Source organism: Brugia malayi (assembly GCF_000002995.4).
Source record: "Brugia malayi strain FR3 genome assembly, contig: Bm_v4_ChrX_scaffold_001, whole genome shotgun sequence".
In the NCBI taxonomy this organism is placed as follows: Eukaryota; Metazoa; Nematoda; class Chromadorea; order Rhabditida; family Onchocercidae; genus Brugia; species Brugia malayi.
The window spans coordinates 22,701,753-22,845,931 of record NW_025062479.1 but is presented as its reverse complement, the minus strand read 5'-3'; the positions used below and the strand labels follow the sequence as shown (position 1 = coordinate 22,845,931).

Below are 144,179 nucleotides of genomic sequence, written 5' to 3'. Positions count from 1 at the left end.
TCTAATTATTAATTATTCAATGAAAAAAAGCTTTAAATTGTAACATAGAAAAATTTTAAACGATAGTAACTAGATAAGTTAATCTGTATGATTCATTTTCTTCCTTGACTTATTTAATTGCCTTAAATCCGTCTCTTCTACCGTCCTACTTTTTTTTTTTTTTTTTTTTTTTTTTTTTTTTTTGCTATTTCTGGGATCTAGGTCATTTTATTATTTATGAAGAAACATATTTTTGATTTTTTTTTGCAACTCAAATTGATAGATCTCACACTGTGAATCTCCTCTTTTCATTCTTTATCTTTACAAATATCAATCAGTTAGGATATATTTTAATTCTGATCAATCCGATAAGCTTTTAATCATCTCTTAATCAATGCTGTGCCTAATCAATTTCGATTGAGTTTAAATTTGATCATACTTTTAAATTTGAATAAAATTTAAATTTCACCTTTCCAAGGATTTGTTTTCCTTCCCATGTGATGACGCAAGGTGAAATGATCCCTTTATAATCGACATAAACTGGAAGCCATTCTTTTTCACCGAATGTACCGCATACCGAGAATGGTTGCCAAGAATAGTCGTAGCCACGCACGTGATGTCCAAGCTCAACTAATACTTGCAAGGATCCAACTTTATCACGATATTCATGTCCATTCCAGCCAAATGCTGCTGCAACCTGTAATTTAGTTTTAATTTTTGATTAATTTACAAATTATTAGGTAGGTGAAGGAAGACGTTTAGATTTTAAATCTCACTTCACATTTGAAATCAAAAAATCAAAAATTGATCAAAATAGTTTGAAATTAATAATTCATCATCTCATACTTTTATGGTAATTTAATCTAAGACAAGCTTAGTTTCAATTTCAGTGTTTTCAAATAAATTTTGATGATTTCTTTATGATTTCCAAGCTTGTCTTTTTTTTTTTAAAAAAGAAAACAAACTTTTCCATTGCTATCTTTCCATATTCTACCCATAATTGGTTCACCTTGTTGGTACCATAGTGCTACATACTGATTTGGATCTTCTTTTGGTACCGTATCTAATGTTTTTCCAAGTGCTTGCACCAATTTTCGTTTTGGCCATGGATCACCCATACGTATATCCATCCATTCATCACGCATAATTCTTGGTGGCGGTGGTCCAGGTGGTGGTGGTGGTGGTTCTTCTGGTTTTGGTGGTGGCGGTGGTGGTATATAACATTTCTTGCATTCACAACCAGGTGGTCCACCTTTGATGTTACGTACAATAATATACATATCATCAAGTACAGTTCCTTGTAATATTTCCGTCTTACCATCATGCGAAAAATGTGCCTATCAATTAAAATTTTATTTTTGAAATCAAAAAAAAAAAATAATTCTTATAAATGAAATTTGAATGTTAAAATTTAAACATCTGCAATTAATTATCTTATCTTACACTCATTTAGAAACAATTAACTACTTTTATTATCCATTCTATGTTACTTTGATACATAATAAGAAATTATTACTGCTTACTTTACCTGATATATATTGTTATTTGATAAGCAAAATTAGGATAACAGCTTAAACAGATAGTATAACTTATCAATTATCATTAAATGATAGTGATGAGAAAAAAAAAAAAAAACTTTATATTTTATGAATTTTGAAATGATGTAATTTGTTGTTAAATGATGAAAGATTTGCAAGGAAATATTTGTAATTTGTTAACAAAAAAGATAAGTATTTAATTTGACTCAATTCATTCGGTTCCGGATTAACCAACCATTTCGGTTGCATCTAAATAACCCATAAGTGGACCATCTTTACGATTTTTCCAGAAGATTGGCAATGAATCGCCACATTTCAACTTTTGTCGCTCTTCGGTTTTCTCGAAACGATCTTTGTATTTAATCCATTCGTACCAAAATCCAAGTGAATTGTGATCACCTTTGTATTGTAATATCTAAAATTTTTATTTGTTAATCCTATAATGGCTAGTTTTTTTTTATTTCATTAAATTTTAATTTTGATAAAATTTTCATAAAATATATGATATAATACTAATTAAATTATTTTAAAGAATATTAAAAAGATCATTGAAAGGTTATTTATTTTAGTAGTAAGATACAAAATGAGTTGCATTTGCATTTGTAGTTTTAGTTGTAAAATGAAATAAAAATTTCTAAAAATTTGATCAATTTAAAGGATGATTTAAATGAGAAACATTTCTTGTTGATTAAAAAGTCAGAAAAAAAATTGAGGAAAAGAATTACAATTAGAAATTTTAATAATTTTCCAAATCCAGACAAATTAATAATATAGAAAATATTGGAATAACAAGGAAGATGGAAGTTTAACAAAAAATTCAAATTTTTCTCTTAGCTAATTTATTTAACTAAAATAGGTGAAAAAAAAAAAAAAAAAAAACGGTTGAATTTTATTACTTATCGCTATTGCATATATCAAACAATAAAAAAATTTTATAAATTAATTTCTAGCATATATTTACTATGAAAATGCATTTTTTTTATTCCATTAATTTATGGTAATTCAAATTTTGAATTTGAATTTAAATTTGAAATCAAACTTGAATTTGTCCTCCTAAATCTTTAGCACCAGTTAGTTCAGCTTTTTTATACGGAAATGAGCATTCGAGTACTCCGCCGTTATTCCATGCTCGACCATGAATCGGTTTTCCGTGTTTGTACCATAATGCAACATATTGATTTGGTTGATCTAATGCATGAACCGGATTATCCGGAAACGGTGATCCAATTGGGCCAAATGCCCAGGTATCTTCTTGTGCTGGTGGATTACCCATCGTTTACTATCAATTTCCTATGATCAATCAGTTGAAGCTAACAATGCAGACGATAAGCTGGGAAATGAAATGTTACAATGAATAATCATTTTGAAAATTTTAACATACTTATAAATTTAATAAAATTAAAATTAATCAATAATTATTTTTAGTTAATTTATTCAAATATTATTCTGCAAATGGTTAAACTATTTATAGTCAAATGTTTAAGAGGATTGAATGCTATTTATGCATTCATTATCATTTGCTAATCAAACGATCAGTAATTTATCAGTGAACTGATAAAAACGTTGTTATCATTTAAAAATAGCTGATACATATGATCAGCAACCTGATAAAAATGTTAACATTATTTAAAAGAAAAAACTGATAAATATAATGATAATTTCTTTTATCAGTAACAAAAGTATTATTTATCATAGCTGTAAATACTAACACCTAATGGTATTTTTTGCAGGTATTTTTTGTCTAATCAAAAAAAAAAAAAAAATTAATACCAAAACAATAACATTTTTAAATTTTGGTTCGAAATATTCATTAATTACAACTTTTAATTCTAAATTAAAAATTTAATTGAATAATAGTTGTTTAGGACATTATCAGTGATAATTAGATATATGATAAGTATAACTGATAATTCGTTCTTCTTCTTTACTTATATTCCAATCATTTTAACTTCTTCCACACTTCCTTACTTTATTGTTTAGGTAATTTCTTAATTGCTATACTTTATCAAAAACAAATAAAGTAATAAATTATACTTTACTTTACTTTATCAACTTTATACTTTATCAAGAAATTACCTTTGAATATCATCGAACCACAAATATACCATTTCATTTTGAAATATGAATACGATAATTTGTTTATTCTTTTATTTAAAATCATATTTCATTGATTCTTTTATCTGAAGTGATATGTAACTTTTTAACTCAAAATAATATTTAACTTTTTGTTTGAAATAATATTTACTTTTTTACCAAAAATGTATTATTTCTATATTATCATAATATTACTCCTTTATCTAAAGTACTACTTACTTTCCTACCTCAAATAATATTTTATTTGCTATGTAAATTATCATGTTGTTATTGTTGTAGTTAAAAAATGGAGAGAAAAAGAAAAAATCAGAGATTTGATGAATGATTTGTAATAAATAGCAGAATTAAGTAATGTCTATATTTTATCAAAATAGTATAAATTTATCAAATTATTAATTATTGATATCAATTTTATCATTCTCATCCAATTTTACAAATAAGAAACGAATGCAAAAAGAGAAAGGATAAAACGGATCAATTGATCTAAAGAATGATTGAACTGTATCCGATTCAGGACATTAATTAGAAAATGATTTATTTGACCCAAAAAAAAAAAAAAAAAAAAATTAAGAAATATAATTGTAAAATTTTTTTTTTTTTCGTAACAAACACAAATTCGCCATATATTGAAAAGAGATTGAAATTTCTTTTTTTGTTTTGTTTTTGTTTTGTATCAAAATAATTTTGAGAGCAAATTGTAATTTTATTTTGTAAGCGTATTGTGATTTAATTGTCTTTGAAATATATAAAATTTGAGTATAGGAATTCTGATTTTAGTTTATTTATAATTTTTACAATCAATAAAAATTTTTACTTCTACATTAAGTTTTATTTTAAACAATATTAATTCTTATATTTCTTATTTGTTAATTTATTTCTTCTTTTTTCTTTCCATGTTTCAACTTTTTTTAAAAAAGAAAAGTTTTTAATTTTTTTTTCAAAAAAAAAAGAAATATAAGAGCAATCAATAAAAATCCTTTTTTTCTTTTTTTTTTTAAAAAAAATAATAAAAGTAAGAAATAATAGTTTAAATGTGTTTTCAATTTTTTTTTTTCATTTTTAATTTGTAATTATATAAATTCCTACTTTTCACAATGAATAATTGATGAAAAATTTTTTCATATTTTAAATGTTAGTTTTCATTTTATCAGATTGGTTTTAAAATCATTTGTAATTCGAATCGTTGATAAAATTTGGGACACTTTCTCATATTTTTCATTTATATGTCATCGAATTGGAAATGCATAACTTATAAACTTTTTTTTTGATTATCTACTTAAAACTAACTTATATTACTGCATTACTGTTAATTACCTTAGAGAAAATCTCTAAGGTAATTTAATAAATATATTAAAATAAAAATTATTACTTTTTATTTTATTACTTCATTTCACTAATGAATATTTGTTTTTCAGTTTTTTAAGTTATTTTTTTCTATTTTTTTTTTTTTTAAAAAAAATGAATTAATATATTTTTTCTTCATTTCTATAGTCATTAGCTGTTGCTTTGATGTTTTCAATTATTTATTATAATCCAAATATATTCCTGAAGTTTATTTTTCTAATTCTTTTTTTTTTATTATGAATTTTAATTCAAGAAATAACCAAAAATATTTTTGTTTACAAGAAAATTCAAGTCTTTAATTAACATAATTTTTTTTAAAATTTGATTAAATTGCAAATTATAATTTAAATATTTTCAAAAATATAGTTTAATTATAATTTATGAATATAATTTTTTAATGAATGTAGTTTAAACATTTAAATTATAATTTTTTAATTACCAACAATTTAAAAAGGAAATAATTTTTATTCATTCATCAATATTATAAGCAATATTTAAATTCATATTTTCATTAATTCAATTAAAATACACTTTAAACTATCAATGTTTACTGCCTAATTAATCGTTATCACATCGTTATTTTCCTTATTTTGTTATCTGTTTGATAAAAAAACGAATGAAATTGAAATAATTCTATGATTTTCAATTAGTTTTCATTTTATTGAAAATTTCTTTTTTTGTTAAATTTCTTTTCAATTTAATATAAATATATAAATATATTTTTCGACCATCAGTTAATCAAATTTATTTCTTATCAATCATTATCAGAATTGGCCTTTTTAAATTAAATTTTGATTTAAAAAAGAATTTCGATTTAAAAGATTTGAAAAAATTTGATAAAAAGAATTTTAAAAATTTGATTAAAAGGAATTAAAGAGAATTTTTATTAAAAATTAACAATCATTGAATAATTAATATTATTTATAAAAAAGGAAAAAATTATTTGACATAAAAAAGGCAAAGAAGAAATGCAAACATTTTGTTAAATTATATTTGGAAATCATATTATTTACACAAATTTTCGTTAAATGTTGAAATTTAATGTATGTTTTTTTTTTTTTTTTTTATAAAAAATTTCCAAATTTAGTTTTAATTCTAATTTTTCTATATTAATTCAAAAATTTCAATGTCAATTTGAGCTTTTATTTCATGCTTATTTCATTCGTTTAAATATGAAACTCATTGATATTCGTACAAATTTAAAAATTTATTTTTTTACCACTTTAAAATTTGATTGAAAAATTTAATTTCATTGTTTCAAATGATCCTAGTTTTTTGTTTTTTTTAAATTTTTTTTTTTAATTGAGATTAACACTTTCATTCAATTTTTTATTTATTGATGCTAATTAATTTCATTAAAATTATATATTACATTAATCTTTTTCATAATAAAAATAATTGATAATTTGTTTTTCTTTTTTTTGCTTTTTATTTTCATTTTGTCTAAAAATTTTTTATTTCATTTCAAAATTACCACAAAAACATAAATAATAGAATATTTGTTTAAAGAAAAAAAGAAAAAACAATTTTTTTCTTTGATTTTCTCAGAGATATTCTTAGTAATATAAAAGATTGAATTTTTTTTTTTTTTTTTTAAATTTTTTGATTGCATTGAGAAATCAATTTTTAGTTCACAATTCATTCAACTGGTTCCGCCTAATAAAATGTCATCGAGAATTATGTCATTGATAGATGGATTAAATTGAATATTGCATTATTTCAATTGTTCTCAAATTATTTCATTCAACAATTTTAATACTTTATATACTATTTATGATTGATTTGAGCAAAATATTTAAGTAATAAATTTATTAATTAAAAATTATTTTATTTTTTTAAAAATTAAAAAAAGATTGAAAGTTAAATTTCTTAAATTTTAGTTGAATAATATACATTGAAATTTAGGTCAAATTTTAATTTCAGGAAAAATTTTTTTCATTTTCATTTTTTTTTTTTTTTGCATTTTTATTCAACTATATTTGATTTTTAAATTTTCAAGATTGAATTAAAATTTTTTTATTTAATCCTTTAATTCTGATAGAATGAAATTGCTAGTTAAGCTAAAATTAATTTTGCTAATTTCAATGATAACATTTGAACTTTTTTTTTTCTTTTTTTTCACAAATTTTTTTATTCTTAATGATAATTTGAAATTTGTTATAAATTCTTACTAATTCATTCCGCAATATTCAATCAATCAATCGATCAATCGGTCAATCAATCAATCAATCAGCTCATCTATCTACCTTCTATTGATCTATTTACCCATCTATCTACCTGTTTAATCTAATCTATTTACATTATACTTTTATCTTTCTGTTCACTTATCCGAATTTTTCTGTGCATTTTAAAATAAGTGAAATGTTTAAATTTAAAAAATAAAAAAAATAAATTATGAGAAGAAAGGTGAAATAAGGTCATTCAATAGTGAACTTACATGTGTCAAATTATTGCACTCACTTTTTTGCATAATAATTGGATGAAATGCTTTTTTTTTTTATCGGTCACTTGTCACCATCGTCACTTTTCTCTAACTGTACATTTTGTTGACATATGTGACAATGTGACATTAAAACTTTGTCATCATATTGCTATATTACTTATTTAAGCAATCAATTTATTACTATTTCTTTTCGATCATTAATTATTTCTTCAATTACTCATTTTATTTCATTTTAAAATCCGTAGTTTGACCTAAAATTTATAAAAATTTAATTTTAAAAAAACTATTCAATACGACAAAATCGAATAATGTGCAATAAGTTTTGAGAAATTTCAATTCATTTTTGATCAAAAGAATAAAATTTCTTTTAAAATTAGGAGGAAATGAAATTTTTTAGCAAAATATAATTTAATTTTGAAAAGTAACTACTATCATTGATAATTGAAATAGTTGAAAATATCAATGAAATATTGAAATTATCAATTAAATGTAGCAGACATTGCTATAAACTTTTTTTTTTCGATGTTACAATAAATTCATTAAAATTTTTTTTTTTTTTTTTGGAAAATTATTTTCTTTTTCTAACACAATCAAATTTTATCAGTTATTTGCTGATATTATTGTCATATCACTTTTTGTTTCTAATCATATAAATTAAAAGAAAATTTTTCATTCAAAAATTGAGCTTTAAAATTGAAACAATCCTTTAGTAAAAGTTTTTATCAAAGATGATAAAAATTTTTCTGATCATCAAATAATAGGACAATGAGCATAAATGACATAGGTGACAATCATTTGTGAATTGACAAATGAAACAAAAATAATAGATTTGATGATTTGTACTCATTTATGAAAACTAGGATATCAGGTTTTTAATGAATTTATCAAACACAATACATTAAATCAATTGTAAATTCATTTAATTTAAACAATAAAAACAATTTTGAGAATTAGTTTTCAAATTTCTAAATATTTTCACTTTTACTTTCATTTGAAATCTTTTTTTGAAACAATCAAACAATATCGCTTTGAAGAAAAAAAAAAAAAAAAAGAAAAATTACTTTTAATCTTTTCAGTTTCTGACACAAATACTCTTTTTGTTCTTTCTTTCTTTTTTTTTTTTTGTAAAATTTTAATTTTATTTTTTGTTTTTTCAATTTTTGAGACAAAGAAATAATAATTACCATTCATTGATATTAATTACTGCCACTAATTTATTTGAAATTTTTTGTAAAACTTCATGTTTAAATTTAAGTTTTAATACTTTTATCAATTGTAAAAAAAATTAATTTTAATTATTTTATTTCTAAACATTTTGCAAAATTTGATTTGTTTCCAAACGAAAAATATTGGAATAAATAATAAATATACGACAAATTATCATTTAATAATATAATCGTTGTTTACAAATTTACAATGCTTAGCAAAAGTTATACAACGAATTAGCTAATAATTTCTAAATTAAAATTATAATGATAAAAATACAATTATAGTAATTCATTTCTTAATTTCTAAATTATAACGATTAAAATACAATTACAATGATTCATTTCTTATTTTCTAAATTAGAATTACAATGATTCATTTCTTAATTTCTAAATTATATTGATAAAATTACAATTATAATAATTCATTTCTTAATTTCTAAATTATGATAATAAATTATAGTGATTCATTTCTTAATTTCTAAATTATAATGATAAAATTATAATGATTCATTTCTTAATTTCTAAATTATATTGATAAAATTACAATTATAATAATTCATTTCTTAATTTCTAAATTATGATAATAAAATTATAATGATTCATTTCTTAATTTCTAAATTATACTGATAAAATTATAATGATTCATTTCTTAATTTCTAAGTTATAATGTTAAATTATAATGATTCATTTCTTAATTTCTAAATTATATTGATAAAATTACAATTATAATGATTCATTTCTTAATTTCTAAATTATAACGATAATGATTCATATCTTATAATAATTAAGAAATGACTAGTATTAAATTAGCCTAATATCAAGTACTATTTGACAATAAATTAAAATAATGATAATCAATTTAGAATGATCAAATTAATATGATAATTAGAAAGAGAGAGAGAGAGAGAGGTGGCGAGAGGGAGAGAGAGAGAATGGAAAAAAAAAAGAAACGATTAAGAAATAATGAATTATAATCAATAATTATTATTATTAGTTACAAAATATTTATGATTGGGTTAATCGGTAAATGATAATAAAGAATCATTGAAATTAATTGTGCACTTTCAAAAAGGATGGTTGACCTCATTAATGAATCCCTAAAATATCTATTAACGATCTAACCATTCTCAATCATTTATTACAATTACTATACCATTTTATCACTTCTTGAAATGTTACAAAAATTTCCTTTTCTTTTCTTATCATTCTTTTATCAATATTTTAAATTGTATTGATTGTACAATTCAGTGCATTTTATCATTGTATTTCTTATCAAATGATAATATTATTATGTTAATTATGTGTGCAATTAAAAGTATTAATTATTGCTAATTATCAGTTAATTTCATCTATGAAATGATTATCTTATCAAGTGATAATATTATGTTAATTATGTGTGCAATTAAAAGTATTAATTATTGCTAATTATCAGTTAATTTCATCTATGAAATGATTATTTCTTATCAAGTGATAATATTATTATGTTAATTATGCGTGCAATTAAAAGTATTAATTATTGCTAATTATCAGTTAATTTCATCTATGAAATGATTATTTCTTATCAAGTGATAATATTATTATGTTAATTATGCGTGCAATTAAAAGTATTAATTATTGCTAATTATCAGTTAATTTCATTTATGAAATGATTATTTCGCTTTGAAATAGTTCAAAATGGTAGTATAAAATATAAAAAATATTTCATTTTTTTTTGGAAGTTTAATTATTTATCAATAAAATATAAAATATATCGAAAATTAAATTAATAATTTTAATTTTATCTTAATTCCTTTATCTTTCTACTACTCTTTTTTTTTCATTTTCATTTTCTTCACGATTTTAATCATTTCTCATTGTACTTTTTTTTTAGTTTTAAAAACATTTTTTTTTCTTTCAATTTGAACACAATTAAAAATTTTTTTTTTTTAAATTATTAGCAACAATTCGAATAAATAAGACAAAAAAACGGAAAAAAAATGATGAAAAATTGCTTAAAATAAATGTTTAATTTTTTTTTCTTTTTTTAAATGTTCGTTCAATTTTAAGAAATAAAATATCAAATTTCAAATTTCTTTTTTTTTTAGCATATATCAGATGAAATGTTTATCATTTTATCATTTATTTACAATCAAAAATGATGGAATATAGCAAAGCTGAAAAACAAAATAACAACAACAACAATTCCTGCTTTTTTCTATTTTATTAAAATTTAATACTACTGAATATGTATTGGTACTATTTTCATCATTTCATACTATTATCGATTATTTTACATTTAAAAACTATTTCAAGTAAGTTTTAAATTTTAAACATTTTTTTTTGCAAAAAAACAAAATAATTACTTTTATGTTTACCATATTTTTTATTTTTAAAATAAATTCCTAACATAAATATTTCTGTCAGTGAAAGAATTTTCATTCTAATTTATCGCTAAAGAGATTAGCTATTAGCAATATAATTTAATTTAAACTTACATACTTTTATGATAATGTAATACAACGATTTAATTTGCATAATGATTAATATAATTTGGGCAACAATATGATAAAATAATATTATTTATAGTAATAATAATATAATAATATAATAGCAATAATAATAAAATAATTATTTATAGTAATAATAATAGCAATAATAATAAAATAATTATTTATAGTAATAATAATAGCAATAATAATAAAATAGTAATAATGACAATAATAACAGTAATGATAATAAAGTAATAATAGTAGCAATAATAGTAATAATAATAATAATTAGATTAGAGAGTATAATGATTTCATTGTTTCAATTACTTTGATAAATTTTACAGGTGAATCAGTTACCTGTGTACTATCATATTATGCGGACGAAATAAGTTACAATGATGCATCACTGTTGGATTTCTATTACACCAGGTAATATACAATTGATTTTAATTATATCATTTATATCACAGTTAATTGAATACTTAATTATTGAATGACATAATAATTGCATACTTAATAAAATAAAATAAATTAGGATTGGTTATTATTTTATTATTATTTTTCACAGACAAATATTGTTTAATTTTGTATGAAAAGAAAAGTCGAACAGTTTCGAATAGCGATACATCATATCTTATCAATATCAAAATTATCACAGTTATCACTGGATGAAATATATCTTGATATCAGATTGTTTAAATTAAACTTTAAAAAGCAATCATTAATAATTATTTATGCAAATAATAAGCAATAATTATATTTTACTATAAAACTTTACAATTTTTCATATATGTGAGCAATAATTAGTGCCAATGTTAATTACTCCCAGAAAAATAATTTAAATTTGTTGAAATTGTCCTGAAATTAACAAAGCAAATATTTGTTGAATTAAAATAGTTAGCAAAAAAATAAATAAATTAATAATAAAAAGTACTTTAACTAATAATATTATTTATAAAAAACTTATTGCAAATAATAAAAAAAAAACTTTTTTTTCTCTCTTTGATTAACTGATAAGAATTTTTTCAAAAAAACAAAAATGCTAAAATTTGATCATTGTACTTTCTTTTATTATAATCAATTGTGTGAAAAAAAAAAAAAGATTTATAAAATTTATTTCGAATTTGATTTTTTTTTTTTTGCTTAATTGACTAAAAATAATTTATTGCTATAAAAAGCGATAAAAGAAATAATTTACTGAAATTAAACAAAATTATTATACCATTTTAATTTCCATTAATAACATATAATTAATTTTGTGTAATTTTTTGATTATACTTCCGAAATGTAAAATTTAGATTTTAGCGTAAGAATTAAACAGACATAATTTTGATAATAAATAAAGAAAAGATGGATGAATAATTTAAATTTATTTTTGTGAAAGGATAAAAAAAAAAGGGCAGAAAAATAATTTGAACTAAATATTATAATTGTGCACCGATATTCTAAAATCCTTTAAATTTTCACTATAAATAGGTTTTTAAATTTTAATGAAAAAATTTTTAATTAGTGAATATCCTATTAATTCTAAATTAGCAAAAAAAAAAAAAAACTTTGAAAAATGAATTCAAATTCATTAATCATCATAAATAATACAATAAATAGCAAAATATTTAACTCAACTTATTAAAAAATTTATCAATTTTTCTACATAATTAAATTTTAGTCCATTTATTTAACTAAAACAAAATAACTTGAAAATATAATTACTTGAAATGAATAATGAATTTAATGCAATAAACATTTTATGAAAAAAAGAAAAAAACTAAATTAAAAATGTCAAACGTATTTATTACTAACTTTTTTGAACTAAAAATTAATTATTGATTTTTTTGATTTTTGATTTTTTTCAATTTTTTTTTTCAATTTTTTTTGAAAAATTATTGAAAATTGAAATATTCAATTATATATTTATAAATTTTAATATTTTTTACTAAAAATTAATAAATATACTTTTAAGTGTTGGCGTTAAATCAGTGGACGAATGCGCCAATTTTTGCTTTCATCGACAATTTTGTCGTACTGCTGTATACAATTATTTTGCAAATACTTGTTCAATAAGTTATAATTGGGTAATAAATTGTTGGTAAGCAATTAATTTTATATTAATTAAATTTTAAAAATTTTTTGTATCATAATTTTTCTCCTAGTTTTAGTCAATTTAAATTTGAAATTTCTTCATAAATCAATTTGTAAAATGAAATAGTTATTGACAAAAAGGAAAAATTGATCTAATAAGATTTGTGAAAGTGTAATTTGTGATATTCAAAAAAATTTTTCGTGCTATCCTCTCTTATCAGACAATCGTTATCAACCTGAAATTGACCTGATATTATCCTGATAAGTTAATTACAGGAATTATTCAAAACGGTATTCGCAATATCAGTCACCTACTCGACAGTTAGTTCGAATTGCTTGCATGGATCGTTGCAAACTTGGTACCACTGAAACCAGTATGTTTTTTTTTTTTTTTTTTAAATTATATATATTTAAACTTTAGTGAAATCTCATTTAACTCTTTAAAAGTTGAAAATATATTTGGCAAGTTTAAATGACACTTTGTCCATGATTTTGAGGAAATTTTCAAAAAATTTCCATGCAAATATTGCAATTTAAATTTGTTTAAGCTTAAATTTTTTCTTTTTTGAAATTTAAGTTTTGAATTTAAATTTGAATTCAAAAATTTTATTATTTTGGTTGATCAAAAATGTTTAAAAATAACGTAAAACATTATTCTAATTCATTTTTTCTTTTAAATTCTATTATCATTGATTAAAAATAAAATTTAGAATTTAAATAAAAAATTTGCTAAATATAAACCATAAAATCTTCGCAATTGCTTTTTATTTATTTCCTAATTATTCATTATTTGTTTTGATTAATCTAGACAAATTTGATAAAATTTTGTTTGTAAATCGTGTAAGTATGAAATTTTATAGTTTAATTTTATTTTAAAAAATTTTTAAAAAAATTTATTAATGCTTTATGTGTAAATTTAAGCACTTCCAAAAAGGGAAATGATAAAAACTTTTTGGATTTCACAAAAATTGAACAGTTCGTAGTCCTAATAATTTAATTCAAAGATTAATTGAATTTTGAAAAAATAATTTTTTATAATTTTTAATTGTATATAATTTCATAAGTACCAATTTATCATTATTTAACATTTTGATTAATCATTCTTAATGGTTACATAATTATTAATTAATTCTACTGAAAGTGCAGCTAATTAATTAATTGTGTTTAAAAACTTTTGGAAAAGAATTTGGTAATTAGCAATTTCTTTTCTTTAGATTAATTCATTAAAACTAATAATTAAAAATGTGAGTAAATAAAACAATTTTTAGGGAATAATTTTTGTCAAATAATTAATTAATTATGGTTTTTTAAGTTAAAATAATTTGTTTTTATTCTTAGATCATTTTTTTAATTTTTCTTTAAATTTTGAATTCATTAAAACACTTTCAATTTGAAGTAAATTTATGTCTTTTAGAAAATGTAAATGATTTAAATCATGTAAACGATATAATATTGAAATCAGGTATTGAACTTACCCGAAGTGCAGGTAAACATTTGAAATTTTCATATTATAATATATGATTGCATGATTATTCCCCTCTTTTCTTCTTTTTATTATATTTTATTTTTGCTATTTGTAGATTTTTCAATTTTTTTTTTTTTAATTAGCAATTTCTTTATTAAATTCATTATTTTAATTCTTGTTAATTTTTTTTTTTTTTTTTGATGGAATCTGATTTTAAATTGAAATTTCTCTCAAATAATTAATTTTTTTTTTGAAACAAAACAATTGTTTTTGTTTATTATAGGAAAGATTATTGATATTATTGAAGAAAAATAAAAAAAAAAAATTTTATTCTAATTTTATGCAATAAAAAATGATTAAATCAGAAATGACTAACAATTTATTCAATTTCAATCTATCAAATCGATCCATCAATGTATCTTTTTCGTTTGAATTTTATTTCTTATAAAATATTTTGTAATAATATCAATAATAGCAATAATAGTAACAATAATAATAATAATAATAATAATAAGCAATTAGATTTTGAGGAAAATTTTTGACAAAAAAAAAAAAAAACATTAATTTTAATTTTCAGTGATATCTGATGAATTTAAAAAAGGAAACACAACAATTCCACCAACAATTAATAATGAAAATAATTTTACCATATTTGAAACAACCACAACTGTTTATGGTGTATTACTGGCAGCAATAACAATAGAAACAACAACAACAACAATAGTACCGACAACAACAACAACTACTACTATATTAACAAGTACTGCAAATGCTAAAACAATTACTGAAACAGTTATTGAAGAAAATGATTCTATTAATTCTGCTGATGATGCTATGTCTATTACAACAACAACAACAACAATAACAACAACAACAACAACAGCAACAACAACAATAGCTACTACTTCTGCTACTAATATTATTTCAATTAAAGATATTCATTTACCGAGTAGAACAATTTTACAATCATTTGAAGATGAAACATTGTTATGGTGGATTAATTTGAAAAAGATACTTGAGAAAAAAATACCAACTTTTCATGATATAACGGAAGCATTTGATAATAAAAGTAATATAAGCATAAGTAATCCACAAAAATCAATCAATGATGATAATAATGAAAGTAAATTACGTTACCTGGAAGAGATAGTACGTGAATTACGAGAAAATCCCAATAAATATAAAGTATCAGTGGAACGTGTCGATGATCGACAAAGTTGGATCGTTATTCGTATTGGTAATTATCATAAGCGTGAAAATTTGCATGAAACAATATTTACGGATATTCCCGGAATGCTACATCAATTTCCAACAAGACGTGATTCACCGGAAGAGTTAAAAGCAAATTATCATATACTACGGATTAAATTACCATATGAATTTCTCAACAATAATAGTAATACATTAAAAGGAAGCGAAATTCAACAAAATGAAGCACGTACAAATCCAGAAAGTATTTCCGGTTTTGACAGGCAACGATTGAATAAACAAAAGGAGGATGGAATATTTGAAAAGGTTCCAGCACAATTTATTGATAAACAACATGGCTATCTGTATCATGTTCAAATTCATGGTATTAATCAAAATTTGTCATCTGTCAACGATCATGAAATGCGACAAAAGAAAATTAAAAGCAGTAAGATAGCAACAACAGATGACAATATTAATGGAAGTGAATATTTCAATTATTTCATTAATTTTTCAAAGAGAGAGAGAGAGAGATTTTATTTTATATTATTCAATCTTTTTTTTTTTTTTTTTTCAAAATAATTTTTTAATAATATTTTTTACATTTTTTTAAATAATTTTTTTTATTTTTTAATAAATAATTTTTTTTTAGTTGAAAGGAGAATTTCATTAAAATTTTTTGACACTGTTCAAAATAAATGTTAATAATATGCAATTAATTTGATTTCATACAGGAAAAACTTCACTGATTATTAATTCAACCTGTTTTGGTATGATTGATCGTCAACTGTTATATAATGCTTCCTATAAAGAAATTGATAATATTTCATTGGAACAGTGCAGGTAATTTGCTAAACTTTTCAATCCTTCAACATAGCAATGATATCACTATCATCTGATAATGATAACTCAAATCCTTATAACATCTTATCATTACTTAATAATGATAATGTCAATGCGATGATATCGATCCTTTAACATAGCAATGATTTCACTGTCATCTATAACATTTCATCATTACTTAATAATGATAACGTTAATACGTTGATAATGATAAGCATTAATGAACTATAATAACGAATAAATTTTTAACTGTTTCTTCTATAGTACAAAAAAAAAAAACAATTATAGGAAATAGTTTCCCAATCGTATAACAATAATAATCAAAAATAATATACAATAATAATCGACATAATGATAATTAGTATCAACAATAATTAATAAAGAAGGGAAGAAGGAAAATAAAAATAGGAACAGGAATAATATTTAATAATAACGGCAATAGTAATACCAATAAGATTAATAATAGTGATGGCATTAATAATAATTATAGTAACAATAATAATAGTAATAACAGTAATAATAGTAATGAAATAATGGGAATTAGTGGTGATCTGCTCTTTGATACTATACTATGTGACAGAAAAACGACATTAAAATTGTTAGTTTTCAACAGCGCATCATAATATTTAAAAAAAAAAAAACAATGAATTATTGAAAATTAATTAAATTCAAATATATTATTCAAATATTAAATTCAAATATATTATTATTTCCCATTTGATTAGCCTTATTATATATGAAATATTAAACCATTATTCAGTATTATTCTTGATCTGATCATTCTGATCATGGATTAAGCATTTGATCATCGTAAATTAGACATTTGATCATCATTATCTTAAGCAGAATCACCAATGAAATCAATTCATACATTTGATTTTAAATATTTTCTTTTTTTTTTTTTTTTTTCATAAGTTTTAACATTTTTTATTTATTATCGTTTTTCTGGCAAAAAAAAAAAATCTTTTTTTTAATTTGAAATTTTCCTTTTTTCTTGAAATATTTTTATAAAATTTTGCTGCTAAATAAATGTATTACAGATGTGCTTGTGCTAAGACATGGAATAATGATGATAAAAATGATTGTATGATAAAGTGTAAAAGTTTTCAATACAGTAATGTTACACGGAAATGTTTGTTAAACGAGGATGATCATCATGGAAATTATGATTTGATATATAATTGGGATAATAATTATTTTTATCGAATATGTACTACTGAAGGTTTACTTTTATTTTTGTTTTCTCAGCTAAGTTTATTATTTATAGTAATAATTATTAAAGTATATATTAATTTTAAAAATTGTTAATAAATTATTAGCAAATAGATTTTCTCAATGTGCCTCAAAATATTCGCAATAGTTAAAAGCAATCCGTTGATAATCATACACTTATAACAAAAAAGCAAAAATTATAGCTATTTTCAATACAAATATGTAATTAATAATATCTTTAAACTAATTCTGCAAAAATTTATCAAAAAAAAAATTTCTTTTTTTAAAATTTTAAAAATTTTATTTTTTATTTTTCTTATCAGTGATGTTCGTTCATTCTAGATATTATCAGTAATGCAAATCGGAACTGTCATACAGAAAGAAACACAAATTTTGTGCAATTTGCATTAGAAGGAACAAGTGCTAATGAGGATGTGATGATAAGTAGTAGTAGTGGTAGTAGTGCTGATGAAAATAAAACAAATCATTCAAACAGGAAACGATCAACGATTGATCATCGATCAGTGTTCTCTTCATCAGCTTTTCGTACAAAATCTGTTTATTGGTGGAAAGAGCATGGAAAGGAAGAAGTAAGCAACAAAACAATTAGTGAAGAAGTGATATTATCACCTGATTTATGGAGTAAAATAATGAAAACAAAAAGTGTTGCGAAAAATTTTAAAAGTTTGGTACTTGAAATATTGGAGAAACAATCGGAAGAAATTAGTGCTGAAAAGAGTGAATATGATTATAAAATTAAAATTCAACATGGTACTACTACTGCTAGTACCACTACTACTACTACTGATACTGTTACTACCAATATTATATCACATGGTAGTCGAGGGATCCGATCTACAAGTGATACAGATTTGGAAATAATTGAGAAACCGTTTGCTACAACAAAAATTTTCACGGATTATACTAAAATGATAATAACTAATCTGTCATCATCATCATCATCATCAACAACTTCTGAAGAAATTGTTAAGTCATTAACAAATGAATCTGAATTGAAAGTTATTGGAACGATTGAACATGAAATTAGGACGGATAATGGCAACAATAAAAAATTCCGAGGATCAATTAATGAATTAAATTCGAGTATCGAGAAATTAGCGACAACTGCTATTATTGGCCAACAAGCAACAACAGACAAAGATTTAGGTGGATTTTCGGAAAAATGAAAAATTTTCATATTTATCCGAAAAGTTTTGTAATTAAATCTGTTTCTAATCAGTTTTGCTATTCAAATTACTTTTTTTTTTTTTCAAGAAATGTTCAATCAGTATTGTTAATTAATAATAGAATATCAATTGAAAAATTGATTTCAGTTCAAATATTTACCTTACTGATTATCAAAAAAGAAGGAAAAAAAAAAGGAGAATTTATTTAGAAGATGAAAGATTCGATGGTACTTCTGATGATAATTTAAATGAAAATGAAATCACAACAGTAGCAGCTATGGTAACGGAAGGATCTGGTGAAATGATAACCAATAAAAAACTTGATATTCCGGAAAAAAATTCCAGAGAAGGTGCTAATTATTCTGACAACAATAATCTATGATATTCATTTACAAAATATTAAAATTTTTATCTGTTTAGATTTTTACAATAATTAATTTTTTTTTTCTTGTTGAAGGAAAGATTCAAAAAAATTCGCTTTTTTTCATCAAATTTTGTTGAAAATTTTAAAAAATTTGATAACGGAATTAAGATATTAAAAGTATGCATATATTCAATATAGGATTGAGTTGCAGATGCCAACAAAATTGAACAAAATTTGGCATCGAAACCAGTCGGTGACTGCTTTGAAGTATGTTGCATAGTTCATTTTAATCATTTAGAATAAATTTCTAATTTAGCAAATGATGATAGTTTTACTTTGAGAACTGAAATTTACAACTTTTAATATTTGAATATGATAGTAAATAAATATTTTTTGGCGGTGTTGGTAGGTCGAAATATTACACTTCTATACAGTAGAAATATGGAACATATGCGCATAAAATATATGCTACTAACTGGGTAAAGGTATAGAGTAATAGATTTTAGATAAGGTTTTGGTGAAAACACTTTTTTTAAAGATCATTAAAATCACTTTAAAGGTTATTGATGGATTTATTCTGAAAGGTACTGCGGGCGGACTTGAACAAGATGTGACACTGGAGGAATGTCAATGTTATTGCGCTAATAGCAGGTAAGTTTCAAAGATATTTGATTTTATGTAAACAACTTTAAATTGTGACAAAGATATCTCGAAATTATGATTTTTGAGAAATATATTAGACTACTGATCGTTTTTTGATATGCAAAGATTCTAATTCTGTTATTTCACTACATAATAAAATAATTTATGCATAATTTTACTTTATTTCAGCACATTTAATCATTTAATTTAATAATTTGAATAAAACATTTGATAACATTTTTTTTTTGATGAAATATAAGCTTAAATTCTTGAAAGCAAGAATTAAGCAATAGTTTGAATAAAATTGTGAGGCAATTCTGATGCTTCTTTTTTCAATTATTATAAATCACGATAAGGTATTACTTACTTTACCATTCTTATCTAGTAATAATTAATATAACCTGATTTCTTTTTGCTGCAGAAATTTGACTACAGGAATATTAAATAAAAATATGTTCTCTATTTTCATCTTTGAAATAATTAGTTCTTATTTTTCATAAGATGTATTGAAAAATCTTAGTTTAATCAGAAATTAAAGTTTTTTTAGAAGCGATGAACGCTACTCTTTTCAATGTGTTTCGGCAACTTATTATCACAACGAACGTGATTGCATTTTGAATTTACAAACAAGAAATGATTCTCCAGACCAATTTCAACTGCAGGACAATGTCAGTTATCTGGGAATGATTTGTTCAGTAGGTTAGCATATATTATATTCATACTTTTAATTAGGAATCACAATATTATCATGATTTTACATTCATATATTTGATATTGTTTTAGTAAGGTTGATACTGTATAACTAATACCATATAGTGGTACCGTATACTCGTTATGCAATACGGTATCTGCAATACCGTAATACGATGCTGTATAATATTACATAAATAACATTTATCTTTTTTAGAAGAATCAAAGGAACGATTAGTGAATAATAATTTTGTTCATGGTTGTAGACAAACTGCTAGCATTTCAACTTCAACAACAATACCAGAAAAAATTTTCATGCCAGGTTATTAAACATTAAGTACCTAAATTAAATGAATTCGTTCATATTTTCAGTGAGATATTTTAATTTATCATTTTAAACAAATTTTTCAAAACAGAATAACATCCTTAGTTTAAATTACGCAAATTATTATGATAATAATAAAGTAGCAATTATATAGCAGAGAGAGAAATAGCACTGTTTATAAATAATGCACATTTATCAATTATATAAATAAAATATTTATTAACTTTTTGCAATGATTCTGATTCTTTTCTCATACAATAAAAATTGTTTTCTCACACAAAAATCGTTTTTTCATAACTTTTATTTGCTCTCATATTTGAAATTTTTAATACTTTTTTTTTCATTCATTTTTCTTTTTATTGTTTCATCATTCTTTGTTGTGATATTTGATAGTTTAATTCACAAAACAAATACAACTATCATTTAACAAATAATTACAAAAAATGATTATTAGTGATTTTTGCAGTAAATACGGATAGTTGCTTTGTTGAAATGCCAAATCATGTACTACATGGTACAGCATTTGCTGCAGAAACTAATGTATCTGTGGATGCATGTAAGTGTTACTGTATGAATGCTGAAAATCGATACGGTATCGAATGTAACAGTATCGAGTACTACTTTGATTCCAGGACATGCTTACTAAGTAATTTGAGCAGGTAAAGTTATCTGGTTTACAAAAAATAGAAGTCTAATTTGCTATTTTCAGGTTATTTTCATTTGTAAACTTTAAAGATTACTGTAGAAAATTTGGTGGAAACAGGAATAAGTAATAGAAATATATAATGAAAGCAAAAAATTCTAAATTTCGTTTCCTTTTTTTGAAAAATAAAAATTAAAACAAATTTTTTTTTCAGATGAATCTGCAAAATTTGGTTAGTAGAAATTTACTTTGATCATTCATTTATCAAAAAAAAAAAAAATACCCGATTGTTTCGGTCCTAAATTATTTTTTTATAGATGAAATTTCAGGATAACAGATCCAAAAAATTTTAATCATTCTATTGTTTACACACTAATGCATAGCTATTTCGATAAAAGTTGTTTAACTGGAAGTAAGTTTTAATTGATTTTTACTAGCAATAACTTTTTTTTTTGTGAAAGAAAAAGAAAATTAATGTGAAGAGTTTATTTTAAAATTGAAATTTAAAAATGTAAACCTTGAAGAAAAAATGCAACAAAATAAGGAAAAATCAATTCATTTGCTTCTATTATTGGTTTTTCAGGTGATAAATTTCCAATTTACATGAAAGAAAACTGTTTATCTACAATGAATTTGGTATTAAAGGATGAAAATTTATCACTAAATTTTCGAGCTGAAAATGACAACAATAGAAATATTACTTTACACAACGAAGAGGTCTGATTTTTCTTTTTTTTTTGCTGACTTTAATACATTTCAGAAAAATGAAATAAATGATTTTCTAAATGTAAAGAATTTTTAAATTTACATGAAATAAAAAAAAAGTTATACAAAATTTGAGTAATTAAAATTAGGAAATAGATTATATCAAGCGGAAATATTTGTAAATATTTTTTGATTTTTTTTCGAAGACTTTTTTTTAATTAATAGATGAAAAAATATAGGATATCACTGATAATTTGGAAGATAAAAGCAAAAAAGATTTTCCAAAACTTTATTATTTCGTTAAAATTGGTTTTTGAAACTTTAAATGAAATTTTTTAGACGAAAAATATTTATGATAGCAGTGACAATATTGATTTGAGCAGTAGTAGTATGATTTCCTCAACAAATCCTTCTCATTCTATTCAATATACTACTCCTCAATCAACTTATTATGACCCTTCAGAAGGTTCATTTTCAATTTTTTCCTTTGAAATTTACTTTTTTATTTTAATTCTGTTTCGAATAATAATTTGATGTATAAGAAAAAATTTGATGCAAAAAATAGAAAATAGAAAAAAAAATTTTTTTTTTAAATTTACAAATTATATCATGGATATTATAATTGAATATCGATTTTCAATTCAGCAACTAGATTGAAATTAAAATTATAAAAGTAAAAGAGCATTCACCAAAAAGTATTGCAAAATTATTAATTTATAAAATTACAATTTATTCAAGTCAACATTATTGTTATATTAAATTTATGTTTATGTCATAAAGTTTGATGGATTGATTAGAATTAAATTGCTTGAATTATATTATTAATTATATTAGACCATAATATTGATTTATCAATAATACTCTCACAATATATCACTTTGCATTCAAAAATTTAAGTTTCACTTCCTAAAATTAGTTGGAAATAGTAGTACGAAATTCAAAATTGCACAAATAATTTTACAAATTTAGGCTAACTTTTTCAGTTCGTATTTCTTTTTAAAAAGAAAAAAAAAAGTTAACACAATTTTTTATTTCAAATTTACAATATTTAGATGTTGGAGAAGGAAAAAAAACGAAGGAAAATGAGTCGCAAAATCATGATCTGACGACAACTTATGTGAAAACCACAATGTCAACAAATGATTTTACAACTGTTTCGGATTCATTTACAGAGCATAGCGATACGACTGCTACGATTTGTTTGTTTTTCCTTTTTTACTGCTAAAATTTATGCTATGTGACTTATTTAACTAATTAATAAATTATTAAATTACATTTAGTTTTATTATTTAGCAATTAAATAATAATTAATTCATTGCAACAGCAAAAAAAAAAATTCTTCCAATTAATATTTGTTTCAATTAATTAATCCAATTATGCTCGATTACGAATTTTATTTTGTTTTTTTTTTTCGTGCCTAAAACAATTAATATGATTTTCTATTTGATATTTGGAATAATATTTAAAAAATTAAAAAGACCAATTTAAAAAGTTTTTGTGTTAATTTTAAATTGTAACAGGTTTGGATACATTTTTGTTTAAAGTTTCTTTTTTCAAAAAACAAATTTTGCTTTGTTTTCTTGTGCCTAGCATAAATTTTTTTTTTCAACAAAAAATATAGTTTTTAATATATTTAAAAAATTAATGTAATCTTCTAATATTTAGAATAATATTTTGAAAAATTAAAATCAATTAAAAACATTCTTTTTCCAAATTATAAATCATAATATTTTTGATTTTATTATTACTCTGTCAAATTTCGTTTTGTCTTCTTATACCTAAATTCTATCTTCGATGCATAAATAATATTTAAATATGTTAAAACCATATTTTAAATCATTTTTATTATTAAATTTGTCGCACATTTTGAAGCTACTGAAATAATTGAAATTATATTATAAATGAATGATAATTTTTTTTAATGCATTACCTATTGATCAAAACTTAAATTAATTTAAAACTTAAAATATTTACTTAAATATTATTTATTAATTAAGTTACTACAACACAAACTGAAATGGATTATACTATTTCTAATGAAACATTAGAAACTACGTCACCTGTGGAAATTATCAAATATTCTCATCATGGCAAATGTATCTATTCTGCCATCTATCAAACATCTTTTCACGGTGCTAAATTAATCAAAAGATTTCTAGTTTCCAGGTTAGTTCCCTCCCTGTTGTTTGTTTATTGTTGTTGTTGTTTTGTTTACATTTTCTTTTGATTAATTCAAATACTCTGAAATATAATTTTTTTTTTTTTTTTTATAACTCTTATTACATAAAAACTTTTATTTAATTGTTAAAGTAAAAATTTTCGATTATCGATTCATTTAATACAACAATCAAAAGTTGGATATTTTTTGTTTAAATATTTAAATATTAATGTACTGTTTGAAATATGATAAAGACAGATAACGTTGATAATTTTGATTTTTTTTTTTTTTTATCTATTAAATTAAAATCTATAGGAAAGATTTTTTTTTTTTTTAATTAGTAGAATTGATTTTAGTCCACAACAATGCTTTTATGGATGTCATTTTGAGGGTTGTCGATCATCAAATCTTCTTCAGGTTGATAATCAAACATATTCTTGTGAATTATTCAGGTATTTTTTTTTTTTTCTACTATTATTATCATCAATTTAATATTTATAAAATGTCAACAAAAACAATTTCAAAAGTATTACAAATAGAATTTGAAACAAAAAAAAAATTTTTTTTTTTCTAAACTCTATGAAATATCTGCTATTCAATTTTTTCTGTTTTTCTATGATATATTAACATAATAATTTATAATTATCCATCTATCAAATTATTTGATAACTGATAACTGATATAATTGTTATCACATTGTTACAGTGATGCTTTAATTGATTATCGTACGGCCGATGTATTGGTGTATGATAGTGGTAGCGTATATTTCGATGGTATTAAATGCACCATGAAACGTCCAAAAGTAGTTAAAAGTAGTGATAGTGAAAGTAATCGTAGTAGTGCTGATAATGAAGATTATGGTGATAATAATTGATAAGTTGAATAATTTGTACAGAATTGGATTTAAACATTTTATTGTTGACATTTTCTCACTCAGGACGAAGAACGGATCAATGTTTTCTCGGTTTTTTTTTTTTTTTTTTTTTTTTTTTGATTTTTTTTCAAAATAATTATATTTATAATTAATATTTTATTCTAACTTCATTAATTATCATTTGAATTTTTCAGATTGCAATTTTAAATTATCATTTAAATTTATCAAATAATCTTTTTTTATTGTGATTTACATAGATTTTATAATATTGTTAGTATTAGGATGATAAATTTAGTTAAACTGTTAATGTTAATAATAAAAGATGATTATTATGTGATAATAATTTCAAGTTATGATTCAAAAGAAAGAATAAAAAATAAAAACAATCCATCAATAATTTATTGCAAAATTTTTATCTTTTGAATCAGAATGAATAATTTATGCTTAATTAAAATGTTGCAATAATACTTTTTTTTTTTTTTTTCTTCATTGCAAATTATAAGAATGTAATTAGTAATTATGCAATGACTGGCAATGAAAGATTGTTGCTAAGCAGCAAATTTGTTTGATTATTTCATGCAACATTTAATATTTACGACTAATGACAATTTACAGGTGTACATTTGCACAGGTATGAATTAATTAGAAATGTTTACATATTTATTACAAGACGGATTAGTAATAATTTAAAATAAATTGAAAAAAAAAATTGCTGAAAAGTTTAATTGCAGATTTATTTCAATTGATTTAATTAATTTAATTGAAATTATAACTTGGAAAGAATGAAAATAAAATTTAAAAAAAAAAAATGATAAAATGAATTTATTTTATTATACATATAAATTAAATAAGCTAATCAAGCAGAAAAAAAAAAGGTAAAAGAAAATTAATTATGGCAATTTCATTGTATGGAAATAAAATTTGTTATTTTTGGTCAATTCTACCAGCAATTTTTATTTGAATTATTTATTTAAATTTTTATGTCTATGAGAGTGTAAAGTTTTTCTGTCAAATTAATTATTAGGAAATTTTGATGGTCACTTCGAAGAGGTCATGAAGGTCAATAACAAGAGATTGGAGAAATAATTAAAATGTTTGCATCAATTTAATAATCAAATATTTGCAATTTATGCAAGAAAATGAATTATTTTTTAGTTACTTTTATTGCTTACTGACTTTTTTGAGAAATTTTTATGTCTAAAATTTGTTTTTCAATTTTTTGATTTTTTGCAAAGAAATGATTGCAAGTTTTGTCTAATATAAATATAAAAATTTATAAAAGATGAATAATTTATTGATCAAAAAAGAAGAGAAAAAATTTGTTTGATAAGCAAAGAATAATATGAAAAGAAGATTGTAATATATAAGAATTGTTTTACACTTTGATAATATATAATTAAGAAATTAAAAAATTGTTTAATTTCTTAAATAATTATAAAATTGCAAGAGAAGTTAATAATTATAAATTATAAAAAATATAATTATAAAAATATAAAATTTTCTCTTTCTCTTTTTTCCTATAAAATATTGATTAAAAAAAAAATTTGCTAAGTTATAAAATTTTATTTTGTCATTGATTCAAATTTTCGTCTCTCAATAATCAGTTATGAAAATTATTATTTTTAAGAAAATTTTAACTTTCTTTTCAGGTTTTTACTTGAATTTTTAACATAATTCATTTGCTTAAAAAAAAAAAAAAATTTTTTTTTTTCATTATGGTAAGAATAAAAAAATGTTAAAAAATTCAACCACAAAGTTTTTAATATCATTCAAAATTTTCGCATCTTCTAATTTAATCAAAAACATACAATAAAATAAAATGAAATAAAATTCAGTAATTAAATTTCTTAATTAATTTTGCTTAATTCATCCTTTTAGAAAATAAAAATCTAAAACAGTTAATTGTATTTGAATTTTAAGTTACAAACATTAAATGAGATAAAATTTAATTTATTCATTGCCATCAGTACAAAAATGCAAACATATGAAAAGATAACCCTCAAAGAAAGTTTCACATTTACTATATATTATAAATTAAAGTTTTTGTTATAAATTATATATATATATTATAAATTAAATATTATAAATTAAATTTGATTAATTTAAGTTAAGTTTTGAACTTTAGTCATTTTATTTTAGCTAATTTAAGCTGCTAATATGGCATTTAAAAATTAATAATTTCCATTTACGCTTAATGCATTAAATGCTGAAATTGAAATTTTAATGAATAACTACATTAATACTAAAGATTTAAAATTAATAATAACATATAAACGAAACAAAGCAGCACGCAACTGCTTGCATATTTTGCATGATAGGTAAGTTTGCAAATTGGTAATGCAGTTTTAATTAAAATAGAAAACATGTTTTCTTCAAAATATATTTCATTTCATTAGTCACATGGCATCATTTCATCGGAATATTTTTGAAAGGATATTAAAAATAGAGGTGACAGCAGGACATTTGTTTATGAAAATTCATTTAAGAAAAAAATTTTTTTTTTTTGTCATTTTATTTGTCAAATGTATTTAAAATTTTTTCAAATTCTATTATTTTACATTTGTAAAATTTTCAGATCGCTAAATTTTTTATTCAATTAAAAAAATAAGAATGACGACATTTTTGTTTGTTTTCTTTTTGTGAAATTATTTTTAAATTATTGAAATTTATTTTCAAATTTTAAATTGAAATTAATTATGCTACATTTGGCACAAAATATTATGTATGTTTATTATTTAATTAATTAAAATGCATTTATTAAGTACTGCATTAAAACGATCAATTGTTGAATTGATTGCAGAAATAAATTTCCTAAAATTTTACTTTCAATATTTTAAATAATTATAAGTAAGTAATTTATACTTTATACTTCACATGTAATACTGAATGATTTTAATTAGTTATTTGTTATTTTTACTAATATTGAAAACAATATTTGTTGCTTGCATTATTGATTGACACTAAGTATGATAATAGCATTCCTCTAAAGTATGCAAATTGATGGATAAACCGGATTCATTGAAACGGAAATGAAATTTTCTGTTTTTATAAATCAAACGAAAATTCATCAATAATGAAAACAGTTGATTATTTTAATTTTACAACTAGCTAATTCAAAATTTTCGAATTAAATTCAAATTAAATTGTCTAAATTTTTAGAAATTTTACAAAAAATTGAAATGAAAGATTTGAAACGTTGGATAAATTTGTAACCTCAGAATATTACGATTAAATTAAATTGTTTGATAAAAAATCTTAATTTCAATGAACTAAAATTAAAAATATTTATATTCAGAGAACACTAATAATCATTTCGATAACCAATCGATTTATGCAAAAAAAAAAAAAAAAAATGGCAATTGATAAAATTTAGTTTAAATTTTAGCATCTAAAGATTGTGTTTAAAAAATGATTTAATTTATTTTCTTCGGAAAAAAACAAAAAAACAAAAAGAGAAAAACAATTAAAGAATTTTTCTAATATTTGAATGAACATTAATTAAAGTAAACTAATTTATTACCATAGCAATTGAAATATTATCATTAACTTGCCAATTATTGCTAGCAGTATTTATTTCAATTTCCATTTCATTCCATCCTTAGCAATTTTTTTTTCTTTGAATTGAAATGAAAAATTTATTTTGGTCCTTCAATGAGAATTTAATTAGTTAAAATATGATTGAACTGATAATGATTATAACTAAAATTTAAATTCAGTCCTGCAAATGGTTATTTCTTGCACAATGAAATTATATTTGTAAAGTTTAGGAAGACTTTCTGATATGAAACGAACTGTAAAATATTGAAAAACTTTTTTTTAGAACTTTAGATTTAATAAAATACCTCAATGGCAGCTAATGCTTCTACTAAAACACTCAAGAAAAGAAAGTCGATTACAGGTATGCAAAAGAATAGTTTAATTACAGGCATACAGAACTGATAACAAAATATAATTTGGAATGCAATTAATTAATTGGATTTTAAGTTTAATTTAATTACTTATAAGAGAGTCGATCCTTTTAAAATATCATTTTAATCTCTTTAGGTTATCTTTGCCAGTGATTCCAGTATGTCTTACTGTCAACCTGAATTACTTATAACTTTGCACAGTCAATTACTGAAAATATTATTTCATTTCAGATGGAAATAAAGCACGCAAGAAGCAAAGTCCAATAGATATTACAAATGAAATAACTGATCAGGATAGCATGTTGAAAGCATCGAAACTTCAATTTTCCTATACGATCGGCGATTTGAAAACAATCGAAGTGAAATGATGGATTGAAATTTTAACTTTAATTAACGAATTGCAAATTAGTATTACACGTAGTATTGTAAAAACAGAGTTAATTGCATTATTTCAGGTTACCGGCGAAGGTTTTTCATGTAAAACTGATAACGGATGTACTTCAGGTAAATTTTGTTTCAATTTCAAATTTAAAAAATAGTAATTCTTGAAGACTTGTAAAGGAAAAAACAAAAAGTAGAAATGAGCCGTTAATTCAACAAATTCCGGAAGAATGAATGAATGAGAGAATATTTTGAATTTCAGAATTAACTGCGTCACATCTTCCGGATGTTTACAAACTTTGGGAATTCCATGCTCATTGGGGAACAGAAAAAGATTGCGGCAGTGAACATTTAATTAATGGAAAAGGATTTTCCGCCGAGGTTAAACAATCATTTAAATTTTTTAAAAAAGTGAAGCACTACGAATTTCAATATTTTCCTCTATTTAATGACATCAAATTGGCCTAACCTTTGACCTTTACAGCTACATTTCGTTTTCTGGAACAAAAAATACAACGAATTTAACAAATGTTTAAACAAATGTGATGGATTGACAGTTTTGGCTATTTTTTTGCAAGTTTGTTTACATTCTTTTATTCTGTTTGTTTACATTATTATTTCCATTTGATCAACTAACAGTCAATAATCAATAAATTAAATGGCGCAAATGTCATGGCGGTTGATATCATATATTCGCTCGAAAAAAGAAATTTTTATCATATCCTACAAGTCACTCTACAAATTTCCTCAATTATATTCTGCATTTAAAAGAAATTAAATTAATCAAATTTAGAAGTTTTTAGACAAAAACCACGTAATGTATAAATTACATTTGCGTTTTACTATTCGAAAACTCAATTTTTTTTAAAAAAATTGACACATTACTTAGCAAACGATTTAAGGAAGATTCAGTTGATAATGAAAATTTTTCGCCAATTATTGATGGTCTAAATAATTCATTGGGCGGTTTAAGCCGTGTCAACTTGGAACCAAATTTTGATCCACTCAAATTACTTCCAGGTAAAATCTAATTTTACAGGTGACAGGTGTCATATGAATTAAAGGTAGATGATTTACTACCTGAACCCATAATCTAATTAACGTACGTTTACAGTGAAGCACTCGTATTATACGTACGAGGGGTCACTGACCACGAAACCATTTAATGAGTGTGTCATCTGGACAGTACTGAAACATCCTAATACCATAAGTTTTAAACAGGTAATCTTTACAATATTAAAACTATCCTTTTATGTCTAATTATGATATTTACAGTTTTATTGGTAAACAAAACTGTAAAACAATTTAGCAAAAGTAATTTACTAATTAATTAATTTCAAATTAATTAATTTCGAATTATGTGACAGTAATGAAGCATTTAATGACATTTGCATACAGCTGGAATTATTACGACGAATTGTCCCCAGAAATTGTCGATTTCAACATCCGTTAAATGAACGTAGAGTGAAGCGCTCATTTAAATTTATTAAAAAATCTCAATGAATGAACGATTGATATGATTTTTGGACTTTTGGTCTTATCACTTTCTGATAATCGATGGTTAAAAATGATTAAATCTGTTTTTAGCTTTGACTGTTAGCATATTGATAAACAGCTAAGAATACTTGGATAAATGATATGAAATAAACGTAAATGTCACCAAACAGAACAACGCTTCTGAGGATTTAATAAACTTCCAAATGAACAATTGAAAGCTTGGCTAAATTCAGGTAAATTTGAGAGTGGGCCATTGACACGATACTTGGCTGAGCTATGTTCATTAGTAAGCACTTGCTTGATTTGGGCTTCTTTCGTCTGATGGCCACACCAAACCTGACAACAATATCACCTTTCACCTTTCAGTTTTGAAAGCTACTAAATTCACATAAAATTAATCGATCAAATTAAAAGGACACTGAATTTGAATTCTGTTCACCTGTGCAAACGAAAGGAAAAATATTTGTTCGTCGGTGAACTTTGACATGCCCGGCAGTTTATGGGCAGAATGACCGATCTGCTCGATATACTTTTTATATGCCTGTAAATAACAGACTTTTAGTTAAAAGATTGCTAAAATGTCAAATTTTTAATAGAAATCTTATTGGTGGAATAAAGTATTTACCCGAAATGATTGTTTGATTCCACCGTTGTCAGCGATATTTTCCCCTAAGGTAAACTTCCCCTAAGGTAAGTTTCCCATTTACCTGCAAGCAAATCAATTCATTTCAATTAAAAAGTTTAATTTAACAAATAAAGTAGTAAAAGCAGTGTAGCGTTTGCATCCACTTCATCAGGAATTCTGGAAAATTTGAAACCGATTATCCGGAATTACTACTACCACATTACTGCTTCTACTTTTGCTAATTAATTTAAAGATCTATCCATTATTAAAATTAATCAGTTTTGGTTAAAATTAATCAAAATTAATCAACTGGACTTCATGGATATATTTGTTTCGTATTTTCAAATATTAAAAAAAAAATTAAAAGCATTTAAACTCGTTTTTCTTTTTTTTTTTTTCTTTTTTGATTAAGTTTTTTCTTTATTAATATTTTAAGCTAATAATTTTTATTAACAAATTTTCTGTATTGCAAGCAAATTTTTTCAACCATTTCCAAAATGAAATATTTATGCTTTCTTGTGAATAATAGAATAACACAAAAAAGAGGAAAACAAATGACATTAAAATTAACAAATATCATCCAAATATGAAATAATTTTTTCTTCTCAAATATAAGTTATTACTTTTATTTCTCTTATTTTTACTAATTATTTTCAAAATTATTTTTTAACTTTATTTCTAATATTTGTGAATAGATTAATTGCATTTACTATTTTCATCAATAAAATAGAAGAAAAAAGGGTGGCAAAAAAAAAAAAAATTTTAACTGATGGGTGGAAGAATATTGATGGATGCAGAAATACCAATCACAATACGAAGCCAATAAACAAATCAAAAATGTTTGCAAATATAATTTTGAAGCGAAGATTTATTACTCAGCAATTTTTTCATTTTGATCCTATGTAACTGTAAATTTTAACAAATTATTGTCTGCAATTTGTTCACAGTTTTTTTTTTTTTTCTAAATTGCAAATTTTATTTTATTTTTTTTTTTCATTTTAAAAAAGCTATCAAATATATTTTAATTGTTGCATTACGAATACTTTAATTTTTTTTAGTGCTAATTTAGATTAATAGCAAAAGAAAATAAGAAGGAATTGATGTGAATATATTTTGTTGTGGAATGTATTCACTGCCAGATATTTTATTTTGCCTCAAACTTGGGTAATTAAACCCGACAAATTAATATTATAAGAACGCATAACGAAAGATATAATATAATTATAAAACACTAAAATAATATCAAAAACCATCCCAAAATGTAGAATGAATAACCGTAATGGAGGATCGGTTGGTTTATATACAGAACCGAACTGACAACCAGATATCCGGTAGAGGACATTTAACTGATGTGAAACAAAGATTGCTAACAAAGGGTTTTTTTATTGTGTGAGAAAAAGGAATTAGCATAATGGCTTAAATGATCTAATGATCTACACATAGATCAGTTACAAATGTGAAATTATTTGGTGAATGACTTATCAGACATCTAACAAAAGTATTAGAATTTAAATATAATTTAAATGTATCGTTTTTTATGACATATTTCACATGAAATTTCATTTCTTTTTTTTTTTTTTGAATAAATTTGTATAATTCTCACATTTCATTTTTTTATCGTTTGAACAATTCACCTTTAACTAGAATAAAATTTCACATTATATTTATTGCTCTTAAGTTTATTTCTAACAATCAAATATTTTGTTATTTCAATAATTTAATTCTTAACTAACAAAAGAGAGAGAAAAAAAAGAATTGATTTGAATATATTTTTATATAAGCTTAATCATTTAGTTATTTTATTATTATCAAAGAAAATGAAAATTATATTTTCTCCTCTTTTGCTCATTTTGTTTACATTTAATTTGTTGTTTAATTTTATCTCAATTACTGCATTTAACCTATAACTGTAAAAAATTGATCTTTTGATTACTATAATTATAGAAAAACAATGCTTCAAAATTAAATTTCCAAATTTTCAACTTTTCAAAAAAGAAAAAGTGAAAAAAAAAATCAAATTTCAAAGTAAAATAAAACTCCTAAGACAGACTTTTTTTGATTAAAATTTCATGTTTAACAAAATTTCTCGATTACACATTTTTTTCAAAACTTTTTCAAAATCAGTTAATGTAATCCAGAATTCAAATTTTTCTTAAATAATGTTTTTAGATAATACTTTCGTGATACTTTTATGATTATTATAGTAATTGTGGAAAGATTAAATTTAAATAATACACAATTTAACATTTAAAAGAATTCATTAATTCATTTCAGATTCATTACTGCCATTTTTTCGCTTTTTCATAGTTTATGGATAAATTTACAATTTTGTGCATTTCACTTTTATGCATCATTTCTCACGGTGATTCATTTTGTTGTTTTAATAGTTCACTCTCGGCTAGGATAAACTTTCAACTTTTTGTTTACTACTTTTAAGTTTATTTCTGACAATTAGCTAATTTTATTTCATTTTCTCCAATAATTTTATTTTTTTTTTCAATAATTTCAATAATTTTCAACTTTTTTAAAATAAATATTTCAATAATTTTCAATATCTTTTTTTCAGTTTCAATATTTCAATAATTTTCAACTCTTTTAAAATAATTATTTCAATAATTTTTTTTCAATTTCAGTGTTTCAATAATTTTCAATAATTAATAAATTTCAATAATTTTTCAATGCTACTAAATTATTTTTTTTTCAATAATTTCAATAATTTTTTTTTTCAATAGTTTCAATAAATTTTCAAATTCAATAACAATAATTTTCAATAATTCATAACTAGCAAAAAAATAAAAAAAAAAAGAAAATACTAATACCATATGTGATACAAGTAAAGCAATTTTATGTGATGTGATTTTTTTTTTTAAAACTAAAATGAAAATTTCATTTTTTTTTTTTTTTTTTTTTTTGGTAGTATATTTACCTGATTGTATTCCAATTAGTTATCCGGTTTTGAATCAAAAAATAAAATTGGGCAATTTTGCAGTAGAAATTTTGCTGCAGAAGTTATATTTATTTATCGATTTTGCATGAAAATTAAAATAAATTTGTCCGGAAAATGATATTTTAGTACAATCAATATTCTTAGTATTAATAAAATATAACGAAATTAAAATATAAATTTTCTTCGGAAATAATATTTAAAATTTATTTGTTCCTTTTTTACTTTTTTTTTTTTAACGTATATTTGTCATTTATAGCATTAACGAATGATATTCTGAATAGGAATGATTTATTATTAAAATCAAATTTCAATACCAATTTTTTATCCAAAAAAATGACTAATGAAATTGATGAAATTGGATATGCTACTGCTGCACATAATATTGTAAGTTTAATAAAATTAAATATTTATTTCAAAAAACTTTTCCTCACTGAAATTTTATTTCCAATTATTTTTTTTAATTCTAATTTTAATTCCTATAGCAATAAAAGCTTAGAAATGATGAAAATTAGGAGTTTATTAATAATAATCGAATTTACTTTACTTTTTTATTGTTACTTATTAACTTTGTAAAATAAGTTTTTCTTACTTTTTTTTTTTTTTGCTTTTTTTTTTTTTTTTTTTCTGTGAAATATTTTAATAGAATCTTTAGGAAAGTCTTAGAAAGAAATACAGATATCTAGGATGGGAATGTTAATTTATCACCTGAATTCAAGCTAAATTCAATGAATACAACAGCCGATCCATGCAATGACTTTTTCCAATATGCTTGCGGCCGATGGATTCATGAAAATCCGATACCGGATGATCAATCCGGATACGGAACATTTGTAATAACCACAAACATTGTACGAAATCAAATGAAAGGTAATTATTAATGCAATTTTTTATAACAATAAATGATAATTTTTGAAAGTGTTAAAATGATTTTTTGATTTATCATTTCATTTTCAATAATTGTTTCAGTATCGAAAAATTCTAAAAATAAAATATTTATTTTTTTTTTAATGCAAACTATTCAATTTTTTGTTTTCAATATATTTATGTATAACTTTAATGATTTGCATTTATATCGTATTTTGATAAACAGTTTAAAAATATTGAACAAAATTATAGAATTACTGGATCAAAGTATATTATGAAAAATGATATATTGTATAAATTGTTAAATTTTATCTTTTAATTAATTTACTTTCCTTGTGTTATTCTATTTAAAAATGATTTTTCCATTTGAAACTTTTAGTTTTTAAGTAATCCGAAAATTTTGATTATTTAAGTATCTATAAGTGATTTTTTTTCCATTTCTAGCATTATTAGAATCAAATAAAACGAAAAGTTATATAATTCCTGGATTAAATTATATTATAAAAAAAGATATATTGTATAAATTGTTAAATTTTATTTTTTAATTTATTTTTAGTATTTAAGTATCTATAAGCTACTTTTTTTTTTCTTTTTTCATTTCTAGCATTATTCGAATTAAATGGAACAAAAAGTTATATAACTTCTGGATCAAAGTATATTATGAAAATTATTATATAGTATAAATTTTCAAGTTTTATTTTTTAATTAATTTTTAGTATTTAAGTATCTATAAGTTTTTTTCTTTCTTTTTTCATTTCTAGCATTATTAGAATCACATGAATCGAAAAGTTATACAATTCCTGGATTAAAGTATATTATAAAAAGAGATATATAGTATAAATTGTTAAATTTTTCTAAATTTATTTTTAGTATTTAAGTATCTATAAGCTATTATTATTATTGTTTTTCAATTTCTAGCATTATTAGAATCACATGAATCGAAAAGTTATACAATTCCTGGATTAAATTATATTATAAAAAAAGATATATTGTATAAATTGTTAAATTTTTTTTTAATTTATTTCTAGTATTTAAGTATCTATAAACTATTATTATTATTATTTTTCAATTTCTAGCATTATTAGAATCACATGAAACGATCACACCAAAATGCATTGATATGGCTCGTATTCTTTATAAAGCATGTATGAGTGTTGAAAAAATTAGCACTGTTAAAACTGAGTATGTTTTTTTATTTATTTTCTAAATTTTTTTTTTTAAAAAAAAAAAAAAAACATTTTTCTAATTTTTGTCTAAAAAAAAAAGAATTATTGAATTAAATGGAATATTTTAGAATATAATTTATAAATTAGATTAAATTAATAAACATATAATTTAATTTATAAATTATATGAATTTATTATGGTTTATTTTTATAGGCAATTAATTGAAATATTTCGTAAAATTGGTAAATGGCCATTACTTGAAGATAATTGGAATAATTATATGATTGATATTACGGATATGATAGCATCAGTAACTCAAAATTTTGGTGATCCAATTTTATTCAAAGTTTTTATTGATGCTGAATCTAAAAATACCACAATTCATGGTTTATATGTAAGCATAATTTGATCAAATTATGTAAATTTAAAAAAAAAAATTAAAAATTTTTGTTTTTAAATTCCTTTTTTTAGAGGATGTAAATTTTTTTAAAATTATTTTTAAAGTATGTAAAATGTAAATTAAAAGTCATTGTTAAGATGGTTGAAAAATTTTTTTAAAAAAAAATGCTACATATATCATTTTTGATATTAGAATGATAGCATATATATGTCATTTAAAAATGGAAATGATTTAATTTTTTAATTGCTGATAATTTGCTCCAAAATTCTTTAAATTTTTATGAATTGGTTTAAGAACAACAATTTAAAATGATTTTTTATAAGAATTAATAAATTATCTTTAATAAAATGAATACTAATATAACAAGCATTGCTTATTTTTTTTTCTTTTTTTCAAATAAAAAATATTTGTGGAGAAATTTGCAGATTGATCAAGCTAATTTGGGTCTTGGTAGTGGTACTCGAGATTATTATTTAAATTTAATAAAGTTTCCGAAACATCTTAAAGCTTATAAGGAATATCAATTGGAAACTTTGAAATTGGTATTGAGCGGAGCTAATATTAGCTATAATATATCAGAATTAATAAACGATATTAACGATATTATAGCATTTGAAATTGAAATTGCTAAGGTATTATTTTTGCATTTGTTTTAAATCACAATTTTTTTCAATTTTTACAATCTATAATTTGAAGGTGGAAATTAAAGAATTTAATTTCTTGGATTGAAATTAAAAACGATACCGATGCAATTTGCAAAGTTGAAAAGTGTTATTTTATTAATGAATTAACTTCTATAATTAGTTATTTGAATGATTTTAACTTTAAATACAATCATATTTCGATAAATTTTAACTTAACATATGAGTATATGATATTATAATAGTTAAGGCAATCCTTCACATTTTACAAATTATATATATTTCGATGTAAAATTTAAAAGTTTTGAAGTGAAAATTTATTTTAGTTTATTGTACCGGAAGCAAACCGACGTAATAGCTCACGTTTATACAATAAAAGAATTATTGCTGATCTATACACATTAATTCCACAGGTTTCTCTTTAATTTTCATAATTTAATTTACACGTGAATACGATTAATTTACTAGCATATCTTTAAAATATAAATTTAATTAAAAATTTAAAACTTGAAAAAAATTCGACTACAATTATATTTCGATATATTTTTAATGAATTTTAAGATGACATTGAAATTGTTGAAATTGTTTGTTTTTTTTTTGTTATCTCATATTATTATTATATCAATTATCACAAATTCCACAAATTGAAATTGTTTTATTATCTCACATTATTATTATTACTATTATTATTATTAATACTATTATTGTTGTTATTATCATTATTATTATTATTAATGCCATTATTGTTATTATTATTATTAATACTATTATTGTTGTTATTATCATTATTATTATTATTAATGCCATTATTATTGTTACTATTATTATTACTATTATTATTAATACTATTATTATTTTTATTGTTATTACTATTATTGTGATTATTATTATTATTAATACTATTATTATTATTACAAATAGAATTTATTATTACAAATTCCAAATAGTTTAATATATTTCAGATTAATTGGATTAAATTTATGTACCACTTAATACCAGCATCAATGCATGATATAATTGATAATCAAACAAATATTATAATTCAAGAAGTGGAATTTATGAAAAATTTATCAAATTTATTGAGCACAACAAATAAACGTATCATTGCTAATTATATTTTTTGGCGAACAATTGATGTTTGGAGTGATATTTTAGGCAAAAAATTTGATGATATCCGATTGGTAATTATTTATTTTTTGATAAACTTGTTTTTCTTTTAAATTATATTTGATGATATTTAATCTTAACTTTAACTAATAACTATTAATGGAAATTTAATTAATTAATTATCAATAAATTTTGTATTATTAATAGTTTAATGAGATTTTTATTTTCATTTAATTGATAAATTTAATAATTCTTTGTTAAATTCAAAAATTCATTGATTAAACTCTTTTGTGTTTTTTTTTTTTCCTTATTGCAAATAATATTTGAAATAATTAAATTAATCTAAATTTATGTGTAAAAAATATTGTAAATGTTCAAAAAAATATATATATTATTTTGAGAAAAATATGTTTAATAATTTTCATAAATGTATAATTTTTTTTTTTTTTTAAATTTTAATATTTTAATAGAAATTAACACGTGTAATGAGTGGTCAGCAAAAAATGATACCACGTTGGCAGCAATGTGTTCAAAGGACGGAAAATTTATTAGCGCAAGGAACCAGCGCTTTATTTGTTCGAAAACATTTCAGTTCTGAGATACGGAAGGAAGTATTGGTACGATATTTAGTTTAAATATTCATTATGAAAATTTTTCAATTGAAAAATTTATTTATAATTATTTGTTAAATTTAAAAGATTAAAATTTAAATTTATCATTGATAAATTTTGTTAATTAATAACAAAATAGTATGGCAAAAAAAAAAGTGCTTTTTGTTTTTGTTTTTTTTTTTTTTTTTTTTTGGAGAAAAATTTTAAAAAATTGGAAATTAATAATCAATTTTGTAATTATATAATATTGAAATTTTTTTTTTTAAAAAAAAAATATTTTCGATATTGTTATTCTATTAATACAGTGGCTGGTTTATGCAAGGAACAACAAAATTATTGGAAGTATTATAGAAAATTTCATATTTTGATTTAAAAATTTCACATTTTAAATTTGACATTTTGAATTCTTTAGGATATCCTAGAAAATATTAAAAAAGCATTTCAAGATATTGTTGAAGAAATAGATTGGATGGATAATAGTACTAAGAAAGCTGCTTTACAAAAGGTTTTTATTTATAATTATAATTAATTCTAACATAAATTGTAATTTAAATTTTTACATTTTAAAATTTTACTTTTAATTTCAAACTTTTATTAATTGATTAATTCAAAAGTAATATTAGGTAAGGTAATATTTGATAGAAATAGAAAACTTTATTCAATTCAAGAATGCAATATATTTAGAGCCAAGATTGCTAATTAAAATTATTTTAAATTATCAAGAAAGAAGATAAGTTGAAAGTAAAAATCAAAATTAAATTATTGATTTCTTCAGTTTAATTCATCCTATCATCCATTATCGTTAACTTGAAATAGATTATTTGGCTAGTAACTGTCTTTTCGGCTAGTTTGACACTCTTCTATAGCATTCTATTGCAATGAACATTATTATTGTATTAATTTTTTAGTTAATTCATATTCTGATTTACAAAAAATAATTGATTAACATTTTTAGGTTGCTGCTATCACCAACAAAATTGGTTATCATGATATGATAATGAATGATACAGCACTTACTGAATATTACAAAAAGGTTATTACAAGCATAAATTTTATAAATATTTATATTTTGCGAACATGATAAATCTATTATTATTATTATTATTATTATCACTATTATTATTATTATTATTGTTATTATTATTATTATTTATTATTTATTATTTTTATTTATTGTTATTATTATTGCTATTATTATTGTTATTGTTATTATTATAAATCGATAATATATTTAAATAGTTAAGTTTTTTTCGTAAAAACTACAAATACTTAAAATTGAGGAATATTTAATGATTATTGTAATTAGCTGCCATTCAAGTTTCAAAGATCAAAAATAGTAGGAGAGTATGAATTTAAAAATGAAAATAAAATGAACAATTAAAATTAATGAAATCTATTTCAAATCTCTTTTAAAATAAGTTTAAAACTTATTGTTTGCTTGGAAAGAAAATGAGGAAAAAAAAAATAGTGTTTTAATGTGAAATTTCAAATATTCCAAAATAAAATCAAAAAATAAAATCAACTATTTATTGAAATAATTTTTATTTTTTCATTTCATTAATAATTATTTTTATTTTTTTTTTTTTTTGCATTCATTTTTTTAACCAAAATTTTATTTCTATTATTTTCAATTATTTATTTTATTATTTGCCAATTTATTAAATATACATAAAATCTCTTTCATTTATTCTATTTTTCTATCACATTTTTGAGAAAAAAAACTTTATCAATTAATAAAGTAATTAGGAATTTTTATTGTTTTCAGTTAAATATAACCTCGGAAGATAGTTATTTTCAAATTTTACGTAAAATAGCAAAATGGGATGCGGAAAGATATTTTTTACGTCTTAAAAAACCATTCGACAAATATGAATTTGTACAAAGCGCTTCAACTGTTAATGCATTTTTTACATTTCGAATGAATTCACTTAGTAAGTTTTACTCCTTTTTTTTTTATAATTTATTAATTTTTTTGTTTTTCATTTTTTTTTTTTAATAATTTTATAATTTTATTATTTTTATAATTTATTAATTTTTTTGCCTTTTTTTTTTTTTTTTCATTTTCTTTTTAATAATTTTATTATTTTTATAATTTATTAATTTTATTAGTTTAAATTGAATCAAAAATATTTTAGCACTGCCAGCTGGTTTCCTTACACCACCATTTTTCAATCGTTACTATCCAAAGTTAGTGCTTTTCATTTTTATTTTTATTTTTTTTTTGCTTCACTTTTAAATATTCAATGTATATTTTTATTTTCATTATTTTTGGTTTCCACTTTGACCTTTATGTAAATGAAGTGACCAAAAATGGATGGTCATTTGGTCATTTTGGTCAATGATAAAATGAGAAATGTCATATTAATAATTTTTTATTTTTGGCTGAATCTTTGATATCATTTAATGATCATTTCAAAATTAATTAAATATTCCAGGGTTTTTTTTTTGTGATCAATATAAGGTTAATGCTGCTAACTTTTTAAGCTTATATTTATGTTGCAGTGAAAGAAGTGCTTAGAAAAATTTTTTTGATAAATTTAATTTGTAAAATTAAGAAATTTAAATTTCAATTTCTATCGCTATTAATAAACTATAATTATTTTTTTAAAGAGCAGCAAATTATGGTGCATTAGGTACAGTGATGGGTCATGAATTAACACATGGCTTTGATGATGATGGTTTGATTTCATTTTGATAATTTTTTTTTTTTTTTTTTCACACTTATTCATTTCATCATTTTAATAAAATTTTTAATTTTTTAATTTTCAACAAAAAGCCAACAAATTTTTTTTACTTTATTAAAAAAAAAATTTATTATAAAAATTTGCATTTAAATATTTTATATTAAAACATTCATTTAACAAATAAATTCTATTTATTAATATATGTTTAACTATTACCTAATGAAAATGTTATATTTATTTATTAACTGTTTGATTAATATTTTATATGAAATTATTTTTTGCTATAATTAAATTTAATATAATTTAAATGTTTTATGTGCTATTTCCAAGAATTCTATTTAGTGATTTATATTTAAGGAAAATGATTACCATAATCTATCATTAGAGAATTTGTTATTTTAGAAATTAAATTATCAATCGATTAGTATAACCAATAAATTATCAGTAAATTAGATTAGTTTACTTTATGAAATTTCAAATCAAAATATTTAAGAGTTCATAATAATTATACTTTAATGCATTATGTTATCATTTTAGTCTGTCATCAAAGCTTATTTTTCCTTGCAAATAATTAATTTTACATGTAATTATTTTAATGATTATTACAGGAAGTCTTTATGATATGAATGGTAATTTGAATAATTGGTGGAGTAAGGAATCGTATAAAAACTTTAGAAATAAAGCGCAATGTTTCATTGAACAATATGATTCATATAAAGTACCAAATACGGATTTTAAAGTAAGAAATGAAGTAACAATGGTATATCCTATGTTTTGCTTAGAATTTCATTTCTCGAGATTGATTAATTTTAATAATTGACAGATCTTTAAATTAATTAGCAAAAGTAGAAGCAGTAATGTTGTAGTAGTAATTCCGGGTAATCGGTTCCAAATTTTCCAGAATTCCTGATGAAGTGGATGCAAACGCTACACTGCTTTTACTATTTTATTTGTTAAATCAAACTTTTTAATTGAAATGAATTGATTTGCTTGCAGGTAAATGGGAAACTTACCTTAGGGGAAAATATCGCCGACAACGGTGGAATCAAACAATCATTTCGGGTAAATACTTTATTCCACGAATAAGATTTCAATTAAAAATTTGACATTTTAGCAATCTTTTAGCTAAAAGTCTGTTATTTACAGGCATATAAAAAGTATATCGAGCAGATCGGTCATTCTGCCCATAAACTGCCGGGCATGTCAAAGTTCACCGACGAACAAATATTTTTCCTTTCGTTTGCACAGGTGAACAGAATTCAAATTCAGTGTCCTTTTAATTTGATCGATTAATTTTATGTGAATTTAGTAGCTTTCAAAACTGAAAGGTGAAAGGTGAAGTTGTTGTCAGGTTTGGTGTGGCCATCAGACGAAAGAAGCCCAAATCAAGCAAGTGCTTACTAATGAACACAGCCCAGCCAAGTATCGTGTCAATGGCCCACTCTCAAATTTACCTGAATTTAGCCAAGCTTTCAATTGTTCATTTGGAAGTTTATTAAATCCTCAGAAGCGTTGTTCTGTTTGGTGACATTTACGTTTATTTCATATCATTTATCCAAGTATTCTTAGCTGTTTATCAATATGCAAATTAATTATTTTATTCCTTAACATTTTGTCACTAACAGCCAAAGCTAAAAACAGATTTAATCATTTGTAACCATCGATTATCAGAAAGTGATAAGACCAAAAGTCCAAAAATCATATCAATCGTTCATTCATTGAGATTTTTTAATAAGTTTAAATGAGCGCTTCACTCTACGTTCATTTAACGGATGTTGAAATCGACAATTTCTGGGGACAATTCGTCGTAATAATTCCAGCTGTATGCAAATGTCATTAAATGCTTCATTACTGTCACATAATTCGAAATTAATTAATTAGTAAATTACTTTTGCTAAATTGTTTTACAGTTTTGCTGTTTACCAATAAAATTGTAAATATCATAATTTGACACAAAAGGATAGTTTTAATATTGTAAAGATTACCTGTTTAAAACTTATGGTATTGGGATGTTTCAGTACTGTCCAGATGACACACTCATTAAATGGTTTCGTGGTCAGTGACCCCTCGTACGTATAATACGAGTGCTTCACTGTAAACATACGTTAATTAGATTATGGGTTCAGGTAGTAAATCATCTACCTTTAATTCATATGACACCTATCACCTGTAAAATTGGAGTTTACCTGGAAGTAATTTGAGTGGATCAAAATTTGGTCCCAAGTTGACACGGCTTAAACAGGCTAATGAACTGCTGAGACCATCGATGATTGGCGAAAAATTTTCATTATCAACTGAGTCTTCCTGAATGAACTTGAAAAAATTCCTGCGTGAAAGAAAAAAGTTCCTTTTTACGGACGTGAAATTCTGAATCTAAATAGCAAAACTAATTCAATCTTTAAATTACATATTAAGCTTGAAAATATTTGACGAAAAGTTGGTCAATAATTTCTTTTTTCGAGCGAATATATGATATCAACCGCCTTGACATTTGCGCCATTTAATTTATTGATTATTGACTGTTAGTTAATCAAATGGAAATAATAATGTAAACAAACAGAATAAAAGAATGTAAACGAACTTGCAAAAAAATAGCCAAAACTGTCAATCCATCACATTTGTTTAAACATTTGTTAAATTCGTTGTATTTTTTGTTCCAGAAAACGAAATGTAGCTGTAAAGGTCAAAGGTTAGGTCAATTTGATGTCATTAAATAGAGGAAAATATTGAAATTCGTAGTGTTTCACTTTTTTAAAAAATTTAAATTATTGTTTAACCTCGGCGGAAAAGCCTTTTCCATTAATTAAATGTTCACTGCCACAATCTTTTTCTGTTCCCCAATGAGCGTGGAATTCCCAAAGTTTGTAAACATCCGGAAGATGTGACGCAGTTAATTCTGAAATTCAAAATATTCTCTCATTCATTCATTCTTCCGGAATTCATTGAATTAACGGCTCATTTCTATTTTTTGTTTTTTTTTTTTTACAATTCTTCAAGAATTACTATTTTTTAAATTTGAAATTGAATCAAAATTTACCTGAAGTACATCCGTTATCAGTTTTACATGAAAAACCTTCGCCGGTAACCTGAAATAATGCAATTAACTTTGTTTGTACAATACTACGTTTAATAGTAATTTGCAATTCGTTAATTAAAGTTAAAATTTCAATCTATCATTTCACTTCGATTGTTTTCAAATCGCCGATCGTATAGGAAAATTGAAGTTTCGATGCTTTCAACATGCTATCCTGATCAGTTATTTCATTTGTAATATCTATTGGACTTTGCTTCTTGCGTGCTTTATTTCCATCTGAAATAAAATAATATTTTCAGTAACTGACTGCAAAGTTATAAGTAATTCAGGTTGACAGTAAGACATACTGGAATTACTGGCAAAGATAACCTAAAGAAATTAAAATGATATTTTAAAAGGATCCACTCTCTTATAAGTAATTAAATTAGACTTAAAATCCGATTAATTAAAACTGTATTCCAAATTATATTTTGTTATCAGTTCTGTATACCTGTAATTAAGCTACTCTTTTGCATACCTGTAATTAACTTTTTATTTCTGAATTTTTTTAGTGTTTTAGTTGAATCGGTAGTAGCCATTGAGATATTTTACCGAATCTAAAATTTGCAAAAAGGTTACGCCAATCAGTTTTAATCATTTTCGATAGTCTTTTTTTTTATTCTGATAAGCGAATTTATACAAAAGTATCTTCTAAATTTTATTTTCTGATCTTTGATAACATAACTGATTGTGCATTAAATATTCTATTTTAATTTAAATTTGAACTTTTAGAAATTTTGCTATCATAATTATTAAAATTAATTCAATTTTCACAAATGGAATAAAACAAAATTATCGTTTCGTTTTAGACAAAAAATAAAAAAATTTAAAAAAAGAAAAATGGAAAGGAAAGAAAAAGAAGAAAATGAATTGATTAGAATAATAGCAATTTTCTTATTATGTGACAATTTCCATAGTAATAAATTAGTTTATTATAATAAATTTTATTGCAAATTAGAAAATACATTTTTCTATTCTTTTGCTTATTTATTGAGTTTCTTTCTTTCTTTTTTTTTTTTGAATGCAAATTTTTTTTTTATGCTTAATCTATGAAAGTTTTAAATTTTCTAAAAGTTTTTGAATATCCGAAAATCATTGAAACTTTTAACTTTGTTAGAGTTAGTCAAATTTTTTTTTTTGCTATTTCTGCAATTCTTGAATTTTTCCACCTGTTTTAGCATGCTGGATATGGTTTTTCTTTAGACATATTTTACAAAATGTACATTTAAATTACTTTAGAAATATTTTACAAAATGTACATTTAAATTACTTTAGAAATATTTTACAAAATGTACATTTAAATTACTTTAGAAATATTTTACAAAATGTACATTTAAATTACTTTAGAAATATTTTACAAAATGTACATTTAAATTACTTTAGAAATATTTTACAAAATGTACATTTAAATTACTTTAGAAATATTTTACAAAATGTACATTTAAATTACTTTAGAAGTATTTTACAAAATGTACATTTAAATTACTTTAGAAAATGAATAATAAAAATTTACGCAATATAAATTTAAGGTATGACTTATTAAACTAATCTAAAATAGCAATTAGACAAATTTAAGCAATTTAAGAGATATATTTAAAGAATCGATGGTCATCGTTTTCATGACTTTCCGGTATCTAACTTAACAAAATTTTTAAAATAAAATTTTTATAAGTTAAAAAATTATTCAGTGTTTACTTCATTCCTTAATATTTTCGATGATTAAATAATAGTGCATTGTTTGTAAAGCTAATCAGTAAATGACAGTGCAAAAGTGATAGTAACTCAAATTCATAATCAGTAATCGGTTATCACTAAATAATTTTTAAGCTTTCATTGCTAATACGTATTGTCTTTCTTTTGCTATAATACTTGTTTTGATGCAATAACTTTAAATTTGTTAATTTTTTTTATTTTAAATTTAAAAAATTTTTTATTTTAAATTTGTTAATTTTTTTATTTAAAATTTTTTTATTTTAAATGATGAAGAAGTTGTGAAAATTTTATTCGCTAGTAATTATAATACAAAACAAATTAAACATTACAATTATGTTTATAAATTTGTAATATTTACTTACGAATATGAAATGAGGAATACAATTAATAAAAAATATTTTAAAAAAAAAAGAAAAGAGAATTGGTTATGGCAATTATGCGACAACGGTCTTTTTTTTTTCTTCTAACTAAATGTTTGTTCTTTTTCAAATTAATTATTTTACTTAGTATTGTATTTCTACTCTAATAAATGGCCTAAGGTTGTAATTAGGCCAAAAAAGGCCAATAATTTTTGTTTGTATATTTTAGGTAAATAACAGATCATTTGCAGTATTATTATAATAAACTTAACAATATGTCTTGTCTTGAAACTTATATGAAAATCATGCTAAGCTGACTGATAATTCATAGAACTTAAAAAGTTTTAAAAATTTAGAAAATGTAAACCGATTTTACAATTTGTAAAAATAATTAATTAATTACTTTTAAGTGATGTTTTAACTTACTAAAATTAAAACTTAAGTGATCTCCTTATATAGCCAAATAGTAAACAAAAACAAAATTATATGATCTACAATAAGAAGTTAACTTGTAGAGAGATAAAGCGAACAAAGAGCCATTGATCTTTGTTTACAATCCATTTGAAAGATAAATAGAAGATAAATGGTAAGACAATGTTTAGTTTTATGAGGGATAAATGCAAATTTTATTTGATACAATTTGTAAGTTATTTAGAGATTCGCAAAATTTATTTCGAATTTCATGACAGAAGGATTTGTGTCACCTGAAATTTTAAATTTCTTAAAGTGGTTTGAATTATTGCAATATTTACTATCACAATAATATTGCTGTAAAAGAATTGTTGTTTCAAATAAATTTCTCGAACTTTGCAAGACTTATTTCGAATTTCACGACAGAAGGATTTGTGTCACCTTAAACTTTAACATTTTTCTATTTTAAATTTCGATGCTTTGAATTGGTGCATTATTTACTATCACAATAATATGTAAATTTTTGTAAAAGAATTGTTGTTTCAAATAAATTTCTCAAATTCCCACTCAGGCGGAAAGATATTATTTCAATTTGTGAATTTAACAATTCCGTAAAACATATTTCACGTTTATTGTGCTATAAATTTCAATGCTTATCGATGATTTCTTGGTGAAAAATTTGATGAATGCTATATTTTGACAGTGATATCAATTTCACTAATCACTGATAAAGCAAATGACATTATAACATATCAATTGATAAATAAACATTAACAAATGTAAGTCATTACTGATAAGAAATATCAATAATATACGTACGTAAGCGCATAATATCAATTTGATAAAAGTAAGAGTAAACTAAATTAAAGTCAAATATTTGTTATAATCATTCCTATTCATTCTTTTCATTCAATCTATTATCACTCTTATCATATCTTATCTTAATCAGCATTTCATACTGTTATCAAATGATTTCTTAAAATTTTCAATTTCATTAAACAAACATACATTGCATTAAAAAACTAAAGTAACAATGATAATAAGTGAATTATATTAGTTCCTTCGTTTGCAAATTAAATGAAAATGAAGGAAATATTGTCATATCAGATTGATAATATTTGCTATAATTTGCAATTTGAATATTATAATGAAAAAAACTTTTATTGAAAAATGAGAGATTTAGAGTAAAATGAAATGTCTATGATAGATTCATAGTAATAAAATTGAATAGCATTCATAAATTTTAATTTCAGGTTAATTTTAAAAAGTAATTATCATCATGACGAAGTGATGTCAATAATGCTAAAATTGATTGGTGCAAAATGCATGCAAATAACTCAAATAGTAGTATAAAAAGTTTTTCATTTCCTAGAAGAATTGTTGAATTTTTATTTTAAATAAAAATAAGTAATTAAAAGGAATTTGAATAATTTTAATTATAGCAAATGATAATTTTTCATTTAATTTAAATTACTCAAGAAGAATAGTTCGAATTAATGAAAATGACAAATTTCATTTAATTTTAAAATGATCAGAAAAGAAAAATTGAGTAAATGAAAAATGACTTACTAAAATTCAATAAGGTAATCACAAAAAATCTATTCAAACAGACTTTACGGCAGATGTATAATTGACGACAAAAAATACAAAAATAAAAAACGAAAATAAAAAAATTAGCAGCAAAAATAACTGAAATAAGAAAGAATATACAATGAACTTACTCGTATTATAATTTGTAAACAATAAAAATAAATGGTAAATAATTAATATCAATTTGTCATGGATTCCGGTACAATTTTAAGTTTTTGATGATTTGACAAGACCGGATCCGATTACTTACAATTTTACCAAAATGAAGGGTAACTTTTTTCATGTCCTATTAATTTGCTTGAATTTGTTGTAAAATATAAATAAAATAAAATAAAATAAAACAAAAAAATACGGATTGAAATGTGGGAAGAAAGAGGCGGAAAAGATTAGTCCAATATACTAGGATAAAGTGAGTATTCATTAAACTGATAGAAAGAGAGGATTATATAGGACTATTCTCGATTATTCGAGATTTGCGGTCAAATATGAATGTCAAAAGCTTTCATGCGACATTTAATTTTAATTTTACTACTTCTATTTTCAATTTAATTCATATTTTACCCAATATTTCATGTGTATATTATATTGCATTATGCAAATTCTTGCACGAGAATTGTATTATTCTTTATTTCAATAATTCAGTGATTTTACGATTACGAATTTTTCAATGATTGCATTTTTTCAATTTCAATGATTACGGATTTTTCAATTTCAATGACCAATAATTCAATGATTACGGATTATAAAATCAGGTTTTCATTTATATTATCCATTTTTTTCTTTTTATTTACTTTTTATTTATTTATTTATTTTTTGTTTATGTTTTTTTTTTTTTTTTTGCTTTGTTTATTTATTTTATTTATTTAGACTAATGAGGTGCTTATTTAGCGTATTTTAAAATTGAAATCATTAAATCTCGTAATTAATTACTTTTGTTAATTCAGGAATAGCTTCTATCTACACAATATTATTGTTTATGACGTGATCAAATGGCAGATGGAGGAGGAAAGAATTTGAAGAATTGTCTTCTATTCATATGAAAATTAATTTCTATTATTCTTTAAGAATAATAGAAATACTAATTCAGAATTGTTCGTCAACTTAAAATGACCTGTAATTAAAATTTTTAAATCTGTTTTGCAAATATTTGAATATAAATGAAATTGGTTAAATAATAAAAAAAAAAAAATGAATAGGGAATGATTATGACAAATATTTAAATTTAATTTGTTTTTATTTTATCACTGTATTATACTGATATAAACACTAATCAAAATATTATCACAATAATTTCAAATTGTTTGAGTATCAATTTTAAAGTATAATAATAAGTAATTCATGAACGAAATTATAGATTTCTTTATAATTAGTGAATTTCAAACTACAACTACTTGAACGATTTCAATAATTAATTAAATAATTTATTAAATATTAATTAATTAAATAATCAAATAATTTAAAGTAAACCTAATTTTACTAATTTTGCAGAAAAACTAATTGCTAAATTTTAAACTCTATATTTAATCAACTTAAGTAACGAAGTAATTTAATGGTAATACGGACGAAATAGTTTTTTAATATCATGTCGTAGTTGATGTCATCATGTCATATAATTGATGTCATCATGTCATATAGTTGATGTCATCATTGTCATCAAAATAAAATATCACTAAAATTTATTTGTAATCAAGCAAACTAATTTTTTATGTACGAGAAGTATCATTTTTACAATAAATTTGATATGATTAATTATTGATAATCCGAATTTTACTGTCCGCTATTTAGTTGACACAGATGTGACATTTGATTGATATCAGCAAATGACATTTCATTTGATATTTAATATAAATAATGATTTTATATTAAAGAGAAATGAATAAAAATAATAATAATAATAACCAAAAAATAAAATTAAATTAAGAAAAATAATTTTTTGAAATAAATTCTTACCATTTCATTCCAATTTTGCAATTTAATTTATAAACACTTTTAGTATTACTTTAATAACATATGATTGAATATAACTCATCTAATTGTACATAAATTCACCTTATTTTTATCACAAATAAAAGTAAAATTGAAAATTTTCACTCTTATTGTTGATTGATTGATGTCATTTCGGTTTGTTCCGGTTTTCAATTCGGTTTTCAATTTCAATTCTAAAATTTTCATTTCAGAATTTCAAATAATACAATCTTTATTACACATCTTTAGCAACAGAGAGAGATGTCATTTTGCTAATCTGATAGTTTCACTAATTCCTCAAATCCTTAAATAAACCATTGAAATATCAAAAAAAAATTTTTCAACTGATAAAAATTTGCTTACAATTATTGTTTTACAATTGCTAAGTACTTCAAATATACTTTGATAAAGTAAAGTAAAGCAAAACTTTGCTATCCAATGATGTTATAAGATAAACAAGATAACCTTTGACCGACTTATCATCATCTATCACTATGATAAAATTTATCACAAAAATATTGAACAAATTATTGTTAAGAGAGTTTATTATAGGAAATTTTGCTTAGTTATAATTTAAAATAAATTGTGTGAAAGACAAACAAAATTTTTTATTAAAATGCTAACAAACCACCACAATTCACACACATAGCAACAATGCATTGATAATTTCACAGAGATATTTACTTTCTATGAGAGATGGAAATAAATTGATGCGAAAAATGAAGACAAATTGAATGGGTAAGTAAGTGAATGAATGTGGGCAATTGTGTGAAAGGAAAGGAAATGAAATGAATTGTGCAAGTGGATGATTTGCCCGAATAAATGGATATCTTATCCATATGTGCAGGCAACAACAAATCTTATAATAAGACAAAAAGCATTGTTACAGTAATTAAAGTAAAACAATAATGGAATGAATAAAGATTAGCTAAACAAAGAGCTGATCATTTTGTAAATTTAAATTTAAAAAAAAAAAAAAAAATGAATCTAAAATTAAAAAGAAAAAAAAATGTAAATGTAAAATTAAACAATTCTAAATTGGGTACAATTTTTAAAATACATTCTTTGTTAATAAACTGTAACATTTTGAACAATTGCAAATAAGCCTACCTATACCTAGAGGTAAGTACCCATCCTGTACCAGAGGTAAGCTTAGAGGTAAGTACCCATCCTATACTTAGAGGAGGATGGGTACTGGGTAAATGATTAAAATATAAAATTGAAAAATTTGTTTGAGAATCTAAGGAATGTAAATAAGGTAATCACTTCCTAAATGCTACTTCAGTAAATTAAGGGGAAATATTTCAGGTAGTATTTCACGTTTCACGTTTACTTTAACGTTTTTTCTTTTTTAAACGGAAATTTTCACGTTTTCAGCAGAGAGAAGTACTTAGTTAAATGAATTATAATCCTAAATATCAAATTATTTAATACTAATTATATTGCAGAAACACAAACAAATTTTTTCATAAATATTTAAATTTAAATATTAACATTGCAAATTTTGAAAAGTTATATATATATATAGATATCTTTAATCTTTTAAAATTAACTTTTTTGTTTTCAATTTAATAATTCAATAACTCAATTATACTTTTAAATTTGAATTGCATATGTAGATTAATTATATTTTCAAAATATTTTTTTCTTTTTATTAAATACCTTTTTGCTTCTCAACAAATAATACCATAATTTCTGTTATTTAAAAAGATTGAAAATTGGTAAAAAAAAAATATAAAATTGTAAATCAAAAAAATTTAATAGTATCTATTTTTTAAAGTTTATCACAATTTCTGGTTTTAAAGTAAAATAATATTATTTCAGAAAAAAAAAAAAAAAAAAAGGAAATGCAACATCAATCGAATTTTGCATTATAATTCGCTGTAAAAAAAAAAAAAAGTAAACAATACTCTTTTCAATCATTCTTTTTCTTTTTTTTTTTTTTAAAAAAAAAATTTGAACTTTCTTTTTTAAAAAAATTTTTCACTCAATTTAGGTCAAAACCACAAATGACAACTAACTTTTCTTAATTTGATCAAATTATTCAACGAACATCTTTTTGCACTGTTGGATTCCAATTTATAGCGATAAAAAATTTTATTTCAAATGGTAAAATCATTTATTTGAAATTTTTTTTTTCTTTTATTATTTTGGTTTTTTCATTGTAAACAATATTTAAAAAAAGAAAGACGAATGAGACAATTTTTTTTTTTTTTTGGATCGATTGAATTTCTTTTTTTGTTTTTTCTTTTTAAATTTTGAAGTAGCAATGAATAAAGTTTAAGGTCAGTGGTTGAAATAATGAAATGGTAAAAGTAATAAGTTAAGTAAAGATGGATAATGAAATGAACAGATGGAATATTTTGTAAGTATTTTATTAGATATAATTGTAAAGTTTAACTAACTTAACAATAGTCAATAATATATTAAATTTTAATTTGAATTTTTTTTTTAAGAAGTTTCTAAAAATTAAATGAAATCCTAGAAATCAAATTAAATTTTATTATTATCTATTTTCATACGATAGAATAATATTATATTGGTTTGTTAAATTATAAATAATTTCTTGTATTAATAATGTTCCTATAATTTTTTTTTTTTTTTTTTTTTTTAAATTTATCAACGAAAATAAAAATAAGAAACATTTCAATAATATTTTCTGCAACATTTTGATAGTATCTCTTTTCATATTTTATTATTATCTATTTTCATATTTAATTAATATATCTACTTTTTTTTTTTATTTCATTTCATTTTTTTTGATAAGAAATAAAAAAAAAAAAAAAAACAAATAATATTTGATGTTTTAATCTGAATTTACTACTAAAATAAAAATAGTAGAGGAAAATTAAATATGATGGATGAATAATTAGAAATGAATGAAATCGATTTACTAAATTATTTCTGAATATATTTATTTTTTTATTGTTTCTTATTATAATTATTATTATATTTACTAACTTATTTCTGAACATATTTTTTTTATTTTTATTATTTCTTATTATTATTATATTTACTAACTTATTTCTGAATATATCTTTTTTTTTATTTTTATTATTTCTTCTTCTTCTTATTATTATTATATTTACTAAATTATTTCCGAATATATTTATGTATTTTTCAAAAAATTACTAAATTTATTTCTGTTATTATTAATTGAAATTAATTTCATTCAATAATTTTTTACTTTTAAAAAATTAAATGAATAAAGAATGAATTTGTTAAATTATTAAATTATCCTTTGAATTCTTTCTAAATTATTTTTTCATTTTATTTTTGTGATTATATCTTAAATATATATTAATCAGAAATAAATTAATTTTCTGTTCTTAGCAATTTTTTTTTCCTTTTCTTTTCTTTGTTTTTTGGTGATTCGCTTACAGTAGTATAAAACATAAGATTGTCTCTCTCTCTCTCTCTTATTCATTATTCATTTCAGATATACAAATGCCAATGCTTTCCTAATTATTATCATTTTTAAGTAAATTAATTTTTATCATTTCAAATTAATTTGACTAATTTAAATAATTATATTTAAAAAAAATTTTATAATAATTTGTTATTTTTTTTTTTCTTTTATTTCTTACAATTTCATATAATTATTCGTGTAAATTATATGTTTTTTAAATTTATTCTTTTAGTTTCTTTCTTTCATTTTTATATTTTTCTTTTTTTACAATTTCATATAAAAAGTTTTATATTTTATTTTTCTTTTTTTTTTTTTACAATTTCATATAATACAAATAAATTATTTTTAAATTTATTTTTTTCTTTCATTTTTATATTTTTCTTTTTTACAGTTACATATAGTATAAATAAATTATTTGTTTTATAAGATTTATTCTTTTAGTTTTTTTTTTTTTTTTTTCTTTCATTTTTATAGAAAAGATATTTCCATGGTGAATAAGCAAAAATTTATCAAATTTTTCTTTTTTTTCTGTGAATAATTAGATTACATAAATTTTATTTTTTTCTTTAAATTTTAATTTCATAAAACAATTTTAAAGATTATAAACTGTCATCATTTGTCATTTCATCTATAATTTAAGATTGTTTAAATTAATTTAATTTTATTTTTGTTAATAAAATTTGAAAAAAAAAAAAAAAAAGTTTTGAGGAGTATTTGTCACTTTATGTCATTATTAGCATTTTCTATAATCTCTACGAAAGTTAAATTAATTTTCGCACAATTCAAAATGCTAAATTAGACTTTATTAATAAATATAATTATTATTATTAATAACTTAATTTGTTAATAACTTAAAGAATAATTATTAATAACTTTATTAATTAATAAATTGCATTAATAAAATTGTAATGAATCAATTCTTTTTAAAATATTTTTTTTTTCAAAAAAATGTTATGCAAATGATAATTCAAAATAATAATTAATGTAAATTTAAAATTGTAAAATTTAAAAAGCTTAATGAACTATGGCTAATTAAAACATTAAGGTAATTAAAATAAAACGTATTTTTCTTGCCATTTTCATTTTCACTTTTTTTTTTTAAATTTTAATTTTGATATTAAGTGCAAATTAATTAAGTAATTCAATAATTAGTCTGCTAATTACGCGCCATTGCTTTTATCTTGAATTTTCTGTTGCCCATCCAAAGAAATTATCACTGAGATAATTTGATCATCTATTTTACAGATAGCTCAACAAAAATAAAATATCTATTTGTATTTTCAGATTTGATAAACATCTCTTTCTTCTTCATTATTTAATTCCCAATACATATAATTTTAAATTTTATTTAATTTAATTTTTAATAAACAATCATTTAGTCATAATATTGCTCAATTTTTTTTCCTAATTTATCCACGTACGTTTATTCTATTAAATTCACGTATTAACGTGTATTCATCCGCTGTATATTATTAGGATGCAGGATAATTTATTTATTAATTCCGTATGTTATCATTAATTTAAAGCATTAATTTAATTTTTTATTTTAAACAATTTTTTTAAACAATATTTTAAACAAGCATTAATTTAAGCAATTTTTTTTTTTTTTATTTTACTAATTTGAATGAAATTTTGATTGTTTTTCAATTCTTATTTAAGTACAAATATGTTTTTTTTTTCTTTCTTTCAAAATAGGTTTTTAATATTTGTGTTAATTTAATTATTGAAATCATTTATTTTTTTTTCATTTTTTTTTTCTACATTGTTTACAGTAATTGTTTACAGTAAACAACAAATGTTTTTCTTTTTTTTTTTCCGCTTTTTCTCGATTTCATTGCTTTTTGTAGTTAAAATTCACAGCAATGACTGTACCAAAACGATCGCATTCAGTTCACATTTTGCCAACAACCTCATCGATTGATACTAATAATAGCAATAATAACAATAACAACAACAACAATAACAACAACAACAACAACAACAATAATAACAACAATTCTCGATTTCATTTTTGCCGTAATCAAATTGGTATCTTATTTAATTCGCTTGTGAAACGACGTGAACTATCATCCATTTCAACAATTTTCTCGACCAATATGAGAAGAAATAGCAGTGAAAATGTAAGTTAATATCATTTTTCATTTCTAAATATTTTCATTCTTTTTTCTTTTTTATCATTTCTCTTGCAAATTATATACAATTTAATTAAAATTAAATATTTGAAATTTGTTCCATTTTATAAATATTCAGAATTATTCTTAATAAATAACATTTTCATTTGTACCATTTATTTATTTTTTTTTTATCAGTGATATGAAAATTGAAAAAGTTTTGATTTTAGCTTATATTTCAAAAATTTCAAATTTACCATTCATTCATATCATACTGATACTCTCAGTTATCTTACTGATAATAAAACTAAAAATGAATAATGCAATGATAATTCGAGTATAAATTAAAAAAAAAAAAAAAAAAAAGAATTCGATGATAAATTTGATATTTACAGTATTTATTCATTGATATCAGATTATCATATGTTTGTGGAATAATTTAATCGTATTTTATTGACAAATATATTTTTAATTTATTGTTAAAATTCATTGTCAATCTTGCATATTCCAATTTCTTATTTACAAAATGTTTGTCTTTAAATTTTATAAAATCTTTTCTTCGTCAAAAAGCTAATAACATTCAATCATTAGTAGTAATTAATCCACAAATTAACATTTTAAAAAAAAAAAAAAAGATAAAAATTATTTTGAAAAAAAAAAAGAAATAGCTCTCTTCTTTGTTTCTAATTCTAAAATTTCTACAACTTATTAAAAAATTGAAATTATCTATTTGATTTAGTCATTTTAATCGTTTTTTTATTCCAAATTAATTTTAATATTAAAATAATTTGTTGAGAAATGAATTAGTTTAATAATAAATTTCTTAGAAATTACTAGATGAAAAGAAGAATGAAGACTAAATAAGCAGAAATAAGCATAACCAGATGTTTTTTTTTTTTAATTTAATTTAATTTATCATCTTATTTCTGATGCTCTTTCCTTTATAAGCCTTTCGGTGAGTTCAAAGAATTTAAATGAATGAGTCATGCCATCTGTTCAATTATTGTTTACTTTCTTCTTCTTCTTCTTCTTCTTCTTCGATGCTTATCATCGATCAATAAAACCATTGGTCAAACAATTTTAATCATCAAATTTAATCATCAAATTGTCATAAATTTCATTTTTATAATTTCTTTAAAAAGTAAACGAAAATTTCATTAGCAAAATTATCACTTCATTTCTCGTTTTTTTCATTTCATTTTCTCTATGCATTTTTTCAATACTTTTCACTAACATTTCAGCATAGCAATTATTAAAATAAAATTTGCAAAATAAGAAGAAAATTTTTATACTTAAATAATTTTTTTTTAATAATTACTAATTTCTCTAAATTATAAACATTAGTTTGCTTCCCTTTTTCTTTTTCAGCATAATTTATTATTTGTGGACAATGATCATCATGTCACTATGACAAGTATAAATTCATTTAAAACATGGAAAGGACATGACCAGGTTTGTCATTTCCTTTTTTTTCTTTTTTACATTCTATTTCATTAATAGTGTGTAAATTTTTTAAATTATTTTAATTGTTTAATTATAATAATTGAAAATTATCTGTTAGGCAGTGCTAACTGATTGAAATTTGAAATTTGAAATCGAACAAAGTTTAATAATTCTTTCTCTCTCTCTTTCTCTCTCTCTCTCTCTCTCCCTTGGCTCATATCATCGATATATCCATATTAAGTGAAGGAAAAGGAAAAAAGTGGAAACTTCATTCATCTATTTGCCAGTGAGACTCAGCTTTAGTAACTAATTTAAACATTGTCTGTTTGTATGTGTATGTGTGCATGTGTATGTTTACATATGTATGCATGTGTATGTGTGTGTGTGTACGTATGTATGCATGTGTATGTTGTATGCATGTATGTGTATGTGTGCGTGTGCTTTGTGGTGCTAGGCCATATCTCATATCTGTCATCTTTTTTTTTCTATTTTAATTGTCCTAGTCTCTTTTATATTCGAGAAACGATCAGCAATGAGCCTTGTTGTCTTTACTCTCGCTGGCCTAGCCTAGCCTAGCCTCATTGGCCTAGCCTAGCTTAGCCTTATACCTTAGTATTATTGGTTGTAATAAATTTGTGGAATTCAATCATAAATCCTTTATGATCTCTGTTCATTCTTATCAATTATAAATAAAAATAGCAAAAGCAAAAGATAAGAAATTATTATTATTCCTCTAACACACATTTAAATATATTTTAGTATTTCATCCAAATTTTTTTCTTTCATTTCAATATTTCATCAAAATTTGATAAATTTTAATGTATTAAAAGATTGAAAAGAAATGAAAATTAGTTTACTAAAAAATAAAAATAATAAAAAATTTTCAAAAAATTAAATAATAAAACACAGCCGATCAATATAGTTTTAAATTTTATGTTATTTTAAAAAAATCGAAAAATTAAAAAATTAAATGTCATATTTTTTTTTCCTTTATTAATCAATTTGAAATTATTAAAAATTAAATTAGATGAATAAATTTAATTTTTTAATAACTTAAAAATATGATAGTAACAATGTGTGTGTGTGAGTGACTGAGTGCTACGGTTAGAATTAATTTTAATTTTTATAATTAAAAATTTTGCTTCATTTTATTTTCCATTTTATCTCGAAAGTTATTAATTATTTATTTTGCCATCATTGATTGATTACTCATTTTAGAATTATATTTGAAAAAAGTTTTTTCTTCCTCTTTTTTTTATAATTTTTTTATTATACAATTCAATGCTATCATAGTTTTGAGGGAGCTTTATGGTGTGAAATTTTTATATTCATAACTTTTTTTTTTTTTTTTCTTTAGATAATAATTTTTGGTTTTTTTTTTTCTTTTGATTTTTATTTTAAATCTTTTTTGCAATTACAATAAGCAATAATAATAGTAATAGTATGGTGGTAATGAACAAAAAAGTAAAGCAAAAGAAGCAAATAAATTGGAAATTGAATAATACAAATAAAATTGAAAAATATGAATAAATGTGTTCATTTCAAGGACATTTTTTACTTCTGTTTTCATTCTTTCTTTCCTTTTTTTTTTTTTTTTTTTTTTTTTTTAGAAAGAATATTGTAAAAGTTTTAGAAAAAATAATAAATAAAATATTGTGAAACATTAGAAAAATGATAATTTTAGGTATGCAATTAATATAAATGTGAAATATACGTGATAGTTGACGTGAACGTGTGTTATACGTGATATGATTAGATATGTGCAATTGCTAGAAAATTAAAAGTTTAAACTTTTGCTAATTTTATTTTCTATTAAATTTAAATCCAACAATTATGTCATAGTCTTACTTTAATAAATATTTGCGCATTTAGGAATGCATTTGACATTTGAGCCTTTTTTCATTGATTTTTTATCTTATCAAAAATAAATAAATAAATGCTTAGTTTAATCTCATCTAAAATTTCATTCATAAATGTATCATAAAAATTTTGAAATGAAAAAAAGAAAAAAATTGATAAAAAATTTTAAAATGAAAAATTTTTATTAAAATAGCACAAATGAAATATAATTTGAAATTAAATTTGTAAGCTCATTATTTCACATTTATATCATCTGTTCATCTCCTCTAATTTATTCATCCCTCTCTCTCTCTCCCTCTCTGTCCCTCCCTCCCTCTCTCTCTGTTGTTCATTCCTAATATCAAAGGTTTAGGAAATCATCAATCAAAGTTTAGCCCCTGATTACTCTCTGTCAACTTACTAAGCTTAGCTTTCGGTCAAGTAGTCTGTCTTACTTGTCGTCCACCATATGTCCATCTGCTGGCGCATATGTCCATTTTATTATCTGCTGGCGCATATGTCCTTATCATTTCCTCTTTCTTCCTTCTTTAGCTCAATTTATTTTATTCTTCAAAAAAATTTTTTCATCTTTTTTTGTCGAAAAAGAAAAAAACAAAAAATTTTTTTTCTTATTTCTTTCATTCAAATTAATAAGCATTAGTAATTAATTAGTTTTTACATACAATCAATCATATTTATTCATTACAAAAAAAAACAAAAATTATCAATTCACTTAAAACATAAATTTATCATTTATCATTAAATTATCAATTCACTTAAAACATAAATTTATCATTTATCGTTAAATTATCAATTCACTTGGAACATAAATTTATCATTTATCATTAAATTATCAATTCACTTAAAATATAAATTTATCATTTATCATTCATTTTCAATAAACAATTCGCTTTTTTTTTTTTTTTTTTCATTTCAAAACGGAGAAAAAAAATTGTTATTAATTAAATGAGTAATTTATCAATGAATATTTTTTACTTTTTTATTTTTTGTTAAGGTTAATAGGTTAAGTTAAGGTTAAAATTAATTTCGAAAAAATTTTTATTTTTTAAAATGCATTATTTGCAACTTATCATTCAACTGGAAAATATTTTGATGGTTTGAATGTGTTTTTTTCTCTTTTTTTTTTTTTTTTTTTGAATAAATTTATACAAATTTCCATCATTTAAAAAAAAAAAAAAAAAAAACAAAAATTTTTCCATTCATTAAAATCAATCAGTAAAAAAGGAACAAAAAAAAAAAAAATTGAAAATAAATTATCGTAAATGATGAAAAAGGTTATATGGGAAAGTAATTTTTTTGTTTTCTTTTTTTGATTTTGCTTTTATATTTACTGATAACAGTTATTGATTGAATGACCTTCACTTCACATAAATGTATGAAAAGAAATTTTTTACAAAATGTACCTGTTAAAATTGTTTTAATTTAAATTTAAACAAACTTTTTATTTCATCCTCTCTCTTCTTTTCGTACGAAAGAGTCTGTCTATTAATTTGTTATTTTCTTTGATATTTATTTGAAATTTAAAAAAAGCTTCAAAGATTGCAAAGTTAATTCTAGAATATTTAATATTTTAAGCTATTTCAATAATTTTAAGCCATCCAATAGTAACTTTATCTTTTTTTTTTTTTTTTTTTTTTTTTTGCTTTTCTTTTTCTTTCAATTTATAAATTTGAATTGCATTTAAAGACAAAATGCTAAAAAGTGCAAATTTTACTTTTACTTTTTCATTTCATTTCAATATATGTTAGCTATAAGTTATAGAGAGCTATAAGGTAAGTATGAAAAAATAAGTAAAAATTTGTTAAATCAAATTAAATTATAGAAAAAAAGAAAGTAAAAAAAAAAAAAAAAAAATATTTGAAATATATTTAAAATGATATTTTTCTAGTAGAAAAGAAGAGAAAGTATGAAAATTATTTTTTTTTTTTTTTTATGGAATTTTTTAGTATCATATTTTTAACTATTTTGTTTCTTTGAATTAATTTTTATTATTCTTTTTTTTTTTTTTTAATTTTTCCAATTTGACAATTTTTGCTATTTCTTCCTGGACAATGTCACAAAGCTGAAATGAAATATTTAACATATCGTTAAATTTCATTTCAAATTTAACAATGTGATTTAATTTTAAGGCATTGCATAAATTTATTCAAATGACTAATTAATTGCATTCTTATCAATCGTACGAAAGGATTGAATTGTTGATTAAATAAAGTTTTCTTTATCGTTTAAAATAAATATATAAAATTTGAAATTTAAGATTAAGTTCAACTTTTATTTAATTTAAATTTTTCTTACATTTCAATTTTTTTATTTAACCTTGTGATCTACCTTGTGACTTTTTTTTTTAACTTGTCATTGACAATATTTTTTATATTCTGTCACCTTTTTTTTTTTTTTTTTTTTCTTAATTTATGGTTTATATTTGTGAACTACAAAGTACTTCATCAGTACTTTTATTTAATCCATTTATAAAAAAAATAATTGCGAATTTTTCAATCCATTAAATTTATTTTTTGATTTCTGTAGAAATTTGCTAAATTTATTTTGTTACAAAATGAAAATACATTAGTGATTTCAAATTTCTTTGGCGATTATTTGCTTGAAATTACTGAAATTACAAATTTACTAAAGTAACCAATTTAAAATTACTAAAGTAACCAATTTAAATTTACTTAAGTAACCAATTTAAATTTACTAAAGTTACAATTTAAAATTACTTAAGTAACAATTTAAATTTACTAAAGTAATCAATTTAAAATCACATAAGCATTTCATTTTTCCTTACAAATTTCTAAATTATTTTATATTTTAAAATAAATGCAAAGAATATAAATTTGTTGCTAATTAATTCATTTTGGGCAAACGAATAATTTGATGACAATAAGCAGCAGAAAGAGGGATTGTCCCTCTTCATTAAAAGGGAAATTTGCATTTTATAGAATTTTCAAATTTAAATTCAAGAGATTATGTCCCTCTCTCTCTCTCTCTCTCTCTCGATAAGTATATGCTTTTATCCATATTCTTCCATAAGAAATAGCCATTCATTAAAAATTGTTCTTTAACAAACTTTGTGCAAATCTCTCTCTCTCTCTCTTTTTACAAAATTTCCTCTCAATTTTGCATTAATAGTTAAATTCATTTTTCATTATCAAAATTAAAAATAAAAAAAAAAAAAAAAAGAATCCTATAAAATGAATTTTCCAAAATATTATCATTTTTTTACTCTTTTAAAATATTTGTTGGATTTTTTGTTAAATTATACACAGATTTATTTATTTGTTTGTTTATTAAATCATTAATTTAACTCCGTTTTTTTTTTTGGAATTTTTTAATTTTTCGATTATTTTAGCTCTGCAATGTTAATTTAATTGTTCTTTATGAAAATGCTTTTTGCAAAATTAATCCAAAAACAGATCTGTCACATTTTAAAGTTTTATATTTTATTTAATCGTAAAAATCCATTAGTTATAAAACTGTGTAATAAAAACATTTGAAAAGTTGCTTTTAAAAAAAAAAAAAAAAAAATTAAAGGATGATTTGAAAATTGTTGACAAATGTTTAAACTTTTTTTGAAATTTCATCATCTTATGAAAATATATTTTTATGCTTTATTTTTTCAATGTCTGTAAGCTTTCTTTTTTTTTCTTTTTATTTGTAAAAATCTATTGATTATAAAATTTTGTAATCAAAACATTCACTGAATCATTGTTAAATTCTGATCAAAATTTTTAAAAAAAAAAAAAATATTTTCTTTTTTTTTTTAAAAAATGAAATTTCATATTTAAAATATACTACTATTGAAAAATTCTTTTCTGGATTCTACTTTTCACTTTTTTTCTCTTTTTTTTTTCCCTTGGATTTCTCCAATTTCAACCAGCATTTAAACGAGCAACAAATTCTACGAATATTAATCAATTAAATTTCTCATCCTACAACTATTCTATAATCGGTCCAGAAACAACATTTTACCGAAGCAAAAACTGGATTGATTGATTGTATTTTCCGGATATGCATAGAGAAAAGCTAAATTTTGAATCACGCAGCATCCGGTTTTCATCTGCACAACAGAAGGAAAGTTTCAAACGAAACAGTGTGAAAGCACTGAAAAATACCAATCGTCGACCGGGAGGACTTGAAATGATTCTTGCATCAATTGATGACTCATTTATTCTTCTATCTGATTTAATTACTACCACCGAAATTAATGATGCAAATTTACGAATTGATGAGAAGCATGATAACATTGTTGCATCTGATTTCACTGATAATAGCAAAGATTGTATGATATGGAAGAATGATGGAAAAATTGATAATTGTGATAATTTTATTGATAAAAAATTGTCACAAAAAGTTTCTCAAGAAATAGCAAAAATTGATTTAACAGAGGAAGAAATTATACAATGGATGGGTGGTTTACCAATTATTAATCCGAATAAAATACTTGCATATTTTTGTGATGGAACAAAAAAAATTTTATCAAATTATGAACCATATCAAATTTTTTCTTTTACAAAAAATTGGCAAATTAATGATCAAATTATGATCAAAAATTTAATCACTGAGGTTTGTTCATTTCTTCATATTTCATAGATTTCACACTTAAGTTCTTCAAATTATTTAGCATTTTATGTTTCATCTATCTCTTTTTTATTCTAATAATAGAAAGCATAATGTAATAATCAAAAAAAAAACATTAAATTTAAAATTATTACATTATGCTTTTTATTAAATCAATTTTACTGGAAATTTGAACATTGCATAATTAAATTAGAACTAATACCATTAGATTTTAAGTATAACTTTGAGGAGAAGTTTTGAAATAGTTAAAAAAAAAAAAAAGAAAAATTACAAACATACAATTTTGATCATCGAAATTTTGTAATTCTATTTTATCTAAAATATTCACTTTATAACAAAGCGATACATTTGCATGAAATATTATCGAAGGTAAATGGTATTCAAACAGAAGAAGCAATACAATATGCAATCTCTTCTAATGTTATCATTTACGGATGAATTCTTTCTTTCAACTTTACGACTTTTCATTGTTGGAATAATTTTAAAAAAAGAAAAAAAAAAAAAATAAATGCTTATAGCTTGGTAGTATTATTTTCATCTTTCAAAGGTATTTTTGTTCAGAAGGATCAAACTGCATCATTTATGCTAATTTTGTTTTTTGCATTTAGCATTTGAAAAAAAAAAAAAAAAAAAAAAATAGCTTTAAATAGACTGGGTATCTCTTCATTTTTATTTATTTATTTTCATTTTTTGCTCTTACCTTCACGATGTGGAATTTTATATAAACAGTAAATCAGTTTTAAAAGTATAACAGTAAATCATCATCCATTATCATTGTCCTCATCATCATCATCTTGGTCACTATTATCATCATCACTATCATTACATTATCATTATTATTATTATCATCATCATCCATCAAAGCTTATTGTGTTAGCTCAATAGAACGGAAATGTAAAATGACGAGCGGAGAGGAAATGGAAATGATTCAGCATGTGCGCATATGTCCTATACAAAAACATCTTCCATTTAGTGCAAACTATTAAACGAAATTCTTAATTATATTAGCACAAAGCTAAATTTTAATTATTCGATTAGCTATCTATTATTCATTCAAATAATGAAATATGTAGGTTTTTTTTTTTTTTTATTCGTATATTATTTGCAACTTTTTTTTTATTTCTGTTTAAAATTACTTCAAAAAATTTATATTAAATAAGAATGTTCCATAGTATTTATTATCATAAGCCAACTTTGATAGCTTTCAATTCTTGAAATTACAGATAACTTTCTTTTTTTTTTTTCGCATTTATTAATTAGATCTGATGAAAGTTAATGAGAGATTGAAAATTAATGTTAATGCATAAGAAATTAAGGTAAAAAAGAGGAAATATAGAATAGTTTTAAAAAAATATATAGAATAATTTAAAGAAAAAAATACATTTGTTTTGAGGAGTGATAAGAGGTATATGATAAAACAATACTGATAAGATAAGATCTTCAAATAAGTATTTATAGAGAAGGCGATGTTTCGTGCTGAGTAAAAGCTAAAAAGGAAAAAAGGGGAAAATTCAATTATGCTTTGAACTATGACCCTTTTTATTATCATAATAATGCAGTATAAAATTTCACATAATCACTGGTAGCTAATCATTTACTCACTGATAGCTAATCATAATCACTTATCATATTTTTTCGAAAAGATCGTTTTCTTCATCTATTAACTATTCTTTTTATGTTACAAATAAAAAAAAGAGTGATATTTTTGTTTTTTTTTTTAAAAAAAAACTTTTGATCGATTAAGTTCAATCATTATATTTTTCAGCTTTTTCTCTAACTCTTACAAAATATTGACTTTTTCTTTTTTTTATAAAGATTAAAAAACCCAATAGAAAAATGATATCGTATAATTTAAAATTGTAAGCCAAATTTAACTAGCTATCATTTTTTGGATCAATAATATCTGAGAGTAATTTAAATTTTAATAACAATTAATTTGAAGTAAAACTTCTGAGATTAATCATCCTCATAACAGCTCCAATAAGTTTTATTAATGAAAAACTAGAAATTACAATCAATGAAGATAATTTTGTTCATTAATTTACTATCTTTTATAAACATTTTACCTTTTTAATTTTATTAATTCGATTAGCTATAAATGAAAAAATTTAATGTTTTAAAAAATGGAAAATTTACATGAAAAAATTGAAAAAAAATTTATGCAAATTTCAAAAATTTGAGTAAATCTATAAAAAAAAAAAAAAAAAAACAAAAACAAAAAAAGCAAACAAACAAATAAACAGCGTTCGACACAGTATGCAAATAATTCTATTCAAGCATATATATTATCAATCAATAAATCATTTTTTTGTCTTTTTTCTTCTCAATGATATTTGCGTTATTTGGATGAGTTTTTTTCATCTTGCACATATCATCAAATACCTCACGTAATTTCCTCTCTTACACGTAATTTCCTCTTTCACACGTAACTTCTACTATTGCCTTCTTTTTTTTATTTACGAGAAAATCATCAAATTTAAATTTATTTTAAAACAAAACAAAACAAAAAAAAAACATTCTTCTTTTTTCTTATTTCCGTTTCCGTTTTTTTTTGAAAAAAAAAAAAAAAAAAAGTTTTTATTGGCTCATTATGGAATGCAACTGTATGAATTTGCTATGCACAAAACTACCAAAACATAAGGTTAGAAATTTTAATTTTCTCTCTCTCTCTCTCTCTCTCATCTTTTTGATATTTTCCCAGGTATTTTGCGGTTTTTTTTTTTGATCTTGAAAAGCTAAGTTTTGTGGATATATGTTGAAATGTTATTTAAATATTATTTTAATTTTTTAGTTAGTATTTTCATTTATTTAATGGATTTGGATAAATATACATTTATGTGTACTATTATAAATAGTAGTGGTTCATATAAAAAAATTTTATTTAAATATTCTTATTTGCTTATGTATGATTATTTAATGTTACTGCTATTTCCTGTAATTATTTGTTTAAAGAATGAACTTTCTAAATTTTCATTGTTTTGCACTTTTATTTGATACAAATGACGTGACATAAACGTAATATATACGTGATATACATATACAGAAGAAGTAAGCACATTTCATATTTTCTCAAGAAGTTTATCTTTTCTTAAAGATAAATCAAAATTTTATTGGAATTATTTAATCATCGTTTTTCCTGAAATTGAAATTATATTTCGGATCCGATTATGCTTCATCTGCTGCAGAACACTTATAAATTGTTCATTCAGTTATTTATCATCTATCATTGTTAGATGGAATAGATTGACGAATTGAGATCGAAAGAAAAAGAAAAATTTAATTTTTTCAAAAATTTCGCTATTTATTTTTGAATAATTCGTTTTTTTTTTTTTAATGCTTTTATTATTGTCATAACAAATCTTAAAGATTTTATTAGTGTCTTATTGCCCATTCATATATTTTGCTGCGTAGAAATTGATAATTTTTTTTTTTTTTTTAACACTAATTTGAATAAAGGAAAAAGAATGAAATTGCCTAACACTGTTATGCGATTCCTTTAATTCATCATATCATCGTCTTTTTTTTTTCTTTTTTTTTTTTACAGTCAAAGAATTTTAAAAATTAATATTAATGTATAAATCATTGCACAATCAATTACTTATGCATTTGTTGTGATTATAGAAAAATAAAAAAGGGACTGAGAAATTATAACTAAGGTAGGTGTCTTCATTGAGCACTAAACAAGGATATTAGTAGTAAAGAAAATCATTTTTATGATCATTTTAAATTTTGTCATACCATAATTTTAATTACTACATATTCAATCATTTTAAAGCAAATTACATATTTTTCAAAGTTATTTTATTTTTCCTATCGATCGATATACAAATAGTATTTTAAGTTATATTCCATCTTATGTAACATTTATAATAATATAAAAGGTTTTAAGTTTTCAACCTCTTGCACCAAATTTTAATTTACCAAAGTTATTTTTGATTTTATTTTTAGTTAGTCCTAAACAAGAAATCAAAAACAGCAAACTGGACTACTGCTACGAGAGAATCGGAAATAAGTGATCACGATAGAAGAATTCTAAAAAAGGTATTTTATTATCGATAAGTCATTAAAAGAACTATTATTAGGCCTTACTAATTCATCTAAGTTTCTGAAGTTTAGAGAAAAGGAACCAAGTGCTTTCATTAATTCTCTTCTAGGACATTAGAAAGCTTTCTTTATCGAAATTATCAAATGGAAAAATTATCAGTAGATAAGATTAAGTTCATTCTGATTTCGGATAAGATAGATTGACATGAGATCTGAATATATTTTGGATAGCCTTTTCTAGGATATTTTCTGTTTCTAGTTTCAACTGATCGACTTTCAATTGATCGTCTTTTATCTTTCTAAAGAGCAATCATTTTCTTTTTTATTGATAGTAAATGTGAAAAAAGAAAATGTGAAAAATAATAGCTAAAGCATTGATTTTTAACCTTTATATGAAGATTATATTATCATTTTCTCTTATATATTCAGTTATGTTCAATATTTTTTAATTAAAATTATTGATATAAATATTCAGTCTCTCTTTAAACATTTTTGTTTTTTTTTTTTTTTTTTTTTGGAGTTATAATGCTGAAAAATTTCAATGATATTTTACATAAATTTATTCAAATCAAATCACATGATCTTATTCATATTAGAAGAAAAATAATTCCAAAACATTTATCAATGCCAAACTTATAAAAAAAATAGCACTACTTAGGAAATACTTCAATTTTATTTCAAATCATTTTGTAACAAAAATTACAATATTCGGTGGTAGTTTGTTAGTGTAAAATGAAATTATAAAAGGGAATTTAAAATATGTTTAGACAATATTACAAGTTACATTAGTTGTCATTTGTTATATAACGCGTGTATATGTGTTACAGATTAATCGACTTGACGGTGAAACTAGTTGTAGTAACAATCTGGAGCGGACATCGGTTCGTAGTATCATTGCTGGATATCAGCAAAGACAACTTTCATCAAAACCGTCGTATACTGCACAAGGTCATATTTAAGCTTCTAGTTGTATACTTTTAAATTTAAATCTTAAGTGTATTAGTTGAGTATTCATTAATGTTTATCAGAATGTAAGAATGCAGTGCAGTAAGTTTCTTTTTTTGAATTATCATTTAGCTCTTTCTAACAATTTCCTCCAATCAAACTAACACATTCGTTCTAATTAATATGAAATTCGCTTACCATAATAAATACTCATAGATTGTTAGGTTTGAATCAATTTTTTAGACAATAAAATCTATCAGTTCAGTTCAGTTCAGCTCAAAATATAGTCTTTGAAATTTTATTATTATATCATTATTATGAAATTTATGAATTTAACCTATAATTCATATTTCATTGCTTTCTGAAAGATGCAAACAAAATATGCAAACAAAACAAAATCATTTGACCATTACAGAATAAAGTGCTGGTGCGAATTGATTATAAATTTATTCCGATCCACTTATCTCATCCATTTAAACAGTTTAATGAGATTTAAATTTAAAGAGATCTATTTAAATCCATTTAAAGAATAAAAGCATAAAGTTCTCTGTAAATTCATAGATTTTAAACTTCTTACTTCATTCATACAATTGTATGATTTGTGAAAAGAAATGAAAAAAGAACAGTTTTGATATTTTTCAAGCAGGAAATTAATTAATCACAAACACTAATTTACAAATTTTCAAAAAAGAAAGAAAAGGAAGTTCCGGAATTCTCCGATTTTTTTTTTATAATCAATTTAAATAATTTAATTAAGATATTTGATTAATTGCAATTAATTCATTTAGTAAAACCAATAAAAATGAACCATCTTGTGCATCGCTGAATTCATTATCGTTTACTGACATCAATTTGGTGACCAATTGATTTTTTTTTTCCTTTTGAAATGATATTTTTCGCTGTAGGACCTCTCTTATGCCGCCAATTATTTGGTTTAATTTTGTTGAACTATTCCAATTGATTCATATTACAAATTTAATTTGTTGGGTGAATTTTTTCGAAATGTTTTTGCGTTTTCTTTTCTTTTTCAATTTGAATTAATGTATTTATCGTAAATTTGCAGGATTATCTCCTGGAAATTTGGTAGTTTTACGTGGAAAAGAAGATATTAGCAGCCAAATATCATTAGAATCAGAAGTTGTTGAGAGTAAAGTGCACACCGACATTTTGCCTGTTGAATCGAACGAATTTCAGAAAGTTTTACCAAAAACAAACGATATGATGGAGTCGAGGAAGCCAATGGCGGTTAGTTTTTTGAAAATAATTTCAAGATAAAAAAAGAATTTGCCGTAGTACTATCTTTTAGCAAAACAAAGCAAATAAACTAGAGTGTAAATTCACATTTATAGTTGGTAAATTTATGTCAGACAAAATTAGCGTAAAATTTTTTTTTTTTGACTGAAACATTTGATATTCTTTTATATGACATAGACATATAAAATGATTTCAGGCTCCACCTGCACCACCGCTACCACCAATTCCAACTCATTTGAAAAATTCCCAGCTTAAGTTACTAAATGGTGATAGTGGATCTTCACCGATATCATCAAGTTTTTCCAATGGCATCCACAAGAGGACATTAACAACTATAACTTCAGCTTCAGGTTCAACTCAAGATTCTAGCAAGCATGAAACAACGGATGCAAAGTTCGTCCCAAAAGGCATGATTTCTCGTTTCCCATCTGGTTGTTTCCCGCAATATCTTTGCTGTATCTCTCCTAGCCATAAGAAGAGTATAAGCATAGAGGACACGTCACTCACTGCTAAGATCCGTGAGCATTATGGTCTCTTATAAAAACACTATTACTGATAATGAAATGAGGAATGTCTTTCTTTCACAAGAAAAAAGAAATTATGTAAGATTTAGATTGGCTACCATACAAATGGGGTTTCATCTTTGTCTTCGTTTCGTTATTAATCGAAAGAGAAATGATTTTAGGAGAGTCATCGTAAACATCTTAAAACCAGGATATTAAAATTGTCGTAGAACAACAAAATTATTTCAAAGAAGACAAAAATTGTAATAATTTATGATTTTACAGAAAAATTTAATGTATCTGGAAGTACCACAGAGGAATTTCGGACACTGAAATTGAATGGGCATGTTGGATTTGATTCGCTTCCGCATCAGTTGGTTCGGAAATGCACTGAACGAGGGTAATTGTGAAAAACAGCTAGACTTAATTCTCTATGGAATTCTATTCTCATCCTTAAGTGTTAAATCATTATATAAACTAAATAGATTCCTTTGAAATTTAATGCATCACTTGGATTGGTGCAGTAAAATGCAGTTAAAGTTTTTTGCTCTAGTTACTCAGTGAATATTTCTTTTCTTACCAATTTATGTAAGTAGTTTTTAGGTTTCAATTCAATCTGATGTGTGTTGGTGAAACAGGCATGGGTAAAACAACACTGATCGAATCTCTGTTCAATATGAAACTTGAATTTCATCCTTGTAATAATGAACTTAAGACTGTAGAACTACTTTCCAGGACTTATGGTAAGCTCGTTGTAATTGCTATTTCACAGCATCATCTTGTTCATAATATTCCACTTATAATATTATTTGTGTTTAGATGTTGTGGAAGGTGGAATTAGGCTCAAGTTGACCATTGTTGAAACAGCTGGATTTGGTGACCAGCTTGATAAAGATAAAAGGTCGGCATTAACATATACATCTCTTATGCAAATTGATTTATATACATGTACGAAGTACTCGTTTGTGAAGCATAATAGCGCCTGTTATTAAACTACATGACTTTTAATTCTCAAACTGTGTCTGAAAAATGAAGATACTGCAAGTATGTTTGAAATAAAGGAGGTCTTAAACAAGGTTTTAGGAGTATAGATGTTCTCTTATTATACTGTCTGACAAGCTTTATAAAAAAAGCGAGTTATTTCGTGGCAGTAAAGTAGTGTCTAATCGGCATCTACTACTACAATAGACTACAGTAGATAGATAATTCTGTCTACATTTAAGTTTGAAGAGAGATAGAAATTTAGAAAGAAATAAATAGATTGTTTATCCTACATCAAAAGTATGTTTGAATTCTATGCAAGCAATTGTTGCTTCATTTCAGCGCTCAAGTAATCGTTGATTTTATTAATGAACAATTCGAAAAATATTTAAAAGAAGAGTTGAAAATCAAACGTTGTTTGGATTATTACGATGATACACGTATCCACGCTTGTCTTTACTTCATATCACCTACAGGACATGGGTTTGCATATTCATTATTCTGCTTTGTTCATTATGGGGGTTAATTTATAAACGAAATTAGCCATTTACTTTTCTAGATAAGAAACAGAGGGATAGTTTTAGGAAATTTTTTTGCTTGGACGTATTTCTCACACATAGTTATATATAGTGGTTGTGTGTGATAAAACGTTTTCCCAGCTTTGTTTCTTTTTCACTTTTTCCCAGCATCTGCCAGATGATTAAAAACAATCAATCTTCTTTTTTTGATCATGTGAATGGCATACCTTTATGAATAACTTCGTGGGTTTTTTGTTTTCATTCCCAAGATTTTTTTTTGTCCGTTTGCTTGACTATGATATTATTTGTTCGTTTTTTTTTTTTTCAAGTTATGCGACTGCCGAACAAATTAAACTTAAATTTGATAGGTTTTTCCTTCCTCTTTCTTTTTTTGCATCTTCAGTTTCTATATGTTATCAAAATTTCCCATCCGTTTGTTTTTATTGAACTTTCGTTCCTCTTTTTTCAAGGTTAAAATGTTTTCTTATGTTGCTGTTATTGTTAGAGTGAGTTGCTAATCGAAATTATTACTGAAGAAAAATCTAACCCATTTCTTAGTTCAACATCTATTGATAATCATCACATCAAAAGATGGACTGAAAGAATTCAACCCTCATATATATGAGTGGATGGTACTGTAATCTTTGCGGCATTTTTAACCCAAATTTTAATTTTAGCAAGGAACGATATCTTCTTTATCTTACTTTAGTAATGTATATTAAATTGAAATTTTGTCCATCTTCGTCTATACTTAACCGTGCAAAAAGAGAAGAAAAAAAAGAAATGATTAAATTCTGATTTGCTGAGCTGTGCAAAGGATGCGAATCTGTCGAAAGCCAAGATGCTTAACTAGGATAAAGATATATTTTCGTCTAAAATACTTTTCAAGATCGATTGACATTCCAATTTCAAATATTTGCTCCGTTGGACAATGTATTATTAAATGCCGGACTATATATATTTATATATCGCATGTCTATTGTAAATATAGCTGTATATTAACAATGTAGCAATTAGCAGTTATATTGACTAGAATGATTTTAAATCATATATTTTTGGGACTTTCGAGAGATTTACTATGATGCATTGGACATATTTGTTTTTTGATTATGTTTATCTAACAGAAAGATGAGAATTTAATGAGGAAAACATTGAATCGCTGCCAAAATTAAAGCATTTTCTTTCTTTTTTACATTTTTTTCAAATTTTTTTTCTGATGATTTGTATCGTATCATTTTCGATGCCATCTGGACTTATTGTCCTTATGATGCAGATGGCCATCATTCTCCATCTACCGTATCACTCTTTTTTTTTTTTTTTTTAGGAAAACTTAACCATTCTTCTTTCCTTCCCTATTCCTTTCTTAATTTGAATGTCTAACTGAACTGTCGTGTTGCCTATTCATCAGAAGAAGAAAGGCGGGATGAAGAAACAGCCCTTTCATCATATATTTCAAAAATTTTTTTTCTTTATTTGGCTTTTTTATATGAGGTAACCGGTTCTTTGAATAGTTTAAATGTGATGAATTTTGTCACATTAAAATATTAAGGCTCACACTAACGTTGTTTCTTTACTTCCTGTGTCACAATTTTGAATGATATGTAAAGCAAATTGAGGTTCACATTTCCGCTGACTTCCTTCATTTCCTTTCCTTATTTGGTTTTTTTTTTTTTTTTTTTTTGTATATGAAATTAGATACTGGGAAATCATTTGTTCCTTCTTAAAAGCGCATTGCCGAATGTAGGGCGTTTGCGTCTTTTCTAATAAATAATAGCTTTTACAAATCTTTTAGTTAATTAGTCAAAAATTTCCAGTAATATATTTGTATCTTAATGCGATAGGTCGTTGTTTAACTCGGTTTTCTTGACGTTTAATATAGCAAAAAATCGTTAAAATCATTTGCATATTTTTATTAAGGGAAGCAATCATATATGAGTGCACTCTACCATGAATTACACTGAATGGAACAGTATGATTTGATACTGTCAACATATTATAGTTACACTTTATCATCTATCCAGTACTTTTCCCTCGCTTTCAGAAAAACAAATATTTGTCTTTGTTCATGTTCTTTGTGGTTCTTGATTATTTTATTTCTGTAAGGGCTGTTTGTACCTACCGATCGTTGCTGGAGAAGAAATGGCATCATTATTCCATTATTCTTTGTATCGTGTCCTCTCCCTCTTCTATTCTATGATTTTGCTTTGAGGGTGGTCTGCCCAAGTATGGCATTGGCATTTCATGTTATCCAATTTACGTTTTTTGATTAAATAATGTCGTATGTTAATCAGTCAGTTCTTTCATAAATATAACAAATGACCATGAAGTGGAAGAGGAAAATCTCCTCCTGAAAATTTAAAATGGTTGAAATGTTTGTATTTCTGAAGTTTTGATTGTGATTCCTCTTCTTTTGTTTTATCAGTAAGATAAGGGATTCGTTTATGAAGTAATTTTCATTCAACTTATTCATAACTGCGTACTTTCCAGTTATTTTTTCTTAAGATGACAATTCTTTCACAGCACTTGGGAGAAGTTTTTTTTAATCTTTATTGCTGTTGTCACTTTACTGTTCTTATTTCTTTTTTAGCTCTTTTTCACCTTTACGACATAGTGCCGTACTGAGGCATATACGGGTATTCATTCGAAGTTGGAAAAATCCTGTAAATCAGGATTGGAAAAAACACATGTAAATAAATTATCTGATAAGGATCACTTACCCTTAATATTCAACTTTCTCATCTAATTCGTTGTCTCGTTACGGTAAGATATTCCTCGGGTAGGGTATATTGACATTTTCATGATATTCTAGTGCTCAGGAGGAAGTGTTTTCATATTTCTTAATATTTTCAACCGTTTCTGACAAGCATTCCCACCCTATAAAATACGCTTGCTTGAACAAAAAAATTGATCTAAATTATAGTTAAAATCACTTTCGAAATACAAATACGCTTCACAAGATAACACGTTTTCTCGAAATGAGGAGAAAGATTCTTTGCATAAATTATATGTGGAATATTAAGTTAATGTGTGGAGTATTAGGCTGAATTATATACCTTTGTATTTTAACTCTTGTCTACACTTCTAAAGCTGGTTACACGTCTGAATTCTGGAAGTTTTCTCTTAGGATTATAAAATTTCCCGAAACTGTTCATAATACTGTTCTACCATATGCTAATTAACCTTATCACTTTTAAATGCCAAACATTGTATCATGTTGTTGATAAGAATTTATGCGAAGATTAGAATCCTATGCATCTTTCCTTTCCAAATTAATTTTATGGTTTTGGAAAATTGGAAGACTTAAAAACATATGGATCATAAGACATTTAAACTCAACTCTTATTTCGTTAAGCTTTTTTCAAGGTTGTGATAAAATTTGTGAAGATTTCCTAGGGTATTGTAGGTGTAGAGGGGTTCTCATTCTGGTTAATGCACTTAGACTCCATATGTTTATATAATCAATTTTTTATTTAATTGATTACTATTTGTTTATTTTTTCATTCAATTAACTTATTTGTTTAATTAATTTACTTATTTGAATGAAGATTACATTATCCTCTTTTCAGACTCAAAGCACTCGATGTCGTAACACTGCAACGGCTTGCAGAACGGGTCAATGTCATACCCGTGATTGCAAAAGCTGATACCACCTGCAAAGATGAACTTATAAGATTCAAAAGCAAAGTACGTTACCATTTATACATATATAATATTTAAAATATTCCAAAATATGTTCCAACAACTATCAAGAATTATAACTTTAATGATTTTCTTTATTCTCTTTCGTGCTATGATTATTTGTTTCACTTCGATCATTTCCACTTTCACATATCACTTGTTGTTTACTTAAATGCGGATGCAACTACGTAGTAGTCATGAACATAATAATATACTTGTGGACATGCGCATTTCTTTCCTCTAAAAACTTATAGGTTTTATTTCGATTTTATTAAACTTTTTTTTTTCTTTCGTTTATACATCGCTGATAAAACTGATCGAATTAAAATGAACGCTTGAAGGAAGGATTTTGTATTTACCAGCATTAGAAAAAATGCACAACTCTGAATATTGAAAGCTTTTTTATGTTCCTGATAATTTAAGGTTTTCGTTGATTCTTTATTTTCCCATGGTTTTTATAGATTTTAAGTGAGTTACGAAGTCACAATATTCCCATCTATCAGTTTCCGACTGACGACGAGACGGTACGAGCAATAAATACGGAATTAAATCAGCTTGTGCCATATGCTGTTGTGGGCAGTACTGATTTTGTTAAAAAAGAGAACGGTAAGATGGTTCGAGCACGTCGTTATCCTTGGGGAATGGTTGAAGGTATGTGTTATTTTTTGCAAATTTGCGTGAGATAGAAGAGAAATAAGTATTTGGTGCAATTATTGAAATTAACCTGATCAGTGAGAGAAGTAAATGTTTGAAATATTATTTTTAATGATTTTCGTTCAAAAAATTGTCATCCATGTTAATTTGAACACATGGATACATCTTAATTAATTTCTTGGCTATTTTAGTTCTAAACTGAATTTACTCATAGTAAAACACTTTCAGTAATTTAAAATATGTTTTCAAATTATAGTCGAAAATGAGGAACACTGCGATTTTGTCAAATTACGTGAGGCAGTATTGCGCACGAACGTGGATGCATTGCGTGAGCGGACACATAGAGTACTGTATGAAGCATATCGTCGTGAACGTTTACGTGCAATGAAGTTTGGTGATGGTGATACAGGACCTAAAATGATGGAAGCTTTCGCACAGGTTTTTTATCTCATAAATTTGCAGTAAAAATGATTGCATTGTATGAGTTTGCCTTTTTTGTAGCTAGTATTATTTAATAACTTACTTTCGGCGTTGTTCTTTCAAAATTGTAGAGCAGTCGAGTACGCAGCATTTAACTGAATAGCTTAGTTAACATTTAGGAAGAATAATTCAAGTATGAATTATCTCTATTGCTTTACGACAAATTAGGTATGTATCCGAACTTTTCATTTTCTGTTTTCTGATTCCACAAAAGCATTCATATTGTCATTTAAACATTTAGCAATTAAACGGAGAAGCAAAAAAGGAGAGTCGGTATAGGGTTGAGAATTTTTCGGTAACAATATGATTACACAAAAGTAGGACTTCTGTTTAGACGACTTATAAGTAATGTTCTCGTTGGTAGCATCTTTTTATTTAGTGATGTCTAGTATAACATATGATTGTTTATAGAAGCAGCGTGAATTCATTGATGAAATGGCAAATAGAGATACTGTTTTCCGTGATGAATTCGCTACACGTGTCAAGAAGAAGGAAGAAGAAATGAAAAGAAGGGAAGAATTGGTTAGTTTCTTTTTTCTTTCTTTAAATTATTCTCCAGAAATTTCGTGAATTATTATTGTGAAAAGTTGATTTCCCGCTTTCCAAACTTAAAATATGATATTATTGTTGCTTTGTTTGTGGGAAGTTTACAAATTATTTCGATTTTTCTAATTTAATTTTTTGTTGCATATTGCAGCTAAATTTACGAGCCAAAAAGATTAGCGAGAATTTTGAAGAAGAATTACGACGTATCGAATCACAAATGCATACATTATTGGAAGAAAAAGCGAAATATGAATTGAAAACAGCTGGGAAAAAAGCGAAGAAGTAAGAGAGAATCATTTCTAGTGCATTCCATCTCTTATTGTTTCCTTTATCTTCTGCATTCACTTTTTTCCCATCTATTTTTTCCCACAAATATTATTTTGCTACCGGATGGTTTTGTCCTGACAGTTATATGTGCAGTTTTTATTTAATAAAAAGAGTTGAGTTTTTTTCCTTCTTTCTTGCTTTCGTTTCTTCTTTATTTTTCCTTTTTTTCATCTTTATGAAATGATTTTGTTTTTGGTAAATCTCATAAAATAATCTTCTGAAATTCAACTTGCCGATTGAGGTCGGGCCGGTAGGGCTTTTCTCATTTGAAAATGATATTGAATTAAAGTTGAATTTATTTTATGTTATCAGGATGGTTTTTTTTTTTTTTTTTTGCTAAAAGAGATGGTTAAGAATGTTTTAGCACTGCTCAAAATAAATTTGGTACAAAATTTATATTTCCTGTTTTTTTTTTTTTGTTAGAATTTGACTGACAGAAGAGCTAGTAGTGATTGTGTCACCCTTTTATGGGGAATGTTTCAGTTCGACCTCATTATCGAGCGTTCAGTCGGAAACTGTGCGATCGATTCTTTTAGTCATGAAAATTTGTTTGTTGTATTCTGATTTCTGTTTTCATGTTGTTTTTTTTTTCTTTTTTTTTGCTGGAATGTGTTATCAAATATGCATTTATCAGTAAAGTTAAAAAGTGTTATCGAAGATGGTGCTCCCTCAATATCAATTTTTAGAATTGGAAAATTTAAATTGAAGTACTCAAACATTTGTTTGCATCATTTTTTTATTTTGATCTTTTTACAAGATAAGGTTTTTCAGTGTGTTAATTTTTCTTGCCTTTTTAGTTCTTGAAATTCTTGTGATTTCTGCAAATTATGAAAAAATAGTGTTGTAATTTGCATCTTTTTTTTTCTTCAGCTATTTTCAAAATTTTTTGTGAACAATTTCCAAAGTGGTAGGGTTTCAGATGGTTCCATAGCATTATCTTTTCTCTACAATAGGCGTGCTTTAGACTAGTTGTGTTCTTTTTTTTTTAATAATTTATTCATAGATGAGATGAGATTAGCCTGAGAATAATAGGGAGAGGATTTTTCGTTTTTGTTCTTTGCGTTGTTTCCAGAATTATATTTAAATTTGAAGAAAAAAATTTATAAAAATTACTTGATGTATGTAATTTACATTCTTCATTCATTTCGATTATGATTGTGAATGGAAGGACTATTGTTTCATTTCTTCAGTTTTGTTCTTTTTATGTATTTTAAATTAATGGTAAGGCTTACATCGGAATCGGATTTTTTTTTTGACATTTGATGGTACCAGATCATTGGTTACTTGATTTGATTGATCCGATTTCGTTAGACTTGATAATTTCGACAAAGTAAAAGACACATCTTGTGTTTTTTTATGATTTTAAATTCCACGTTATCACAATATTTATCTTTTTGTTGATCAGCTAACTCATTTTTATCTGTCATTTTTTTCCCACTGTATGTTATTGAGAATATTTGACTATGATTTTTTTTTTTTTTGAGGGGGAATCTGGATTGTATCATTTCTTTTTTCCTTTTTTTTTTTTTTTTAAAACCGAAACTCATTCCGTTAGTTTTTTTATGAGAACCCTATTTATAGTTTTGAATTAATATTTCAACTTAACTGTAGATTTCTTTCGCTGAATCGATTTCGCTTTACGAATCTTTTTGCGCATATCTGTCAGCAGAAACAGATGGAGAATTCAGGTGTTTTATAATACAACAGGAATCATTCTAAGGTTAAGATTTCCAGTATCTTCAGCAATTTTTCTCCAATCGATAATGATATTTAAATTTTTGTATGTTTTCATCGATCATTGAATTTAGCGAAAAGGATTTCTTGTTTATTTTTTGTCTAGTCTATTTTAAAAATTACAGATCTTTTTCCCATTCTTTTGAAATTTCTCCTCGGGTTGACTTCAAATTTTCGTAGTGTTGAAGAATTGGAATCTAATTGCAGATGTCTCAGAGAACTGATCATTCATTCTGTTCGTTTTTATTGTTTATTATTATTATTATCATCGCCTTTATCTCTCCGTTTAATATTTCGGTTTTGTTTTTTTTTTTTTTCTTGTTGCAAATATTTTTATTTAAAAAAGAAAAGAAGAGTGGTTCCATGTAGATATATATATGCTTGTTGCAGAATAATATCAAATCCTTATGAAAGACAAAATCCATTATATCTTCCCTTAAATATTCATTGTAAATATGAAAGAAATTTAGTACTGTCGAAAACATTCATTTTTTTTTTTATCAAATTTCATGCAAGGAATAATGATAATGTGCATTTGTCCTACAAACAATCTTCTATATAGATGATCTGCAAGCAATAATGATAAATGCGCATCAATCCTACAAATGATTTCCTGTAGATGATCTGTAGGCAATGGTGACAAATGCGCATCTGGCCTACATATTCGATGCATGCATATTCTTTTTCCAGTTTGGATAGATAATTTTTAGCGATAAGTTGATGAAATAAATGGTCGGGGTTAATTTTGCATTACAGTTATCTTCTATAAATATTACTCAAAGTCGAGAATAATTAAATACAGGCTATGGGAATGATTGATATCATAAAAAATCATCGAGAACGAAGGTTTCTTATCTATACTGTGCATATTTTTTTTTATTTTTTTCTCATATATCATTCTTTTAGAATGATATCCATTTAACAAATAAATGTATCATTGCGATGTGTAAAGACTATCATTTTAACATTTTTTCTTTTATTAAATTTAACTTACTTAACATCTGAACAGGAAAATATGCTAAATTTTCTCGAGCAATTTCGATGTTTCATTGCTTCATTGATCATTTGATTTCATTGATGCTTAACTGATGCACTTTTAGTTGTTGAATTTATCGTTGTTGTTTGCGCTTTATCTTCCTTTAATTCAGCTTCTTTGTCTAATGGAAATGTTTGATTGATTGTTTCCGTTCGCCGCCTTAGCTTTTGTTTATTGTAATTTACTGATTGTTGATTATAATTGTCCACCTGTTCATCGGAGTGTGTTTCGGCGTTCTGCTCGGAATATGTGTTGGGTACTTGTGGGGCGAAAGATTCTTCGATTATTTGATCGGGATGCTGAAATAATGAATTTGCATAAAAATTAAGGAAGAATCAAAATGAAATTAACATAAAATAGTACTTCAATTATTCAAAAAAATCAAACTAATCATGATCAATTCTCAAATAATCTTCCACAGAATTTTCATATAATTATTTCATTTATAGTTGAAATGTAAATTTTATAAAATATCAAAATGCATTTAATACAATTTTTTAAAAACTGTAAAAAAAGAAAACTAAAAGATACTTTGTCATATACTCACTACAAATGGAAGTTTTGTCTAAGACTTATGAAGCTGATCTGTTTGATCGGGATACAAAAAAAAAAAATTTCTTGCATAACTATTAATCAAAAATCGAACTAATCAATACAATTTATGATTTTCTCTTTTAATATATCTCATTCTCTTTTTACTCATATAGAAAATGCGTTCATTATCAATGTTACATTATAAAATTATCGCATAACCACAAAATAAAGACATTTTTAAAATGAACAATTTAATAAATTTGCAAAAGCTATCCTAAAAAAACTATACTAGTGATAATTATTGCATTTGAGGTAATTGATAAGATAATTGATAAGCAAACCTGATCGCTTGATCGATAACATAGTATATAAAATTTTGCTGCACATCCTTTCTCATTACGTTCAGCTACAAAATACATGCAAGCGCAGTTAGGATCTACTGATGAACCTGTCAACGTTTGTCCACAACTCTTATCAGTATCATTATGCGGTAATGAATGCAATAATGGATTAAGTGGTGGACAATTACCTGGCTGAAAGTTCCACTTTTTTAAATTATCTTTTAATCAAATTTCACTCTCATATCTACATTCATAAGAATTGCTTAGAAAATATAATTAATTCTTTGATACATCATTTTATGCTATCTATTTTATGACAGTTATTTTCAAATTTACATTTGTTTATAAAAATTTATTTTTCACAATGTTTACCTTTGGAAGAATACTTGTATCTAGTATTCCCTTTTGCTTTTCTCCATCTTCAGCAATTGCTAATGGACTATTTTGTGATTGAAATTCATAATTTAAATTCCTTTTGTTAGTAGCATTTAATAGGAAAGATGATGAATTCTGTTCTGTTTCAATATTTTTTTCAACTGATTCTGCTAATTGAGATTGATAATTGGATGGTGGTACTGCTTGCAAGCTAGCATTATAGTTTGTTGTTGTTGGTACATTAGGTTGATTAAATTTTGAATCTGATAATGTCGTATCAGATGACTGATACTCTTGATCTTCTTCATCATTTGATTCGTATGAAATTGATCTCTCCTTTTTTGGATTGCTTAATTCTCTGTTAAAATTTTCTTGCAAATATTTTTCAATTTCTTTAGATAATCTAAAATAATGAGTGGCGATATAAAGTGGAATTGGTCTTTTTGCTAATTTGTTGGAATTTTTTTGATGGTTTGTTTCAGATAGCGGAAATTTTATTTTAGATTGAGAATTTAAATCAGATTCAGAACTGGAATTCGAGAGTTGATGAGCTAATTTCAAATCATCAGCATTTCTGTTTTCAGCACTCGTTTCTGTTTCCGGTTCGGCCGTAATTATTCTTTTACTTCCTTTTTTAATAAATTCAGCTACTTCCGGATGAGTTAACGTACGACTAGTGCTAAGTTTTCCATTAAGACCTATCCATTTTGAAGCAGTATTTCTTCCTATTTGATCTCTTCCAAATTTTATATTTGTTCCATCTGAAAAAAAAAAAAAAAAAAACTTTTTATATCATTTTTTTATAAGTGGTTAAAATTCTATTAAATTTGCATTTTAGTAATAGTAATAATACATTGACATAAGTATAATCATTATGTATAGGATTAGTTTTCTTTTTTTTACTTTTTTACTTTATGATTGATAACTTACCTTTTGGACCTATTTCAGGTTTCAGGTCATCACGTGATTCAAATTTCTCCCAATATTTGCTATCTGCAAAATACTGTATAATTTCATATATCATTATTAAAATAATTTTAAAATGCTTGCTTTCTTTTTTTAACATAAAGATTTTTTACGTGGAATTGTAGTGAGAACTAAATAAAACCGTACAATAGTATAAAATTCAAATTCGAATTATTTAAATTTTTAATCGAAAATCAAATAGTATACAAACAATAAGTAACTTTTCATTCATCGATTATTTATTAAAAAAAAAAAAAAAAAAAAAATTACAATGAATAATTACTTGAATACTTACGGGAAATTTGTGATTTGGAAAAATGAAAAATTGCCCATAAATACAACAGATGCCAAAAATCATTCATTCTAATAAATCCAATATTCATTATTATCATTAAAAAAATATTCCATCATTAATCAATTATTAACAAAAACAAAAAAAAAAAATTTCTCATTCATAATTTGAAAATGAATGAGAAAAAAACGTAAATAAAATGAAAGAAAAAATAAATTCAAAATTTTAATGTATACGAAATTATGATAAATGCAACTATTTTATTGTAATAAATTTGATTAAACTGGAACAATTTGAGCATTCATTCCTTTTTGAATAAAGAAGCTGGCGTAACTAACTTTGCATTATAGAGAAAATAAGTAATATTTAAAGACCGGTAAAATTTTTATACAAAATCCCCTCTAGGTAAAGAAATAGGTTAATATACGATAATAATAATAATAATAATAACGAGGAGCGGGTTTTTCAAATATCATTGCTTCGGGGAATGTAAAATCTTCTTTATTAGTTAATCATTATAACAACCAGTAACTAATAAAAATATTCATTTCAAAATGTTATATGCAAAAATAATCCAATCCATAAAATTATTCATTCATTTTTATCTCTTATTTGTAATTATTACAATGATTTTAAAATATTTTTTCAAATACAGCAAACTCTATCCCTACTTCTTTTATGCTTTTTGACAAAATTAAATTATTAAAATATCTTGAATTAATCTATTGGAGCAATTAATTATTAAACGTTATATGCTAAGCAATCATGATAAAGAAAATATAATGATAATAGTAATAGTTAATAATAGCAATAATAATAAAAATTATAATAATATTATATCAATAGTAGTGATAATAATAATAATAATTATTATTATAATAATTATAATAATAACGATAATAATAATTATATAATAATAGTAATAATTATAATTATAATAATGGTTGATAAATAATAAAAGTGAACGATAACAATAACTTCACTTTATTTAGATTATTTAAACACAGATAGTTTAAGTTTAAAAAAAAAGTTTTATTTCTTGATTTTTCAACAACTGATAAGATAATATAATTAGTAAAACAGACTAAGCCTACTACATTTTGCTTAAAATATAATATTGTAATAGATGTAATTAAATTTTTACTTTTTTTTTTTGTTTTGAAAAATTTTTTTAATCAAAGTATTTATTATAAAACTAAATATAATTTTAGTATTTATTATAAGACTAAATATAATTTTAACAATTTTCCTGTTAATTTCATTAAAAAAAAAAATAAAACTTCGATCTTTTTTTTTTCTCGAATACTTTTTATTTTCTATTATTTCTCATTTTTTTTTTCTATTTATATTAGTTTCCAAGATTTTCACCAAAATTATTAATTAATTTAGGTTTATTTTATTTATTTTTATTCATATCAATTTAATCATTCACTGATAATTCCATTTTTCATTTAATCAACTCAACGCTGTTTTATTCATTCTGCAATAAAATATAATTATCATTTATTTCATTCATATGCGAAATAGTAACAATATGAAATGAAAATTTTGATAACAATTAAATTTCATTAATTTAAATTGTTGATGGAACATACATTTCGTCAACAATTTCAAATCAAAATTTATACTTAATAGTTTGAGAAATTTAATTGGCAAAAGTTACATTTTATATGTCATAACGATTAATAAAAATTTTAAGCCAAAATTTATTCAAACTTAACAATTGGAAGAATTTAATTACAATTACAGCAAATATGTCATATTTTATATATGCTATAATGAGTTTTAATTTTTGAATTTTTTTTTCAAAATTTTTTTTTTGATAAGTTTATATGCTATCAAAAAATTTCATTCATTTTTATCCAATCTGTTGAGCAAATAATAATGGTAAAAAACATAAATATTTATACAAACAAAGAGTTTTTTTATACATTTTTCCATTAACTGTCATAATTCAAATAAAATATTTAAACAAAATTTAATTAATTCTAACAAATTTATTGCTTTTTTTTTTCAAAAAAAGTTAATTTTGATATGATTTAAAGAAATTTATTTCTTTTAAATCTTTCTAATAAATTTAATCAATTTTAAGAAATTTATTTTTCTTTTTTAACATCTCTCTTTTAAATACATCAAATAAATAAAAAAAAATGAAATTCTTTCATTTAATATGCAATATTTTTTTGCTGTCCTTTTTTCTTTTTTTTCAAATTTATTTGATAATTATAAAAAAAAAAAAAATTTTTTTTTTTTAATTCTAAAAAAATTGATCATTTGTGGGGGGCGGGGAGGGGGGACAGAAATCAAATTGATTTCCTAATTTTTTTAAACAAAATATTTGCTAATAATAATATTTCAATATTCAATTTGTAATTTATTTAATAGCTATAATAACTTTTAAAATGTATTGGAAATGATTGAACGAAATTAATTTCAACAATATCTATAATTTTAATTAATTTTAAAAATATTTATGCATTAATTACAATTATAATTTTGCATGACATAATGGACAAAATTGTAAACAATTCATTTCCTCCTCATATGCATGATGTTTACAAGTTGGACAGAGCCAAAATTGCTGCACAAGCATTGATCGACCAGTGACAATGCATGTGGGAAATTTGATGTCACAAGATGGACATATGTGACAATAATCTTGAATTTGTGCATAACAACTCGTACATTCCACTTTATTCATTTGTGTATCTTTTGGTGAATATCTAAGAAATAATTATCGTTTAGTTAATTAATTAATTAATTAATTAATTACACTAATTACTTTTTCCATTAATTCATTTTTGTGATTTAAAAAAAAAAAAAAAAGAAAACAAAATAAACTTACTTAGTAAAAATTTTCATTGCAAGTTTTTTATAACTTTCCTTTTCATCTGCAGAAAATGTTTCCAAATTTTCTAATTTAATAAATGCACGACTGCAAACAGCAAACTGTCGTGTAGCACAACTTGATAATGCTATAAAAATAATTTAATTAGAAAATTTGTTTAAAAAAAAAAAATGAAAAACAAAATAAACAAACAAATAAACAAACATACATTGATTGAATTAAAAATTAAGTTAATAAATTCAATGATACATTATATTGTAATGCATTTCATTCATCTAAAATTTGAATTATTCCTATTTTTTTTTTTTTTAAAAAAGTAATAAATTAATTTTTACTATTCTTATATTCGAATAAAAATAAATTTGAAATATAACACCAACCAAGAAGTGAATAAATTTCAGCTGGATCGATAAGATCTTCATAATCTGTCAAATGTAATGCTGTCATCATTGCATTATTTATATCACCTGTAAGTTTCTCGTAATTCAAATTTAAACCAAATTTTTTATAAAATTTAATTTGAGTCAAATTTATGAAATTTTCAAAATAGAAAAAAAAAATAACAACGCATCTAAAGTAATCAAAAATAAATGTCAAATTTAATAATGAAAATTGAACTTTAAATAATTTAAATTATTAACTTAAATTGAAATTTTAAATCAAACATTGTATGTCAATCGATGTAAACAGTATGAATTCGAGAGAGTTTGTAAAATAAATGAAACATTTTTCTAACAAACAATTTATTCTATTAAACTTAAATGTTAATGATATTCTTTTGATTGTTATGTATTATTTATTATTCACTTTTATTACAATAATATATTTAGCAAATAATTAATTTACACTATTTTAACACAACAGCAATAAATAAATAAACAAATAAATAATTTTTTTCCTTGTAAATTTATGAAATTTTAAAAATTTTAAAGGACCATTATAGAGTTGACGATGTGCAAGCATGTAAAAATGATATGCCTCAGCACCACGCCATGCATTATCAATGATAGTACTATCAGCAAGCGAAATTTTACTGTCCACTTCTAGTAATCCTCTGAGAGCTATTTCTGCCTGAAATGAAATTCATTCTTATCAGGAATTTATTAATTTTAAAAGATATTCAATGCATTTTTTTTTTGAAATCAATTTTCTAAATTTTACAATCTTTTTTTTTGATGATTAAATTGAAGTATGACATTAGATAAATAATATGTTAAAAAGATCAAAGACTACGTTTCATGCAAATTTTGACATTGCAAACTATTCTTTGACTAATGACGAAAGTAAATGATTACACGTCATTTTTGACTGATAAGGAGAGAGGAAGGTTGGTTACACGTCATTTTTGACTGATAAGGAGAGAGGATGGTTGGTTACACGTCATTTTTGACTGATAAGGAGAGAGGATGGTTGGTTACACGTCATTTTTGACTGATAAGGAGAGAGGAAGGTTGGTTACACGTCATTTTTGACTGATAAGGAGAGAGGATGGTTGGTTACACGTCATTTTTGACTGATAAGGGAGAGGATGTTGGTTACACGTCATTTTTGACTGATAAGGAGAGAGGAAGGTTGGTTACACGTCATTTTTGACTGATAAGGAGAGAGGAAGGTTGGTTACACGTCATTTTTGACTGATAAGGAGAGAGGATGGTTGGTTACACGTCATTTTTGACTGATAAGGAGAGAGGAAGGTTGGTTACACGTCATTTTTGACTGATAAGGAGAGAGGATGGTTGGTTACACGTCATTTTTGACTGATAAGGAGAGAGGAAGGTTGGTTACACGTCATTTTTGACTGATAAGGAGAGAGGAAGGTTGGTTACACGTCATTTTTGACTGATAAGGAGAGAGGAAGGTTGGTTACACGTCATTTTTGACTGATAAGGAGAGAGGGAGATTACACGTCATTTTTGACTGATAAGGAGGGAAAGAGAGAGAGAGAGAAAATTATCTGAAGGCTTTTTATATGATATTTGCTTTATCAGATTATCTCGTAGAAGAAAATATAAAGTCTAACATCAGATTTATTTGCTGATTCCTTAGCAATTTCTGATTTATTTTGTTCGTGATACTGTTCAATAAGAAGAGCGCCCATTACGTAAAGTTTTTTTAAACGTAATGCTTCAGCTTGTTTTAAACGTTCATTATTTGCAATCTGAAATTATAAAATCGCTTTTTAAAAAAAAAAATTTCCATTCTTTTAAGAAAGAAATATATATTCAAAACATTTTATCTAAATAATTTTGACAAAAAACAAAACAATAAAATTACGTTTTTCAACAAAAAAAAAAAAAAAAAAATTGTTTTTAATTCTAATAATTCATTACTAAATTGTGAATTTTGAAAAAAAAAATTTGATATATTTCAACAAGTAAATGGTTAAAAAAATATGTGATATAATTTGTTTATTTGTTTGTTTATTTTCATTATTTCATACAAAATATTATCTACAATTTTTTTTTTTTTTTTTGAATTATTATTTAAGTGATCTGAAATAATAAAAAGATTATACAAGGTAAAATGATAACATACATCAAAAATAATACGAGCAGCTTCCAAATATTTGCCAGCTCTTCGGTAAAGTTGTGCTGCTGCTAATGTTTTCTCGTTACTTCCTAAAAAAAAAAAAAAAAATAATATTTTTAAAATTATATTGTTAATCAATTTTGCTAATTTAAATGCTACAAATTTAAGATATAAATTAATTTACTCTCTATCATATATATTCCTATCTTTTAAGTCTAATTAATTCTGGAAAAAAAAAAAAAAATTCGTCTATATTTTATATGAAATATATTTCATTAGTACCATTCATTTCTAAATAATTTATCTTTATCAGAGACACTTATCACTAAATGATATCGTTCATTTCCAAATAACTTATCCTTATCAATGACAGTTATCATTATTTGTAATAAATCAAAACATTATTGTTATCACTATTTACGATGATAAGTCAAAACATTGTATAAGAGACATTGTTCTAGAAAAAGATAAACAAATAAACAAGTAAACAAATAAAATATACCAGTTAATTGTTCAGCATAACGGTTAAGTAATAAATGAACATCGCGAAGATTATATGTCTTCGATAGTTGAACTGCTTGTTCCCATTGATTTAATTGTATGCAAGCATCTAATGCTTCATTTAGCATATCACACTAAAATTAATAAAATAAATGATTGATTAAAATTTAATATTTAATATGGAATTGTTGTTTTTGAGTAATATTTAATAATTATGATAATTTCTGTCAAAATTAATAAATAAATGATTGATTAAAATTTACTTTTCATCATATAATTGTCTGTTTTTTGAAATGATATATAATAATTAAAATAATTTATGTCAAAATTAATAAATAAATGATTGATTAAAATTTAATAGTTAATATGGAATTGTTGTTTTTGAGTAATATTTAATAATTATGATAATTTGTGTCAAAATTGATAAATAAATGATTGATTAAAATTCAATACTTAATAGATAATTGTTTTTTTTTTCCTGTAAATAATATAATAATAATTAAGATAATATCTACCAAAATTAATAAATAAATGATTGATTAAAATTTAATATAGAATTTCTGAATAATATTTAATAGTTATGATAATTTCTGTCAAAATTGATAAATAAATGATTGATTAAAATTTGCTTTTCATCATATAATTGTTGTTTTTAAATGATATATAAGAATTCAAGATAATTTGTGTCACCTTGCTTTGACATCTTTCATCTGAAAGAAAATTGTCATTCTCTTAATGATTACGTAAATATTTCGTCTTCTTCCAGTTTAGTCGATCACTGAGACATTGTGATATCAATTAACTTATCATTAAATTAAGCTATCCTTTTTTTTTTTTTTTTTTTTAATTGATATCATTTTTACAAGCATAAATATTTTATATATTATACTAAAATAAATAATTGATTAAAATTCAATATATAATTGTTTTTTTTTTTGTAAATAATATATATTAAATAAAATAATTTTTGTCAACTTGCTTTGTGACATATTTCGTATCAAAAAAAAAGCGCTAATTTTCTCTTTTTAAAAAATTTATTTATTTAATGCTATTAGTTGATCATTGATCACAAATATATCGTTTAAAACATAATTTTAATCAATTAAAAAATAAAAATTAATTAATTGAATACAAGAAAAAGAAAAAAAAACAATAAATTATTTTGTAAACATTACCCGTACGAAACATTCTACTGCTTGTTCACATAAGCCAGCGCTTAGGAAAATTTCACCAATTTCCTACAATAAAATAAATTAATAGTAAATGTTTTAATTGAACAAAAAATTTAATAATTTAATACAAATTTAACTTATTCCTCTTTTTTTTTTCATATTTTAGCAAACTTTTATCAGCAGAAAAAGAATTATAACAAATTTTTTTTGTCATTAATCAGTTAAAAAAATTTTTCAAATAATTGCTAATTAATATTTAATTAATTATAACACATTAATAGTTTTACAAGTAATAAATTAAAACGAAGATTTACAGCGATAAGTTTATCACCATCAGGTAAACGTTTTGCTAATAATTCCAATTTATCATAATTATCATCCATCAAATAGCATCGTATCAGTTGCTTATGATTTTCTCCTTTTTCATAGTAACTTTCAGCTTGTTTCCTGGAATTTTTTTTTTTTTTTTTAAATTTAATTTTTAATTAATTGCGTTTTTTATGGTTATGTCAAAGGTCATTATTTCCTTCAACTATATTCGTTCATTTAATTGTATTAAATGCATAAATATAACAGTGATAAGCTGTAAATACATCAATGAATATTTACAACTTATCATTAAGTAAACATTGCTGACTTAAAAAATAATCAAATATTTGTTGACTTCAAAGAAAAAAAAAAAAAAAAAATTTTTAAATTCGTTTTTGCATCCATCCCAGGTAAACTTACCATTTCTGTCGTTCAGCATAGTAATCACCAACATGATTCCATGCTTTCATCAGTAATTCATCATCACCTGGTTGTTTACTTTGCTGTAAAATTTCCACAATTCGAAACCAATCATTCATTTTTTCTCGTAGTTCAAGTGCTAAATCACGTCGATCATTTTCCATGTAAATTTTTTCCGCTTCATCAATACGTCCATAAAATGTTGCTACTTCAGCTTTCTTGAATTCATCATTCTAAGAATAATTTTATAAGTGTGAAAAGTTAAATTTTTTTTTTTCCTTTACTCAGAGTAATTTAAATGACTGATAATAATATTGAAAAAAAAAAAAAAAAAAAAAAGATTAAAATAGAATTAAAAGTTGAAAGAGTAAAATTGTATAATTATTGATACCTGTAAATTACCAATCCGTTTGATAAGTTGTATTCCGGCATAATCCTTCAGCATTATGAATGCATGTTCCGCAATAACCGTATCTAACCGTTTTAATGCTACCTCAGCTAGTAATGCCCATAGTTTTGGATGATTGTTCTTTTCGATAAATGCTGTTGCTTCATCAATTTTCATCTTCTCTAAGAGATTTTTCGCATTTCGAAGTAACTGCAAAAAAAACAAAATTTTAGGAAAAAAGTTTATTTTTCTTTTTTTTAAGAAAAAAAATTTAATTTTCTAATAGCAATTTGATAAATGTATTTTTTGATGAAAAATTATATTATTGCATTCAGTAATTTGCATTTATTTGCACAATTTATTTCATAACAAAATGAATAAAAAATGAATTACTAAATTAGTTTAATTTGAATATCAACGATTTGCATTATTTTTGTAAATTTAAATTATTAATTACTAAGTTATTTCAATTTTAACATAAATGATTTGCATTATTTTTATAAATGAAAAAATCAACATCGATGATTTCAATTATTTTTATAAATAAAAATATTAATTACTAACTTACTTTAATTTCGATATCAATGAATAACATTATTTTTATAAATAATAGTATTATTTACTAAATTGCTTTAATTTTAACATTAATGAATTGCATTATTTTTATAAATAAAAATACTAATTACTAAATTATTTTCATTTTAACACCAATGAATTACATTATTTTCATAAATAATAGTATTATTTACTAAATTACCTTAATTTCAACATCAATGATTGCATTATTTTTATAAATAATAATACTAATTTACTAAATTACCTTAATTTCAACATCAATGATGAATGATTTATGCGGTGTGTCAGGATTTTTCATTAATTCATCGAGAAGTACGGTACGCACGATGAGATTTTTAAATGAGCAAATATAACCATTATTAATAATTGGTTCTTCAATTTCTTTATTTCTAATAACATACAATCGTGCTTTCTCCATTACTGCTATTGTATCATCTTTTTCCTATAAAATATAATTATTACAAATTGAATGAATCAATAAATTTAAATATTTAAATTTTATACTTAATTAAAATAAATTTAACAAAAAACAAAAATCATACAATTATTTTATATATACAAATTCGTTTTATATTTTAATATAAATTTTGATTTATAATTATGTTTATCCATTTATCCTTTTTTCTTTATTTTTTTTTTTTTTTTTTTTTGTTCTTATTCTTTTAACATATTTGAGCAAATTTTAGTCTTACTTAAACAATTTAAATTAAACAAATTCTATTTCTAAAATGACATTTTTACAAAGATTTCTTTTTCATTTATTATTTCAATTTTTTTTTTTTTTTTTTTTTTAAATGAAGAAAAAAAAAGAAAGAAAAAATTTTACGGTTAAAATATAATATATAAAAAGAAAAAAAAAAATTTCTTTCTTTCCTTTCTCATTCATAATTTAAAATTTCTTTCCTTTTTGATAAATTTTCTTTTTTTTTTTTGAAAATTGAAATTTTAAAAAAAAAAATTTTTTTTTTTTTTTGAAATATTTACCGAATCCCACTTAATATTCCATGCATCGGTTCGTTCAAGATACAATGATACTACAATATTATCACGCAATTCGAATAATTTTAATCCTTTAGCAGTAAGTGCAGCAATTCGTGTTCCATTACAATTCAATTCTAATTTTTCAACCCGACAACCCAAATTAAGAACTGATTGTAATTTTATTTCTGGTAGTGAATAATAATTTGCTGCGCCAGAATTTCGACACTGCAATAACGTTTTCAAGTGCTAATTTTTAATATGCAATACTTTTAGTTCACGTAATTTACGTCAATAATATTATATTATTGTAATTTTTATTAATTATATCAAAAATTTCACATTTATAAAAAAAAAAAAAAAAGGAAAATTAATGTTAAAATAAATATGCTAAATGTAGTAGCAAAGAAGAAAAAATTTAATAAAATTACTGAAATGAATTGAATGATTGAAAATAATCCATAAAGTCAATTTAATTAGTTTTTGAAAATATTTTGAAAAGTATTAGTTAAAAACAAAATTTTGATTCAAACACTTACAACGAGAATGAATTCCTTCGAGATTCCTATTGCACATATTTCATCTCTCTGCCGCTGAAACAAATTTTGAGCAATGATTATTTGAAATTTTTTGTACAAAAATTATGTTACTTACGTGTAACGTAATATTTGACGTTTATTTATACCTAATTACTAATTCATTTTAATTATGTTAATTACGTGTAACGTAATATTTAACGTTTATTTATACCTAATTACTAATTCATTCTGACTATGTTAATTACGTGCAACGTAATATTTGACGCTTATTTATACTTAATTACAAATTCATTTCATTATGTTAATTACGTGTAACGCAATATTTAACGCTTATTTGGAACTAATTACTATTTGATTTAATTATGCTAATTAACAATATTTAGCGTTGTAACGCAATATTTGACGTTTATTTGTATCTAACTACTAATTCATTTAGTTGTGCTAATTACGTGATTTATACCTAATTAATAATTCACTTAATTATGTTATTTACGTGCAACGTATTATTTAACGTTTATTTATATCTATAATCCATTTAATTATGTTAATTACGTGTAACGTAATATTCAACATTCATTTATGCTAAGTTACTAATTCTAATGTAACATTTAATACTTATTTATACTTAATTACTAATTCAATTAACATCTACATAAATTAGAAATGAAATACGTAACATTATTAAGTATTATGTTATTCAATTCAAAAATTTAATTACTTGTATTCGTCCTCGCATAATATTAGATGATGTGACATCAATTTCATCATTTTCATCAACATAATATAACCTAAAATTTCATTAATTTTTTAAAATATGTTAAAGAAAAAAAGCAAAATATTAGAAATAATTATCACTAATAGAATCACTAATTTAATCACAATTTAATCACTAATTTATCGATTATGATGATAATGATGATAATAATAGAAAGTTAAAAATAAAAAGAAATATTATTAAAAATGAATTAAAATATCAAAAAGACTTAAATTTTATTTTCAATTAAAAAAGAAAAAAAAAAATTATCAAAATGAAATTTTATTTACTTTTGATCATTTGTCATTGAATCGTCAACATTTACATTTATTTCTCGATTTATAACACATGGAATATTATACTGCCAAATGGTAAATGATAAATTATTTGCAATTACAACTTCAGAATCATTCATTACCACATATTTTGGCTCTAAATTAATATATTTGGAATCGATTGTTGTTCCAATACCATTGCAAATTTGCATAAGATACTGAAAAATATATTCAAATAATTAATTACTTAATTTTCTTCAAATCAATCATTTAATAATAAATAATTACTTAATTTTTCTTAATTAACTATTTAATTATAACTACATTTTTTTTCTTAAAAATTCAATCTTTTTTTTGTGTCATTTGTAAATAAATATTAAAAAAGAATACATTTTTTTTAAAATAATTAATTGCTTAATTTATAATTTTTTCTTCCTTAACAATTAAACTACATTTTTTTGTTGTTTCTTTTTCAATTAAAGTAAATTTCATTTCAATGCTTCATTGTAAGCATTTCATTAATTATTTATCACAGATGAATGATTAGATCAATAGTGATAACATATCAGTAGTGATAAGTGATAAGGAGAAGAAAAAAGAAATGAAACCTGGCCAATTTGATTCTCTACACGTGTTATCAAGATGCAATGTTCATTGATAAGTGATGAGGAGAAGAAAAAAGAAATGAAACCTGGCCAATTTGATTCTCTACACGTGTTATCAAGATGCAATGTTCATTGATAAGTGATGAGGAGAAGAAAAAAGAAATGAAACCTGGCCAATTTGATTCTCTACACGTGTTATCAAGATGCAATGTTCATTGATAAGTGATAAGGAGAAGAAAAAAGAAATGAAACCTGGCCAATTTGATTCTCTACACGTGTTATCAAGATGCAATGTTCATTGATAAGTGATAAGGAGAAGAAAAAAGAAATGAAACCTGGCCAATTTGATTCTCTACACGTGTTATCAAGATGCAATGTTCATTGATAAGTGATAAGGAGAAGAAAAAAGAAATGAAACCTGGCCAATTTGATTCTCTACACGTGTTATCAAGATGCAATGTTCATTGATAAGTGATGAGGAGAAGAAAAAAGAAATGAAACCTGGCCAATTTGATTCTCTACACGTGTTATCAAGATGCAATGTTCATTGATAAGTGATAAGGAGAAGAAAAAAGAAATGAAACCTGGCCAATTTGATTCTCTACACGTGTTATCAAGATGCAATGTTCATTGATAAGTGATAAGGAGAAGAAAAAAGAAATGAAACCTGGCCAATTTGATTCTCTACACGTGTTATCAAGATGCAATGTTCATTGATAAGTGATAAGGAGAAGAAAAAAGAAATGAAACCTGGCCAATTTGATTCTCTACACGTGTTATCAAGATGCAATGTTCATTGATAAGTGATGAGGAGAAGAAAAAAGAAATGAAACCTGGCCAATTTGATTCTCTACACGTGTTATCAAGATGCAATGTTCATTGATAAGTGATAAGGAGAAGAAAAAAGAAATGAAACCTGGCCAATTTGATTCTCTACACGTGTTATCAAGATGCAATGTTCATTGATAAGTGATGAGGAGAAGAAAAAAGAAATGAAACCTGGCCAATTTGATTCTCTACACGTGTTATCAAGATGCAATGTTCATTGATAAGTGATGAGGAGAAGAAAAAAGAAATGAAACCTGGCCAATTTGATTCTCTACACGTGTTATCAAGATGCAATGTTCATTGATAAGTGATGAGGAGAAGAAAAAAGAAATGAAACCTGGCCAATTTGATTCTCTACACGTGTTATCAAGATGCAATGTTCATTGATAAGTGATAAGGAGAAGAAAAAAGAAATGAAACCTGGCCAATTTGATTCTCTACACGTGTTATCAAGATGCAATGTTCATTGATAAGTGATAAGGAGAAGAAAAAAGAAATGAAACCTGGCCAATTTGATTCTCTACACGTGTTATCAAGATGCAATGTTCATTGATAAGTGATAAGGAGAAGAAAAAAGAAATGAAACCTGGCCAATTTGATTCTCTACACGTGTTATCAAGATGCAATGTTCATTGATAAGTGATAAGGAGAAGAAAAAAGAAATGAAACCTGGCCAATTTGATTCTCTACACGTGTTATCAAGATGCAATGTTCATTGATAAGTGATGAGGAGAAGAAAAAAGAAATGAAACCTGGCCAATTTGATTCTCTACACGTGTTATCAAGATGCAATGTTCATTGATAAGTGATAAGGAGAAGAAAAAAGAAATGAAACCTGGCCAATTTGATTCTCTACACGTGTTATCAAGATGCAATGTTCATTGATAAGTGATAAGGAGAAGAAAAAAGAAATGAAACCTGGCCAATTTGATTCTCTACACGTGTTATCAAGATGCAATGTTCATTGATAAGTGATAAGGAGAAGAAAAAAGAAATGAAACCTGGCCAATTTGATTCTCTACACGTGTTATCAAGATGCAATGTTCATTGATAAGTGATAAGGAGAAGAAAAAAGAAATGAAACCTGGCCAATTTGATTCTCTACACGTGTTATCAAGATGCAATGTTCATTGATAAGTGATGAGGAGAAGAAAAAAGAAATGAAACCTGGCCAATTTGATTCTCTACACGTGTTATCAAGATGCAATGTTCATTGATAAGTGATGAGGAGAAGAAAAAAGAAATGAAACCTGGCCAATTTGATTCTCTACACGTGTTATCAAGATGCAATGTTCATTGATAAGTGATGAGGAGAAGAAAAAAGAAATGAAACCTGGCCAATTTGATTCTCTACACGTGTTATCAAGATGCAATGTTCATTGATAAGTGATAAGGAGAAGAAAAAAGAAATGAAACCTGGCCAATTTGATTCTCTACACGTGTTATCAAGATGCAATGTTCATTGATAAGTGATAAGGAGAAGAAAAAAGAAATGAAACCTGGCCAATTTGATTCTCTACACGTGTTATCAAGATGCAATGTTCATTGATAAGTGATAAGGAGAAGAAAAAAGAAATGAAACCTGGCCAATTTGATTCTCTACACGTGTTATCAAGATGCAATGTTCATTGATAAGTGATAAGGAGAAGAAAAAAGAAATGAAACCTGGCCAATTTGATTCTCTACACGTGTTATCAAGATGCAATGTTCATTGATAAGTGATAAGGAGAAGAAAAAAGAAATGAAACCTGGCCAATTTGATTCTCTACACGTGTTATCAAGATGCAATGTTCATTGATAAGTGATAAGGAGAAGAAAAAAGAAATGAAACCTGGCCAATTTGATTCTCTACACGTGTTATCAAGATGCAATGTTCATTGATAAGTGATAAGGAGAAGAAAAAAGAAATGAAACCTGGCCAATTTGATTCTCTACACGTGTTATCAAGATGCAATGTTCATTGATAAGTGATGAGGAGAAGAAAAAAGAAATGAAACCTGGCCAATTTGATTCTCTACACGTGTTATCAAGATGCAATGTTCATTGATAAGTGATAAGGAGAAGAAAAAAGAAATGAAACCTGGCCAATTTGATTCTCTACACGTGTTATCAAGATGCAATGTTCATTGATAAGTGATAAGGAGAAGAAAAAAGAAATGAAACCTGGCCAATTTGATTCTCTACACGTGTTATCAAGATGCAATGTTCATTGATAAGTGATAAGGAGAAGAAAAAAGAAATGAAACCTGGCCAATTTGATTCTCTACACGTGTTATCAAGATGCAATGTTCATTGATAAGTGATGAGGAGAAGAAAAAAGAAATGAAACCTGGCCAATTTGATTCTCTACACGTGTTATCAAGATGCAATGTTCATTGATAAGTGATGAGGAGAAGAAAAAAGAAATGAAACCTGGCCAATTTGATTCTCTACACGTGTTATCAAGATGCAATGTTCATTGATAAGTGATGAGGAGAAGAAAAAAGAAATGAAACCTGGCCAATTTGATTCTCTACACGTGTTATCAAGATGCAATGTTCATTGATAAGTGATAAGGAGAAGAAAAAAGAAATGAAACCTGGCCAATTTGATTCTCTACACGTGTTATCAAGATGCAATGTTCATTGATAAGTGATAAGGAGAAGAAAAAAGAAATGAAACCTGGCCAATTTGATTCTCTACACGTGTTATCAAGATGCAATGTTCATTGATAAGTGATAAGGAGAAGAAAAAAGAAATGAAACCTGGCCAATTTGATTCTCTACACGTGTTATCAAGATGCAATGTTCATTGATAAGTGATAAGGAGAAGAAAAAAGAAATGAAACCTGGCCAATTTGATTCTCTACACGTGTTATCAAGATGCAATGTTCATTGATAAGTGATAAGGAGAAGAAAAAAGAAATGAAACCTGGCCAATTTGATTCTCTACACGTGTTATCAAGATGCAATGTTCATTGATAAGTGATAAGGAGAAGAAAAAAGAAATGAAACCTGGCCAATTTGATTCTCTACACGTGTTATCAAGATGCAATGTTCATTGATAAGTGATAAGGAGAAGAAAAAAGAAATGAAACCTGGCCAATTTGATTCTCTACACGTGTTATCAAGATGCAATGTTCATTGATAAGTGATGAGGAGAAGAAAAAAGAAATGAAACCTGGCCAATTTGATTCTCTACACGTGTTATCAAGATGCAATGTTCATTGATAAGTGATAAGGAGAAGAAAAAAGAAATGAAACCTGGCCAATTTGATTCTCTACACGTGTTATCAAGATGCAATGTTCATTGATAAGTGATAAGGAGAAGAAAAAAGAAATGAAACCTGGCCAATTTGATTCTCTACACGTGTTATCAAGATGCAATGTTCATTGATAAGTGATAAGGAGAAGAAAAAAGAAATGAAACCTGGCCAATTTGATTCTCTACACGTGTTATCAAGATGCAATGTTCATTGATAAGTGATAAGGAGAAGAAAAAAGAAATGAAACCTGGCCAATTTGATTCTCTACACGTGTTATCAAGATGCAATGTTCATTGATAAGTGATAAGGAGAAGAAAAAAGAAATGAAACCTGGCCAATTTGATTCTCTACACGTGTTATCAAGATGCAATGTTCATTGATAAGTGATAAGGAGAAGAAAAAAGAAATGAAACCTGGCCAATTTGATTCTCTACACGTGTTATCAAGATGCAATGTTCATTGATAAGTGATAAGGAGAAGAAAAAAGAAATGAAACCTGGCCAATTTGATTCTCTACACGTGTTATCAAGATGCAATGTTCATTGATAAGTGATAAGGAGAAGAAAAAAGAAATGAAACCTGGCCAATTTGATTCTCTACACGTGTTATCAAGATGCAATGTTCATTGATAAGTGATAAGGAGAAGAAAAAAGAAATGAAACCTGGCCAATTTGATTCTCTACACGTGTTATCAAGATGCAATGTTCATTGATAAGTGATAAGGAGAAGAAAAAAGAAATGAAACCTGGCCAATTTGATTCTCTACACGTGTTATCAAGATGCAATGTTCATTGATAAGTGATAAGGAGAAGAAAAAAGAAATGAAACCTGGCCAATTTGATTCTCTACACGTGTTATCAAGATGCAATGTTCATTGATAAGTGATAAGGAGAAGAAAAAAGAAATGAAACCTGGCCAATTTGATTCTCTACACGTGTTATCAAGATGCAATGTTCATTGATAAGTGATAAGGAGAAGAAAAAAGAAATGAAACCTGGCCAATTTGATTCTCTACACGTGTTATCAAGATGCAATGTTCATTGATAAGTGATAAGGAGAAGAAAAAAGAAATGAAACCTGGCCAATTTGATTCTCTACACGTGTTATCAAGATGCAATGTTCATTGATAAGTGATAAGGAGAAGAAAAAAGAAATGAAACCTGGCCAATTTGATTCTCTACACGTGTTATCAAGATGCAATGTTCATTGATAAGTGATAAGGAGAAGAAAAAAGAAATGAAACCTGGCCAATTTGATTCTCTACACGTGTTATCAAGATGCAGTGTTCATTGGAAGATGCTAATGCAACTATTGGTTTGACATATTGTAAATAAGCTTCTTCAAGTTTTGTTTGAAAAAATACCACGCAGTGCTCTTTACTTTCCATTCTTTCATATGAATAAATAACTGTATGACCACAATAAGCCCACTGAAAAAAAAAAAAAAAAGAAAAATGAAATGAAATGAAATTTTAAAAAATGAAATTTTGAAAGAATTCAAAAGTTTCTTTGAAGTATACTTTTTCTTTCGTTGAAAATTATCATAGCATAATTTATATGCCATTTTAAAATTAACTTACTTATATCTAATTTGACTTATTTCTAGCAGATAAACAATTTATTTGGACTTTCATTTTTTTATGAATATAATATTTCAAAAAAAAAAAAAAGAGAAGGAGAGAGAGAGATCAAAAATATTAATTCAATAATCAAATTGTTAGAAATAATTTTTTATTATGAATAATAAATTAAATTTAACAATTTGTTGATTGAAACATTAATTTGTATAAATTAAATTTAATTTTTTACTTTTGAGATTTTAAATCTTTTTCAAGTTTATGCACATTTTTATAATATAAATTAATTTTGATGGAATAATTTGTAATAAATATTTTCTCACTTTGTAATCGAGTCGAATGTTCGCAAAGAATAAATGGCTATCAACTGCTGCACAAAGTCGTAAGCCATCACCTTCCCATGATATATCAGTAATTGCTTGTCCTGGTACTAGCAAATTTCTTAAAGGCTAAAAAATTTTTTGAAAATTATCAAATGATATATGCAAAATGTATGCAAAAAGAGAATAAAATAATTTTTAAAAAATTTTTCAGAAATAAAATTTAAAATATTTAATCATAAAGTTTTTTTTTTCTTTTTTTTGTACTTTTCTTCCTTCTTATGCATTCAAATAATTAATTTCAATAAAAAAAAAAAAAAAAAAAAAAAAAGAAAGATAACAAAAAATATTTTTAATTTAAAAGAATATTTTTTTAACATTTTGTAATTTTTGTAAGTAATAAACTATTAAAATAATTGAATGAAAAGCAGCTATTAAAATAATTCAATAAAAAAAAATAAATAACAAAAATTATATATTTGTAATCAATATTTTTTCTAAAAAAAAAAAACAAATAAAATTAATTACCTCTCCATAAGCAGTTATAAAATGTATCATACATTTTTCATCTTCTAAATCTGTTTGTAAACCACAAATTGCAAGCATTGAACCATCAGATGACCAACGTGCCTTACTAATTATCATATTTGGTATTTTTATGATAACTGGATCTGCATAAATTAAATTAGTAATTATAATTATTATATTCATTTTAAATATACAAGGATAAAATTTTTTAATTTTTTAATTGTTATCAAAAAATGAAAAATAATAATTATGTTAAAATTCTATTATGCACATATTTTATTTCTATTATTAATTATTAAATATTAAATACTTGAATCATTTTCATGTCGCATTAATTGTATGATACCATGATTATATGCAACAAGAAATCGCGGTCGATCATCCGGGATATGACATCGTCGCAGTAACGAAAATTTAATAATTATTAAATTTTGCAATTAGATTTGAAACTAATATATTATAACGATTAAAATAATGCAGAAAAAAAGAAATTTAAGAAACAAAATTCATAATATTAAAAAAAAAAATTATTATTTAAATTTATATTTTATTTGTATGATACATTTAATTAATTTAAAAATTACAAAATTTGTACATATATTTTTGTTTTTGTCAATTTTAAATTAATTAAAATTAACTTGATAATTGCTTGAATATTCATTTGTTTGAGTTAATGGAGTGAACCATTCCATCGAAACAATTGTAATACGTCGTAAATCTTCTAAAATAAAATTTTTAGTTAAAAGAAAAAGAAACAAATTTTATTTATTTAAATTATTTTTATCAATTTGAAAGTACATAACAAATGAGACATATAGTTGAAATAATTTTGAATTAGACAAAAAAATACAAATAATTTACTATTTAAGGCTGTTTCCAATTCAACATTTTCTATGCAAGCCATACGTAATTTATATATAAATACACCTGTCGCATCATATGACTGTATTTCACCGTCTATTAAGCCGAATAGTACCAATGATGAGTCACCTGACCACTGTAATAATTTCAAAAATTTTAATAAACTTTTTTCAAATAAAATTTAATTTTAATACTACACTTATAATATCAATGATAAATTATTTTATTTTTGTTTTTTTTTTTTTTTTTTTTTTTTTTTTTTTTTTTTTTTTTTTTTTTATTAATTATAGTATTCGGAAAAGAACTTAAAATTATACAAAAGTAATCTCAAAAATATTGAAAAACTTTTATTTCTAACTTTTATTTATGTGATTTTCTTTGTTTTCTTATTTTTTTTTTTTCATTTCTTTTAATAATAAAATTTGATCTATCAAAATTATCAAACATTTTTGCTAATTAAAATTATGAAAAAAAAAAGATTTACACAGAGTGTCACCAAATTACTTGCAACATTTTTATTCCATAAACGATTCCCATCAACCGAACCAACAATTGCTTGTCCTAAAAGAAATAAAATTAAAAATTATAATTTAAAATTTTGCTTCTTCTTTTTTTTTTTCTAGAAAAAGAAAGACATCAATAATATATATATTACCTAATTAAAAAAATGCTTCTTTCAATTCAATATTTTGATCTAATTTTTTTTTTTTTTTTTTGTGATCATTCTCGATTAAAAAAAATTTTTTCTTTCTTAATTTGTTTTTTTGATTTAAATTTTTTGTAAATATTTCTTTTGAAAAAAAAAAAAAAAAAGAGAAAACAATAAATCTTTTCAAAATCTGTTCTATTCGTTACAAAAAAAAAAAAAATTTATTTCATTAAAATTTTCTAAATTTCATTTTTAAATTAAAAAAAAAAAAAGAAAATTAGTGCATTATTTGAGCTTTTTCTATTTATTCCATTTCTTCATTAATTTTATATTTTCAGCATTTTTATACAATTCGTTTCATTCATTCATCCATCATTTTCTGCCATTTTCTTCAAATCAGCTTCAAACAATTTAAATTTCTCTTTTTTTTTTCAATATTATTTGTTAGTATCGAATTTAAAATCTTTTATAATTATAATACTACAATAAGATAAGTATTACTTGTTTGCATAATATTATAGTAAAATAATTAATACTTATTTTAATATAATAATATGACATTGGTATTAATTATTTTGAAAATTAAAAATTTATACTTAAAATGTAAATAGGCATTAATTGTTAGCATAATATTAATATTTATTTCAATATCACATTATGATAGGTATTACTTAATAATTAAAAATTAATATCGAAATTAAGATAAGTATTACTTGTTAGCATAATATTTTAGTAAAACAACTAATACTTATTTTAATACCATATTATGATAGGTATTACTTATTTTAAAAATTAGAAATGAATACCTAAATTAAGATAGGTATTACTTGTTTGCATAATATTGTAGTAAAATAATTAATGCTTACTTTAATATATAGGTATTACTCATTTCAAAAATTAAAAAAGTATATTTAAAATGTAGATAGGTATTACTTGTTCGCATAATATTGTAGTAAAATAATTAATACTTATTTTAATACCATATTATGATAGGTATTACTAATTTCAAAAATTAAAAATAAATACCTAAATTAAAATAAGTATTACTTGTTTGCATAACATTGTAGTAAAATAATTAATGCTTACTTTAATATCATATTATGATAAGTATTACTTATTTCAAAAATTAAAAAAGTATACTTAAAATGTAAATAGTTTTTAAATGATAAATGATTAATTTTAATTTTAAACGATTTCACCATAAAATATTTAAATTTAAAAATTAAAAACGACTAATTGAAATTTTAAAATAAAAATTTTTTTTTTTAATAATTAAATGACAAACCATCCTCATAAGCGATTGCAATTTTACTACCATTATGACTCCATGCCATACCAACCACAACTGATTTATTCCTTTTGTTGATCATTTCCTCATACCAACTATCACTTTGTGTCAACCAAACAATTATCAAACCATTACTGTCACATGTTGTCAACTTCTGATAGCACTCATTCCATTCTGCTATATGAACAACATTCGAATGTCCATCTAAATTTTGATTCATTGATAAATTTGTTGACATCGCTGTTGTTGTTGTTGTTGTTATTGTTGAGGAAGCATTGTTATTGTCTGCAAAAGTTATTGTAATTGTTTATTTACCTATCATTTATATTTAAGTAATATATTTTAAAAAGTTAAATATTTTTTCTTTTCTTAAAAAAACAGATTTTTTACAACTGAAGCTTTTTTGTTGTTATTGAGGAAGCATTGTTATTGTCTGCAAAAGTTATTGTAATTGTTTATTTACCTATCATTTATATTTAAGTAATATATTTTAAAAAGTTAAATATTTTTTCTTTTCTTAAAAAAACAGATTTTTTACAATTGAAGTTTTTTTTGAGAAAGAAGAAGAGAAATTTGAAGAAAAAAAAATACTGAATATTTTATAAAATATTGGAAATAAATAAAATAAATATAAGAATAAATGTAGAAATATGGAAATAAATAAATTGCACTGATTTTTTTTTCAATTCTAATAATTTTTAAAACAAATTAAAATAAAAAAAAAAAGGCACTAACTCGAATTTGATGGTAGTTTAAGAATTTTAAGTAATCCTTGATTTCCACCAGTTGCAATATATCCTGATGTTTTCATCCATGATACACAATATAGTTTAGTACTATTTGGAATTGAAATCTAAAATATTTCAAATTTTAACTTAAAATTTTGATTATTAAAATTTAAGAGCAAAAAAAAAAAAACAAAATTTCTCTTTTTTTTTTTTTTTGTTTTTGTTTTTTTTTCATTGCAAATAAAATATGCTATCAATCAAACAAATGCACTCTCAAGAGATGAGTTGAATAGCAATTTCATTTCTTTTCCATACAAACTTCCATTTCTTAATCAATGATTAAAAAAAAAAAAAAAAAAAAACAGAAGGAAGCAATCATCATAAAATGTCACCAAAACAAAAATGTCACCATGTCACCAAAATGAGACACTTAAGGATGTCAACTCATACCATTTATCTAGCAAAAATTGTTAAAATCCTGATGTAAATATTGATGAAAGTTAGTTTTCTTCCTATTTATTTCGTTTTTTTTTTTTTGCTTTTTAAAACTTTTTTCTTTTGTTTTTTAAAAAAAGAAAAAAAAAACGAAAATTAAATGAATAAAAATATAACCTTTTTGCTTAGATATACAAATATCATTAAAATTTTTTTTGATGCGAAGAATTTTCAAAGAGAATTTGAATGAAATTTTAATTATTGATTAGTTTGCTAAACTGAAATTAGCTGTTAGAAATATATTTTCTTAGTTGTTGTTACCATGGTAATAATTCCAATACTGCTTATTGCTGCATAATTTTAACTAACAAAATTATATTTTTACAAGACAATAATTGCAAATTTAATACCTGATAATTGAAATTAAATTTTTTCGATTGTAAAATTTAAATATCAACAAATTTTAAATTATTACTTGGATAATATCGATCAAAATTCTAAATTATAAGTGAAAAAAAAGAGATTTAAAACAACATCTCAATTATAAAAAAAAATAATCTTTGTCAAAATTACGGAAACATTTAGCTCATATATAAAGAAGAAAATTTTTTTTTTCTTCAAAATTTATTTTTATTATTAACAGTTAGAAGTTTTAGTAATACTTTTTAACTATCAAAATATTTATTTAATCTATGATGTAATTATTCATTTTTTTCAAACAAAAACTTTGTAAAATTAAAATTTTAATTTTTTTTTAACTCATCTTTTTCTTGATAATTAATTAAAAAATATTTTTAGAAAGAAAAAGTTAAAGTTTGCACCAAAATTATAAAAAAAGAAAATCGTTCAACAAACTTCAAAAAAGAAAAAAGAGAATTTAAAATTACACTAACAAAATTTTTAAGATTGATTGATAGAAATATTTTCATTCAGTAAAAAAAGTATTGTTTCTATTTGTTGAAAACAAAATGAAAATTATTAGTTTTATTTTTTATAAACTTTGAATTTTAAAATTTTTTAATTACTCGTTAAATTGATATTTTATTATTAATTTGAATTTTAACTTGTAAAATTTTGACTAATAAAATAATATTTAATGCTTTTGACAAATTGTTTATCAAATGTTTTACTCAAGTACTTAAGTACCTAATATTGTCTGAAATTAATAAAAATGATAAATGAAAAATACCGAAAAACAAATTTTCAATTTATTTCGTTCATTTTGATTTAAAAAAAAAAAAAAAAAATAAATTCTCTGAGAGTAGAAATCGATTATTTATTTATATTCCATTTTCATTTCATTTTTTTTTTCAGAAATTTTTATTTTCCTTTTGTTTTGCAAAAATTTAATTTTAATTTGATAATAATGTAATCAATATTATTAGCAATAATTATTCTCAATTATTACAGTAATGTTTATATTTAGTACTTGAAAAAATTAAAATAATTAAAATACAAAACAATTTTTTTGTAAGAATTATTGTTTACTTAACTGTTAGTAAATGTAATAAATGCCAATTTCAAATTAATTTCATTTCATATAATCAGAAATGATAAAACTATTATCAATTCTGTTTGTGTTAAGCGATCAAATTGAGATTGCTCAAAATATAATTATAATATATTTAAAGTTGTATTCTATATTCGATAAAAGTAATTAAGAAAAATAATAAGTATTAGCCAACAAATACTCAATAATTGTACATTAGATAACATTATTCTAATTAGGCCAAATCTAGGCTAAGCCTAGTTAAGGCTAAGTTAGAAATAATAATATTCTAGCTAGGCAAACATCTGGTTAGAATATTGTTATTTTCATTTTTTGCTTAAAAGAATGAAAATAATTCATCTAAATTATTAGTGCAAAAATTTGTTTATTCAACATTTTTTATTATTTTTGCAAAACAAATAAAAATTTTAAAATTTATTTTTTAGAGAAAAAAATTATTTTATAATAGTAAAAAGTGATAAATCGATATAATATTTAAATTAAATAAGAAATGAATAATTAATTTGCATTTCTGATTTGATAATTAAATAATTCAGTTTGATGTTTTTAAAATAAGTGAAAAAAATTATGAATAATTTTAAAATTTTTAATGCAAAATTAATTCTTTCAATTTCAGATCAAATTTTAATGTTTCATCTTTTTTTTTTGAATAAATTTCAATAATGTAACTTAGAATAATACTAGAAAATGCAAAAAAAAAAAAGAAAAGAAAAGAATAAAAAAAAAAAAGTAGAAATAATTGAAAATTAACAGGAAGTAATGAAAATATTTAAGAAAATGAAAGTTAAAACTAACTGTGTTAAAACTAAGTTTTCATTATCTAAGCTATGACCAAATATATATAATTTTTTTGAAATTATTAAATAATATTTTAAATTTTAAAATTAATTAATCATTTGCTTATTTTTATTTGTACACTATTATTCATAGAATTAATTAGTAAAAAAAAAAAGTTTTTATTCATTTAGAATTAATTAGTTAAATTGCTCATTAGAACAATAGTATTTAGTGTAAAATTCTATCTATTTCTAAATTAAATTGAAATTAAAAAAAAAATTTATTAAATTAAAAATAATTTTTATTAAAATATTATAATATCATATTTAATTGCTCAAACATTTTTAATTTTGCAATTTATTAGTTTAAAATAATATTTGTTCAGTTTTTTTTTTTTTTAAATTTATCACAAAGTAATTACAATTTAACTAAATTTTTTCTCTTAAATTTAAAAAAATTTTTTTCTTGCTAACATTAAATGTTACGTTTAATCATTAGTTAGCATTATAATTACGTAATGGATGTAAACAAATATTAATAATTTTAAATTATAAAAATATTACTTTGCTTAATTACGAATAATTTTTGATGAAAGTATATGCGTGTATATTATGTATTATATTTATTTCTATTTGCTATTCTTTCTTTCAGGCATACTAAAATATAATTTATCTCATAAAGTTTTATCTAAAAATAAAAAATAGAAATATTTGAAAGCTAAAATTGAATTAAATTTCGTATAGGAATGAATTAAAATGTAATTTGTGTAAAATTTAATTGTAATTATTATTGCTACAGCAACAATTATGAATAAATCATCAGCTAAAAATACAAGTCGAATGAGGAGGGAATCATTTAAAATGATCAAATCTTCATCACCGATCATGTCATCATCTCTGTCAAGAGTTCAAAGTTCAGCAGCTATATCAAGTCGAACAGTATGTTTTAATAATTCTTTTTATTACACTTATTTTTATCCAATTAATTAAACTAAATTAGATAATAATTTAGCATTTTTAAGCGCTCTTATCTTATCAAATCTTATTGCAAGCATATATTTAGTGATTTTACAGTGATAAAAAAGTTAGATAATAAGTAATTATAATATTTAATTAATTAAATAACTTTTTTTAACGGATAATATTAATGTTATATCATTTATTTTCTTAATTTTGATGTCTAAATAAAGCAAAATTTTGGAGATGAACTATCATTATTATTGTCATTATTATTACTTATTATTATCACTATTATTGTTTATTATTATTATTGCAGGTAATATTAATGTTATGTCATATATTTTGTTAATTTTGATGCTAAAATAAAGGAAAATTTTGAATGAACTATTACTGTTGTTGCTATTATCATTACTGTATTTATTGTCGTTCTTAATATTATTACTATCGTTTTCATTATTATTACTGTAATTTATCGTTGTTATTATTACTACTGTAATTATTATTGCTGTTGCTATCATTATTGCTGTCAAATTATTACTGTAATTATTATTGCTGTTGCTATTATTATTGCTGTCACAATTATTACTGTAATTATTATTGCTGTTGTTACTATTATTGCTGCCACAATTATTACTGTAATTATTATTGTTGCCATAATTATTACCGTAATTATTATTGCTGTTGTTACTATTATTGTTGCCATAATTATTACCGTAATTATTATTGCTGTTGTTACTATTATTGTTGCCATAATTATTACGTAATTATTATTGTTACTATTAATACTGTTATTAATAGTTACTTTTTTTATTATTATTACTAGCATTAATCATATAAATTTAACTTTTAGCAAAAGCAAACATTGAGAAATGATGAAAGTGATGATGCGATGGAACCGATGGAAAATTTAAGTTCAGTTGATGCAAATATAAATCAACAATTGAAAACACGTACTGATAGATATAAATCTTTCGGTACGCATTATCAGGAAGCAATTCGTGGGCCACATGCTAGTTTCCGGCTTAGAATGCTTCAGGAACAACATATACAACCCGTAAAGACAATAATTTTTATTTTTTTTTCTTCGCATTTTTTTTTTTTTTTTTTGTTATTACTTTAAGGTATCATAAGTTTATACAATTAATAAATTAAATTATGAAAAAAAAAAAAACAAAAATGCTCAAATTATTTTTATTTAATAATATTAAAATATAAAATTTAATAAATTTTAATTTTAATGCAATTTATCTTATAGAGTTTTATACCAAAAAAAGTAAATCATACACGAGCAAAAGAATTAGAATACAAATATTTAAACAAATCGGAATTTGGAACATTTGCTAAACAAAATGTAAATGAAACATTTGATGGTAAGTTTGATATAATTTGTTAATTATCAATAAAAATGTTATCTCTTTTTTATTTCTTAAATAATGAAATTAATTATTTATAATTTCTTCTTATTTATGCAAATATTAATAATACTTATATTTGTTATTTATTATATATTTATTACTTTTATCACTTTTTTTTTATCATATATATTTATTATCATTGATAAATGATATAATATATATTGATCTTCTATACACTTAAATATACATATATTAATAAATATGCAAAGATATTTATTTATCAATGATACCTGTGGTAATATGATACCTTTTGCATATCAAATTACTTTAATATAAGTTTTTCATAAATATTTGTAGTTTCATTTAGAATATACCTCGTAAATATCTTTTTGATTTATGCTAAAAATATTTTAAATTTTATTTTTCATCTTTTTGTTTCTTTTTTTTACCTCTCTCTCTCTTTCTCTCTTTGTCTTTGTTTCACTTTTAAAGATAAAAATTGTAAGGTTCAAAAAATTTAGATGAATAAAGTAAAAGTATTAGAATAGAGGGAGAGAGAAAGAGAGAGAGAAGAAAAAAACAATTGTTTTGTTTACTAATAATTATTTAACAAATTAATATTCAAAATGTTTCTATTATACTACCATTATGTAGTTATTTGTAAACAAAAAAAAAAAAAAAACGAATAGAAATATTAATTAACTTTAATGAATTAATTAATTAGTCCATTCATGAAAAAAAAACAATAACAATAATATTATAACTAAAATAGAAAATTAAATAAAATTCAAATAAATGATTTTTATTTCTGTCTTTTTCGTTTTTAATTTTTTTTTCTTTTTTTTGATATTTCAATATTAAACATAAAATCAAATCATATTGTAATTTATAATTTTTTTTTTTTATTGAAAATTTTTATTAAAAGGAACAATTTCATTTCTATTTGATAAATGTAATATTTTCAATTTAATAATGATAAATAATCATTCTGTTACCTATGAATGAATGTGTTAAAAATGATTTAACATTATTTCCTCTTAATTTTTAATTAAGATTTATTGTTCGATATTCTCATTTTAAAGTACTAAGTATTATTTATTAAAAGTAATAAATTCTTTCATTTTATTTTCAGCAAATTTTTTTTTTCTTTTGCCCTTGAAATGTAATACAGACATTTAAAAATTTCACATAGATGTTAAAATGAGAAAAAAAAACTTTTTTTTTTTTTTACATTTATTTTAATATAATAAAAAAATTTTTGTGTGCTAATAAAATAATAAATTAGAAACGGATGTATGAATTATCAATCATTTAAAAAAAAAAAAAAAATAAAATGAAAAATAAAGTGAAAGAAATATTTTTTTAAAATAAAATCATTTAAAGAGAAACAGAAAAAAAAGAAAAAAAAAATTTGCAACTGTTTTAACAATTGCAAAAAAAAAATTTTTTTCTCACTTTAATAATAAAATTTAAAAATGAAATGTTGAAATTGTTGCATTAATAATAAAATATTCGTTTCATTTTAATATTTATTATTAGAATTAATGGAAATGGAAATAAATATTTATAAAATAATTAAATCATATAATAAAATTGAAATTAACAAATTTTGATGTATTTATAAATAATTGAAAAATTAATTAATTCATGAAAATTAAGAAATATTTCATTTAAACAATAACAATAATAATAATAGTAATAACAATAATAATAATATTAATATTGGGCGCAAAACTATTTCATATTGTTTATCTTTTAATAATTATTTTAATAGTTTATTTAATAGAAATTAATTAATGAATAATTAATTAGCTGAACAAAATAATTAATTAATTAATTAATTAATGCAAATATCCTTTAACTCAATGAATAATAATAGAATTTCTTCTAGCATTTTTATTTTGCATTTTTAATAAATCTCAACTTGTCAATACAAATGATGAAGAATGGAAACTTTAATACATACATACATACTTATGTGTGTATGTGTATGTGTCTGTTTGTCTGTTTGTATGTGTGTGTGTGTGTATGTGTGCATGTTTGTATGTGTATGCTAAAGATTAGTATGAAACGAAGCTTATTTATATATTAGAATATAAAAGAATAAGTGATTAATGAGTTTGCCTCCTTTTTGATTTGTCAATCCATCCGATTTTAGATTATTTATTTATTCGATTGGGCCAAAATGAATGTTTAACATATAAGGCCAAGCCAAGTAGGCCTAGTAGCCTAGTAGGTACTATTTGGTTATTTATGCAAACGCACTTAACTTAGTCTCTTTTTTTTTTTTTTTTTTTTGCCCCTGCCTATAAACAATTCATGAAATTAAAAATGAAAAATATAAGAAAAGAGCAAAAAAAAAAAAAATGGTTGTTCCTTATTATCTGATCATTTGAACAAATTTAACCCATTGTGAAGGGCGGGTAAATAATAAGTGTTCCATGATGGATGGGTATTGTTTGATTTTATTATTTAATCCTTCATTTTTTTCATTTTATTTTTTATTCTTTTCATTTTTAAATTAAATAATATTTAAATTATTAATATGCTTAATTGCTTCTTATATATTTCTAACTTTTTTGTAATGCTTTACATTACAGTTAATTATTTTAAGTTTATTTAATTAGCATTTTTTCATAAATAATGAAATGATTTCAATGTTTTAAATTTTAATTTAAACTATGCAATTGTTAAATTTTTTTTTTCCAAACGAAAAATGGAATTAAATAAAGAAAATAATTTATTTTACTGTTATTTTACACATAGCTTATTGAAAATTATAGGCCAAAATTTTAATGAAAAAAATTTTTTTTCAATGTTTTTTTAAGATTTGCTTTTTTGTTTAAAATTTGAAAATTATTTCAGTTATAATTCATTGCCTGAAAATTTTTTCTTAGTTTTAATTAAGAAAAGAAAAAACAATGAAAATTGCTAGAAAAATAATTTTTTTATTTCTAACTTTTTTCACTCACTCAATTTTTGATCAATTTAATTTAATTTTTATTGATTGTTTAATGTAAATTAATTTTTAATTTTTAAGTTTTTTTTTATGTATAACTTTTTAAAATTACTTCTTTAATGCTTAGATAATATTAAAAAATAAAAATGAAAATATTATTTAGACAAAAAAAGGGAAAAAATGATAAAAAGAATAAACAATGATAATTTATATGTGTATGTGATATGATTTATTGCTGCAATTTATTATTTTTCTGTTAATAATTAAACTAAAATTTATTATTTTTAATCTTTTGATATTTTTATTTTTAAATTTTTCAGTTTAATACTTTATTAAAATTTTTAATTTAAAGCATACTATGTTTATTTTAATAAAATTTCAAAATTTTTTGCAATATAAATATTTAAAATGATTTTTTATAACTTATTTAGAACACTGATATATGATTTATTGCTGTAATATATTATTATGTTTATGTCGCAAAAGGATTTTGAAATTTAATTAAAATGTAATTTTGTTCCTTTTTAATTAAAATTTTTAATCTCTCACTTAATTAGCTATCCATTTTAAGGTGTTAAAAGGAATGTAATGCAAAATTTTAATAAATAAATTAAGAATATTAAATAGGATTATTAAAAACTACAAATTCAGTGAGATATTTAAGAGAATGCAATAGTTGTAATAAAAATTAATTTTAATTTTTATTCTATCAAATAGCTAATTTTAAATTAATTCTGTTAAAAATGAAAATTATTAATGGAACTTCAAAAATATTATGGAATATTCCAACTTTTTGAAATCAAACAAATAACATCAAAAAAAAAATATTTTCAAAGTATTATTAATAAATGAAATTTTTTGATTACTTTTTTTTTTCATTTCTTGATTTTTTGATCAAAAATTTCGGATAATTTTGTTAATTGCATAGCAATTTTTTTTTTTTTTTTTTTTTTACATTCAAATAACTGAAAAATTGTAGGATTAATATGAAGAAGATTAGATGAAGAAAAAAAAAATAGAAATATGAAACTTAAAATATAAAAATTAAAATATGAAAAATTAGCTTATTTAATGCTCACATTTTGATAAAATTAGCAAAAATGAAAAATATTTTATTTTTTTTTCTTCTAAAACTTAATGCAATTTATAAAAGAAACATAAATGCTTCTTTCTTTTTTTTTTTAAAGGAAATATTTTATTAATTATTAAAAAATTTATTAAATAATTTCAAAATTATAACTTTTTGCTTACTGTAACAATTAGCATTCGTAAAGAAAGAAAAAACAAAAAATTTTACTGAAAAAATTTTTTTATAAATTTATAAGAAATTGAAATCGAATTTTATTTTTTCTTGTATGATTTAAATATTAATTTTTATAAAAGGAAAGAAATAGGATGGAAATTAAATTTTTTAAAAATTTAAATCAAAAAGAATTTAGAATTATGCATGAAATGGAATTTAGTGAGAATTTAAAATATGATAACAATTTTGTTATATTATATAAGAAATTTGCATGAAATTATTTTATTAATGAAATCAGAGTATTATATTTTTAATTTAATTTTTAATTTTAATTTAATTTTCAATTTTATCCTTTTTTATACAAGTTTTGATTTAAACCATCGACATTCCTTGTTTTTTTTTTTTTTTTTAACTATACAATTACCATTTTATCAATATACTTAATTTTATCATTTACTTTTATTTTCATTCCTCTTTTTTACTGTTTTATTTCTTATCATTACTAAAAAAGAAAAAAGATAATTTAACTTTAAATTTTTTATTTTTATCTTTTTTCTTTTTTTTTTTTTTTTTGCATCAAATAAAGTTTAAAGTACTAAAAGACATTTTGTTTGGTTAATTTTATTTCGTATTTTTATGATTTTTTCATTTTTATTTTACTTTGCCAATAGCACCAATTTGTCATTTCAAAAAGAAAAGAAACGAAAAGGAACGAAAAGAAAAGAAAAAACTTTAAAACAAAATTACTTCTTCAATACTTTCTTTTTTTTTTTGTAAATTTGGCATTTTTTTTTCTTTCACCTTTTCCTCCTCTCTCTTCTCTCTCTCTCTCTCTCTTTTTTATCATTCTTTTTGTCTTTGTAACTTATTTTTTTAAAAAAAAAAAAAATTTTAGAAAATGAAAAATTTTTTAAAGAAATAAAATTTATTTTTGTAATCAAATATTGTGAGCAGTAATAATTAAAGTTTATTGTGATAAAATATAATCGTATGATTGCTGAATTGCATTTTGCAACATATAAGTAATGGTCAATGCTATCAAGTAATATGGCCAAGACTATCAAGTTATGGCCAACGCTATCAAGTAATATGGCCAAGACTATCAAGTTATGGCCAACGCTATCAAGTAATATGGCCAAGACTATCAAGTTATGGCCAATGCTATCAAGTAATATGGCCAAGACTATCAAGTTATGGCCAATGCTATCAAGTAATATGGCCAAGACTATCAAGTTATGGCCAATGCTATCAAGTAGCAGCCTATGTTAAAATGATTTGCTTTATTCAATGCCAAAGAAATACTAGGCCATGGCTCATTTTCACACCAAATTTTAAAAATGTCAATGTGATGAATTCATTGAATTGAACTAGTCAAGCAAAACTCAAATATAATTTTCCTCTTTTCATGCTCAAAAATTTATTTCAAACACTATCGTTTCTTTTTTCTCTCTTTTAATTTGAAATTAATAAATGAAATAATTAAAATAAAAATTAAAATTATAATTTAGGAATTTAAATCTTTCAGTTTCTTCTTATATCAATGCTTATATTAGTAGATTAAAAGATTTGTTATTTCTTTTTGAAATTCAAATCAATTAGCATACTTCAATGTATTTCAATTTCATATTTCAATTTAATTAATTCGATTTCTGTATAATTTATGTATTTTAGTATTTATATAAGTTTCAACTGTTTTTTTTTTTTTTTTTTTAATTTATTTCATTCTGAAAAATTATTATTGCGCATATTAAATTTGAAAACTTTTTGTGCTAATTTTTTTCATATTCTAATTCAAAAACTTTTTGTTCTTTTTTTTTAAAATTACATTTTCAGCGTTGATAAGAAAAAAATTTTTATATTCTATAAATAATTATTAATGACAGAATTTGTCAAAATAAATTTTTTAAAAAAAAAAAGACAATTAAATTTGAAAGAAATGTTTATCTGAAAATTGAAAATGGCAACGATTAATTTCAAATATTTAATAAAATCTATGAAATATTTGCATAATTCATTTAATTCATTTAGATTTTTCTAATTGTATTTACAAAAAAAAGAAAAGGAAAATAGTATCTTTTACAATTAAAATCTTAATTGATTATTACTTTTTTTATTTGAATTATAGTCAAAAAAAGTAAAAAATTAAAATATTTGATAAATTTTGAGTTGTGTTAGATAAGTTTAAATTAAATACGAAATTAAAATATTTCAAATATTTTATTTTTTGTTTTTTTTTTTTTTTCCATTCTCTCTCTGTCTTTTAAACTTTATATTTTTTTGACATTTTCGTCAATTTTTTTTTTTTTCGTTCTTTCTTTTCTTTTTTTCATTTTTGTTTGTTTTTTTTTTCTCTCTAATTTTGATTCGATCTCTAACTCAGTAAATAATCTTTTTTTGGTTATTTTTGCTTACATATAAAAGATTTAAAAATTTCACATTTCATTGCTTTCAATTTTTACTTTATTTGTTTGATTTGTAAAATAAGTATTTTAATAATTTGAAAATAATTTTACAAATGCATTTTTGTTTGTTTGTTTGTTTGTTTGTTTACAATTTGTTGAAATAATTTTAAATCGTTACGCGACTAAATTATTGCAATAATTTACTTGAACTGATTTATAAAACATTTCTGTATGTACCTGAAGGATCAGAAATCCTGAATGGTTGATACTTTCCGGTTATTACATTCAGAACAAATTCATACAATGCCTGATAACAACTGGCATCATCGTCCATATCAACGTCATCATATTGATCAAATGATCCGTAGTAATCGAAATTATAAAAAACCATTTAATTTGGTACCAGGTAAGTTTCCGTTTTATTTTTCCTTCTTTCTTCTCATTCATTTTGATTATTTCCTTATGCAAATGCTGAATTATCCGGAAAATAATTCAGGAATTGAAATTATCTCTCATTTTTCCTTTTCTCAATTGCAAATTTTTGGATTACTTTTAAGTAAGTAATTGAGACAAATTACACTTACTTATTATGCATAATCAATTTAAATCATTCATTATTTAAGTTTCTTTCTCTCTTTCAACTTGAAACGAACTCATTTTTCTTTTGCATCGTTAAATTGAATTTGAGATTTTTTTTCTTTTTTCATAATTGCAACAATTTAAGTAATTTTAAGATATGAATCATTGATTATAATAAGTAAATTTCACTTCGATTATAGCATATCAGAATTGATAAATATTTTAGCAATAATTTTTTTTTGCATCTTTCAATTTTTAATTTAAAAACACAAATTGAAAAATTAAATGATAATACATTATTATTATTATTAATATTTTGTTAAGATGAATTAATATTATCATTTATCATTGATATCATTTTAAAATTGAATTGGACTTTTATTATTAGCTATTAAAAAGTAAATAAATATTTCGATGGAAAGTTTTTGTATTTCTTAATTTTTCCTTCTTTAAAATAAAATATTTATATATTTATAAAAAATAAATGCTAATATATTGTTGCAAAAATGGAAAAATAAACATAATATTTTTTTAATTTAAAATTTAAAACTTTTTATTTTTTTTTTAGAATCTCAGTAGAAATATTTAAATTAACAGAAATATTTAAATTAATTTTTTTTCGTTTTTTTTTTTTTTTTCTTTTAAAAAGCGATGAAACGAAAAGTTTTAAAATGTAAATCAAAATAATTTGAACATATCAAAAAAAAAAAAAAGAAAAAAAGTAGAAAAAGGAGTCAATACGGTAGTTTTAAGTATTAAAAAGCTTTAACAAATTGATATGCATTAATGCCTAAGGCACTGTTTCATCAATAAAAAAAAAAAAAAAAAAAAACTTGCAAAACCTTTTTATCATACTTATTAAGTAACATTTTAAAGTAAGTAAAATATTTTTATGGTTTTGATTTCTCGGAAGTTTTTTTTTTTTTTTTTTTTTGAAATTCATTTACTGAAAATTCATTCCAAAACGATCAGTGCAATGAAAAAAAAAATGTAATATTTTGAAAAATATAATTTCATCTATCATTTTTAATTAATTTTATTAAAAATAATTCGCATTTTTTTTTTTTTTTTTCAAAAGTAAGTATGAAAAATTTGCAAAAGATAACAAAAATTTTTAATTATGACGTAAGCTTAAGTTTAAGCTTAAATTTATTCTGAAAAAAAATGAGCGCAATAAGAATTTTAGTTTTTTCACATTTCGAAATGTAATATTTATGACATTTTGAAATTTTTTTTTTCATTTTTTAAAAAAAAATTTTTTTTTAAAATACAATTTTATATTTTTTAATTGATTTTATTGCTTTTTTTTTATTTGTTATTTTTTAAATAATTTTGTTATAATTAAAAAGTTTTGCTATCTTTTAGATTATTAAATGTATTTTTAAATTTTAAATTATGACGTAACTTAAGTTTAAGGTTAAGTTTATTCAAAAAAAAGAAAAAAAAAATGAACGCAATAAAAATTTTAATTTTTTCACATTTCGAAATGTAATATTTGTAATATTTTGAAAAATATAATTTTATCATTTTTTAAATTGATTTTATTAATTTCTTTCTTTGCTTACTTTTAAATAATTTTGTTATAATTAAAAATTTTTGCTATCTTTTTTAGATAATTAAATGTTTTCTTAAATCATTTTTGCATTATTTCAAAAAGAAGAAAAAAAAGTATCAAAAAAAATTTTGCAACTGTTAAAAAAAAAAAAAAAAATAAAGAAAAGATTAGAAAGTGTAGGAAAAAAAAAAAAAATAATAATAATAATTTTGTTAACTTCTTGCTTTTTACTTTTGAGGCATTTATTTAAATGGAAATTTTAATGTCACAGCTTAAAAACTTCCTTTGCCTTTTTTTTTTTTTTTTTCAATAAGCCTTTTGGAAATTTTATACAAATACTTTTTTTCCTATTTTAAACAATTTTTTTTTCCTCTCGTTAATTTATAAACATTATTTATTATATCATATGGCAATTTTAAAAAATATATATAATATTAATTTTTAGTAACATTTTATTTTTGCATATAAAAGAATTCAAATATTTAAGTATAAATGAAAGTAAACAGAAAATGAAAAAAATAGAAAAACAATTCAAATGAATTTTTTAATTGTCACACTCATTGGTCCTTAAAATGAGACATTTATCAAAGAGACTTTAAGAGTTATTGTCACCTAAGTATGTTTGTTAATTGATATTTTATTGGTTTTATCATTGATTATCAAATTACTTCGTGTTTACTACTTTAAAATTGATAATCAAACAATTTTTGCTAATATTTTTTAATACGAAATTCTCTAATAATTCACATTGCTATACGACTATTATTTGAGGTAGAAAAGAAAACAAAAAAATTTTAAAATATTCAAATTTTATATCATTAATTAATCAAAATTGAAATTAATTTAAAAAAAACAAATTTGAATATATTAATAATTCATGCAATATTAGTAAAACAAATATGTAATTATTTACTGAAGAAAAATTAATTTTTACTAAATCAAATTTTTTTTTTGAAATTTCATATTTTACATGAAATTTTGATAGAATATTTTAAATATATATAGAAATAGAAAAATAATAATAATAAAAATAAATAGAAATTTTATTTAAAAAAAAAAAAGGAACGAAATATATTTCTAATTTATTCTCAATTTTCTTTTTTTTTTTTTTTTATAAAACATTCAAATTTAGTTTACATTTTCTTCGTCGATTTTAAAGTAATTAAATCAATGAATAGCACTATGCAATATATAATATTTCATATTACAAATTTAATAAATAAATTTCTGTTCAATTATTTCAATTGCTCAGCTAATAAACATTTTTAAATTTTATTTACATCGCAAAAAAAAATTTCAGCATCAGTTTTAAATTTTTTTAATTTAGTAGAAAAATGCTTTTACTTATTTTTCTTTACACATAAATTTGTTATATCTTAAATTTACAAATTATTATTGTTCTTACTTATTCTATCAGTAATAGGTAAATTTTACCCAGAAGTAAATTAAAATTTTACCTGAAAATTTTTTGTGTGAAAAATGCATTAAATGAAAAGTGTGAGTAATAGAAAAAAGTAAAGCCTAAAATATCGGTGATATATGCCGGGTGACAATTTTGATGTCATCTTAAATCCTCAATTCTTCTTTTCCAATATATGAAATAATTTTTGATTTTTAAAAAAGTAAAAATAAATATTTTAAATTAATAAAAATTAAAGAGTAAAAAGAAAAAACTAATTTATACTTTGACTAATAAATGTTTTTCCAATATTTTAGTGAAAATAAAATGAAAAAAAAAATGAGAAAAAACATAAATTACAATTTCATATGCTTCCACTTTAGGGCCATTCACTTTTCTTTTCTTTTCAAAATATTTATCAATCATTTTTGATTATAATTTATCTTTTCACAATAACTTCAAAAAAGGAAAGTGTCAAAATAAAATTAATTTAAATGAAAATTTTGTGATTTTTGCTCTTTGTTTTTTTTGTAAATAAAATTTTTTATAAATGTAAATAAAATTTATTTTTTTTTTTTTGAATTAAAAATTTTTGATAATTTTCAAATTTAACCAAAGTTTTTTCTTTTTTATTTACGAAATAAATTTTTAATTAATTCATCATAAAAGAATTTAAAAACCACTTCTTTTCCATAAGATTAAAATATGATGAAAGTGAGAAAGAGGTGGAGAAATGAAAAAGATAGAAAAGCTGTTAGAATGTTTATGAAAATATGGAAATTATAAAATGGATTTATGTATCAGTGAATATTTCTTTTTATTTCTTTTTTTTTTCATTCTTTTTATGAAATTTTATAAATGATCGATTGATTATCGTTTTGTTAAAATTTAAACTCAAATTTAATTAATTATATTTAACTTTAATTAATTGCATCATCTTTTTTTAAAAAATAATTTATAAATAAAACTTTTTTTTTTAATTCTTTTTATGAAATTTTATAAATAATCGATTGATTATCGTTTTGTTAAAATTTAAACTCAAATTTAATTAATTATATTTAGGTTTAATTAATTGCATCATCTTTTTTTAAAAAAAAAATTTATAAATAAAACTTTTTTTTCTTCATTCTTTTTTAGGAACTAACCATATATAATACATACGTATGTAAATTGCCCGTTAAATTTTCTTATCTCATTATTTCAAATGTGAATTGGGCGGAAAAGTGCTGAATACTTTTCTTTTCACTTTTTTCTTCTTACACTTTACCAACAGCGCCTGTACACCTTCAATTCTCATAGATTTGCTAAAATTTCAACAATTTACTTTGTATTTTATTATTGTTATTGTTATCTTAGCTTATTCATCTAACTATTCCTATCATTTTCAAAAAAAAAAAAATTTTTTTTTTTTCATTTTTTCATTTTTTTTTTTTTTTAAATCCCTTTGGTATTGTCATATTTAAATGTGCTTCAAGCCAATGTTACGATGACAACTATCCCTAAAAGTTTTTTTTTTCTTTTCCCCTCTCTTTTCCCTTTTAACTACTCAACTGTTAGATTTGAAAAAAAAAAAATATTTTTTATTTTTTTTTTCAAATTTCAAATTTAGATATTTTATTTTAATTCATTTATTATTATTGATAAAATTTCCACAAAAAAATGTTCACAAAAATTACACAAACTAAATAATCAATTAATTCTTGAAATATTGGATGAAAGTTTTGGATGAATTTTTTTTTTTTTTTTTGCTAACTTAAACAAATGATCGAATTCATTTGATGATTATCAATGATTTGTTTTATGTGTTAAACCATTTTCACTTTTTTTTTCTTTTTCTTTTTTGAAAGCACTTATAGTTTCGTTTAAATTCGTTGTTAAAGTTTGGAAAAAGAAAAAAAAAAAGCAAAATGGATTATTTGTTTATTATTTATTATTTTATTAGTATAATTATTTAAATAATTCCAAGCAAAATTTGAAAAAAAAAAATACGAAAACTGATAATGGCATGATATTTTGATTACTTTTACTGATAAAATTCTTTTTTATGGTCTTATTAATCTATGAAATGATAAACAATTTTAAAAAATAAACTATATTTTGACAATTTCTATTCATGAATCTTTTTAACTTTAACTTATTTTAAGTTAGCTTAAATGATAATTACCTTAAAAAAAATAATACTATATTTTGATAACTTCTATTCATGAATGTTTTTAACTTTAACTTATTTTAAGTTAGCTTAAATGAGAATTAGTTTACTAGTAAAAGTGATCGACATTTGCTATTAATTAGTCCATAAAAATTAATATTTATTGTTATTGTCAGAAGAGATATACCTTTTTGCTCATTACTTTTTACTCTATTTCACAAACAACAATTAAACTGTAAACAATTTAAATAAATTAATAAATTTAGCAATATTATAATAATTTTTCAATTTTTGCATATCAAAATTATCACATTTCAATGATAATAAAGCTTTCAATTTTAGTATAAAGCAAAAATTTTCAAATTTTTGTATTAAAATTTCAAACTTTAATCAAAAAAAAAAAAGATAGAAATGCTAAAATAATATTTTTCAACATTATATTTCGTTCATATATCACAGTTCAAATACTCTTTTGAATATTTATTTTTCCGCCATATTTTTTCTTTTCTTTCGTTGTTTTTTTTTTTTTTCTTCGAAAAGTAAAATTAACGATGCTTATAACAACTTTTGTCTTAAAGAATATTTTGCCAAATTATTTTTAAAAAAATTTTTTTCCTCATTAAATCAAACTCTTTCATTACATTACTTTTTTTTTTTTTTTGGTTAATGAGAATTTTTTAAAATTCAAATTTTTTTTTCTTTTTCTTAATGAAATATTTTAGCTATAAAAATTAAAATTTGTTTTATCCAATGAAACAATTCTTCTTTAGCTTCATTTTTATTCCTTGTGAAATAATCCGTAAAAATTTATGCTTAGAAATAATTAATTGCACTAATTAGAAACAAATTAATTTTTTTTGACGGATTTTTGAAAAAGTTAATTTGATTTAATTTTATTTGCATAAATAATTTGCTTAGTCATTGAAGAGATCTGATTTTTGAATTGAATATTTTATTAAATTTCATTATGATTTTAATAAATTTTCCATAAATTTTGGAATATATTCTGTTTATCTAGCAATTATCCCTTTTTATTTCAAAAAAAAAAAAGAAAAAAAAAATTTTACTATTCCAAAATCAAAGCTATAAATTTATTTACCTTTCAATTAAACATAGTAAATTTCATTCCAAATCATTCAGTCACATTTAGAAATTTGTTTGTAAAATTAAAATTGAAATTAGATTTATGAATTATATCAATTTTTTTTATAGTAAATTCATTTCACTTATTTTTTTTGTTTTTGAATTTATATAATTAGCATAAAAAAAAAAGTTAGCAAAAAATTTAGTTCACAACTTTTTTAAGATTAAATTTCGTTTTTTTTTTTTTTTTTCTAAAATATATAAATGATAGATAATTAACATCAAATATCATAAAATTATTGTTGTTTACACTACTAATTAATATGAATCGATGATGAATAAAGTAGGAAGAAAGGGAAAAAAAAAGTGAAAAATTATTTTTACAAAGTTATTTAGCAGCAAAATTTTCATTCTATTTTTTTTTTAATTTTTCAACTTTTTTTTTTTTTTTTTTGAAATTTATAACTTGTAGTTTCAACATGTGATGGAGCTTTTTGGATCACAATTGTTCGTTCGTATACTATTTTCACAAATATTATCATTATTATGGTTGTTAATAGTCCTGAAATACACATTGAACCATTTCGATTTTTTCCAACACCAAAAAATCAAAAAAGTAAGTTAATCGGAAGGATAAATTAATGAAATTTTAATTGAAATATCCAAAAAAAAAAAAAAAAATGAATCAATGAATGAATGAATGAATGATTGATATTTCCGATTATCGATTAAACTTTTACTCATTAATTCATTTCCAATATTATATTATAATGAATGGAAATTTGTAATTTTAGGAAAAAATTAACATGGGTAAAAGTAAATCATAAAAAAAAAAACAATATATTCATAAAAAAGATAGTAATCATTCTTAAGTATAAATCAAAATTTATTAGTAAACAATTTTTTTTAAAAAAAAAAAAAAACTGAAAACTGAAAAAACTGAAATAATAATAGGAAATATTAAATTGACTAAAAAGCAATTAGTTATTTTTTTTTTTTTTTTTTTTGTGCATTTTTCGATATGAAAGCTTAAGGTAATATGGTTTTTGCGCATTTGTCAGCTGGAGTATTTGAACGTTGGTATCGTCGATATGAATTATTACCGAGTAAGTTTTTTTCATCTAAATTTTACCACACATAAAAAATGAAAAATTAACTTTAGCAAATTTTAATTACAAAAAAAAAAAAAAAAAATTAATGAATTTCCTAACTTGAGAAAACAAACAATTTTAGTTTGTAAAAAGTTTAAAAAAATTTTAATTATTATTTAAATTAAAAAAAAAATTAGACATAATTAAAATTACAAAAATTAACACTATTAATATTTAAGAAATACTTAATATTATCCTCTTTTTTTTCCAAAAAAAGGATTAAATGATAACAACTGATAACTGTATGAGAAATACTTTATCATAGAAAAATTTGTACTAAAATAACTTATCCAAAATTTAGAGGTAATATAAATAGTAGTCGTTTGTGATTATTATTTCATTCTCCCCACTGAATTCTAATGTCAAAATGATGTTTGTTGATGAATGCTATTGCAATATCACTGATTACTATATGATTGACATTTTTCATTATTTTTTTTCCTTCTCATTTCTCTGAAAAATTTGAAATTCAAATTTTTAGCACTGATACAATTTGTATTTGATAATAATACTTTTTGAAAAAGTAAAGTAATCATTCGGTACAGTGAAATATTTTTACTTGAAAAATGATTTAAATTAAAATTGATCGAATTATTTAATACATTTTATAAATTTTATTGATTAAATTTATTGATGCACTCAACGATAGTTGCAGAAATATTAAGTTAGAATATTTTAACTTATGTTTCTCATATTTTAATATATATGAGAAATGAAAATTTAAATGAAAAGATTTTAAATAATTTGAATTTTTTTTTTTTAACCTTGAAAATTAATTTGTAAAATAAAAATTTGATCATTTGATTTTTTTTCAAATTTTTTTCATTTCAAATCTTATATTCTTAATTTTAATTTTAATTGTATTAAACAAAATTCATAAACACATAAACAATAATAAATTTTCAATTATTCTCAATGTATTTTTACTTTCTAAAAATTAATTTATTATTTTATTGCCTTCAAATATTTATGAATTAATGCTGTGATGATTGCAATGCAATAATACTTGAAGTGTATAATAATTATATAAATGTGATAATTTCATTTACATTTCATTCGCTTTCAAATTGATTTAATTACACTCAACGCACCATTTAAAATTCATTTCAGTGCTTTTCTAATTGAATAACCAATCAAAATATTCATTATCATACTTTACTATATTCATTTTTCCGATTATACAATTTCCGTTTTTCCGAAACATTTCTATTTTAAACTGTCATTGTTATCACCACTGTAGTGATAATAGCAGTGATAACTGATAATAATGAATGAATGGTTTTTACCTATTCAAAAATGATTACTCAAAAATGTAAATAACACTTCAAATTATAGCACTATTGGGAATAATTAATAATAATAGCAGTAGTGATAATAACAATGATAATAAAATTAATTTTTAACAATAGTGATAATAACAATAAACAACAATAAATGATAATAATAATGAATAGTTTTATTTAATTTTTGCTTATTCAGAAATGTAAATATTGTTGAATTATTAAATGCATAAATATTTCTTAAACTGACAAATATTCGCTATCTTATTTCTATAAAATAAAGAAAAGATGAATTATTAATTAAATTATATGATAAATTTATTTATTTCTTTTTCAAAACAAACAAACAAACAAAAACAAAAGATTGAAGGCATTCCTTTTTTTTTTTTTTTTTTTTTGAAATAAATGAATTAAATTTACTAGTAGTAAAATATTTGAAATGATTAAGCATAGTAAAAGTAATTTCAATTTCACCAAGCAAAATGCCATCCTATTAGTTTGTGTTATTGACCAAAAGCCAATAATTCAATGATTATTTGGCGACTTCATTTTGCATCAAAATAGCTTTATGCCAAATATACTTTCTTGCCTGGTTCCATCCTTTTCTTTTTTTTTTCCTTTCTTTCTTTTTTATTGATTTCTTTGTTTTCATTTCTCTCAGATTCCACTTTCATCCATTTTTACATTTTTTTTTTTTTTTTTTTTTTAAACAATGTGAAAAATTTTTTTTTTTTGCTAACAAATCTTATCGTTAATCTTCCTCTCAATGCTTTCTGAAATTGATTATTTTTACTCAATTTAGTGTGAGAATTTAAGTTTTATTAATGCATAACAATAAGTGCATTTGAGAAATTTTGAAGTTAGTAAGAAAGTAAAAAGTAAGTGTTTATTATATTGATGATAGCATGATTAATGAGATTGTTAGGGAAAAATTAGGTATGATTAGCAGTATATGAATGTGATTATTTGATAATAAAAATAATACATTCAATAATTTGATATTTTTTTTTTTTGCATGTTTTTTAAATTAAATTCTTTTTTAACAATTCAAATATTTAATTAATTAATTTTATTTACAGCTAGCTATAGATGGATTAAATTAACATATCAAATAAACTGATAAATAAAATATTGATTTTTTTATCGATAAAATAAATCAATAAATTTTCTTTTTTTTTCTTAATACTATATTGAATTTTGAAAAATATTTGAATTCTTTTTTTTTTTTTTTTAATACTACTAAATTATTTATATAATTCACTGCAGTGCAAGAAATGAAATAGCACAAAAATATTTGATTGCATTAATTTATCTAAATTTGATATGTCTTTCTAATAGGTTAGCATCCTCTTAAAGTAAATAATTTAGAATGTTTACTGCTTATGAGAATTTAAATTACAAAGCAATCAGAAATTTGAGAAAAGCTTATTCTATCCATTTGTTAGCATTTATAAAAAAAAAAAAAAACTTTTTTTTTTTTTCGCCTATTATTGAAGTTTTTGAATGCTAAATAATCATAAAATTTATGCATTTGAAAGATTATAAATTTAAAAATTTTTTTTTTTTTTTGCAATATTTCCTTTTAAACTCTGAAATAGACATACATTTGAAGTGAATAAATGATCAAATTAGAATTTAAAATTGAATTTTTCCATGGATAATTTGAACTATTGTTACAAAAATAAAAAAGTAAAAAGGACAAAGATAAGAATTTGAATTAAAATTTTAGTTCGTCTTTATTCTTCTTTTTTCAGCACACATAAAAATTGTGACATCAATGCAACAAACGAAATTATTAGCTTTTATTTATCCTAAATAAGAGTTATTTATGATTGAAATAATAACAATGAATAAAATTAATGCATTGAAATAAATTAAAATTTAATTTCATCACTTGATGAAATCATTGTGATAAGACGGATAAATGTAAATATTTGTTGTAATGTTAAATTTTAATACAAATTTGCTAGAATTTAGCTTTTTTTTTTAATTTTTTTTTTAGAATTAAGTTTTTTTTCTTATTTTTTTTTTCAGGAATATTTTTATGAAACGCTACTAGTACTATTACTACTACTACTACTACTTGCTACATTTTACTGATTTCTTTTTCGTTTTTTTTTTCTCTTTTTTGTTGACGATTAAAATAAACCATATTAAGTGAGAAATACATACTGTCTTTTGGGAGAAATACTCAAAGGAAATAATGAAGTGGAAAAGAAATAGCTAAAAGTTTGAAAAAAGAAACCGAGGAAAAAAAAAGAAAAAAAAAGACCAAATAATTTTAACTGGTTTTTGGCAAAAATTTTTTTGAAATTATATAATGCAAGAATTTAAAAAAAAAAAAAAAAAGAAGAGAAGAGCATAAAAATTTATGAATGAAAATTAGTGAAATAATAAAATGTTTGTCATCGTTGGACATTGATTAACTTTTTCAGAAAAGTAAACAAACTATGCATGAATATTAATCATTAATTGTTGACAAAATGTTACAGCAACAGAAGCAGTTAAGTACAAGAAAAGGACGAAAGGCGGAAAATAAATATATCTAAGGCGGAAAAAGTCAAAAAAAAAAAAAAAAAAAAGGAAAGGAAAAGGAAAAAAAAAAAAGGAAACACTTCATATCGCTTTAATGAACTAAAAAAGCGCTTAAAGTTTTTCAAAAAAAAAAAAAAAGGCTAACGCAAAGAGACAAAATTTTAATGCTACCATTTATCGGATCTATCACAAGCAATTGCTGTTCCATATTAACTCAACGAGAAAAATTTCAAGAAGATTTGGAGGGTGGAATATTGACGATTGTTGGTTTAACAATGCCAAACAAAAGACAAATGTCAAAAGCGCCCAATGATAATGATCATTTGCGCTCATTCGTTGTTGATGATTGTGATAATGATGATAATGATGATGATGATGGCATTAATAACATTGATAGCAATATCACCCAATCAACTGACGATAACACTCAAAAAATTTTAACACGAAGCACGGAATCATTATATCCGTTCGGTACCGGAAATCAACAATCAACAACAATGCGACGTCTGTCGCATAATCTTAACAACGAACGACGTCGATCTTTGCTATGGATACGACCAACGACAGAAGAAATAATAGCCAGAGCAAGTCATCGTATCGCAGAAGAATCGAAATTACATCATCGTGAACAATTTAATTCTACTAGAGGTCTGTCTGTCTCTAATTAATCTATCAAATTTGTCAACGACAAATTTTTGTCATCTTTTCCTCTATTTTAAATTAACTTAATCATTATATTGCTTAGCTCTCAGTCTAATAAGATCTTAAGATGATTCATCCTTTTTAAAATTTAATATCCTTCACTAATTATTCCACTCATTTTGGTTAGTTTAATTCAATTTCAATCTCTATGCTTGCTGCTATTTTTATTCCTTTTCTCATCGTTTTTTTTTTTCTCTTTTAACAGTGAAAAATAAAATCAATCACTGAATGCAATGCTTAAATTTTCTCTTATTTCATTAGCTAAAGGAAAACAATTTTACGATGTTAGCAAAATCGATAACAATTAAATTTTATTAAATAAAATTTATCAAAAGAAAATAAACCAGTTTCATCGTCTTTACAATTTTTTTTTTTTTGCATTACAAATCCATTTCTTCTTTTTTTTTTCCTAGATTTCTCAAATTTACATATTAGTTAATGTTCAGATAAACATTTTAGAAAATATAATATTTGCAAATTAAAGTTTTTTTTTTTTCTCCTAGTCATAAACAAATTTTACTATAAAATTTGTATTTACTATGTTATTGTCAAGTTGTGTAATTTTGAATTTTTTATTCCAGTAGACAATATCAACGTTTATGAAATTAGATATGGTATTAATTATTTGATACAAAAGTAATTTTATACAAATTATTTCGTTTATCCAAAATTCAATAAAAAATTAATAATTTTTTTGTCACAAAAAAATCAAATCTTGTTTTTTGAATTAAATTTAAATTTTATATTAGAAATGATTGAATTAACAATGTATGATTACTTTGTAATTATATATCTTATATATTTGATCTTTATACAAACTATTAAAAATTTATAAATTTTTGTCACAAAAATTCAAATATCAATTTTTGAATTAAATGTAAATTTTATAAAATATATGAATTTTTATAAGATAAAATATATTAGAAATAATTGAATTAACAATGTTTGATTACTTTGTAATTATTGGTTTTTCTTTTTCTTACTTTCATTGATTTTTAGTTATTTCATATGCTTACATAAATCATTGTTTGACAATATAGCTTTCAACAAAATTTTCCCTTTTTCATTACCATATGAAAGCATTTCACTTTTTTCTTCTTTCCTTTTTGCTATTCTTTAAATTTTAATTATTTTGAATTCATAAATTTTTCCTTTCATTCTCATGTTTTTCTTTTTTTTTTCCTTTTTTTTTTGTTACTATGAAAAGGATAATTTTATATAAATGATAAAAAATGCTATAAAATTAATTTTTAAAAAAAAGAAAGAAGAGAACTAGTAAATAATAGCATGTTTTAATAAATAGTATCATGAACAAATATTATAAACAAACAAATAAATAATGTTATAAATATTTCTTCTTTTCTTTTTTTTTGTTTTTGGAAAGAGAATGAAAAGTGGAAATAAGTATCATTATTAATAACAAACAAAAAAAAAAAAAAATTAATTAACTTTAGCCATGCACCTAGCCTACCTTATAATTACTTTATACTTACTCTAACTTTACTTCTTAAAGGACGATAACAATATTATAAGAAAGATATTTACAATTATATTTCTATGAATAATATATAACGTATAACAACAATAATAGTAATAATCGTGTAATTTCTTATAATTATAGTTGTAATGAGAGCAAAATGAATAATGAAAGACCTTTCAGTTATTTATTACATAATAATTATTCTTCTTTTAATTAATATACATATTTTTAAACTTTAATTAAAATTTTACAAATAAAAAATTCATCTTTTTTCTTAAAAAAAAAACGAGTTCAAAATTCGAAAATATAAAATGGAATGCATTTTAAAAAAAAAAAAAAAAAATGGTTAAATGTCATGTTTTGAAAGATGATATTAGCTATTCTTGGAGAGAAATGTAAAAATGATAGCAATAATGCATGCTATAATGGTACTTACTGCATGCTATAGTTATGTGTTTTTGAAGATTGAATTAAAAATTGAATTGAAAATTGTGAATGTTTAAAAATTTTCCAATATTATAATGAAAAAAAAAAAATATGTGAGACAAATACTAAGACAATATGAAAATATATGAACCAATTGTAAAAGATAATATTTCTTTTTTACTTTATTTTCTTTTTTGTTTCATTTTTTCTTTAACAATCTTTAAATCATTCAGGCGGCATTGTGACATCTTTTCTTAGCTTCATCTCTTTTATTCCTCCTTCTTTTAAATAGCGTAAAAATTTAAGTCTTTTCTTCTTTTTTTTTTTGCTTAAGCGGATGTAGAATAAACTTTCTCTCATGCATTTTAAATAAATGCAACCATCTCTATGCTAACTTTCTAATATTTTAAACTACTTGCTCATTTTTATACATTTATACCTATATTTTGAATCGTTTTAGTCTGATCAATTTGTATTTTACAATTTGTAAATTTTAATAATTATTAGTTTTTTTTTTTCTTTTTATTTTTTTATTAAAGTTTAATCGTGAAAATGACTTTTCCTTAATTTGAATGATTTAAGAAAAGTTTTTGAATATTTCTTTCGTTAGTAACATATCCGTATTAATTTTGTCTCATTGAATATTTGTCAACAATGTCAACATCTAAACATGAATTCATATTATCATCATCATCATCATCGATGAATCCTACCAATAGTCATTTCATTGATGAAAGAAGTCAATCATTTACTTCACTCAATATCAAAGATGATCTTCCATTAAGTGATGATAGTAGTGATGAGGCAGAAAAATCTGTTATGGAAAGAGTTGATAATCTGATCGAACAGGTATAACATAAATTAGTTTATAGAATTTATTTCCTAGCACTAAATAAATCTTTTTTTCAGATATGTGAAACTTTTTTTTTTTTTGAAATAATACTATAATTTTAATGAAATGAAAATAGTGATCTCTATTTTACTTTATTTTCTCTCGTATTTCCTTCTTTAGTTACCAAAAAGTCCATCAATTCTCGCGAAAAAGAATCGAATGTCTACTGTAAATGGTTTGAACTATGATCAATCATGTACAAATGTAGTTAAATTTGACACAAATGTGAAACAACAAGCTGAAATTGAGGCAAAATGCAATCGTAAGCTAATATTAGAATCTTTCAATCATTTCATACATTTAATACAATCACAGTTATAAAAAAATTTTTTCGTCGAGAATTATGGTTGTTTCAAAAATCAATCAATATTGCTATTCTTTAGCATTGCTTGAAATAAAATCAATCAATATTGCTATTCTTTAGCATTGCTTGAAATAAAATCAATCAATATTGCTATTCTTTAGCATTGCTTGAAACAAAACCAATCAATATTGCTATTCTTTAGCATTGCTTGGAACAAAATCAATCAATATTGCTATTCTTTAGCATTGCTTGAAATAAAATCAATCAATATTGCTATTCTTTAGCATTGCTTGGAATAAAATCAATCAATATTGCTATTCTTTAGCATTGCTTGAAACAAAATCAATCAATATTGCTATTCTTTAGCATTGCTTGAGACAAAATCAATCAATATTGTCATCCTTTAACGTTTCATCTTACTTGAGAAATCAAGTTAGAAATTTTTCTAAAATTTGGACTGCAAGTTACTTTTGCAGAAATTCTCAAATGCTCATAAAATTTATTAGGCTTTTTTCAAGCATATAATTTTATATGCATGAAACAATCTTTAATAACTGAATAATTTCAGTAATGAATTCTTATTGTTCAATATTTCTCTTAAATTGCAGTTTGACTTCCCATACCTACTTTTTTTTTTTATGGAACAAGTAAGAATAAAGTTGACAGAATAAAGTTGGTTTTTTTTCATTTTGAGTATGAAATTTTTGCTATACAAAATCATTCTTAATTACAATTTATTTACTAATTGTTAATGCATATGCCAAAAATGAATATTGATAAAACTGCGCCCATTATCAGTTTATCAGTTAGGAAACAAAGTTGCACCATTTGTCAGATGGAATTAATAGGAAAATATTTTCCAATAAAATATTATTAAGTTGAGGAAGAGTCAATTATAATATAATATTAACAGTGATTTTATTTAAATTATATTAATTTTTTTTTAATACATTTTTAACGGAGATTAAGAGAATTGACAATAAATCAGTAATAAAATTTAAGTAAAAATGAACTTAAAATTATGGAAATTAAAAAAAAAAAAAATTATTATTTATTCTAAAGCAAGAAAGAAATGAGAAATATGATTATTGCCACAGTTAAAACTATTTTATTTTATTATATTATAATAATTTTCATTTTCTCCTTTTTTCCTTTTCTATCTCTGCCAACATATAAGCTACTTGTGCTAATTAATGAAATATAAGAATAAATATAAATCTAACTATAAATGTAAATAAAAATATAAGTATGACGATAAATATGTAAATATAAGTATAAATATAAATACAAATATAAATATAAAATATAAAGTCTATATATTCATAAATGCATCTTTTTTGATTCATTTATTTATTAAAGGTAAGCAAAATTTTCACACACATTTATTTACAAACTTCAGTCTTTAAATTTTAATCAAAATTTCATATATTTTTCACATATATTTCATATATTCATACTTCTTACTTTTTATTTCAGCTAATATACAAAGTGAATTAGGCTTTTGTGGTTGGATTCTAACGATATTATCTTATATATTGATCTTTTTCACATTACCAATTTCAGTATGTATGTGCGTCAAAGTAAGTTAATTATTTTTTTCACTTCGATAAGTTAATTATTTCACTAATGTCATTATTTCCAATAATTATTAGTAATCATTTTTGAATTAAAGTATTTGAATGTCAAATTCATTTATTAAATATCTGATCATTTCGATGTGTAAACAACTTATCGCTTATTTTAAAGCTTCAAAAAAAAAATACAAAAATACAAAAAATAAACACAAAGAAAAAAAAGGAAAACAATATGAGACTTAATGATCTAACAAATTTTGCCAAAAAAGTCTGATCTTAATATGTAACTTTAATCATTTCATATTGATTTACTAGCAGATAATATTAATAAAAAGTAAAAAAAAATTAATTAAATATAAAATTAATTAAAAAATTATACATTCTAAAATCTTTGCCACAATTTAATTTCGTCTTTTTTTTATGCAAAAAAAAAAAAAAGAAAAAACTAAACATGAAAAGTGTTATAAAAGCAATCAATATGTATAAACTTTGATAAAAAGATAAAAGAGATCAATGAGATAAGAAAGTACGTTCGTTATCATTTATCATTCATTCTGGTTATCATTGTGTTTGTTAAAATATTTATTTTAGGTTGTACAAGAATATGAAAGGGTCGTGGTATTTCGATTAGGTCGTTTAATGCCTGGTGGCGCAAAAGGCCCTGGTATACTGCTCAATTAATTTTTTTTTTTTTTTTAACCACCTTTAAATATATGATAATTTAATTTCTTAAATTATAAAAATTTACTAATTTATTATAAAATCAATATTTAGGCATATTTTTTGTTGTGCCATGCATAGATACATATCGTAAAGTTGATTTACGTGTGATCTCATTCGAAGTGCCTCCTCAAGAGGTAACATTCAGATATTCATTTTTGATTAAATTATCACCTCCTTTTTTCACTTTCATATTTTATTTTATTTTATCATAATTAAAAACAATGTATTAAAGTATGTCACATTTGCATTGAATTATCACCAAGGTAAATTTCATATACAAATATTTAAATGAAAAAATATTTACTTGTTTTTTTTTTTTTTTTTTTTTTTTTTTTTTCACTAATTTCTTTTTATCTACTTAATAGTAGTTTAATTTATCATTTTTATAAGCAATTTTGTTCAACTTTTTCATTCATCAAAACTTTATCATTTTTTATCAAATACTAATCAATACTATCGTAAGCTAAGTGAAACTTTTGACAACCTATCATTGTATATTACATATATGTTTAAACTACTTTTCTATTTTTTTTTTTTAAAAAATTTTAAAATTGAGAAAATTGGCTGATTTCAGATTCTTTCTAAAGATTCGGTAACTGTAGCTGTAGATGCAGTTGTTTATTTTCGAATATCAAATGCTACTGTATCAGTTACTAATGTTGAAGATGCTGCGAGGTTTTTTTTTTTTTTTAGTATTAAAATGTTTTGTTTTAAATTTTCTTTTAAAATACGAATTGCAAATGAACAAATAAAATTATTTCGTTAATGAGAAATAAGTTTAGAGTTAAAATTTTTCATTTTTACTAGATAATCAAATGATAATTTAAAAAATCCAATTTCAGTCCTTCTTTTTCTCTCTTATTTCTTTTTCATTGTCTTAAGTTATAAAAGTAAACATATTTTATACATTTATGAAAAATAATTATAAATATTTCAATGATATTTATTCTTAGATACTGAAATGCTTTAATTTATATTCAATGTGATAACATATGAGATAATTGATAGCGAAATTTAATTAACACAAATTTTTATAAAATTTAGATCAACAAAACTACTCGCACAAACAACATTAAGGAATATTCTTGGAACAAAAACTTTAACCGAAATGCTTTCTGATCGAGAAGCTATTTCGTTGCAAATGCAAGTATGTTTGGCTTAATTCTTTAAAAATAATTTCATTTAATAAAGTAATAAATTCAATGAATAGTAGTAAAAATTTCATTTTTGTTCATTCCTTAAACTAAATGAATTTTAACATTTTCTCAAATAATATTTATTATATTTATTTGTTATGATTTGGATAATTACTTATTACAATATTGCAACATATGTAATTAATGTAAATAAATATGGAAGCAAATTTTAAGACAATTAAAATAATATGATTTGAAAGTAAATTTTCGGGTAATTTAAATAGTATTAGTTGAAAGTAAATTTTCAGATAATTAAAATAATATGAATTGAAAGTAAATTTTCGGGTAATTTAGATAATATTAAATAAAAGTAAATTTTTAGATGATTAAATTAATATGATTTTAAAGTAAATTTTCGGGTAATTTAAATAATATTAAATAGAAGCAAAATTTTCAGATAACACTTGATGAAGCTACAGAACCATGGGGAGTAAAAGTAGAAAGAGTAGAAGTAAAAGATGTTCGACTTCCAATTCAACTTCAACGTGCTATGGCTGCAGAAGCTGAAGCTGCACGTGAAGCTCGAGCTAAGGTTATTTTTTTAAATTATTTGTTGAACTTATAATTTTTCTCGAAAAGTTCATTAATTAACATTAAACCAGCTTAACTGTAACTATAATTAAATAAATAAAATGAATTAATTACTTTTAATAACTAATATCTTTTAAAATTAATTACCATTTTTAAGGATTAAATAAATAATCGAAGTTTTAAATTGATTTGCAAAAAAAACCTAATAGTTTCCACAGAGATTTGAAAAAGGGAAAAGTATTAATTCAATTCATATTTCATTTTTTTTTTTTTCTTCACTTAAAATTTTAGGTAATTGTTGCGGAAGGTGAACAGAAGGCATCACGTGCTCTTAAAGAAGCCGCTGAAGTAATTGCTGAATCACCATCTGCGCTACAGCTACGATATTTGCAAACTTTAAACTCAATAAGGTTAACCTTATATTGACCTTATATTACTTCAAAATTTCTCGAGTAAATGCAAAAAAAATGGACTGAAATTTCTCGAGTAAATGCAAAAAAAATGGACTGAAATTTCTCGAGTAAATACAAAATAAATGGACTGAAATTTCTCGAGTAAATACAAAAAAATGGACTGAAATTTCTCGAGTAAATGCAAAAAAAAAAAAAGAACAAAATAAATTAATCTTAGACATATTATTTACTACAAAATAATAAATATAGATAGGTAGATTAATATAAAATATATAGATATATTTATAAGCAAAAAAAAAAAAAACAAATAAGCATATTAGATCATTTGTTTTTGATCTTATTAATTTGTAATTTTATTATCAATAGCCATTAATTTGATCTCTTTGGTAAATATCAGATTTCTTGATTTAACCAACAAAAAAGAGATAGTTATAAGGGATAATGATGACATTTAAAATATTGAGTATTACGAGAAAGAAATTTTAAAGATTAAACAAATTTCATCTCACAGAAAAAGTTTAGTTTTACAAGTATAACCTTCTTTTTATCAAAGATTAAAACTGATATTTGAAGAAAGAATTGAAATTCTATTTGGAATAATTGAAATTGTAATAAAAATACTAAATAAATATTTAAAAAAAGTTGTACGATTAAGTTCTATAATATATGAAATTACTTCAAATAATATCAAATATATCTCAATTCATTAAAATTTTTTTTTTTAAGCGCGGAGAAAAATTCGACAATAATCTTTCCACTTCCCATTGATTTATTGTCATCATTTTTTCATCGTGCTACTCCTAAGGTGTAAGACTATGTTTTAATTTAAATTTAATTTCAATGTTTCAAAAAAAAAAAAAAAAGAAAAAAGAAAGAAAGAAACAATAGATTAAATTTTTTAGTTTATTAATTTCCAATAGATTAAATTTTTTTTAGCTTATTAATAAATATCAACAAAATAATTTTGTAGATGATATTAGAGAATGTTATACTCTTCAATAAATATTCGTTTTATTTTTTTTTTTCACTATTTCATTTAAAAATCATTTAATTAGTTGATTTAATCAATATGAGATTTTTTTTTTACTATGCTAATAAAAAAATTACAAAAATATGAAATTAGATGTGAATTAATTCATTTAGAATATAATACAATAAATACATATAAATTACAAATATAGAAAAATGTTAAAATTTTAAGTTAAATAGTAAACTAATTAACTTATTACAACAAAATTATGCACTTTTATCAAATGATTGAAAAGTTTGATATTATTGAGAGATAAAAAATCAAAATATAATCACTACAATTAATCCAATAAAATTTATTATTTTATAAATACAGGCGGAAAATTGAAATTTTGATTGAAATTTCATTTTCAGAATGACTAAAACACACTCAAGCTGACACTATCGCTACTATCAGAATGGAACAATTTCCTTCCTTTTTATTATTTTTTTTTTCCCAATGTTGTTATGTTGTAGTAATAATGTTCTCCTTTTTTTTTTTTCTATTTTATTTATTTATTTTTTGTTTATTTGTTTGTTTATCTTTTGCACAAAAATATTTTTTATTGCTAGAAAAGCTTTTAAAATATTAAAATATGAATAATTGTATTCAATTATTTCAATTTATTATGATTAAATTTTATTTGCATGTGCACTAAAAAAAAGTAAATTAGGAATAAATTTTTTTTTTTATCATTTTCAAATTTATTTACACATATTCTTTCTGTTTTTTATTTTATATTTTCTAATGCTAATTTAGCTTATCATTTTTGTTTGCAGAAAAAAAAAATGTTTAAGTTAAATTTGATAAACTGATAATACTATTTGTTAAAATTATAATAAATGAAATTTTGGAGAATATTTCGTTTTTTTTTTTTTCTACTCTTTGGCATTTTTTTTTTCTTTTTTCCTCTCTTTCTGTATTTGTAAAAGAATTTATTTAATTTTTTGATCAAATTAAATTATCAATTACAGCAGATGGCTTCAAATGGCAATTTTTCCACTTTGCTTATAAAGCGCAATTGACGTTTTTATTTTTCAACAAATATTCATTGTTGCTTTTTGTGCTTTTATTAAAATGCAAATTTTGTCACATAAAACAGTAATAATAATTTTAATTCATTAATTATATTAAATTATTTTAAGAGTTAAAGAAAATTATTTTAAGACTTTTCATTTGATTATTTCACTTATCACTTGATTTCTCCCTATTCTTACTGGTTTTCCGGAAGATCAATCTAAATCACATAGTATGAATTCGGATTCAGAGCAGAAATTCCGGCCCAATTTCGCCGTATACGTCCGTGTTGCATGCACAAGTATCCGGAATGGGTGCAAGAAATATTTCGAGATTCAAGCAATCACAATATCAAAATCGATCATGCAAACAGCACTGCACGACAAAATGCAACACCGAGCAAAAGTTCCAGCAGCAGCTTATCACATTATCATCGCCAAAGGTCAGTGATATTCATGTATTCCTCTTGCATTAATTTATTTTACTTTCATATTTTGATTTAAATTATGAAAATTAAATTAATTTTGCAACAGTGCAAATTTATGCTTTCTGGCAGTAAAAATTTTTGATATTTTTGGTTGAAAGGAAGCTAAAATATTTTCCGGAAAATGGAAAATTACCAATCCTTTATTTTAGCCAAAAGAGTGGAAATTAAATTTAGTCATATTAAAGAGATGCATAATTATTTCCGTTCTTTTATATTCACTAGGTATTTTGTTCTTTTTTTTTTAATAATTAATTCTAGCTTTTATTTCAACTCTGATCATCTTTTACTTGGATTAATTCAAATTTAAATTACATTTCAGAACTCTCGACGTATCATCGAGAATAGAAACGTCACAAACAGCAACAGTGAAAGTTGGAGCAAGATTAAGCCAAATAAAACTGGGTAAGTAGAACTTTGCATATCTTAATTTTACATATAATAAATGAGACTAATAATACTAACAAATTAATTGAATTATTAAAATACATATTTAATTAGCTATAATTTAGTTGGTCAAAAATATTTTCGATAAATTATTTTAGATGAAGTATTCATCAAATTCACTTCCACTGCTACTTTAATTTGATCAGATATTCTGAATGTAAAAACAGGAAATCAAACAAATGAATGAATCGATGCGAAATGAGCAATGAAATATTCCGCCACTTTCATTTCTTAAGGAAACGATCATCAATGAAGCGATAATTTACTGGAAAAGCGCAAAAGTTAGCAAATAGAAGGACAGATGCGAAGATCTGCTTGAATTACCATTGGAAACGACAACGATGTGACATTAAAGTAATATACGAAGTTAAAGTGAACTTACATCCTACTTATCAAATGATGGTATAAGCGTAATTACACGTATAAGCGTAGTTACACGTGATATATTTACTTCATCATCTAAGTGATTCATCCATCAATTGAAGCTACGAAGATGCGACACAATGGATAAATTTAAATTTATAACTCATCACGGAGAAGATTATTCTTCTGAATTAAATGATCAAGGGACTAGCAAAAATTTCAATAAAAATGTCACATTTGTTTGATTATGTGACAATGATTGAAATTGAATGATGAATAAACTGCACAAACCATCAATTAACACTAACAAATGATTATGATAAATGATAAAGAATGAAAATTGCGACAAATTGCGCAGTAAACAAAATATTTGTTAACATGGATAATAAATATTTCAAAGTACTACTAGGAATTGGAAATATATGAAACTGATAAAGTGATAATGATAAGTGCTACGAGTTATTTGTTTACTACTTCAACGCTATCACCAGAAAAGCTCCAAGTGTTTCTGGAATCAAATGATAATTATGTTAATTTGATCGAGAAAAATTCAAGGAGCTAATTTAAAGCGACAAATCAATTATGATAATATAAATTTTGATAATTCAAATAAAAACAAGAAAAATGTATTTCTTGAACAAAGAATGAATATAAATTGAAAAAGAGAATAATTTTTATGTTAAATGATAAAAATAAATCGTTTTCTAATTTTATGCTGAAAATTTCTAAATTTTTTTCAAACTATTAATAATTATCTTATAAATTCTAATCTTTGAGTGATTATAAAGAATTACTGAGAAACTTCAAAAATATCATTTTGAATATTTCTTGAAAAAAAAAAAAAATGAAATAACTCTTAGAAAAGAGATATTTCATTTTTTAAATGCTAAAAAATATTTCATTAATTCAACTCTATCAGAAGATTTGAAATTAATTTTTTTTTTCTCAGAAATTTATTATTAAAATTATTTTGATTAGTTCCGCATATTATTTCTACCGAATTTATAATTTAATTATTTTTAACAAATATTTCACTATCGATTTCTTTTGTTTTTTTCAGAAAATTGGAAGAAAAAAAAGGAAGCGAAACTATTAAAACTTTTTATAATTTTTTATTAAAAAAAAAAAAAAAAATGATTGAATTTTTTTGAAATTTAATAATTTCACATAAATTTGAATTATTAATTTCAGCTTAGAACGTTTCCTTCTGGAACGAGAATTTTCGGAAAGTAATACTACACGGGCATTATGTGGCTCATCATGGGCTTGTTCTACTTCTGATAATCTATCAACAAGTACTTCTTGCCTGATCGATGATCAACAATAACGATCAACAATATTTGTTGTTTATTGTTTTGTTTGTCAATAAAAATGACTAAAAATTATTTACTGTGTCTTTTTTTTTTTCTTTAATTACTTGAATAATTAATGATCGATTATGTTTTATCTACTTTAACATATCAATTGTTAAAGCTTTTTCTCTCAAATTTGCACAATATTGTTTGAGTAAACAAAAACAACAAAAAAAAAAAAAAAAAAAAGGAGAGTAAAAAAAAATAACTAAACAACTTATTGTGAAAATAAATTATTTTTTTCAAAATTGAAAATTAAAAAAAAAAAGGTATTTAATTGTTTATTTGTATTCATTAAGTTCTATAATTAATGCAAAATAAACTCTCCAATGTGAAATTTTCATAGCAAAATTTTATCAAATGTAAATTGCATCAGAATAATTGGAATAAATTAATAATTAATTTTTATTTTTGTTTTTTTTTCTAACTTTTAAGCAAAGCATATGCAATATTATTTTGATTAAAATAAATTCTATGCTTTATTTGTGCATCAAACAAATGCACATTTATCAATAATTTTTAAAATATACTTTTTTCATTCAAAAAAAAAATAAATATTTCTTTTAAAGTAATAAATAAATAAACAAATAGTTGAAATAAATCACATTTTTTTCAAGAAAAAAAAAAATGACTTTAAAAATAGGAAAAGCACCACATAATTTACATATTATGAATTTGTTGTATTAAATTAATATTACTTAATGGAATTTCTTCCGCTTCATTTGAATACCATTTAAATTTTAAAATTTACTCAAATCAAATCAAATTAAATTAAAAGTATGCATGCATCAATGAGCACTTCAAAACCATTTCTAAATCAACAATTTCATTTCATTTCATATTATAGTATAGTTATTAAATGCATTTAATAAATAAAACTGGTTGAATTTAATTTATTCAATGCTCATTTAATCCAATAATACTTCCATTTCATATTCCAGTTAATTTATAATAATAAATAATCTAACTTTTATTTCCTCTCAATTTTCTTAAATTTAAATTCAAATTTACTATATTTTTTTTTTTGTTATTTCAGTTAATGCATATATAAATAATTTATTTCACATCAAATTCAATTTATTTATTTATTTTTTTACTAGTTTTTTTACCAAAATTTGCTTTATTTTTATTAAAATTTTATTGTTTTCTTTCTTCAATAATGTTGCGCACAGTTTGCTTAATTAATTAATATTATAACATAATAAAAATTTTTAATTGTTTAATTTAATAAAAATTAATTTACTAAAATTTACTGCAATCTGATTTTTGAATTGCATCAAATTTTTATTGCTTCTTGTGAAATGATATGATGAAAAAAACGAAATATTTGTTTTCATCAGTAGTTTTATGCGCATATATCTGTAATTTAGCTTATTGCGCATTATTAAAATTCAAAATTATTTTAATTCTGTAATTTTATAATATTTAATAAACAAATATCTAAATTAGTAATTAAATTAGTGAAACAAATATTTAAATTAGTAATTAAATTAGTAAAACAAAAATTTAAATTAGTGATTAAATTAGTAAGACAAATATATAAATTAGTGATTAAATTAGTAAAACAAATATTTTAATCAGCAATTAAATTAGTAAAACAAATATTTAAATTTAATCACTAATTTATTAATCACTAATTAATCAAATTACTAAAACAAATATCTAAATTAGTGATTAAATTGGTAAAACAAATATATAAATTAATAATACAAATATTTAAATTAGTAATTAAATTAATAAAGCAAATATTTAAATTAGTAAAAAAAAAATAAGACAAATTCGTTTTAACTAATAGCTTATCTTATTGACAAAAAAGGAAAATATTTGCTAATTTAAAGGAAAAAAAAGAAAGGAAAGAAGGAAATATTATGCAGAAAAATTTTACTGCCAAAATATTTTTCGTTTTTTTTTATTTTATTTTATTTACTTATTTTCTTCATATAATTATTGTGGAAAAAAAAGAAAATTTTTTATTTTAT

At 22.6% G+C, this 144,179-nt stretch overlaps 10 protein-coding genes across 10 annotated transcripts in view; 7 read left to right on the top strand and 3 right to left on the bottom strand.

Moving 5' to 3' along the window:
* Window positions 1-2,790, bottom strand: part of Bm6937 (P40, putative) — a gene marked incomplete at both ends in the record, with an annotated part of 3,086 nt that extends 296 nt beyond the window's left edge. The window contains 4 exons of the mRNA XM_001893426.1: window positions 449-676; window positions 945-1,316; window positions 1,753-1,932; window positions 2,557-2,790. Of these exons, the coding sequence (XP_001893461.1) occupies window positions 449-676; window positions 945-1,316; window positions 1,753-1,932; window positions 2,557-2,790 (1,014 nt within the window). The remainder of the gene's footprint in view (window positions 1-448; window positions 677-944; window positions 1,317-1,752; window positions 1,933-2,556) is intronic.
* Window positions 2,791-13,493: 10,703 nt separating this feature from the next.
* On the top strand, window positions 13,494-25,449 carry Bm11665 (Uncharacterized protein; the record flags this gene model as incomplete). The annotated part of the gene is made up of 19 exons (XM_043075818.1): window positions 13,494-13,527; window positions 14,568-14,639; window positions 15,196-16,290; window positions 16,541-16,649; window positions 17,690-17,871; window positions 18,204-19,028; window positions 19,258-19,398; window positions 19,624-19,679; window positions 19,972-20,063; window positions 20,602-20,753; window positions 20,962-21,066; window positions 21,536-21,728; window positions 22,042-22,124; window positions 22,296-22,429; window positions 22,757-22,883; window positions 23,470-23,616; window positions 24,415-24,583; window positions 24,932-25,027; window positions 25,281-25,449. 19 exons carry the CDS (start codon window positions 13,494-13,496, stop codon window positions 25,447-25,449), a joined length of 3,981 nt encoding a protein of 1,326 aa, XP_042931752.1.
* Window positions 25,450-29,295: 3,846 nt separating this feature from the next.
* Window positions 29,296-30,769, top strand: Bma-cah-4.1 (Uncharacterized protein; the record flags this gene model as incomplete). The annotated part of the gene is made up of 5 exons (XM_043075817.1): window positions 29,296-29,347; window positions 29,589-29,716; window positions 29,813-29,861; window positions 30,001-30,119; window positions 30,641-30,769. The coding sequence occupies 5 exons, from the start codon at window positions 29,296-29,298 to the stop codon at window positions 30,767-30,769; spliced, it is 477 nt and encodes a 158-aa protein (XP_042931751.1).
* Window positions 30,770-35,140: 4,371 nt separating this feature from the next.
* On the top strand, window positions 35,141-43,808 carry Bma-nep-11.2 (peptidase family M13 containing protein; the record flags this gene model as incomplete). The annotated part of the gene is made up of 17 exons (XM_043075816.1): window positions 35,141-35,191; window positions 35,524-35,674; window positions 36,748-36,853; window positions 37,051-37,231; window positions 37,663-37,869; window positions 38,205-38,291; window positions 38,841-39,059; window positions 39,456-39,602; window positions 40,009-40,101; window positions 40,552-40,629; window positions 41,362-41,527; window positions 41,732-41,783; window positions 42,207-42,274; window positions 42,889-43,019; window positions 43,277-43,342; window positions 43,427-43,528; window positions 43,632-43,808. The coding sequence occupies 17 exons, from the start codon at window positions 35,141-35,143 to the stop codon at window positions 43,806-43,808; spliced, it is 2,082 nt and encodes a 693-aa protein (XP_042931750.1).
* A 187-nt stretch (window positions 43,809-43,995) lies between these two features.
* Bma-cah-4.2 (Uncharacterized protein) lies at window positions 43,996-45,892 on the bottom strand (the record flags this gene model as incomplete). Its single annotated transcript, XM_043075815.1, has 7 exons — window positions 43,996-44,100; window positions 44,266-44,372; window positions 44,467-44,584; window positions 45,058-45,176; window positions 45,318-45,366; window positions 45,463-45,590; window positions 45,832-45,892. The coding sequence occupies 7 exons, from the start codon at window positions 45,890-45,892 to the stop codon at window positions 43,996-43,998; spliced, it is 687 nt and encodes a 228-aa protein (XP_042931749.1).
* A 21,505-nt stretch (window positions 45,893-67,397) lies between these two features.
* On the top strand, window positions 67,398-78,681 carry Bma-unc-61 (Cell division protein; the record flags this gene model as incomplete). The annotated part of the gene is made up of 14 exons (XM_043075814.1): window positions 67,398-67,433; window positions 68,741-68,833; window positions 69,664-69,784; window positions 70,845-71,026; window positions 71,232-71,454; window positions 71,824-71,938; window positions 72,142-72,281; window positions 72,358-72,439; window positions 72,862-73,002; window positions 76,604-76,721; window positions 77,177-77,366; window positions 77,626-77,807; window positions 78,261-78,371; window positions 78,547-78,681. The coding sequence occupies 14 exons, from the start codon at window positions 67,398-67,400 to the stop codon at window positions 78,679-78,681; spliced, it is 1,869 nt and encodes a 622-aa protein (XP_042931748.1).
* Window positions 78,682-81,527: 2,846 nt separating this feature from the next.
* On the bottom strand, window positions 81,528-106,241 carry Bm8696 (Uncharacterized protein; the record flags this gene model as incomplete). The annotated part of the gene is made up of 28 exons (XM_043075813.1): window positions 81,528-81,791; window positions 82,368-82,559; window positions 82,740-83,503; window positions 83,673-83,735; window positions 86,560-86,723; window positions 86,846-86,975; window positions 87,229-87,315; window positions 87,784-87,919; window positions 88,869-89,006; window positions 89,384-89,466; window positions 89,880-90,012; window positions 91,054-91,116; window positions 91,365-91,497; window positions 91,780-92,012; window positions 92,171-92,377; window positions 92,988-93,185; window positions 93,728-93,949; window positions 94,261-94,314; window positions 94,979-95,048; window positions 95,305-95,507; window positions 101,210-101,395; window positions 101,866-101,991; window positions 102,391-102,533; window positions 103,252-103,387; window positions 103,736-103,812; window positions 105,186-105,473; window positions 105,924-106,041; window positions 106,236-106,241. 28 exons carry the CDS (start codon window positions 106,239-106,241, stop codon window positions 81,528-81,530), a joined length of 4,617 nt encoding a protein of 1,538 aa, XP_042931747.1.
* Window positions 106,242-109,444: 3,203 nt separating this feature from the next.
* On the top strand, window positions 109,445-110,990 carry Bm8443 (Mechanosensory protein 2, putative; the record flags this gene model as incomplete). The annotated part of the gene is made up of 3 exons (XM_043075812.1): window positions 109,445-109,576; window positions 110,448-110,651; window positions 110,853-110,990. 3 exons carry the CDS (start codon window positions 109,445-109,447, stop codon window positions 110,988-110,990), a joined length of 474 nt encoding a protein of 157 aa, XP_042931746.1.
* Window positions 110,991-132,549: 21,559 nt separating this feature from the next.
* Bma-mec-2 (Uncharacterized protein) lies at window positions 132,550-138,920 on the top strand (the record flags this gene model as incomplete). Its single annotated transcript, XM_043075811.1, has 11 exons — window positions 132,550-132,744; window positions 132,908-133,049; window positions 134,568-134,671; window positions 135,257-135,329; window positions 135,440-135,522; window positions 135,963-136,063; window positions 136,433-136,535; window positions 136,982-137,116; window positions 137,407-137,525; window positions 138,255-138,333; window positions 138,912-138,920. 11 exons carry the CDS (start codon window positions 132,550-132,552, stop codon window positions 138,918-138,920), a joined length of 1,143 nt encoding a protein of 380 aa, XP_042931745.1.
* A 944-nt stretch (window positions 138,921-139,864) lies between these two features.
* Window positions 139,865-142,175, top strand: Bm8442 (Uncharacterized protein; the record flags this gene model as incomplete). Its single annotated transcript, XM_043075810.1, has 3 exons — window positions 139,865-139,996; window positions 140,361-140,443; window positions 142,040-142,175. The coding sequence occupies 3 exons, from the start codon at window positions 139,865-139,867 to the stop codon at window positions 142,173-142,175; spliced, it is 351 nt and encodes a 116-aa protein (XP_042931744.1).
* Between the last annotated feature and the right edge of the window lie 2,004 nt (window positions 142,176-144,179).